We start from the raw sequence: 110,376 nt of genomic DNA on the forward strand, positions 1-110,376 counted from the left end.
CCCTCATGACTGGTTTTGTGGTCCAGGGTCACATTTAGAGGAACAAACACTGAAACAAATGACACAATTAAATTCATTATGAAAGTAGGCCTAACAGCGGTGGACTGACAAAGGTTTTTAACTTCAAATGCTGTTTCTTATTTGATATATCATATAATCCAAAATTTGTATTATATTGTAGTGAGCAAAACATGACATTAAATATATCAGTGCCTTTTTGAGAATTTTATCCTTTGAATATGAGTGAAAATGTCAGTCCTGCAAGGGATGAAAATGTCATGTTGTTGTTTAAAGTTTGCAATTCCTATCATACATACATGCATACAGTATCATTACTTCTTCAGACACATGATAGACTACTGGAAAAAAAACTAATGTACATCCTATACACATTCGACAGATGTTTGATTAAAATGCCATATTTAGAAACACACTCTTAAGAAAAATGTTTTTAAATGGTATCTTAGTGTTGTTCGGCTTGTAACTATATCAGAACTAAATAGAAGACTTTTTATAAGGTTCCATAAATAACCAGCTTTGAAAGTGCTATATAAGACCTTAATAGTGTTAGAAAGAACCTTTGGCTTAAGATTTTGTTGTTGTTTTAATTATAAGTATAAGTATACATAATAATTTCTTAATATTGTTTTTATCTGGCAGTCTGCCTGGTCTTATAATACCTTATAGCCTCTGTTAGCATTTTGCATTTTAAAAAATGGCAAGCCGTGTCAGATACTTTTACCTTTTTTTTTTTTTTTTTTTTGACATGGGAATTTGTAATAAAAAGGACAGGGATCTAACAATAACAACAACACAAGAATAATTACATGGAGAAATAAAACACAAAATAAATGCAGTGAAGTCAATGCAATCATGTTCCAGTGAACTATCTTCACAATCCTCTATGATTGATGCCCTTATGTCCATCATTATGAGTAGCAGTTTATCTTTAGTAATGAGATGGCCTTGACAGTTACAGATTTGAAAAAAAAAAGATAAACGACAGCACAAAGAACCATTTCAGCATAAGAGTTCTTCATGATGATATGGTCCTAAATAGAACGTTTACTACATGAAAAGACCCTTTAAAGAACCATCTTTTTTAGAGTACAGATTTACATGTCCACAACACACAAGAGCTTCCTGCAGTTTGTGAGAGAAAACTTGAGTGTATGTGTGTGTGTGTGTGTGTGTGCGTGTGTGTGTGTGGTTCAGGTAGCTATACCATACATTATGGGTAAAAAAAAACATAAAGATGGTCCAAAATTATCCAAAATCCATTTTTTGGTCTCTATGAGGAAAACGTCTTATAAATCATACAGAATGAAGTTTTTTGAAAATCTGAAAATGTGAGGGGTAGGTTTAGGGGGTAGGGTTAAGGGAAAGGAAAAGAATATACAGTTTGTACAGTATAAAAACCATTACGCCTATGGAATGTCCCCATAAAACATGTAAACACAATGCATGTGTGTGTGTGTGTGTGTGTTTGAGGTTACATTTGAAGATAACTCAGCAGTCAAAGTATCAAGTTTAATGAAAACAAAAATTCAGCAGTTAATATGTTTTAGGTGATATTTAACAAGAAATACTAATGCGATATTTCATGCAAATATTATAAACATCTTCAAATCTTTAGAAGATATTCCAAGTGCTCAACTGTTCTCTGTTTATTATTAGTAGTAGTCGTACAATTAGTAGTATGTTCTTATTGGTTCTCACTAATAAACCACATTTTGTCAAATTTAACATACATTCTCTACCTACTGCACATAATTTCTTCCGTTTTCTCTCACTTTTGTCTTGGTTTTTTATTTACTCATCTACAATGTCTGAAATAAACATTCATACAGAACACGTACGTTCAAAGTAAGTACAATTTTCTTTTCACAATGCATCTTCATTTTCACAATACTGGCAGATTTGTTTTTGAGGTAACTATTACTCATCGGTCAGAACAATAAAATGTATAAAAGAAGTGCAAACAACAGAAGACAATGCTGATTAAGACTGTAATGAGTGGGCAGGTTAAGACACATGACAACCAGAGTGTTTGAAACAGAAACAGAGATAAATAGTTTCAATCTCTTATCCTTGAACATGGATACACACACTTTCATTGTAACACACTATAAACTTCTATTATATTTAATTAAAGACAACTATTATTATTACAGTCTAAGCTTAAGCCAAGCCTTAATTTTATTTAAGAAAAAAACTCCTTTTAGGACACCCACAAAAATAAATGTTGTCAGTTTTTGTACTTAGGGATCGACACACAAACTATTGATGCAAATGATTTCTATGATGCTTACAGTGCTTTTGGGAAACACGGGCCAGATCAGTGTGAATTTTGAATATTTTAATAAACCATAAACAGCATTTATATGATGTGACAAAATGTTTCTTATGCATCTGATTTTTATGAAGGTATGACTGCATAAACTGTAGGAAAACTTGTTTAACATTTTATATAAATGCCTGCAGTGACTATGAATATGCCACAGTCAGAATTAAAATAACACATAAATGTGTCTGGCTCTTAATAAACAACATTTTGGTTTGTATTGGCAATCCTGGCTCAATAGTTGACTATAAATTGTATGTCAGACAGAAAGGACACAGGACTACATTTAGTCAGTTTTAATTGTTTTATGACTTTTACAAGCCTTATTTTAAATATACAGGCGATAAAAGGATGAGAAAATGTAATAGATTTCAGATTACATGTTTTGGACAGTCAGATGGAAATGACAGAGAAAATATTTTAGGTAACAGGTAAAGATGTGATCGATTAGTCTCAGTCTGCCTGTGTGAGTGTGTGTGTATGTTAAATCTGCCAAATTCCCTCCAACCTCATAAATTTGTTTGCTTCATAACAGTTTTTTGAGGGGCGTGGTATGACATAATATCAGCAAATCTCCCATAATTAAAAAAAAAATAAAAAAATTTAATTGTAAAAATTAAGGATAATAACTAAAAGCAAAAATCTTTGAAGAATCTTTAAATTGAGTTAAATAGAGTGTTTTCAGTAATCTATTTTTTCTTTGTCCTCAAGTATTTATATGCAATATTGTTAGGTGCATAAAGCTGCAGGTTTTAATGCAACTAAATTCATGAGAGGTATTGAATGTGCTTCGTCACTAATAACAACAATTAAGCAAAATAATTCAAATAAAATGACTTACGATTTCTGACCACTGATGTTAGCAGAAGATCTCACAGATCGCATAAATAATTATTTCAAACAAAGTCAGTTTTAGGATTATTTGACACATTTTAGCAGTTGCTTTAGTCTGATTCAGTTCATGTCAATAGTTTATATGAGTTTTATGTAGAAATAGCATTCACTTCAAACAATAAAGTTGAAAGGGAAGATGTTGTTTAGGTTACATATTTTCATCATTCTAGATCAAAAATCTATATAGGTAAAATGTCATTACAAAGTCTCTTTATTTTCAGATTACAGCCAATCGATGTACAGTGTTATTTGTAAATTCAGTAGCTCTGAAAATATATAATGTATAATTTCAAATTTCAAAATATAAAATCTACAAAATGGCTGTGCTGATGCAGAGCTCTCCCTCTTTGCTCTCATTTGGGATTGAAACTGCAAATGAGAAATTATTATTTGCAGTAAAGTGTAATATTCTTCTGTAATTATCATTGTCTAGTCTGTATAGGTCAGATTTAGGAGGAGTTTGAGGTTTACTGAAAGCATAATGAACGATAGGTGGGGAAGTTGTGGCCTAATGGTTAGAGAGTCGGACTCCAAAGGTTGCGGGTTCGAGTCTCGGGCCGGCAGGGATTGCAGGTGGGGGGAGTGAATGTCCAGCGCTCTCTCCACCCTCAATACCACGACTGAGGTGCCCTTGAGCAAGGCACCGAACCCCCAACTGCTCCCCGGGCGCCGCAGCATAAATGGCTGCCCACTGCTCCGGGTGTGTGTTCACGGTGTGTGTGTGTGTTCACTGCTGTGTGTGTGCACTTTGGATGGGTTAAATGCAGAATTCGAATTCCAAGAATGGGTCACCAAACTTGGCCGTATGTCACTTCACTTCACTTTCAAAGTCACCTGAAGCATGAGGTAGGGTAAAAAAAATAAAAATAAAAAATAAATAAATAAAATAAAACAATTAAAATAAAATAAAAATCTAATGTAAGATCTAAATAAACCCACATTCTAGTTCACATCTATAATATATATATATATTTAAAGAGATCTCTAAGGTCACCCATGAGAAAAATTGCAGATCGTTCTCTGCACATCTCAGCCATGAGTATTATTTTTGGCAGATGCATTCCTGACTTAGTATTCACAATTGTTTAATCCTGAAAAGTGCACAATTTAAAAATCATATGATTTTTTTTCCATATGAGTTTGCAATATTTCAAATTACCATGATGTATAATAGTGAGTCAAAAAAACAACAACTATATAAAATAAAATTTGTATCAAGCATGTCCATTAAAATGTAACAAAATATGTGCAAATATCATTTTATTTTGAGAACTTTTTAAATAAATGCAGCGTAATCTGAATGTCACTGAAGCACTTTAAGACAATACTAGAAAACTACTAGACACCAGGGACAAATCTGTTTTCTTTCTATGTTCTGGGGGAAAATTGTATCCCTTGTTTAAATAACATGGATGTTAAGAATATAAATGTTTGTTCGTTTTTGACAGATAGACTGATAACATGCTTTAGTGCACATCAGTAACGTTCACACCACAACCTGCTTTAAGTAATGAAAACGCAAATTTAAACAATGTGTTAAGTCATACAAAATATTAGTGTCTGTCTGTGTCTGTAGGAGATGAGGCTGGGTTAAATAAAGCTGAGGGATAAGCAGTTTTCCAGAGAAAGTTCTTCGTTTTGCTTCACGCACGGACTGAAATGCTTAATGCAAAGACAGCTGGAAAGAAAATTAAAAATTTAAATAAAAAAAAGAAATTAATATATGAAAATAAATTGTCAACATAGCATCTTCTATATTAGAAAATGTTCATGTTTAAAAAAATTAAAATAAAAAGTTTTAATTTAAAATATGTTGTGTTTGCGTTTCTTTAAAAAAAAAAGTATGTGGAAATAAGTCGAGCATATCATAAAGCTATTATTCACCCAGAAAGTTATTCAGTGAATTTAGATGATAATAAAATCAAATATGTTTGTAGGCTTTGGGCCTTTCTTTAATAACGTAGTGCAAAAGCCGGAGTTTATAGTGCTGTATCAAGGCATCCTATACAAGTCATATTCATTTTATATATATATTTATATTGCTTCTTAAATGATTAATAATTTACTTTTCAGATTTTAAAATTAGATTTTACAAATCTAAAAACAGAAAGGCATAGTCAATAGGCACTGATGCATAGATGACTAAAACGTATTGGAAATAATTTTACAAAATGCTCTGAAAGATTTAATCATTTGTAGTAACTGTTAGTAACTACTATCAGCTGTTAGTTGAAATGGGTTTAACAGTGCAGGATATCAAAACATGAGGATCGTCTGGGCTTTGAATGCGTAGTGTGTTTACCAAAACAAACGAATCCGTCTAGCTCGTCTAGATATTTTACCCCATTGCAAAAATGAATGAGAATGAAAACATCATTTGTCATTGTAAACATTTATTTTCTAATTAATGAGTTCATATAAAATAACACCATTGTTTGTACACATGGTTTAGAGTAGTTACGATATGAGCACATCACCTCTTAAACATAGAGTCAGGGGATGGGGGTCAGCCTCCTGTTATGTTTTAGTTTTAAAACATAAAAATGAACAATTCCCGAAGCTTACAGATCTGTAAATTAAAAAAAAAAAATACACTAAATATGCAATCTGGTTGCAAGCATCACGAAAAGAAGACAAAGAAAAGATGATCCATAAATGTTGCGTATCCAGTAGCTATAAAATCAATGACATGATAACAAACATTTGAGAAAACACACACAAAAATGCCATTATTCACATGCCTGGCATTTGTTATTTAGGCATGGGCTGTCCTGTTGACTCGGATTCCCATCCCTCCCTCTCTCTGAGTGTGTTTGTGTGTGTCTGTCTGCTTCTCTCTGTTTTAGCTCAGACCCTGGGGCTGGAATAACCTGCACACAAATTAACATGCATTGTTGTTATACATTAGTTTTATTTAAAAGTACTTACTTTACAAGACAAAGTGATTTACTTTAATGTGTTATTTCTACTTGATTAGAGAATGTGACTGGAACATGAAATGGAACAAGAACGTGGAAAAGGCCTGAACATTGATGGCACAGTTTCGTCATAAAATAGTCTGAAAATATATATGTTTGTTAGGCCATTTTTGTTGACTACACTTAGAGGACAACATTTAGAGACAAGTGGAAATTAAGGAAAGTACTGACAGCACCTACACACACACACTTATGACTCATGAATTTTATATATATCAAATAATTCTCTTTACATTTTTTGCAAACCACATAACTTTGAAATCATAGTGAATTAAACAATAACTGTAATCGTTTAGCTAAATCACAGAGTTCCAGTGTCTTTGATCCTTACTAAACGACCACCGTTTAAATGTCAGGCATGACATAGCATGTTCTGAAACAAGCACAGTCACATATTATCCACTGTTTGAAAAATGCATAATCACAGATCTCAAAGCATTATTTTAAAAACTTGCCTGAAAACGTTATGATATTACTTTCATGGTTAACTGTTGCACTGAATAATGCAGTTTCATACTTGCAGTTTTGTGTCTTTACAGTAGCACATTATATTATAGGCTGACATACTATGCCATGATGATAATAATTAAATGATTCAGTTAGGTTTTACTAAAAAGTCACAGCAGAGAGTGTGTATTCTACCTGATGAAGTGTGGATAAATCTAATGTTAGGAGGATTATGAAGACTCTCTTAGTTCACTTTATCTTATGTGCAATTAATCTGTCTACACTGACTTAAAATTTGGCCTAGAAAAAAAATTGAGTAAGAAACTGTTAGTAAATTTTCCAATTAATTACAAAGAAGCTGGAAGTAACACACTTAAGTACATTGAATTTTGCAGGTGGTGTTTTCTTATAACAATCTTTGCTTTATTTACAACTTCGAAAAATAATGTACAGTGAACGATGTGTTAAGGTAAGTGTGAACAAGCCATGAGTTATATCTGGACAACATAACTCCCTAATTTTGAGCACAGGTAAGGGGGCGTGACACTACTAGTCTATCATCGTGATATTTTGACATGTCCCTAGTGAGCAACTAACATGAGTGTTTACAATTTAATTTAACAAGGAATCAGTCAAGGATCGGTCCGTCTGTACATCGGCTGCTGTGACTATATTTCCATCTAAACACGTTGGAGTGCCACGAATCGTGTTTGGAAATTGTATGCTGTAACTCTCCAAACACAATTGATGTTCCACTAACTGTATGCAACAGCACCTGCGCGCGCGTCAGCTGCGTCTCTGCAAAACTCCAAATAAGATGTCACGATCCAGATGTAATATTCTTTTTTATTGCATGTGCGCTTTAATTCAGTTGTTTATTCACATGGTAAAACCGTTAAGCATCGCATTGTATATTTTAGTCATAGTAAGCATGCAGTCCCCAACCCTTAGTGTTAGAATTCAGAATTAAATCACATGTTATATTGATAAGCGCGGTTGGAGACACTTGATACTGAAAGGGTGTGCCAGACTCAAAAAAAAATAGTCCAGTTAAAAATATATATAATAACATAGCACTACAATAGAATTGCAACGTTTGCCATTCTGGCGATGAGTATGATGATAGTCCAAGAGGAGCAAAAGTAAGAGAGAGCTTTCTTCTATTATTCGCCGTGTGTGCCCTCCGCAAATGCTTTTTGGGGTAAGGGCTTCCCATTGATAGTTGAGAACAGCAAGCCCAGACCGCAAAAAGATTCGTGAAAGACTTTTCCATACGCTTTGAATGTGACATCTGAGTTGCAGGCTTGGTCCATAATTACTAACAGTCCATGTTGTTGTAGCCAATGGCCGGTGCGTGTGCAGTAGACTCCAGTTCTATACATTCGCGCAGAAATGCACAGAATCCGCTCTGGTGTACGACTCCCTTCCCATTCGAGCCCGCGCACCGTCATTTGATCCGTGCTCCGATGCCCTTCCTATGGCCATACTGTACATATACTCATGTTCGTGATGTGCTTAGGTAAAAAGCTGATCTACTCCTGTCAGTCGATAGATCTGTTGAAGGAGGGGAATTACTGCGCTCCAGCTCACAGTAAATAGAGAGCAGTGGAGGATTTCATTGGATCATACGAAAACTCGTCATTCGACCAATCCGTGCTCTTCTCACACAGGGACCCCCCTTTTTGAAAAAAGGAAAAATACAGAAAACTAATTCTCCACCGGTGTGCGAAATGCATTTAATAAATTTGCTTCATTGTTGCCTTTGCAAAGCGCGCTTTTCTAATCCGAATGTGCCAACCTGTCGTCGATATGAAATATCTTGGTAATAAAAGTGTTATTATACAGGTTTCGCTTGTTTACCGGGTGTTAATCTAAGAGTATCAAGCCAAAGCATCTGGAATGGTCCATTTAAATACAAATGCATCTATCATGTCCGTATCAAATAGTAAGCATCACCACCGCTGATAAATATCAAAATGATCCAGCTGGACACTTACCACAAGTTCCTCAAGATCCGTGTGTACTAGGTCTGTAGTAACCAAAGCTTCCTCCTTTCCTCGTCTCATAAAATAATGAACATCATTCTCTGAGTCTGGCTATATTTGGATACCCCACACATCTCTCGCACGCACGCACGCACAAACACACACACACACAACCATAAAATAACCTCGTCCTCACGAGCATACACGCACACATAAACTCTTTAACCAGAGAGCCCTACACTCGCTTTTCTCTGAATGTGTAGAATTGCCTCCGGATTCCAAGGTCAGGACTGAGAGTAACAGGGGAGAATAGCGAGACCCTAACATTTAAGTCTAATCTTAACAGATAGCGCTCTCGTGGTGACATGATGAGGTTGTGGTTTCGTTTGTGGAAGTCTCCAGTCAGTCACGATTCCCTCCATCTGTCTCCGGCACCCAGCGCTTTGCCCCTACTGACGCAGCCGACGCGCATTACTCACTTTAGCAGTCACGACTCGCCAATCTGTGCTGTTTCCGATGAAACCGCTCGCCAAAAACGAATTATCAGGGAGCGCCGGGCTCTTACCCACTTCATACGTTTGGCAAACGTGAAGAATTGATTGCTCTTTGAAGTGATAAACATAAACCGTATGTATGACCGAGATTTTACAGCTACGTGTTTAGTCTGGTTTTACAAAGACCACGCATTTGTGTCTATAAACAAACTGGATTGTTTACAAATCAGCGTTACTCTTTGGCTAATACACAAATCATTGAGGGGTTTTCCTTTAAAAAATAAATAAATAAATAAATAACTAAGGTGTCACCATCTACGTGATCTTGAGGTTCAGTGGTTTCTCACAGGTTCTTGTTAGAGGAATCCAAACTGGTTTGAGTTTTTCTTCAGGGTGGGAGACCATCTCAATCTGCTTGGTCAGTCTTAAGACCAGCAAATCACCTTAGGCTGGTTTAAGATTATGTTTTCAGCAGGGTTACCTGACTAACCTCATGATCGCGTGCAGAAAATGAATTATTAAACGTATGTGATATACTGAATTATTGAGGAAATGGCCAGATGCACAAAAGCAGTCGTCAGTGTGTGGAATAGGCATTAAAGACCAGAAAGCTCTGCTTAGACAACAATTTCCACATGACTAAGGACATGAAAGAACAGTTTTATTCATTGGTAAAGGTCTGGACTGGACACTATAGCTGCAACGTTGTGCGTGCGGAAGTCGACGGATTTCAGCACCACTGATGGCGGACAGCTCCTCTTCGTTATAGAGGCATCATCATGTGATTTCAGCCACGAATGATAAAAATAGTTAATTAGCAGGCAACCTTTGTTCTCGTATTTGAGAGTTTTCGTTTTTAAAGCAAGCGCCAGTATGATCCCCTTCCAGATTCATTCACTGAATGCAAACAGGGTGATTCCCTGACAGGACGCGTGCGATAACTAATCCCACGCGTGCTGAATTAAATGACCACAAAACTGTCCAGAAATACATATTTCAAGCCAGAACATACAACCGAGGTCACCAGGAGAGCGAGAGGTCTCGCCGGTGGAGGGAGCCCTCGATCAGAGAAATACATTGTGTCAGGACCGAATGAAACGTTCAATAACACAAGGAAATATCTCAAGGACACAACGAGAGCACATAACGTGCTGTCCTGGTGTGTTTTTATGCCTCAAAACGAAGTCTGCATATGAGGGTGATACCCCCCTGTCTATTTCTGGATCAAGCTGTTACTATTTTTAGAGCACTTGGAGAAAAAAGGCACTCACAAATGCTCCTCAGAGGAATTGTACGTGATCACCGTGACATGCGCGTTCACATCTGCTCTCTAACGCTCGGGTATGGAGACATGGCACCCTTTTAAAAAGACAAATCGTGATTTCTGCTTTAATTCAAATGGATGCGGATTCGTTTCTGGGTTGTTGTTGTTTTTCTGATTTGACCAAGTGTTACGCTTCAATTAATTGCATCAAAACAATACATATTACCAATAACATATACAAATATGTATATGCAATTATGTATATATTATGTAATGCATATGTATATATGGAAAATAAGTATTTTCTATTTCCTCCTTTATCCAAAGCTGCGTCAGTTGCATTGACGTCACGTTCATATTCTCCTCCTTTCGCCGGTGCTTTAATGAAAGACATTACCTCTGGATTCGTGGCTGTTTTATCGTTTAAGGCGATAGCATGAAAAATGCAAATATTATTTATACCGAGAAGAGAAACACTCAAGCTCCTCACACCAACCATATAAACACGTAAACAATGTCACTGTAAGAGCAAGAATGGACACCATGATTAAACTCTTGAAAGCAGATGGACAAAAACGACGTTTCTAATCTTAGTTTACTCAGAACCCAGACTATACTATAACACCCGACACACACAATCATAAAATAGGTGTGCCAGTGGCTGATGGTGATCAAGGATGATGCAAAGACGAGCAGACGTTGCCAGTATAATCCAGTTCTGGATCAGAGGCCTCATGCAAGACCTAGACTACGACACGACGGCGCAGCAAGATACCACGATTTGTGTTTCTATACATTCCTCAGAGAGCTTTTACAGTCATCTATCATAAAACCCACCCTGCATCCATTCAAACGCAGCAAAACAGTTACAACGTCTAAAAACGGAGACCGTCGTTTTGTAATATCAAGGAGTGAAGCCCGGCCTAGGTGCCCTACTTGCAAAATTTGAGGCCGTATAGCGCGGAGTTTACGCGGTTGTTGCAAGAACCCTGACGCAAAAAGACGGTAGATTATAGGCTTATAAAAATGCGGAGAGATTTTCAAAATGATCACCGGCGATAAAAAAAATAAATAAATACGTGCTCCATGGTGTCATTGCGTTCATGCAGCAGTAGACTTGTTGCTACATCACACTATGCTCCATATTTCAAACTGATTGTCGTGAAATGTAGTCCGACGCATGCACGCGCTCGAGCTGAGGCCTGAGGTGGTCGCTGTCCGTGGTGCTGAACCCCTCCGTCCGCTCAGGGAACGCTTTCTTACCAAAGTCCTTTATTTGTTCATACAGTACCGGTTGCAACAGGACAGAGTTGGGTTGGAGTTGGACAGTCCAGGTTGCATATTCAGTGACTTGATTTGCTACAGTTTTGACAACGGTTCGCATGTTCATCATTTGCTACTACTCAGGTTAGGAGGAATAAACATGAACACGACTGACTTCATTAAAACAAAGCTTGTTTCATTATTCCATCTGTTTGTTTGCGCTTTTTAAAACGTAGAAGCGTTGCGAAAGCTAATAGGGTACCGGAGATGTCAGTGCGATTCATAAATGTTACAACAGCGCGAATCGTGACCACTCGGCAACAACGAGAACAACAGGCTTTGAGAGCATCGCAGTTAAAGTTGTGAAAGAGCCGCATGATATCAAGGGCGAATAATCTTCTACGATCATAACACTCTGCCAAGTATCGAGATAAATAAAAATTAATTATAAAGACTCAATACAACGCACTAATAGCCTCCTGCAATCCTGCAAAACACAAAAGTAGCATCTCCCGATCTAGTTTTGATCTGGACTCTGTATAATCCAACCACAAGCAAACAAACTCTGTGCAGTTATCACTTAGTTCAACATCTGATCACTTTAAAAGCGACCCGAAGTTAAAATAAAGTTCCATATGAGTTGAGAACTGAAACAGAAAGAAATCAAATATCACTCACCGCATGTTCTCGTTCATCGAAGCGCACAGTGATGTTCACACAGTGTTCAGAGAGGAGTCTAGACAAGACGAGCGCCTGCTTTCGGACCACAGCGCTCTTTTTTGAATGAAGAGAAATACCTAGAGAAAGTATCAGCTTTCCCATGTATTTGGGGGAGGGGTTGAAATTGGTTATCGAGAAGTTAAAGGAGGTCTGGCATCCCACAAACTTGTTTTGCATAGACAGTCACGAGAACGCGACGCTGTGAAAGATGTTCACATTCACGGTAAGAATACACGTAAATTGCTGACAAAATATAATTATATTATCAGTGTTTTGCCACGAGTTTGTGTATTAAAGCATACTATTTTTAAAACGTGTTTTTCATCCGTTATATTCATTCATTCATCTTTGCATCTGTATATCTATCTATCTATCTATCTATCTATCTATCTATCTATCTATCTATCTATCTATCTATCTATCTATCTATCTATCTATCCCCGCCACCAGCCTATCACTGTGCTATTGCCCCGCATTGACGTCATTGCGTCATTAGGTTTCCCTGGGAAACGCAGAAATTCTAAAATAGTATCAAATTAATTCAGCTGACAGAGAGGGGGCGGGGCTCTGGTTAAAACGGATTTGATGGGGCTGGGTAGGTGGGGGCTCTCCTATAAGTGTGGCACTCAACTAGATTTGGTGTTACTACTGGAGTGTCAAGCAAAATCTATCGAGGTCTATTTTTATCAAGTCCATCTGCTGATGTGGTGCTGCTAGCATATTTCGTAGTAGCAAAAAAATCCAAAATATTCTGTATATGTAATCATGATTATATTTTGATCTAGTATAACACGTATTTGATTACTGAGAAGTGAGAACTTTAGAGTGTATGTTATAGGAACAATTACAACCTATAACTGTTAATTAAAAATCTATAGCCATTAACATGTATAAATATGATTTTTTTTAGTATTACATTATACAGTACATTATATCTTATAGTAGGTCTCCAAAATAACCTTTGTATGTCTGTATGTTTATCATCATGGCATGTCCTCATGTATTGAATGTCATAAGGCTTCACAGCCACCTTGTGGTCAAAAACAGGATAGCGTGAATTATAGCATACACCTCCACAGCCAATAAAAACGAACCTTTAAACATGTATTAAAAAGTCAAACATATCCATCTTGTATCCCAATAACCATTTTTCTACATTTTTTAAGAGGCTTGATTTTGTGATTTGTTTTAATGTGACCCATTCACAAGGTTGTTGAGATCCTTTAAAAGAGACACATTAGCAAAAATTATATTTTACGCTTAATAGATCTGAAATGAGATTCAAGTTTAATTTAGTAAAATCATCCGAAAACAATCATAAACCAGTTTTTAAAATTTGCATGTCCACTTTAATTTCGGAGGAACCTGTATGCTTTCATATAGACTATGGACACAGAAATGTTTATCTTGACTTTCTAAATATTAAATAGGACAGTACAGATCAGATCTTAAGAGTCAATAGCTCAGCTGTGCCATGTAAAGTGAATGGAAGTGTTTATAACTTTGAGCAAAACGATCTTAATAAAGGTCCCTTTTGAAAACTGAAAGGAAAACACACGTTAAAATCTCAAAAATACATTTTTGCTACTGATCTTTTGTTTACTTTAAATATTTGCAGTGGCTCTGTCTTCAGCCTGAACGCTAATGATTTATTCCATGTCAGCTAAATTTGAATGCAGTACAGTAAACCATCAGGGGAAATTCTCCTTTCCACATGTTTGCAGTATTGGATATTTTTAGCTAAAACAACAACAACAAAAAACCAACAGGAGGATGTACCAAATACTTCAGTCTGCTCTGATGGCAGATACAAGAAGTGCATACAACAGCCTGCAGTATTACCATTAGACATCACTAAATCTGAGAATGGTTGTGTAAAGTAAAAGACTACAGGTGTTTCTTTTAACAATTTGTATTCTGAATAACATTTTAAGACACCCTTTATACACCTAGCAGCTATTGCTTGAGAGAGGGGGACATATGAATATGGTGAGACTAAAAGATGCATTGTATTATTGGTATTAGTGTTAAAATAAAAAATAGCATTCAAATACAGTCCGACCCATTCAAACGTTGAATCTCGAGCCCAGCCAAAATATCCCTTTATAGGAATATCAAGATGTTTTCTAGAAATAAACAACCCTTAAGCCAAAAAACAACATCATGAAATTTTCGTAAAGATCAGAAAAAAAGGAAACCGTTTTCATAGCTCAACTGAACGCCAACCTTATAAACAGTAATGATATGGTCTATATTTATGAAATTAAGACAACAAATAGACAAACACCGTGTTCCTCACTGATAGCTAAGATTAAGGAGTATGTTAATGTTACGTTTGTGTATGTGTGTTTGTTGTGTCCTCAGGGAGCTCGCCGGTCCCTCTTGGAGAGGAGGTAGCACTGGATGGTGCGCAGACGATCTTTGGCTGGCCCAAATTCTGGCTGGAGTTTTAGAGTCGACTCGTACCAATGCATGGCCTTCTCAAACTCCTCCTATGAAGACATATTAAGTACATATTAAAAACAGTCATCCTTTAACATCAATAAAATTCCTCATAAGACTCTGAAAAAAATCACTTACCATAGCTATATAAACATTTGCCAGAGTAAAATGGTTAACCACAAAGTGAGGAGCAATTTCCACTGCCATGCGTGCCACAGTCAGGGCGTCCTCCCATAGCCTCGCATTTTGGAAGATGTTGGCAAGGCTGATGAGAGGCACATCCTAACACAACAGAAACAAACATTCATATTTTGCAGTAAGATTTGCTTTTGTACAGGCCAACCAACGGAGACGAAATGTAGTAGAAGAACGGGCTGAACCTTCATGTGGTGAGGAGCGTAGTTCAGAGCCTGGCGGAGGCAGTCGATGGCTCTCTTTCCCTGACCTTTCACCCTCCAGTACAATGCTGCCATGCTGGACAGAACCCAGGACGTCTGATTCTAATAGATAAACGATCACCCAGATCATGAAATGGAACAATCTATTACTCACTGACAAACTTTCCATTGAGTTGTTCTCAGCTAGAAATACAAACAGTCATAAAGTATGCTTGCATGCATCATAGAATCCTGAAAAATCTTATTTTCCACAAAAATACTAAGCAGCACAACTGTTTTTAAAATCACATAATAATCAACACTGAGCACCAAATCAGCACATTAAAAATTTAGTGACATTTTACAATATTATTGTTTCTACTATATTTATCAAATAAATGCAGCCTTGATGAACATAAGAGACTTCTTTCATAAACATTACAATATCTTACCAACCCTAAACTTTTAAAAAGTAGCACAGGTCTTTGCAAAATCCAGACTGTTACGATTTCATTTAGATTATAAAAAGACTATTTTTTAACCCAACTGAAGGCAACTTTTAAAGAGCATGTGACCACACTTGTAGTTACATTCTTAGAACAAGCACTCAGTGTAATACCTTTTCCAACACCTTTGCAATACGTGTTCCCACTTGTTCAAAAGACTGTGAGGGAAATTTATCTTTTCCCAGATTCTGCAACACCTGTGACAGAAGAATGAGGATGAGATGAGAAAAAAAACAGCCATTCACAAACGTCAGAACTTTTCAGATCAGCAGAATCAGTCACAGCTGTAAACAGAAGATTAAAACACACCTCTCTGAGTTGACTCTCTCCAGTATAGTGAATGCCTCCGCGGTTGGCCACTCCGCTCAGATGGTCCAGTGTGTGCATACTGGCAGGGAGATTGGCATTACACACCGGCTCCACTGCTGGCTCCTGAAGCGGTGTAGCAAAGTCTATATGCTCTGTGATACTGTGAGGAGTTCAGAATCATATGTTAGTGGAAAAGAGCCCACTATAAAAGTATTCCAACAGCATGACTATAAGAATGATATCCTACTCTATGTTCTTGGCAGACACAGCCAGCCAGGTACTAGCCACAGTTGCGAGGTCCACACGACGCGTGCGCTGACATTCTTCTGGACCGGGCCAACCCAGACTGCTGTAGTCCTTCCATCTCTCTAAAGACACATAAAATATTACGTCACGAAGCCTTTCGCAGCTACAGTGCTAGCAGAACCATCTCGGTGTCAGCGCTGTTATTGTTAACAAACTAGGGGTGTAACGGTACACGTATTTGCACTGAAATTTTTTGGTAAGGGTCTTTCGGCTCTTTACGCAATAAATAGTTCAATATAAATGCGCAACAACAAATAGAAATTGTATAATTTAGAAGTTAATTTAAAGACATGTATGCATACAATTTTTTTAATTTGAGTGTTAATTATTAGTTAAAATGAAATGGTACAACCCGAATTCCAGAAATGTTGGGACGTTTTTTTAAATTTGAATAAAATGAAAACAAAGACTTTCAAAACACATGAGCCAATATTTTATTCAAAATAGAACATCATAAATGTTTAAACTGAGAAAATGTACACTTATCCACTAAATGAGCTCATTTCAGATTTGATGCCTGCTACAGGTCTCAAAAAAGATGGCACGGGGGCAACAAAGGGCTGAAAAAGCAAGAAATTTTGAAAAGGTTCAGCTGGGAGAACATCTAGCAACTAATTAAGTTAACTGACATCAGGTCTGTAGCATGATTAGCTATAAAAGGGATGTCTTAGAGAGGCAGAGTCTCTCAGAAGTAAAGATGGGCAGAAGCTCTCCAATCTGTAAAAGATTGCATAAAAAGATTGTGGAATACTTTAAAAACAAAGTTCCTCGACGTCAAATTGCAAAGGCTTTGCAAATCTCATCATCTACAGTGCATAACATCACCAAAACTTTAGAGAACTGGAGAAATCTCTGTGCGTAAGGGACTTCGGGCCCTCAGACGACACTCATCGGCATGATTCTGCCATTGACATTACTAAATGGGCCCAGGAATACTTCCAGAAACCACTGTTAGTAAACACATTCCACCGTGCCATCTGCATATGCCAACTAAATCTCTATCATGCAAAAAGGAAGCCATATGTGAATATGGTCCAGAAGTGCCGTCGTGTCCTGTGGGCCAAGGCTCATTTAAAATGGACTGTAAAAAATTGGAAAATTGTTCTATGGTCAGACGAATCCAAATTTGACATTGTTGTTGGAAATCATGAACGCTGCGTCCTCCGGGCTAAAGAGGAGGGAAACCTTCCAGCGTATTATCAGCGTTCAGTTCAAAAGGCAGCATCTCTGATGGTATGGGGTGTGTAAGTGCATACGGTATGGGCAGCTTGCATGTTTTGGTAGGCACTATGAATGCTGAAAGGTATATAAAGGTTTTAGAGCAACATACGCTCCCCTCCAGACGATGTCCATTTCAGGGAAGGCCTCGTGTATTTCAGCAGGACAATGCAAAACCACATACTGCAGCTATTACACAGAGATGCAAACAGGTAAGGGGGAAAAAAGGTGAGAACCGGGGGCATGCTGGATTTTTTTTTAAAGATATTTGTTATACATGCTCATTTGTAGGTACTTTACGATATTTTTACAAATATTTTATTATCTTGTCAAAAACTGAAAATGTTCACTAAATAAATAAGAAATAACATCTTGCAACATTTTACAAAAATCAAGACTGAATATATTTGGTCAAAATCCCATGTTATAAAAGATGAAGTGCTATGCGGGCTATTTAAGACAATTGGCTAATTAGATGGCAATGCTGACCTAAAATGCAAAATGTTTGCCCTCTCTCTCTTCACTGTTCCCACATCTCAGACCTCAAATACATAAAATATTACACTTTTAGACATAGTTTAGTAAAGAAAATACTATAGAAAACTTACTAGCAGTTGCCAAGTGGCTATCAGGCTTACTTTTCCAATACAAATAAGACCATTTTTTGCGGGGAAGTCGTGGCCTAATGGTTAGAGAGTCGGACTCGTAATCGAAAGGTTGCGGGTTCGAGTCCCCGGCCGGCAGGGATTGTAGGTGGGGGGAGTGAATGTCCAGCGCTCTCTCCACCCTCAATACCACGACTGAGGTGCCCTTGAGCAAGGCACCGAACCCCCAATTGCTCCCCGGGCGCCGCAGCATGGCTGCCCACTGCTCCGGGTGTGTGTTCACGGTGTGTGTGTGTGTGTGTGTGTGTGTGCATTTGTTCACTACTCACTGCTGTGTGTGTGCACTTGGATGGGTTAAACGCAGAGCACCAATTTCGAGTATGGGTCACCATACTCGAACGTCACGACTTTCACTTTCACTTTCACCAGTCTACCTTTTCATAATTGAATATAAAAAGTTATGACCAGTCTACAACCAGCCCCAGTTCTTTATTTACCCTGTAAGACCACCCCCCGTACCACCCTCATAAAAACACTGTCTCATTGGATGAGTTTGCATCTATGATTACAACAGCATGACTTCGTAGTAGAAGAGTCTGGGTGCTGAATTGGCCTGCCTGCAGTCCAGATCTTTCACCTATAGAGAACATTTGGTGCTTCATTAAACAAAAAATATGTCAAACTCTTCAGCAGCTGGAAACCTATCAGGCAAGAATGGGACCAAATTCCAAAACTCCAGAAACTCATAACCTCGATGCCCAGACGTCTTCTAACTATTTTGAAAAGAAATGAAGATGCTACACCATGGTAAACATGCCCCCTCCCAACTATTTTGAGACCTTTAGCAGGCATCAAATTTGAAATGAGCTAATTTTGTGCATAAAATTGTAAAATTTCTCAGTTTAAACATTTGTTAAGTTCTCTATGTTCTATTGTGAATAACATATTGGCTTATGTGATTTAAAATTCTTTTAGTTTTCATTTTATTCAAATTTTAAAAAATTCCCAACATTTCCGGAATTCAGGTTGCAATTGAATTTAAGTTTGGGCTCTGCTGTTAATTGTAACCTTATAGTAATGTAAAAGGGCTCCCTAGTTTAGAGCAGAATCTGAAGTAGATTTTTATCACTAAGAACATGTTAATTATAATCAGTGGTGGAAAGAGTACTAAGAAATTGTACTCAAGTAAAAGTATTGCTACTTAAGTAATAATTTACTTGAGTACAAGTACTGAAAAATAATATGACTCAAGTAAGAGTAAAACAGTAGCTTGCTGAAAAACTACTCAAGTTACTGTGTTACAAAGTACTTTACTATTATTTTTCTATTTTTACCCAAAATGAGGGCATGTGAGCATTACGGAGAATTAAACACTCATGTACTACAATGCTTGTTTCACAAGTGAGACTCATAGAAGTATTAAACTTATATTCCAGAAAATCCCTTACATGGACAAATGCATCAGATGACAATACAGCTGAATAACATGCAGATATAGTATACCGCATACTAGTATACCATACTATCGTTTTACTTTTGGACCTTTGTTCTGAAAAAACAAATGTCATATAAAAAAAAAAAAAAAAAAAAAAAAATTGACATAATTCTATACTGTGATACAAGTTATATAATATTTTGTGTCTCACTGTGATAAGAAGCAACATAGAACCACAAAAGCTAATTGTTTCAAACATGACAGAAGTTATATAGTGATTTTGGGGCAAAACGATGTTAGTCTCATAAATTGTCATGTTTAATGCTATGCTAAGCAAACAAACTGTTTAACAACTAATTTTGAAAAGTACATTCACATATTCACGTAAGATTATGTGGTTGTTTTAAGAAGGGCAAAAGCAAAAGAAGGGTAAGTGAGGGGTTTTCAAAGAAATGAGGGTTTAAAACGGTGTGAATAGAAAGGTGTCAGTAAAAAATAATGTGGGGTATGGGTAAAGTTGGACATCGTTTTAACTTTAATGATTCTGATTCTTATTAATTAAATTTAGATTCCAATAAAGTAAATAAATAAAAAATCTTAAGATATTCACATTTATTCAAACTCTTTTTGCTAAATATTTCATTGTTAGCTGAACACTATGAATCAAAATCAACAGGCTAAAGAACACTTACACGGTGTGAGCAGCAGAGAAAACAGCACACAAGTCTTCTTGACTTGAATGATTTAAAATCACATTAAAATGTAGTTTATTATAATAGCAATAAGGTGTTATAAGGTGGACTCCAGGTACATTTTCGGTTGAACAAAAAAGCTTTTTATTTAACATGTTAACCCGTACCTAGGCATGGGAATCCAAAATCGATTTCAATTCTGGAATAGGACGCTTAAGGTCAGGAATCGTCTACTTGTTATAAAATGAAAATTTTGATTCCTCTTATCGATTCCTTTGTGCATATTTTAATAGGACTTTGAACCACTCAAGCAGAAGACGACTGTTTTCTGTACTGCACACATAGGGGCGTAGCCATCATTTCAGAAGTGAGGGGAGAGAACCCCTCCCCCCGACTTTTGCCTAATTGACAGGCTTTATTTTTTCTTATGTCTTTTAATTGGCTAAGAAATCAAATACACTGCTGGACGATAACCAATAATTTGCATTCTATAATTTTTTTCTTCTGTATTTTCCTAATAACAATTTTATGATTGGTTTATACAAACACAAGGCATAGATAAGGAATAGCTTCTATACTGTAATAAATGTTGTGTCAATTAGCAATGCATTACTCATATACTTTATTTATTTCCTGGAAATTACCTTTTCTTTTTTTGCTATAGAAATAGCGGAATGCCTTGGTCTATATTGGGACTTCCTGCACCTCACAAGTTATTACTTCTACAAGACCGTTTTGTACTTTCTGCGTGACAGCGCCCTCTGGCTTTGAGTATGAATGAAACATACACTGCATGAGAGGGTTCTGCGCTCCATAATGTTCACATGGTCTCATTTTGAATATGAATAAATCATCTGGTCATACATAGACTATCTTCCTTCTTCGCCCATGGGAACACACATCCAAAGTGTGGGTACAGAAAAATTATTTTACGCGCATCTGAGTGACAAATAAATCAACCAACACTGGTGATTGACAGTCAAAGCATAGCATGGTTTGAACACATATGTACACATGTAGCAAAGTTGAATACTTTATTTTTATTCTACTCAATTAAAAGTACCATAATTTAATTATACTCAAGAAAGTAGAATTTTTTTAAAAAATGTACTCAAGTACTGTAACGAAAATATTTGTAATTAGTTACTTTCCACCTGTGATTAGAACTGAATTTATTTAGAGCAATTCATTCAGTAAACCATTGTTTAATAAAAGAAAAAAATCAATTTATGATTAGTTTTTTCCTCCTGCTGTACCGAAACTGTACTGAACCGTGACATCAAAACTGAGGTATAACCCCTATAATATACCCCCCTATAACAAACCATAAAAATCATTTCTGTTTACTGAAATAAAGCTTAAATAAAACAAATATTAGATGAAAAACATAAAATGTTGCCTTGGCACCTAACTGAAAGTAAGTTTAAGCTGGACTAAAATGACTAAAAATAAAAACTGAAATTAAAATGAAGTTCAACAGAAATGGATTTAAAATACTAATTTTGTTAAAACTAAAAATGAAAACATAAAACTAAAAGTTAAAATATCTAAAATATTAATAAGTGTATATAAATAATACTAAATGTCATGTAGGAAGGCAGTTCATTCTCAGCACCTGAGGGTCCAGGCGAGGGGATTGTGGGTCCACTGATCTCAAGGATGGAGTTGCTTGCTGCAGGTTCACCCTGACGAACATCTCCTTCTCCCACCCAGCCCTCCGAGGTATCGGTTTTGGGCTTTTTCACACGTTTCACCTGGAATGTTATCTAAAGAAATGAAGAGAAAAGGAAACAAAAAAAAAGTTAAATTCTTCTTGATTTTGAATACAAAAAGTTCTTAAACATTCTAACAGAGAAACGTACCCATTCAGCTCCCTCATCATCCTCACAGTTGCCAAAGCAGGGTCCTCCCCCTCTCGCCCCCATGACCCTGTCATTTTTCAGCACGCGGATACCCCGTAGGTCCCCTGTCTTCCCGTTCATGTCCAGAGCCCCCTCAAATGCTCCTATCAGCTCTTCTCTCAGACGCCAGTCCTGCTCCTCTTCCTCCACCCCGTCAGTCTTCTGCTCTAGGACCCTGTCCTGCCCACTTGCCTCCCCTGAACCGTTGCTGTCCACCACAACCTCTGCAGAAGACGAGAGAGTAACAGAGAGAAAACGTAAATAGGAAAGCAGTGAGAGTGCTGCTTGTTTAGAGGCACACAGGAGTTAAGCAGAAGTCCTTGTTCAGAAGATTTAATTCATTCTTTTCTATGTGGATTGACATCCTCAATCTGACAATGACTGTTTGTAAAAAAACCTGCATGTATTCTGCCAGCTGTTGTTTAAAAATAGTAAGTGAAACAACATGAAATGAGACCGTATAAAATATGCAACCATAAATCTTTAACATTGTGCTAAGCTATATTGCTATATCACATGGCCTCACTACACTCATCACATCACAGAGCCTTTTTTCACACATTTTTAAATTAAATCTGGAGTAAAAATGTCAATTTTAACATGCAAAGGCTTACAATTAATATAGGTTTAAGTTCATAAAGCATGGGGAATGTGACTGTCACTGTATTAATAAATGGTTCACATAAAACATGAAATACAATCTGTTGGGTTTTTGTATAAAAATTGCAATTACATATTTCAATTGATAAGTAATATAGGTAAAGTTAACTTTTTAGTAGTCAGATCAAATAATCAAAAAGAGATGATCAAGAGATCAAATTCACAGATTTTGTATGCGGTCCCTAAGAAGACCCTAAATGTGTGGTCACATTTACAGCTTACTGTATTTCGAAATGGGTGAAATACAAGCATTTTTAATAGGAATCCACACAACGCGTGAATTTCACATGAGAGCAAAAGATTTCCACATGCAGATTTCACAGCAAGTTTAAGTTTGTTGTGCGATTTTACCACGTTTGCCAACAGAAAGCTACTTGGTATAAAAGTGAATTCTGTGAGAGATGTGCTTCATATATTGCCACAATATTGACCTATTTTTTGACAACTTTTTGCAGAAATTTTGCTAATGTGATCACACACTGATGAGGTCAAATTCTGTCTGACAACTGTCACAACATTTCCAATTCTCTGAGGAGACATACAAGTCTAAAAGTCTGAGACCGCAAATCTGGGATTTAAAATTTTATTTAAACCTTGAAACATAGATTTAGGATGTCAAAAAGATAATGCTATAATGTAAAAAAATAAACATACAAATAAATAAGAGATTTAAGATTTAATGCTATTTCTAAGTCACTAATGGAATTGTGAACTCACTTAAATTGTTATGCTAATAATAAATGCAAAATAGAAGTATTTTTGCTAATGGTCTCAGAATGTTGGACTGAGTCCACTGTATTGTATATAAACATCCAACACAGAGAAAGAAGCCCCCATTAGCTTCATTATTAATCTTACTCTCAAAGAGGAGAGAGTCTTCTAAAGCAGACACAGGCATGGCATCAGTGTCCCAGGCCTCCTGCCTGCTGCTGCTGCTGGCCGTGTCCCATTCCTCCAGCTCTGTGTATTCCTCTGCCTCACAGCCAGAGCCAGCTACACACACACACACACACACACACACAATTCAGCTCACATGTTGCTTAAATTAGATTTTTCAAATCAATACAACTGCATTATTTATAAGAAGGTAGAAACAGAAGCCACTTAAGACACACATTCACCATTCACATTGTTGTATAAGTGAAAAGTGTGTTAATTCAAAAGGGGTTTGCCATATTAATCCCTAAATCAATAGCTCAGAGTTCCCCCAAACGAGAAGAGGACAATGAGTTCATTTTTGTCTGCAGAGAGCAGCGGCATCTAAATAAAGCCTGTGCTATTTTCAGTGCCCTGAATTATTGAGGACACGACTTCGCTATTTCAAAGTCTCTCTCACTCAGAAGAGTGCCAGGGGAGAGAGAGCTGAGCTAAAGAAGGGGAGCAGTGCAGGATGCGGAGGAGAAGAGAAAAGGGGAGCAGAAGAGGGAATGGAGCAAACCCAGAATAGAAGATGCAACGGTAAAGAGTCTAAAATCGGCTCAAAGATTACAGTGCTTGGCTATAAAAAGAGCTCCGAGTACTCTGCCGCTGAGGCTGCCATTCCAGGGAGGAGGAAAGAGTGAGTGATGGAGGAAGGTGAAGTGGGGTAGCTGTCTGGGGGAATAACTCTCGGTTCTGTTGGAAGGGTCCTACAGGTTTACGGAGGAGGTTACTTACATGGACAGGCCTGGTGCTGGAGATTGTAAAGGAAGGGGTAAAACTGGAGACAGCGCATTAGAGGCAGGCTGGCACGACACTGGGGACAGTGAACTGTGAGAATCAGGGACCGACGAAACACGGCCAGAGCGCCAGTCAGGTTTCCCTGAGAGAGGTGAATGTTGACCAGACTTAACAGGGTGTGAGGCTGGTGTGAAAAAGAGAGAGAGAAAGATACATTTGTCACTTAATAAGCTTCTCTGTAACAGCAGAATTTAAAAAAATTTAAATCTGTAAAATTTTAATTTATGTTTTGAAGTCGTTAAAGATGCAGATACATGTAAGCTTGTACTGGAAAAGATCGTAGAAATATAGCATTACATCACTGGTACACCAATAGATCTTTTGCAAGTGAATGGGTGCCGTCAGAATGAGAGTTCAAAAAGCTGATAAAAACATCAGAAGTTATCAATACAAATCCAGTCCATCAATTAACATCTTGTAAAGTGAAAAGCTGCATTTTTGTAATAAATCATTAAGGCACTATAACTTTAAACAATCGCTTCTGACAAAAATGGAGTCTACCGAGTTCATAATCTATAATAATGCTTCACCCAGTAAAGACCTTTGGTTAGAACCAAATATTAATAGGAAGCTAAAGTTGGAAGTGACCGTCTTAATGAGGAACTTGTTTAATCACAAACATGCAGCTTTTATCTTCAAAAGACATTGATTGATGGACTGCAGTAGTGTGGATTGCTAGCATATTATTTTTTTATCATCTGTTTGGACTCTCATTCTGATGGCACCCATTCACTGCAGTGGATCCATTGGTGATCAAGTGATGTAAAGCTAAATTTATCTCCAAATCTGATCCATTGTAAAATGGAAAGAAAGAAATTTGGTCACACTTTAATTTAGTGACCAATTCTCACTATTAACTAGCTGCTTGTTAGCGCGCATATTACTAGCATATGGCTGTTTATTAGTACTTATAAAGCACATATTTATGACTTATTCAACATGGCCATATTTTAGATTTTTTTAACCCTACCCCCTCCTAAACTTAACAACTACTTTACTAACTATTATTAAGCAGCAAATTAGGAGTTTGAGGCAAAAGTGATAGTTAATAATTAGCTACTAGTGAGAACTGGTTCCCAAACTAAGGTGTGACCACAAACTTAAACTACACCTTGGATGGCCTGAGGGTGAGTCATTTTCAGAAAATTTTCATTTTTGGGTGAAATAAATGTATACTTTGGGCTGTCAATTTAACCTGTTAGTGCGATATATTCCAAAGAAAATTATTTGATCAAATGAACGCCCTCTGACCCATATATAAATGAAAAATATGAGAAATTCAAGTTTGAAGCAAGTCTGCAGTAAGCTGACAAGCAGCTCGTCACACTTACAGCAGAGCAACTAGCACAATCATCAAATGAGTAAAGCCCAAGGTATACTTCAGTTTCTATGCATACTCTAGAGTATAACGTAAATTTTATCAACAGCATATGAAAGCATACAGTCAGATTTTTCAAACCACACAAATGTATACTTTTTTTGTGCAATATTTTTGCACTGATTAGTTTGGCCACAAGGTAGCCATTGATAATACATATCAATAACCATGATATAGCCAATGATAATAAACAATATATTGACAACTACAGCCTCTTTTAAAAGCTTTCATCTGTCAAAACCATGCAATGTGTTTGGGTTGTATTTATTCCATTGCAATTCATTCAAAAGCAAATTATTTAATTAGTGTGATCAGATATTTTAACTAATTGACAGCCCTAGTTAACACCACTGTATGTCTGACATTTAAATTCATCCGTGGCATCAGAGGAATATTTCCATAGGTGTCATGTCAAAATAAGATTGTAATTAACCTCGTAATCAGCAAGCTCTCTACACTGCAACCTAGTTATGTAATCACTTACAGTGTAAACTGGGTGGTAGTAGTAATATAGTCTGCACTGAAAATGTGTGGTGTTCAACGGTCTCAGTGTCAGTGCATACCTCTGTGCAGTTGATCTGCAGGGCCTGTTGCAGCAGCTCAAGGGCCTCGTCATGCAGGCCGTAGTGCAGCAGCAGGTTAGCAGTGTTGACCAGAGGCATGTCTCTGTGCTGAGGAGGGGCAGAATGGAGCGCCTGACGCAGACACGCCAAAGCTTGTGTGCCATTTCCTTTAGCACGCCAGAAAAGACCTGCTTCATTCTGCATCATCCATCGCGGCCCACTCATCTGAGAGAAAAGGACATTCCCAAATCCTAGTTTTACATTCAAATGTTGCAAGCAGAATATCTGACAACCAATTATGAGCAGCTAACAACTTCTAAAATTAAACATCTGTCATTATTTACTCATGCTCATTAAGTTGCAATATTTTTTTCAGTGAAACATACACAAAAATAACTTTTAAAGAATCTTCACATAGAAATCATTGTCATGACCATGTGCTGTTCAGATCCTAAAAGGCCAAAGCAGTACTATAAAAGCATCATTGCACTAATCAACATTTTTTTTTCCCCAAAGAAATTTATATTTTTATTCAGCAAAGATGCATGAAACTGATCAAAGTTGACAGTAAAAACTTCAACATTGTTATAAAAGATTTCTATTTCTAATTTCTATTCATTTAAATATGCAGAAAAAAATGTTTCCACAAAACATTTAGCAACACAAATGTTTTCAAAATTTATAAAAAAAAAAAAAAAAAAAAAAGAACAACTGGAGTAATGGCTGTGATTAAAAATTAAATTTCAAAATATGTGTAGTTGTGTATGATTTCAAAGTTGCAGCCGAGATAACGATAATCAGTCAATAGTGTCTTACATTTGAGTCTAGTCCTTACACAAAACTATCATAAGGCTTCTGAACACTTCATATTATTTACACTTTAACACACAAGTCATAATGGCAAATTTTATGGAGCATTTATAATGTTTTTTTTTGTCCTTTTCTGAGTTTAATGGTCTACAGTCACTATAAATGTTGTATAGGAAAAAAATATCATACAAATGTTCATTATAAAGTTACCGATTCTTCCATTCTATCTGTACTTTACACTTACACCATACTTCCATAAGATCCACACACTCCATCCACAAAAAGCAAATAGTGCAATTGCTAATGTACTCAACATGAGCCCCATGTAACCATTATTTTTTTTACCTTGTCCAGAGCCTGAGCAATCAGCGCCCCAGTTTGTTCCAAACTCCTCCCACCACTGCGCTTCAGCAACACCTGCGTAAAACAAACACAGAATGACTCACCTGAAAAAACACAACACTCCCACACACTAAATAGCTCTACCTGCACAAACAGCCCAGGTAAGCTAAGGGTGTGGTACAGAATGACCGTTTTGAGTAAGCTTGCTCATACCTCAGCAGCATGTGGATCAGGCAGCTCCTTCTCTAAGGCCCAGGCCAGAGAGTCCAGTGGGTCTCTAGCAGTGACAAGGTTCTTAAAGCTGCAGTCCGGCATCTTTGCTGATGATGGAGGACTTTTGCTCTCCAAAAGGATGTTCAGAGCCCTGGTAACAAAGATAACAAGGTGACATGTTACATGTTGAAGGGTTGAGTGTGTGATTCTGTGACTGCATACTGTATTTAATATAAGTGTTCATGTCACAGTGCCACGTCTTACTTAAAGTTGCGGGATTCAGGTGGCAGGTAATAGGTGGGAAGTAGGTGCACAGGGGGAATTGTGGGGAATTGTTGTGCACAGTCTGACCTCCTGGGCCACAGCACCGTATGACTTCCCTGTTCACACACAACAAACAGAATGTGACTTCTACTATATAATACACAGGATAATATAGATAATACAGAAATGATCCATTTTTCTGGCAACACTAATAGTGCAAAAATCAATCTGTGTAATTTGAGTAATCACAAAACCACCATAAAACATGCCTTATTGATAAAATGTTAGGGTATTCATCACATTTAACAGGAAATTAGATAACTCCATGCTAGCTACATTAAATTGTATTCTAATCATGTCTTTCGTTTATTTTTAAGATTATACTTGAATGACTTTTATTCCAAGTTCCCATTTCATGGCTAAACCTTCCAACAGTTTGAGTATTTTCATTGCAATTGTCATATGGTAGAAGTCAGAACTCTTGTATAATTCAAAAAGTTTTATTAATGAGTTTGACTAGGAAATGGAAACATTTTTACAAGTCATAATCTCATAATTACAATAATTTGAACATGGCATGTATACACCTTTGTGCTCTAACATATAAACAACATTATATTTACAAATAAATATATGCCACACAATAAATACATGCCATAAATATGCCAATAATTAGTACAACATGGAATCTGTGTCTGGCAGGAACTTCTCAACAACTCCACATGCATTTGTGTTAATTAACATTTTAGGACAATTCCGTTGTTTTCGGTTAACAATAGGAGTGTTTACCAAAAAAAAATAAAAAATAATAATCAAAACACACTTACATCAGTGGAGGTGGTCTCCTTGTCCCAGTGGGCTGCAGGTTCCCGTCCTATAGACACAGTGTAGGACTGCTGAGGACTGTGACTCTCATTCACACTCAACTCGGACACCAGAGCAACACTGCTGGCGACTGACACTTCCTCACCAAACTACAGACACGCACACACAGAGAAAAAGAGGAGATTGACACTAAAGCAATGTAACATTAAGGACTGATGTTTTACTGAATATCAACAATATTATCACATGTAAATTATTGCTTTCATACAATCATTTTACAAACAAGTCAGTTTCAACTACTCCGTTTTCTTAATCCTGATCCGCATACAAAAATAGTTTTGCAAGCAGTCAAAGTAGGGTATAGTGGACACACAAACAAAACAATAATATGTTCCACTCTTGTTACAAGAAACACTGCTTGTCCACTGAAATTCGTGGACTGGCATTACTTATAGACCAATGCTTCTCAACCAGAGGGCCAGGGTCTACTAGGGGGCCTCCACACAATCCTAAGGAGCCCTTAAGGATTCAAGCATCCAAGAATTTAAATAAGCTACAACAACTAAAAATCAAGATATTTCTTATTTTAATTGACTAATTTTAAGTGTTTTTTTCTAGACATGCAAAAGTAAAATTTTGGAATTTCATCGGCATTTAAATAATGAATATACATTTTTCAAGTTCAGCTAAATATTTTATTGTGCAGAAATAAGAGTAAACTACTTCAATATTTATTCTAATTCTCATCACACACAAAGCAAAATAATTCAAACAGTGTGTTTTCAGTTTCACCTGAATGTAGTGGACATTTTCAAACAGTTCTCCACGGTGATAGCGTACAGGCAAGTCATATGGGCAGTGCAGGGTGAACTTCTGCTGGCCCATATGACACATTTGGTGATTTCCTGAAACAAAACATTTAAGTCTTATTATACACATTCATGCAATCAAGAGGGGAAGAGAGCAAACGTGGCGCCAACTAGATCTGGCAGGCTTGCGAAACTTGTTTATCCAGTATACTGCACAATCTTGAGTTTGTGGGTCTATGTTACAGAAACTGTATGACTGGAATTGAAAGGTAAAACATGCAGTCTAACCGAGTTGAGCTTCTTTAGCCATTTGAGTCTCGTGGATGATATTTCGCAGGATCTGCTCTTCCTGAATGAGCTTGTGCTTGTCCAGCATCTCCTGCTGCCTCAGGTAATGATCATGCTGCTTTTGGTACTCCTTCAGTTCATTCAGGGTGCGTTGTAAAGACCTGGACAAAGAGTCAGGGACAAACTCAAAGACTCATTTGTGCCCTCTTCCTTGTCAACAACAGAACAACTGCAAGATATTTATCATCACTGCCAGAAAACAAATGCTTAAGTCTGAATGTCACAATTGGAAAGCACTATCACTTTGCTTGGATTATGTTTATCTGGTGTAACTACCCAAATACGGTCAACATTTTGTGTTAGAATTTACACAATATCACAAAATATACATTTACAATGACACTTCACTTTGTGTTTAACGCATAATGTGTGGTTCTTAGTTTGTAAGTCGACTTCCACATGTAACAAATCTAACTTTTTGCTTAATCAAACCTCTAATGTGAAAACACTATCATTTATTGCCCGTTACAAATATAATTTTTTGTGGTTCTCTTTTTCGCCCCAAACATAAAATAAATCTTACCAACTTGGGACCCACTGGTGTATAAAACATAGCAAGCTGTATAAAACCAAATTTTTAGACTGGCCTTTAATAAAATCTATAAGAAGCATATTAATGTACACTACTGTTCAAATCTTTGGGGGTCGGTAAGATTTTTTAAAATGTTTTTTAAGTCTCTTACAAATCATAAAAGGCTGGATTTTATAAAATACACAATAATAAAAAAAAAAGGTGAAAAATTTATTTATGAATGAACTGAATTTTCTGCAGTCATTACTCCAGTTTTTAGTGTCACATGATTCTTCAGAAATCATTCTAATTGATTTGGTGCGCAATAAACACTTCTTATTATTATCAATGCTGAAAAAAAGCTATGCTGCTTAAAGGTGGGGTATGCATTTTTTCAAATACGCTTTAGGCTGGCCGCACACTAGAGGATTTTAAGCCCGACTGATTCGCAGCTTGTCTCAAACGATTTTTTTGTCCAAAAATCCTCTATTGTGTGGTGTCATTACGATTATTTATCTGCTCCCGATCGAGACGGAGCGTCGCCCAACTCAAATTGTAAATATCAAACAAGTCTCCATGAGATCACATGTCACTGTGAAATCGTTCCTTCAATCTTCAAGTGTGCGGTCTCGCAGTCTGCTCGAATCATCTAGTGTGCGCATTCAGAGGATTATAAGGCTAAAAATAGTTTGAACTGTCTTCATGTCTGGAAAACGTCTGCGGAACAAAAGAAGGCTTACACCATGTCTACACCGGATGCTGCGCCGCAACAGCTAAAGTCTGTCTACACTGGACGCGACCGTTGAAAATCATTTGAAATTTGCCTCAATATGTCATAAATAGAAAGCAGTTTTCTGTAGGGGATTTGTCGTGTCGCGGCACGGTATCCAGTGTAGACAGCATCAGTGATTATAATACGTTTTGCTTTGTTTCACAGAACTAATCGTTGCCGTACGTATGTGTGTGTATTTTTGCTCATTTAATGCATCCTTGCTGAATGCATTTTTCTTTTTATACGTAAAAATAGCTTGAGATCGAACTATATAATTGCTAGCCATCTTGTAGTACAACCCTGCTAAAGACCCCTGCAGTGATCCATAATGAATTCCTCTTCATAAAATGAACAGCAGAAATACGCCATCAATGAAAGAACAAGAGCCATTCAATATTAGGATAAAAGCTATTCCATACTCAGATGGTTTTCTTAATGAGACTCAGAGTAACTGCACAGAAAAAGAGAGTCAAAGTCACAGCAATCAATGAGAAAACAAATAGTCTGTCTTACCGATGTTGAGCCTCAAGCCGCTGCTCCAGCTTCTGCTGACAGAGGACGGCATGTTTCCTCCTCAGGGCCTGCTCAAAGCGCGGCTGAGCCTGCAGGGCCTGCTCATAGCACAGCACGGAGTGATTATACTCCCCCAACATCTAGCAGAGAGACAGGAGGAAGGGAGCGAGAGATGCAACAAGGAAGTGAGTGTCATTTAATATAAACAAGGAAACCAGATACTAAAGAATAACTGCCATTTCCTGTCCAGCAGAAAGTGTATGTGAACAGAGGATTATGAGGAAGTTCAAAAACATTTAAAAATTGTATTTTCAGAAACCACCCCTCTTCCTCAAAACGCTGCACTCACAGCGTAAATATTGCCCAGGGTGTAATGGCTGGTTAGGAGATCGGTGGTGAGATCCAGAGCAGCGTGGGCGAGAATGGCGGCGTCAGCTGAGAAGTGCGCTCTGTGAAGTATGTTTGCCATATTGATGAGAGAAACATCTTTGTGCTGCCTGCAAAAAGAGAGGAAGTACATGTAAATTTATGTAAAACAACTTATTGTTGTTTTACATATACAAGTCTTTGTGCAGGTGACGAAACGCTGATTTCACTGTTGATAAGCTATGCCCACTATACATCTGCCATTTGTATCCATGTGCCATTTCACTTTACCTTGGAGAAAAATGGAGGGCACGGACCACACAGTCCACAGCTCGCCTGGGTTCATTCTTTATCCGCCAGTAGAACGAGGCCAAGTTATAAAGCACCCATGAAGAGGAATTCTTAGAAAGTGAGAAAAAACAAGTCTTCATTAATCTTGAGAAATTACAATTTCAGCTGACTCCTGCTATTATCTACAAGCCTTTAAAAACTGCAACTTAGAGGAAAAACTGAACCATAAAGGAAAAAGTATGGTACTGATATATCATGCAACTTTAAAACTTCCTGACATTTACTGCGGTTAGAAGAATGACTTGGCTTTCTAAACAAAGATGCTCAAAGTAAAGCACTTTATGTGCCATAAAAATATTCATTAGCATTGATTTACAAAGATGCCTTTGTGACACAAAGCTAATAAAGTTCCTTACTGAGCATTTTAGTGCTGGGTTTCATCTTATGAAGCACAATAATCTTATATTAGGAGAACATAACTACAAAGATTTCCAGTCACTATAGAAAATACTAGACTTTTCCAGGCCTAGAAATCACAGCTGCAACATTTCAAGGTTTTCCATGACTGTGAAAACCCTGAACTTTAGAAATCAAGCAAATCAACTTACTTTTAGAAGGGCCTGGTGTATCCGATGCCCAATCTCATCCACATTCTGTCCCAGCTTAAGAGACAGGGAGGTAAAGATCGGGTCATCCTTTGAAAGCAAGGGTGATGTTAAGTTTAGCTTCTCTTGTACACCCTGAGAGAGAAAAAAAACCAAAAAAAACAATGAGCCCATGTTTGAGAGTAAAGTTGGCATGAAATTAAAAATCACTTTTATATTTTTCTAAATGCATCTTATAAATCTTAATGTGAAAAATTAATCTCTGCATGTTTCATTTGTTGGTGTCATAATGTAAAAACAAAATCACATAACTGGACCTTCTAGTGAAAACCACAGACTTCTCTCATGACGCATGCAGGGCGTCTCCAATCATTTAGTCCGTTTAAACCCTACACTGCAAGCTCACATTCATTTGCCTCCACTTTTAAAGGCAACGCCCACATCTCACAATCCAATCAACAATGCATTGAACCAAGTCCCCACTCGTACATTTTCCAGTGAAAATTTTTCTTCTTCAAATCTTTAATGTTTTTGAAAGAAGTTTGTTCATCAAAGCTGCTTTTATTTAATGATAAATGCATATAAAATCAGCATATTAGAAAGATTTCTGAAAGATTGTGACACACTGAAGACTGGAGTAATGGCTGACGAAATTTCAGCTTTACTACAAGAATAAATTAAATTTTAAAATATATTAAAATAGAAAACATATTTTAAATTGTAATAACATTTCACAATATTACTGTTTTTACTGTATTTTTAATCAAATAAATGCAGGCTTGATGAGCATAAAAAACTTAAAAACACTTAAAAATCTTTTAACCAGTAGTGCATCTATAAAGCTTAAAGCACTCAAAACACTCACCCTGAGGTGCTGAAATGCATGAATGCTGTAAGGGAGATCGAGAATTTTAGCGCAGTCAGGTTTTTCCAGGTCTGGAGGTAAAAGTGACATCTGATCCAAAAAATCCTCTGGACTAGAAAACCGCAAAAATAAAGCCATATTGACTTATTTGATAATAATAACAAATAAAATAATTAGATAAAAAGCACGAGCATTTACTTGATGTCTTTGCTCTCCAGGGATATAAAAGTGCCATCATAGAGATCCAAGTCTCCCAGAGGAACTTTAGCTGTGACACAGTCAGCATCTTCTTTATAATGTCGCTGCTCTAAACCAGTATCCCGGTCCTCGTTCTCTTCAATGTGAATCTTCTGAGCAACTAGTTGCTTCTGCAAAACATACAGTAACTCACTGTCAGACAAGTGATTAGGGAAGCAAACCTTTACTTCTAGAGCTGCCTTCTTCAAGACAAAGTACATTGTAAAAGATCATTTTAGGTTATGATGAATGTGAGGCTTAACATCACCTCTAACTTCTTGAGGTAGTTCACACGAGTCTCTTGTTGCATGAAAAGAACTAAATGGTGGGGATGTTTCAAGTTAAGAGGAGAATCCACCTGGAAACGAAAGGGAGCATGAAAAAGGCAAAGGCAAAATCAATGCGCAAACATGCTTCACTGTCGGACAGAGATTAGAAGACATCAAGAAGCTAAATCAGGCTGATGATCTGGACAGTGTTAATGAATCACTACACACTAGTGCGCTGTTATATCGAGAGATGCAGCAGACAACAGCCGTCAGCACTTGAGATCGACACACGCATCCGCCTGACAGCTGGATAAAGCAGTGTTAGAGACTAACAATCAGATTAGAAAGCTACTGTTGGGAACCGTTGATATGGTCTAGAGAGTGACTAAACAGGACACAGTCGCGTACCTGCTGTTGGATTTTGCCGTCCTCCGTCACCACCCAGTGCGTGGTGGCTCGCGCAGGCTCGGTCAACAGTATACAAACAAACACCACCGCCGCTCCGCGAACGGATGGGCTCCAGAACCGTTTATTAGTGGAATGACTGCCTATGCTATTGCTCTTGTCATCCGCCATCTTTTTACCGTCTGTCCATTCGACCCTAATGGTTCGCGTCATTCACCACTCTGCTTCCGGGTTGCAGAGTGACTCCGCCCCCGCCCGCATAAACAAACCCAAACATTCGCCACTCATTTTATTTTTCCAGTTACAAATAAATAATAATAAAAATAAAAATAACCAGTGTTATGTCATTTGCGTAAAACGCTTGTTTTAAACTACTTTTTTTTTATAGTCAAGGTCAATGCAACTAATTTATAATTTATTCCCTTAATTTTTGATACCAGATAACAATAACATTGTATAAGTATAACATAATTAAAAACTAGTGCTGTCAAACAATTAATCGCAATTAATCGCATCCAAAATAAAAGTTTTTGTTTACATAATATATGTGTGTACTGTGTATATTTATTTTGTATATATAGATACACTCCCATACTGCATTTATTTTGGAAATATTTCCATGCGTATACATTTATATTCTTGTATTTCATATTATATATATATATTTATTATATAAACATAACATATTTTTCTTAAATATATACATGCATGTATTTGTATCTATATATACATAATAAATATACAAAGCACACACACATATAATATGTAAACAAAAACTTTTATTTTGGATGCGATTAATCGTTTGACAGCACTATTAAAACCCATACTAGAAAAAAAGTCAATAAATGCCTAGTATATAATTATATGTACAACTCAATAACACACATTTTGGAGGCATTAAATACAACAATACGGGAAGTCGTGGCCTAATGGTTAGAGTCGGACTGGTAATCCAAAGGTTGCGGGTTCGAGTCTCGGGCCGACAGGGATTGTAGGTGGGGGGAGTGAATGTCCAGCGCTCTCTCCACTCTCAATACCACGACTGAGGTGCCCTTGAGCAAGGCACCGAACCCCCAACTGCTCCCCGGGCGCCGCAGCATAAATGGCTGCCCACTGCTCCGGGTGTGTGTTCACGGTGTGTGTGTGTGTTCACTGCTGTGTGTGTGTGTTCACTGCTGTGTGTGCGCACGTTGGATGGGTTAAATGCAGAGCATGAATTCCGAGTATGGGTCACCATACTTGGCCGTATGTCACGTCTTCTTCACAATGCCCACAATGTAATATAACCTACCAACTAAATTGACTTAGCAATACAAAGTTGGGGTTTATATTTGTAAATTTGCATTTATATATCCGATATTACATGAGACTGTTTATAACTGAAATATGTGAAACGAATTAATGTTTTCCAAATAATTGCAGTTTTGTAAACTTTTTTTTTTCAGGTTTTTAACAGCTTTTTTTACTTCTATAAATGCAGCCTACAAAACAACAACAAAAAACAATACAAACTGAATTTGTAATGGTTTTACTGGTTATAATGGAATTTGTATTGGTTTTAATGGAAACTGTAATGGACCCTGTGGGTTTCTACTGGTAATTGGTCGTCTTCTATTTATGGCTTGTTAAAACCACTAGATCCTAATGGAATATGTCCCCATTTTTAATGGTTTTTCTAGTTAAAAGTTGATGGTTTTTGTAATGGTATTTGCAGTGGAAACTATTAGAATTTCTGTGGGTTGCTTAATATCTAGGTGCAGTTTAAGACTTAAAATCTTATTTTTTTTATATTTTTATTAGTAACCATGATTTTTCCAACTGATCAGTTTTCTGCTCAAAAACAAAGATATGTAGAATACAGAAGTCATAGCAAGACTAAAACCTTCTATTATAGTGGCTCCATTATTATTCTCTGTTCTATAAATTAACCCGTTATTTTTATTCATTTATTTCAGTTGCTAAATAATAGCAACAGCTGGATGTGAATTTACATGCTTGAGGAATATAACTGCTTAAATCCATAAATTATACACAAACCTCTTTGGAATAAAACACAAATCATGATTCTAACATCTTAGATATTAGGAACAGTAGAAATAGTTTGACTAAAATAATGACAGGACTCACAGAATGTTCAAAAGTGAACTGTAATAAAGTGAATTGTACAATATAATAAAGAATGCAATGAAGTTTTTATTTTTACATTGTGCAAAACATTCAAAAACAACATGTGATTGACAATATAATGAGAAATAACTAAAACTAAATTTTTTAAAAAAGTCTTAATTTGTTAGGAACAGCTGAGCAGTTGTAACATTCCAATGCACATTCATTTGTTACATTACAAGTACCTATACAGTAGTGCTTGTCCTAGTGTTAAAGTGAACATACATGTAGAATCCCACAAAGAGACATTTAAATATATATTACCTTAATTTACATATAAAATGCATAGCTAAAACTATAAAGAACAAGAACCCATCAGCCATCATCTAAAGATCCCAGTCCTAATAGCACAAAGTGTTGCATGCAGTAGAGTTAAAGCTGAATGATGGTTGAGTTCAGGATTTCAGGTACGTGTTTTGATTTAGATGACTTGGAGAGGTCTCGCTGTAACAAGAAAATCACAGATTCAGAGACATTGTGACATGAAAATATGTACCTGAACACTGACATAAAATGAGGTTATTCATAATATATGCTGGATATATTTACAGCCTAAAAATAATAAAGACAGAGTGACAGATAACGGCAGTCAGGCATTAACTGAGTTGTAAATAAATAGAGATTGGGTAGAAGTGTGGATTAGGAAGAAAAACAGTCCAATTCAAAGAGAGGCCAAGAGGATGTATAAAAGCACAACTAATCAGATCTTACACATGCATCCCAAATGCCTTCAGAGGTCTATGAAAACCTTATTTGTTTGTATAAAATTATATCATATGGAACATGTCCTAGATAAAATATATTAGATATAATTTATTAAGTACAGTATTCAATTAACAATGTACAGTCATCCAAACATTACTGCAAAATAAACCCCTTTAGGGTAATACAGGACCCTGTCATTCTTGACCAACCCATAGGTGGTTATCAATAATTACCATCTGACTGCATATTGTCCCTACATACTTTATAAAAGTGTTTAGTTAAATATATAAAAGGGTTACTTTTATTATACAGTACAACATAAAACAGTGTTAGCAACAGTTTACAGTTAAATAGGCAAAATTTTGGATGTTTGGAAATAAATCTCTAACAAATCTTGATTATATGGATTCAGGCTTGACAACGTTTTTATTAGCATAACATTATGCCAGTATCATCATTTTTTTAAATAGGCATTTATATACTACATGCATTTATAGTTCACTACAAAAAATGAAACTTAGCTGAAAATTCATTCACTCCTATGCCATCCATGATGTAGATTAATTTGTTTCTTCATGGGAACAGATTTGGAGAAATTTAGTATTACATACTTGCCCAGCAATGGATCCTCTGCAGTGAATGGGTGCCATCAGAATGAGAGTCCAAACAGCTGATAATAACATCACAATAATCCACAAGGAATCCACACAAATCCAGTCCATTAATTAACATCTTGTGAAGTGAAAAGCTGCATGTTTGTAAAAAAAAAAACATTAACACAGTTTAACTTTAAACTGTCATGTCTAGCCAAAATGCAAGTCCATATTGCATAATAATGCTTCCTCAAGTCCATCCCCTGTTGTCCTCTCACATCAAAATCCACAGATACGAGACTGTTGTCTCTTGTAAAGAGTGCACATTTCTCTCCTGATTCAGACAAGATTACTTTTTAACTGGAGAAAGCAATATTATGGATAGAGGAGTTTAAAACATCTTAATGATGGATTTATCACAGTTTTTTCAAGAAATTAATTGATGGACTGTAGTCATGTGGATTACTTGTGGTTTATTGTGATGTTTTTATCAGCTGTTTGGACTCTCATTCTGGCGGCACCCATTCACTGCAGAGGATCCACTGGTGAGCAAGTGATGTAATACAATTTTTTTTCCCAAATCTGTTCTGATAAAGAAACAAAGTCATCTACATCTTGGATGGCCTGAGGGCGAGTACATTTTCAGCAAATAGTAATTTTTTGGGCTATTCCTTTAAAACACAATTCAGTTCAAGCTCTTGCTCTCTTTGACCAGACTGTGACTTACTGATGGAGAAGATGAAGACAAGTTTACCTGAAATTCTGAATAGGTGCTTGCGACAGAGTTAATGCTGAAGTTACGCTGTGGACTAGCTGGTACCTTTGTCATCCCAGCCATGCCACCCGTAAGATGACAGATATTTTCCTTATTGCGTTCTAGCAAACCTTGATGAGGAGGTTTGCCATGGCCTGGAGTCTTCACATTACCCTGCTTTGAAAAAAGACGTGTAAGGAAAGGAGTAACACATTAACTTTGTTAATCAGTAAAGAATTGGGCAAATTAGTTCATTAAAAGCTTGAGAACAATGGTGTTGTTATGGCCGTGCACTGACCTTGCTTGCTGAAATCGGAGGACGCGATATAGGAGAATGACAGACAGTACCACCAAAGACCGATCGGATAGTGCTGTTAGAAGTGCCAGTACTGGAGGTAGCGTTTAACTGAGAAAAAGCCAAAGAGTTAATACTGAAACAGCCATGCATTCATTCAAAATGTAAAAACAAATGTGTGCATTAAGGTGTGTTATGTGAATAAAACCAACATGAACCACCACTGTTCACAAGCCAATCAATTTCCAATGGATAAAAACAAGTCTCCTGCCTTGCATGTTTTATATTGCAATACTCTTTTTCACTCAGAAATATGACACATTACATGTAAAAAGGGCTGTGAACAGGGTTTCACATTGACTTTAATTCTGCTGTCTTCATCAGGAAACAAAATCCTCTTGTACTTGCCTTTCGAGCTTTACAAGGTGTTGTGCTGCCCAGAAATCTTCGTTTAGTCGGTGTCCGGATCACAGTGCCATAGACCATGTCCTCCTCTGTCTGCTTGCTCTTCTTTAGTTGCTGCACGACGGTTATTGTATTATTAAAAGGTATCAATATTAAATCTTCATGGTTTCAACTGGTAATTCTCTAGTAATGCATAATTCATAAATACAAACTACTCAGCAAATTTGGGTTAATGTATAAAATCAGAATTCTAATTCACAGCTATGGAGTACAGGTATATTCCTATGCCCATTAAAGTGAAATACATACCCGGTCCTGTTTTTCCCGCTCTTTGTCCATCCGGTACGTCTCCCATTGATCAGTAACAAACTGCATGAACTTCTGACCATTGACCTGGAATTCTCTGTTCTGTCCATGTTCCCACTGTTCAATCTCAGCCTTCAGCTTCTTCTCAAGCTAAATGAGAGAGACTCAATTACTACTGGCTAACCTTCTAACATAATATACTACTGTTCAAAAGTTAGAGGTTGGCAAAGTTTATAAAGTCACCAAGACTGCAGTAATTTGATCAAAAATACAGTCAAACAGTAATATTGTGAGATATTATATTAAATTTAAAAGTAGCTGTTTTTATTTGAATATATTTAATTCCTATTAAATGACCTATTAAATTACAGCTAAATTAAATATAAAGTTGAATTTTCAACAACAATTACTCCAGTCCTCATTGATCCTTCAGAAATCATTCTAATTTGCTGCACAAGAAACATTTCTGTTATAATCAATGTTGAAAACAGTTGTGCTGCTTAATATTTTTGTAGAAGCCATATTCATTTTTTCAGGATTCTTTGTTAAAAGTTCTAAAGAACATAATTTATTTGAATTAGAATTATTTTAAACAATGTAAGGAATCCTTGCTGAATTAACATATGAACTTATTTATTTTAAAAACATCTCACTCCCCCAAAACTTCTGTATGGTAGCGTATATATACACATGTCATTTGTCATAATTACCTTGGGGAGACCTTTGACCAGATCAGCCCGCTGTTTCTCCTCCTTTAGAAGGTTTCCCCCTCTGTTGGTGAATCTGGATGGATCTTTGGCTTTTTCCTACCACAAAACGTACAGTGTTATGTGATGCAAAAATATATGATAAATATTTTCAGTCAGTTCAACTTACTTCAAGCTCTAAGAAAAGTCTCCAGCCTTCCTCCCATTTGTGAACACCTTCAAAAAGATCTTTATGATCCTCATAATACTGTTTAAGCCGCACTATTTCTGCATCATGCAAGCTCAGGAGTTCCTCACTGAAATCATCTGAGAGAAGAAAAAACCTTTACACCTTTATTTCATTACAAGACATTCAACAGTGTAAATTCAGAAAAATGACAACTCACCATCATAATAGGGCACAAAAGCTTTCCGTTGGTCAGTGCTATAAAAGCACTTATCCCAGAAGACCGCAATCTCGTTCCGAATGGCCTCAGTAACATTCTGCATATTTTTAAGCTTCAGTTCCTCAAGACGTTTGACCTCAGCTTGTAACTGACAGCAGAGGACATAACAATTGAATCATCTGTGTTCAATACAATGATTGGACATTTGGAAGCATTAATTCATGCAACGATGTATAATTGAGGTAAGGGCAGAAAAACAGGTTTAAAATATTTTTTTCACAGAAGCAAATTGTCAAAAGGTTACTAACAGCTTCCATATTTCTTTTCTTTGACAAGGTCATGTATTCAGAAATTGCATCACGCTCTTCCTGTGGAATCTGCAACCTTTCCCATAGTTCATGGATCTTCTCCCGATAAGAGCCACAGACACGTTCATTCTCTGCCTTTCTGCTCTCCAACTGAAATGATAAATACTGTATTATACAACTACTGCTTAACAATGTTTATAGTATATCAGATTCAGCTTATGTTGTACCTGGTGAAGGAGGACCTTGAGTGAATCAATGTTTTCTGTAGACAAGCAAAAACTCTCTTCATCTTCACATACGACATCCTTTTCAAAACTAGTCTCAGGCAACTGATCCAGATCGTCCATGCAAAGTATTATTTTCTTCTTCAATGTGACAAATTCCTTATGTCTGCGTTCCTTTAAATATGTATATAAAACACTGTTTATCAAACTGAACACAATGCTTTAATAAATGACTGGAACGTTTATAAGAGTGTAGTATTTAAAACAAAGATGTATTATCATACTTTCTCAGCAGTTAGAGAGGAGATGTGTTGACGGAATTTCTCCAGCTGTTCCAGGGACGGAACAGAATCAGCAGAGATAGAAAACAGCTGGAAGCAGAGGAGGTCACAGAGATCCTGATCCTGCTCAGTTAATGCTTTGAGCACTTGCATTCTCTGATTTTTCTCCTTTAACATCACTTCAAGATGTATCCGGAGGTCTTTTTCCTGCTGTAGCATAGTGCTACTTCTGTCCTCCTAAAATGATTTTGAAACAGAACCACAAAAAATGATGTTTCTTACATTCTGGAGGGACCCCATGCAATCAAAAATGGAGTTATTTGGCTTTTAGTTTTAGCTATGAAGCCATTGTTATATTGTGAAATAATCTATCATTTAAAAGTACTTCTTTCTATTTAAATTTTGAAATGTAATTTATTCCTGTGATGACAAATCTGAATCTTCAACAACCATTACTCCAGTCTTCAGTGTCACATGATCCTTCAGAAATCATTCTTATATGTGACCCTGGACCACAAAACCAGTCTTAAGTCGCTGGGGTATATTTGTAGCAATAGCCAAAAATACATTGTATGGGTCAAAATTAAAAAAAAAAAAAAATTTAAGCCAAAAATCATTAGGATATGAAGTAAAGATCATGTTCCATGAAGATATTTGTAAATTTCTTACTGTAAATATATCAAAACTTAATTTTTGATTAGTAATATGCATTGCTAAGAACTTCATTTGGACAACTTTAAAGGCGATTTTCTCAATATTTTGATTTTTTTGCACCCTCAGATTTTAGATTTTCAAATAGTTATATCGATCTCCTAACAAACCATACATCAATGGAAAGCTTATTTATTCAGCTTTCAGGTGATCTATAAATCTCAATTTCGAAAAATTGACACTTAAGACTGGTTTTGTGGTCACATATGCTGATTTGGTGCTCAAGAAACATTTCTGTTTTTATCCATGTTGAAAAAAGTTGTGCTGCTTTAACATTTTGTGGAGTTATCTAAAGTTTGTTGCATCCAGTGTAAATACTTACCTGAAATGGGGGAAGCTGCAGTTCCAAACACAATTTACTCATCTCATTTTGACATTTCTCAATACTGGTCGTCAGACGTTTCCGCAGACTCTCTTCCTCGGCAATCATCATGTCCAGAAGACCCTAAAGTACATGTTTTGTTAGTTTATCACTGAAAACACACTTTCTTAGGATTCATCAGATGTTGCTCAAGTACACTCAACGCTCACTTTGACATGATTCTTAACCACATTTGTCCTTTCTAATCGCTGATCCTCAGGGATGCCAATTTCCTCCCAGATGTCCTTTAGATGGCAGAGAGCTTTATTCAGACATGCCACCGATTCTGCAGCAATCACCTCACTAAAATTATTGAGAGAAAGTATAGAAAACACATTGTCGATAAACATCTAACGTGATTACGTTCATTAATAACATTAACAGAAGTTACTACATTATTATCTACTGCACATTCGGGTGTTTAGAAATGCGAAGAAACGTTTTCATATATTCATTCATTGAATGCACAACTGAGCAAAGCACCGTTATATAAAATGTTTGCTATGACATTATAACTTACAACCCACTCACTCATACAAGCTGGAGTTTAATGAGCTGAAAACACTTGCTATCTGTCAATAGCAGTAAGTTAACTCAGTATCTCAGACATGTAATGATCGCAGGTGTGGATTAAAATGCAATGCTAATGTTATCAAATTCAAAACAAGCTAAGTTAACGTTACAACAATTTTGATCAAATAACACACCTGCTTAAATCTCTGTCTCCGCATTCGTGGATAAACACACCCAAAATTATGACATATCAGCAAACATACTCACCTCTTCCTCATCCTCGCCCCAAGACAAGGCTCTTCGCTGTTTATTTGTGTTTTATAAAGGAATATTTCACTGCACAGTCTTCGCACTCCGATCGTGCGCGTAACCGTTTCTGTCTGATTCAAAACATGCGTCAAAACAGCGCCGCTCCTCTGATTGGCTGGTTGAAGTTTTCCTGCGCATGCGTGGGGATGTCAAACAGACTTGACCTCAGAAACATTTTTAAACGACCACTCCTGATTTTTTTTCCAGGAGTAATATACCATGCAGTGGCGGCTGGTGAAAAATATTTTAGGTGGGGCTGTTTGTGCGGGGGGGTCTGGGGGAAAAATTTTAATTTCATAGATGTGATTTCCTGCATTCTGGTGCATTTTAGGCCACCCATGTCCCTTGCTTATACCAATAAAATAACTCAAACCAGTCAATACCAATGGTCTAAAAAGACAATATTATTTGAACTGCCATGTAGAAATCACAGTTTCACAGGTAATGATAATGATAATGAACAAGTTGCATGTTTATTATGTCCAGATAGAAAAAGTGCAAACGCATAACGATAAATTATTATAGGAAATACAACAATCTAGTTCTTTAATCAATCCCCAGCTGTAGACTACATATCTTTAAAGTTCACTGTAGACAAATTGGATAATGGATAACAGTCTGTGTTGATACTAGAGAAAGAGAGAAGGCTCTCAAAGAAAGGGTGGGACAACATTCTTGAAGAACACCAAGTATGAGAAGAAAAATTATTTTAACATTTTAGCTAGTATGAAACACAGTAATCCAGCTCAGAACTTCGAAACAAAACAAAGCAAAGCAAACATACAGTTACATTCCTATTGAGATCACTATTTTAATGGCAAATGTGTGTGAAACGTGGTGTGTGACTGTGAGTGAGAGAGAGAGACTGAGTGAGTGAGAGAATGACAGCATAAAAATGAATACGCTATATTCACTCAAAATTGTGGCAACAGATTACAAGCAATATTATTAAATACATTTAACAAATTAGAATTGAGTAATAATTAATCTAATTAATTCCTTAAAAGTTAACCATTTAAAATCAGTACAATTTACAAAAAATGTTTTTAAACAAAAATATCTGAATTAAGAATTCTTTCTTTTTTTTATTTACATTAATGCTACTCGACGTCGCCGGCGCTGCCATACTGCACTCGCACTCTGTCCCGCGCAGCAGGTGCACTGCTCTAATCTTGGTACTAGGGGCGATATTTTCAGCGCCCCCAAACCATAAAATTCGACGACGATGATTGGCAAAATATAAACTTTTTTGCATAGCAACAGGGGAACCATTGGCTTAAATTCCAGCACTGTAGGGCTGAGCGAACTGGCGCCCTTGTCTTTATTACATGCGCGAAAATAAATGATCCGAGAGAAAAAAAAAAGTTTGAGAGAAAAAGTTATCACACTGATAGCAAAAAAGCATTTCATGAGAGAAAAAAAAATATTTGAGAGAAAAAGTTTTCATACCAATAGCAAAAAATAATAATATTTGAGACTAAAAAAAGTTTTGAGAGAAAGTATTTTCTCATAGAACATAAAAAAATATACATTTGAATTTTTTTTCATTATTTCTGAGAAATAAAATCTCTCTCAAAATACTTTGAAAAAAACTCTCAAATATATATTTTTTGCTATCAGTGTGAAATCATTTTCTCTAAAAAAAAAAGTGTTTTTCTCAAAACGCTTTTCTTTGCTCTCGATGCAATTTCTTGCTCTCGTGTCAGATTTTGCTTTCACTGTGAGAATTGTGTCATGGGCGGGGCCACGTTCCTATTGGCCAGTCGGGTGAGCATCGTCTTGTCTTGGGAGTCGAACTGAATCATTACACCATTGCTCGGTTCACCTGCATGATACCGCCTCTGCCTTATGGCTAGTTTAGTGGAGCACGGACACTCCAATGTTTGAGTAAGATGATGACACACAGCTGGCTTAGCAAGTTCAGCATCACTGAAGATTAAACATTAAAAAATAGCACTCATATTCAGGAATGAATGTGTATTATATTATTTGCTTGCTAATCGCTAGTAAAGCTAACCAGCCATCATGCTAGGTAAACTTCCAAACTCACCTGGTTTATACACTATTTTTAAATCAAATGCCAAATGAATGTTTTGATTTAGATAGTTTCACTGTAAGTGAAGTTTTCACTAGCTTCGTAACGTTAGTTCACTGACAACCGGGGCACTTTCCCCTTCATTATCACAGACGTATCGCCTGCGATAATTAAGGCCAGGCGGTATCATGCAGGTGAACCGAGCAATGGTGTAATGATTCAGTTCGACTCCCAAGACAAGACGATGCTCACCCGACTGGCCAATAGGAACGTGGCCCCGCCCATGACACAATTCTCACAGTGAAAGCAAAATCTGACACGAGAGCAAGAAATTGCATCGAGAGCAAAGAAAAGCGTTTTGAGAAAAACACTTTTTTTTTAGAGAAAATGATTTCACACTGATAGCAAAAAATATATATTTGAGAGTTTTTTTCAAAGTATTTTGAGAGAGATTTTATTTCTCAGAAATAATGAAAAAAAATTCAAATGTATATTTTTTTTATTTTCTATGAGAAAATACTTTCTCTCAAAACTTTTTTTAGTCTCAAATATTATTATTTTTTGCTATTGGTATGAAAACCTTTTCTCTCAAATATTTTTTTTTCTCTCATTAAATGCTTTTTTGATATCAGTGTGATAACTTTTTCTCTCAAACTTTTTTTTTTCTCTCGGATCATTTATTTTCGCGCATGTAATAAAGACACAATTCTCTCTCCAATATATGAAGACAGCCTATTGGCTACTACTACACCAACATGAAGTGAATGCAAATATCATTCTGGAGAGTTCTAAACACATTCTAAAGTAAAACCATTAATAGCATGTCATTAACACAGATCATTTTTCAAAATGAGAGATTATTAAAAACTTCTTATTATTAAATAAAAAAATAAATAAAAATCAAAAACTGGCAGGGAGGTCGGCGCCCCAGCGCCCTCTATGGGCGAGCCGCTGCTGATACCATGCTAATGTATAGCAACAAATAAATAATTGTGCAGCAATAACAATGGTCTATTTTACCATTTATTTATTAAGAAATGTATTTTGTATCTGTTTATTGCACTATTTATGTTTAATGTCTATATTATTTTGCATATTTTTCTGTTAGCTTTTTCCATACCGACATTTGTGTTTAAAACTAGCTGCTTTTCATGCTAGGTTGAATTTATGTTAGATAATAGATAATATTAAACATATCTAATAGGTCTCATAACAAAGTGTACATGTGAGACCCTGTACCACAAAACCAGTTAGGATTTGTTAGGAGGACAAGACAATATTTGTCTGAGATACAACTATATGAAAATAATAATAAATAAAAAAAATAAATAAGAAAATTGACTTTAAAGTGGTCAAAATGAAGTTTTTAGCAATGCATGACTAATCAAAAAATAGGTTCTGATATAATTACTGTGGGAAATTTACAAAATATCTTCATGGAACATGAGCTTTACTTAATCTCTTAATAATTTTTGGTATAAAAGAAAAATCAATCATTTTTACCCATACAATGTATTGTTGGCTATTGCTACAAATATACCAGTGCGACTTAAGACTGGTTTTGAGGTACAGGGTCACATATTTGTGTGCGTATTGTATGCGGGTCATTCTTCAATTGCGGTGGCAAGTGGTGTCCCTCTCCTTTACAACAGTTGAAATAAACTTTAAATACCAATCAATTATAAAATGTTTGCATGTTTGTATTCTGTAGGGTAAACACAATTTGTGCACCATTAATAGTTACATTTTTGTTTTAAAATACATATTTGAGTCATTTGTAACAAAATATGCATGTTCCCGCCATACCTTAGAGTGGTATCATGGAATGCAATTGCAACAATATAACATTTTTAACACAAATAAAGGGTTATAATGTGAATATAGATTTTAACATGTACAATTTTATTAAGCTGTTTAAAAAAAAAATACATATTTTGTTATAAGAAAAAAGTTGTGTCCCCCAAATTTATGTCTGTGGTGTTACCACAATGGATTTTGCCCCTTTATGAAAAGGGGGAAATCTATTTGGACTACTTCCTGTGTGTAAAGGTCACTGCAGGTGCTGGTTGATCTGAGGGGTGCATCTTTCTTATAAATTTTCTTAAGTTTAGCTAAATTTCTGACAATTTCATGTGCCGCACTTTATTAGTGTCTGTGGTATTATGCTGATAATTTGCAGATTTGACATATTTTTATCAAAATTTTGATAAATACATACTTATTAATATTTCCAAAATGTCCCCTGATCTTGAAATCATCATGATGGCAGCCTCCATTTTAGAAAAGTCTGGATTTAGGCCGATTTGTCTGTGGTGTTACTGTCTTTTCTGGTAACACCACAGAGCCTATAGTAACTTGCCATATAAAGTCTGTGGTGTTAGTACTTCAAAATGACATAGACATAAGTGGCTGTGTCACCAGTGTTTGATTGAAATTATTTAAAAATCAAAATGTTCTTAAGCTTTCATTTGAATGAATATAGCATACTAAACTAATTTTAAATGCATAGCAATATAATTTTTTTAGAAAAAAACAAACAATTTTACCAATTCTGCCTCTCATTTGCCACCCCAATTGAAGAATGAACAATGCCATGCAGCATTGTTGTTCATTTAAAAAATTAACTAATTTCACTTGAACATATAAACTAGACCACTGGGCCATTTCACTGTGTTTCACTCAATTGACTGGAGCTTAAAGACAGCTGACACCACTAACTGTTTTATTGATCAGTCTTGAATCAGTTATTACATGCATGGCAAACTCAGAAGAAAGTGTATAAAACATTTTTACAAAGTGCAGTTTTGTATCCCAATTCTTCATTCATAAATTCAGATGACACCTGCGTAGACAATTAAAAAGACAGTTCACCTGAAAATTACAATCCTCTCCTAACATACTCACCCTCATGTCGTTCCTGACATGCATGACTTTCTTTCTTCTTTGAAAAATAAAATAAAATATTTTGAGAAACATTTCAGTGTTTCATCCCCCATACAATAAATGGTCAATGGTCACCTAAACTGTTGGGTTACAAACATTCTTCAAAATATCTTTTTTTAGGTTCTGCAAAAGAAAGACAGTCAAGCAGGTTTGAAACACACGAGGGTGGGTAAATGATGGTAGAATTTTCCTTTTTGGGTCAACTATCCCTTTAAGAATAATCACATCTTTTTGACATCCCCACTCACAGTACATTTGTTTTGGGATGATACAGATTTCAGGGATAATTATGGCATATTCTGTCTTTTTTCCCTCTCCTGGAATTGATCATAAAGTGTCCTCTCGTGGAATGTTCCTCAGACTCAAGCATTGTTATCCAGTAATGCTTCCAGAAGCCGTGCACTGTTTGTGATGGCTGTAGTGACCACTATGAATCTGCAACCTTTCAAATGGACAATTTTATATGAACCATATATTGCATTTGTTTTACGTAATAAGTATCAATAAAAACACAAACACATTGTAGAATATTTTACCTCTTTCCTTGCCAAGGAACCGGAGTGCAGAGATCTCAGAGTAGGTGCAGCCACCAAGAAACATCACTAGAACAATCCTTTGAGAATCAGTTTTGTTCCTGGCATCTGAACTACTACTGCCACCTGAAACAAAAACAGGACAAAAGAGGGGAAAATGTAGGCTTGACAGCAAAAAAAAAATAAAAAAAATATTATTATTAATAATAATAATGATGATAATAATTTTCTAAGCATAAGAAAACTGACAAAAATGTTTGTTACAAATTCTAAATACTTATGAATATATTCTGAAATACTACACCATCATATTATGTTACTCAGCTTACAAACAGCTTTATACAAACATATTCTTTGTTCAAACCTGTTACAGCAAATTCCTGTCCATTCAGCATGCGAGTAACCTCCTCCAGACCTGTCCAACCATCTCTCTCCAACACCTGCGGACAGCACAGGCCAGAAGCAAATCCTTTAAAATATTGTTTAGCAAGAACGAGAAAAAATAAATGCTACGTAGCCAAAGCCTTCTTTGAAAGCTAACCTGCTCGATCAGTTTGCAGCTCAGAGGAATATAAGCACCACTGAAAACATATGCCATGTCTCGCGGAACACGAAGATCATATTCCTCACCAGACTTTGGTACCTGTATGTGTAGATTAGATGATCATGAAGTAAATATCATCATTTTAAACAATATCTATTTTTTTTTTCTTTTTTTTAATATATATATGCATATATGTTAGCTAACCAGAGTTAGTCTTTTACTTAGAGCTCGAAAATTGCTCTTCTTAGCCAGTGAGGAAAAGGCATCTGTCAGCTTCCCTGAATGGAAACATAGGAAACTCCCCAGTGCATGTATATGTATATTGTATTCAATGTAATAAATATGAAAGTGTGAGAGGAAGAGAGAGAGAGAATGAGAGATTGCACTTGTCCACATTCTCACCTACAGTCTTGTCAGTGACAAGTTTGCCCACTTTACTCTCCATGGCTGTCAGTGTTTCTCCAGCTTGCTGTTCTTCCAGCAAACCAAGCTGCTTCAGGTTTGCAAACGTCAGCAGGTGCTCTATACCATAACTCTGAACAAGAGCCAACATATGGTATCACAGAGGACATAATCTCAAAAAACATTTCAGTAATTTAAGACCATCCAATTAAACACTCATTTTAAAGGCATTCTTATAAAATAAACTGGCTTAATGAAACTTAAATGAGTAGTTCATAAATGTAAACTTTCAGATCATAACATACCTGAAGGTACTGAGCTTTAAGAGATTTATAGTCTTTGGACAAAAGACCTGTGGGAGAATTAAATGCATTATTGAACAGATGTTCAGAAAATAAACATCTTAAGACATGGAATCTAGACTCACCATTTTCTGTGATGGACAACAGGCAAAGGAGTCTAAGACTGTCAATCATTGACACCTGATGGACAGAGTTTCCTTAAGCATTATAATTATCGTAGCATTATCATACCAGTGTCTTATAACAATAACAGTGTTTGTTTTTTCATACCTGTCTGTTGATATGTTCTTCAATGTTGGTGATACATTCACGGATCTCAAAGCCTTCAAGTAATGCTAATATATGTGAAAGAGGGGAGAAAATATAGAAATGGGTGAGATTACAGTGTCGAGTTGTAGAACTCATATTTCAGATTTGCACGATCTCATACTTATCAAGACATCTTACAATGTTCAGTCTTCAACAACTCCTGGAAATCTTGCTTGGTTTTCTTCTTCATCATGGATTCACTTGCACCGATATCTAGTGGAAGAACAAATCATGTTCTTTTATTTATTATTAAGAAACTGTTTTCATTATTTGAAGGATGTTTCTTACACTCACCAATTCTGTATTTATTCAAAAGTACAGTAAAAACAGTAATATTAAAAAATATTATTACTATTTAAAATAAAATTTGATAATTTTTGTCAAAGCTGAATTTTCAGCAACTAGTATTCCGGTCTTCGGTGTCACTTGATCCTTCAGAAATCAAAATATGCTCAAAAATCAATACCATGATTGTCAGGATGTTTGATAAATTGAAAATACAAAGTAACAGCATTTTTTAAAATAGAACAATGCACATGTTATTGCTGTCACTTTTGATTAATTGTCCTTGCTGACCCCAAACTTTTAAACCGTAGTGTATACACAACTTACGAAGACTGAGAAGACGATGTTCCTGTTTCAGTCCTTTCAGTTCATCTGCAACAAATGCCTTCATCTGCTGGATGTCCATCCCACGCCGTTTCTGTTACCAAATCACATACTTTTGATTGCTGTCACAGAGAATATGCTAAAATGTATCCTAACGTGCTATGAAACATGCCATCTGTAGCAAGAACTTACATCATATGCTGTTTGAAGATTTTTGGCCTTCTGACTTAAAAAGCCAAACACATTGGAGAAATGCTCGTTCCTTATTTCACTATACACCTGATGAATTAAACAAGCAGCAGGGTCATTTTTAAAATAGTAGTTACTAACCACTGTCAATGTAATAAAGTCTAAGTAACTCTTACTTTGTCTTGAGAGTTAAGCATCACTTTGATGCTCTTGTCAGAGGAAGTGACATCAGGTCCAAATTCCACACTGCCTAGAAGCAACATCAAAATGACATAAAAAGGATGAACTTGAACATTAACCCGTTCTATAGATAGACATAAACATGATTTAAAAAATGACGACACAAAGATCCTGTAATACAAAATTGCTTACCACATTTTATTCTGAAAATATCATCTACCAATCCCTCATAAACAACTTGAGAGCAGAGTGGAGTAACAAAGTCCACATCTAAAATATTAGAATACAAATTTTGCAAGCTGTTATTACAACAGAAAAAGACCGTTTTCCGAAAACTGTAAGAGTGCATCTCAATGTAAATGTATTTTCTTTTGAAATAACTGACCTCTGTCAATAAGAAATACTTTTGCAAATTCAGGTTGTCTTGTCCTCTGTTCCCCGTCCTCCATTAGCTCCCTCCAGGATTCATACACCATCTACATACACAGACAAATGACATTAAAGACTGCCTTGATTCTCACCCACCAAAATCTGTAAATCGATGATGGAAAGGTTTTTGTTACAAATCCTCACCTTGGCACATCTACCAATCCCATACACCTTTGTGAAGGAACCATAGACAGACTGTAAAAGATGTAGTGCACTTCCTGCAGTGGTCACCCAGCGCTGGTCTCCCTCCTGATGGATCATATAACATATTCTTTTCAACTTTCTATTCACACTGAAAAATAATATCATAGTTTTCAGAAAAATATTTAACATTAAAATAAGATTAAATGTTTTTCAACATCAAATTCACCATATTTTAATGCTTTCCTAAGAATCATATGACACTGAAGTGTACTTATCAATAACATTCCTTCTTGATAACAAGAATACATACTAAAAATAGCTCTCAAAATAGGTAAAAACAAAATCTCACTGAAACTAATCAAACATACCAAATTGAAAGCTTTTTTCAGCACTAAAGATCTGTAGCATCCAAATCAGCATTACCAGAAAGTTATCTCTGAAGAATTCAGGCAGCTCTAAACTGAGGATGTCGTCATCCAGAGGAAGAATGTAGAAATTCCACTCATCGGTTGTAACATCTAAGAAAAAACGTCATAGTTAATGTCTGCATTAGGAGGCGTAGGACCAAAGATTGAAACATTAACACACTTAACCTACCTCCATAGACTCCCTGCTCTTCCAAAACCGTCTCACATGCATAAAACTGTTAAGAATGCCACAACATCAAAAATCACACAACAAAATAAAAATGCTGCATATTTTAACATCATTTCCAGACCACTAGTTACCTTTTGGGGGGTAAATATGATCTTATATCTTCTGAATCTTCCAGCCACTTTGTCTGAATTAACCAAATCTGTAAACATTATTAAGACAAACTATTAAACTATACTTCCTCCTAGGTTATAAGTCACTACGTAACAGCAAACCATACCTGAAATCCATTTCACAGTTTGAATTCGAGGACGTATCAGGAAGCACAGCCTGCAAAAAGAGAGAATATGTTGCCTACATATTACAGAGGAATTACAGTTTTTTGTTTTTTATAAAAACTTACTAGTTTACTTACTGGTCTGAACTGCTGACAATTGGCTTGAGCTCAACTTTGTAAAGTTTGTCGACTTCATGTTGCTTAAGGTGAAATCAGGTGTAGAATCATTAGTGTGTGAATACATATTTGTATATTACTAATATTTCAAGAAGATCTAAAATGCTAGTCATTTAGAAAGACAGCTTGCCAATACTTTCTCCTAAAATGTATTACATGACTTCATACCTTCAGGATTGTGACATTTGCTATTCGATCAAGAGGGCTCATCAAATCTGCATCAATAAATAAATCCTTCTTCCCTGGCAACTGCAAAACATGCATGTGGACATTTACAATACAAATTCAAAATGCAAAGTCCTTTTCTGAAGAAACAGGAGAATTTAAAGAAACAGTGGGAGGTCATGTCACCTGTTCCAGCAGGAAGATGAGCTGGTCTCTGGCCAGTCTTTTGAGCAGGGAGAAATCAGGCAGCCCAGGAGCATCTCTCCTCTCTGTGTGTGCCATCTGGAGAGATCCTACCACTACCTGTAAAACATTTATCTGTAACATTACTGTTACTCAGATCTGTGGAAGCTGCATGTGCAGAATGACAAGTATCACTCGATTACTGCAGCTTCTGTCTGAATATCGCTCGTCATTGAAGCTGGTTTTCCTTCAGCAGCTCTAACTGCATTTAATTTTCACAGTTTATCAACATATCGTAACGTCCGAATCCCAAGTTAGCTACAAAAATTACATAAATGTAGTTATTGGAATTCATTTAATCAGCATGTATACAAAAAGCAGTGAATTCATATCATACCTCGTCCACCTTTTTCCGGAAGTGGTTTCGCTATGTATCTGACAGTCCGATTCGTTTCAGCAATTCGGTTCTTTTGAACAGCAAAACCAATTCAGTGATTCTTTTGCGTTTTCCGTGGTTTTTGGTGCCAATGTGGCATTAAATGTTCTCAAAACTAGGCACATACCGCTATTTACTACGTTTTTCGATTAATGCACGTGTTTATTGTAATTCAATACAATCGCTTCAGTTTGTTGCAGCCGTAATTCATCACGAAAATCAAGTCATTTGCAACAATAAACATACTAATTCCTTACTTTTTGCACGCTCTTACAGAAGTATATTTCATAGTTTCATATGTGTAACCGGTGTAGTCTGCGTTGTGTTTTTGTTGATAAAAAGGTATAATAACGTACTGTTGTGAGTGCATTTCAACCCGTGAACTGATTCATTGAAAAGATCCGACTCAAAAGAACAAGTCTTTCAGGAATCGAATATCGCTACGCTTGTTTCACCACGGACATCTTAGACTTACACACAAACAACATAGATATAATGCAACGTTGCCCTTATTTTTAATATATGATATTGACTCGCATGTTCTTGGTTATATATATGAACAAATCAGTCCGAACTATTTATAAAAGCATAATCAAACTGTAGATCATCATCTACTAAAGTAGCTATGAGCTCTTCGTCGACTGCAGTGCTGCTGGAAACAATCAACTTCGCCGCAGAGAAACATCGAAATCAGCGCCGTAAAGATCCCGGTGCCACACCATACATCAATCACCCCATAGGTACTGTACCAGAGCACTTCACTACAAACACCAGTCATATATCATCCGACAGACTCCAGAAAATGCTGCTGCTTTTCTTGTCTTTGCAGGGGTGGCAAGGATTTTAAGTCATGAGGGTGGAATCACAGATCTTGAAGTTTTACAGGTGAGTCAGAGATATCATATTAATGAAAAAATAACCAGTTTTATTTGATGAGCCGTGCACTGATTTATTACAGAGGAATTGAAGTGTATGCTCTTGTGATGCAGGCTGCATTGCTTCATGACACAGTAGAGGACACGGACACAACCATTGATGAGCTGGAGTCTATGTTTGGACCGACAGTGGCGAGAATCGTCCAGGAGGTTACAGATGACAAGTCCTTACCAAAAGAGGAGAGAAAACGGCTGCAAGTGGAGCACGCACCGCACCGCAGCCACCAGGCCAAGCTAGTGAAACTAGCTGACAAGTTGTATAATTTGCGGGACCTCAATCGTTGCACTCCCACAGGTGAGACCTTAAAACTGCTGCTCCAGAGATCAATACATGTCCAGTCTGTAATTATACTGCTTGTGTAAGACTGCTGACTTGTGTCTATGTTGACAGGTTGGACAGCAGAAAGGGTTCAAGAGTACTTTGTGTGGGCATCTCGGGTGGTAAAAGGGGTCCGTGGCACCAACGCAGCTCTCGAGGAGAAACTGCAGCAGCTTTTTTTGGAGAGAGGAGTGGCGTTATGATGGCGTCACAAGCCATGATCATCATGGGATGTTCTTTACACCAAAGGGACAGTTCAGCCCTCCCTGAAGTCGTTCCAAACCTGTTTTGACTTTCTTTCCTCTGTGGAGCACAAGAGGAAGATTTCCTTTTGTGTTGCGCTTAATAAAGTCACACAGAACAACATCAGGACGGGTGAATGATGACTGAATTAAAATTGAGTCCGCTTTAGTATAAAGATTTTTTTAATTAAATATGTTTTAATAATACGAATGTAAGTGTATAATACTTGCACAGATATGACATTAAAGTTTTGTTAAATGTGAATGTTTTTGTGTATTAATATTATTTATTATTATTAATATTAATTTACTTATTATTATTAATATAAAATGGATTAATATGAATTGTTAAATATAAAAGATAATGCTTTATTACCAAGATGTATCATGTTGTAACCATAGTTTAGTTAACAGTAAAACTGTAAGAGATTATAAGTCTTGGTACTGTAACTGTGTGAAATAAAGCACAGCTATTAAATGACAAAATAAAAGTAAAATAATGATCCTGAGAGCAAACACTGCTTGAAGGAGGATATTAATTTGAGTGAGCATGGGAACATGAAAAGGTCTATTAATTTATGATTTTAGAAAGTGTAGAAAACATGTTGTTTTCATAATAATAGTAATGATTTTAGAAATATACGGCTCTTTTACTCTGTTCTTCTGCTGACAACTTATCAAAAGGGCAGGACAGGAACTACTTAATAGGTCAGTGTTTCCGGGGACGAGTTTTCGTGAGGTTTCCTATTGGGGTACAATTTCCGGGACGTCCATGTTAGTGGATAAAGGACTGTAAACAGGATTTTCACGGAGACTTTCAGCGATTGTGTTGTTTTCTAGTGTAAAGGGACCGGCGTGAACTGTTCAAAATGTCAGGACCAAGTGCATTAAATGCCAAGCAGCCTCCGATTCAGTCGACGGCAGGAGCCGTGCCGATCCGCAATGAAAAAGGTATTTGTTTGAGAAACACTTAGTTAGCTTTAACTTTTAGCATGTATTGACATCATGATTCGTGCGAGTGTGCAATATTATGCAGTTAAAAAAAAACATGAAATTATTGGTCTTAAAACAAATCACCTGTAGTTAAACTGATACATGTAACTTACACGTGTAGTTTTCACAGTATATGTAGAAAACTGTAGAAAAATTACTATAACTTCTACATTAAAACCGTATGACTACAAGTTATATGCTATGATAACTCTGAGCTATGATAACTCAATAATAAACCACCACAGGGGTTATTAAAAGACGAAAAAAGTCAAATGACAACGTTCTGAAAGCCTCTAGCAGTGCTTGGGCAAAACCTTTATTCATTTGAGCAAGAGGAGAGCTTAATTATTCATTCATCATTATAGAAAGTGTAAAAAAAAAAAAATCTGTAAAATCTAGCAACTGCTTTCTATAATAAAACCGCTTATGACACTATCAATGTTTTGTTTTTATTTAACTTCAGGTGAAATTTCTATGGAGAAAGTGAAGGTGAAGCGATATGTGTCGGGTAAGCGTCCAGACTATGCCCCGATGGAGTCCTCCGATGAAGAGGAGGAGGATTTCCAGTTTGTTAAGAAGGGCAAAGAGGCTGAACCGGAGATGGAAATTGAAGAGGAGGAAAAATCTGATCCTCGTCTTCGACGTCTCATGAATCGTGTGACCGAAGATGCTGAAGAAAGGTAAAGCTTATCAATCTGTGCAATACAATTTTTACACGTCTATTAATTTGTTGTACAAGGGATCTGGTGGTGTTAATGTGAAATGCACTGTTGTGTCTTTCACAGGCTTGCGAGACACAGGCAGATAGCAGAGCCAGAGCTGATTGCTCAAAGCAGCGAGGACTCGGATGAAGGAACGTGGCACCCTGAGCGAGAGGAGAGCAGCGAAGATGAAGAGGAGGAGGAAGTCGATGATGAAGTGGGTCACTTGAACAAAACATTTAGGAAAAGCAAAGACTTGTATATGTATTAAACGTGTTCACAAATAAGTGGTGTTCTGTCTTCTGTATAGGAAATTGAGAGGAGGAGAGCAATGATGCGTCAGCGTGCACAAGAGAGGAAGAACGAGGAAATGGAGGTCATGGAGGTGGAGGAGGAGGGGAAGTCTGGTGCTGAATCTGAGTCCGAGTCCGAGTATGAGGAATATACAGACAGCGAGGATGAAGCTGAGCCTCGGTTAAAACCCGTGTTTATCCGCAAGTGAGTTTCTTAAACATAAATTAACCTTAAAGCGACAGTTCATCCAAAAATGGATTTTGCTAATTTGTTCCAATTCTGTATGAATTTTTTTCTTCTGCTAAACACAGAAGATGATATTTTGAAGAATGACGATGTTTGACAAAGCAGTTGCTGCTGGTAGCTACCGACTTCCATCATATATTTTTTTTCTATACTATGGAAGTCAATGGCTACCAGCAACTGAAATTTTAAAAAGAAATAATACTAAAAATATAGCTGCGAGCAGCGATGACGGGCCCAAGCCGTCAGCATACGCCACCCCGGTGGCATCGATAAAACGGTGCCCAGCGAGCACACACATTACAGTAACCCTCTGGCAGTTTGGTTTTAAGGGATACGGCAATTAAAGGGTTAATCCAAACCATCAACTCTGTGAAACACACACACACAGAACAACATATAAAACTTTAAATTCTGTGAAAATATATTTTTCATTGGTAGTTGATGTAAGTTAATGCATTTACTAATGCTAACAAATGAGAAATTATTATAGTTACCAAAGGTTTTAATGATTTATAAGCATTTTTTAATGATTTATTTTTCCATTAACTAACATGAATAATTTATTCTAACACAAATGAATAAAGTAAAACATATATTGTTAATATTTAATGTTATTTGTGAATTAACCAATGTTAAAAACAACATTATTTAACTGTTGTTAATTTACATCATTAATAAATATATACCATTTAATGTTTATCAAAATCAATTCCAAAATGTGTTAATATATTATTACATTTTAAAGTTTTATCTTTTGAACATGACTATTTTTCTAATATTAAAAATATTTTGTTCATTGTAAGTTCATACTATCAATGAAGAATTAACATGCTGTAAAAAATATATTTTTCATTGTTAGTTCATGTTAATTAATGCATTCCCTACTGTTAACAAAAGAGACTTAATTATAAAGTGTTATCAAAACCTTTAATGCTTTATAAGCATTTTTTAAGGATTTTATTGAGAAGTTTAAACAGACTCTCTCTCTCTCTCTCTCTCTCTCTCTCTCTCCCCCTCCACACTCACTGAACTCACACAGTCAGTCACCCACCCAGTCACCTACCGCACACATTAGAAGCACAGAGACAGGAGATCTCTGATAGTTTTAATTTTCTGCTCTCCATAGTGTATTGTAAATTCATGAAATTAATCACATATCTCAGACTGTCTTGTTCTGTGTATGTAATTTTTTATGAAGTGTTTGGAAGCTGCTCTTTAAAGATAAAAAAAAAGTGTTATTTTTTACTGTAACTTTAATAAATTGCCATTAAATCACCGTTCAAGATATCCTAAATCAGTCCGCAATGTAGCATCTTCAGTATCTTGGAAGCATGTGAAAAAATGTTTGGTGTGAATTTTTGGTTTCTGCTTGAAGGAGTATGAATTTGTTTACAGCCCGTTTAAAAAAAAAAAAAACACATAAAAAAAAAAAATAGCCGATTTCCTGTTGGTCGTAGCTAATGACTGTAAATTAGAAAGTTGTCCGGATTAATAAGAACAATTTATGTACCGAGTTTGGTGTCTGTAGCTATCATTATATATATATATATATATATATATATATATATATATATATATATATATATATATATATATATATATATATATATATATATATATATATATATATAATCATTAATAATTATATACCATTTAATGTTGATCAATATTAATTCCAAAATGTGTTTATATATTATTACATTTTAAAGTTTATCTTTTGAACATGACTAATTTTCTAACATTAAAAAGATTAATAAATGCTTTAAAAAAATTGTTCTTTGTTAGTTCATACTATCATGGAAGAATTAACATGCTGTAAAAAATATATTTTTCATTGTTAGTTCACGTTAATTAATGCATTTCCTAATGTTAAGAATTGAGACCTTATTATAAAGTGTTATCAAAATCTTTAATGATTTATAAGCATTTTTTAAAGATTTTAAAAAACAGACCCTCTCTCTCTCTTTCTCTCTCTCACCCACTGCCTCAATCCACACAGTCACTCACACAGTCACTCACAGCCCACCCCACCCCCACCCCTCACTCAGCTGCAGGCTGGCAGGGATCTCTCACTCAGAAGCAGTCTAAGTCTAACTCTCTGATAGTTTTCAAATTTTCTCCTCTGCATAGTGTATTGTAAATTCATGAAATTAATCACATATCCTCAGACTGTATTGTTCTGTGTATGTAATTTTTTATGAAGTGTTTGGAAGCTGCTCTTAAAAGATTAAAAAAAAAAAAAAATGATCTTTTTTACTGTAACTTTAATAAATTGCCATTAAATCATCGTTCAAGATATCCTAAATCCGTCCGCAATTTAGCATCTTCAGTATTTTGGCATCATGATAAAAAATGTTTGGTGTGATTTCCGTGTTTCTGCTTGGAGGAGTATTAATTTGTTTACAGCCCGTTTTTAAAAAAAACCCACATTAAAATAAATATAGCCGACTTCCTGTTGGTCGTAGCTAATGACTGTAAATTAGAAAGTTGTCCGGATTAATTAGAACAATTTATGTACCGAGTTTGGGGTCTGTAGCTAAAACTAACCCCCTCATTTTTGACAAAAGGTGGCGCTATAGAGTGCCTCTTCCACGCCCGTTTATGAGCTTTTTCCAGTTTCTAACTATCATTAATACTCATATGTGTGTTGAGTTTCATGACATTCTAAACATGTTATCTGCCTCAAAATCACCAGAAACGAATTTTCAACTTTGACACGTTGCCATGGCAACACAGTTTTAGATATCAATATTCCCTTCACAGTTTTACATCGGCCGTGTTTTGACATTATTCTGGTGAAGTTTGAAGCAAATCGAGTAAAAATAAGATGCTGAATTCAAATCATTTTGAAAACGACACACTTCCTGCAGCCAGTTGGTGGCGCTATAACTTTCAGTCATAATAGTCACATCTATCCGATCGGCATCATACAACGAACAAATCACTGAAGTTTGATCTACATCATACAATGTATGTTGACGTTATTAGGCATTTCCTGGGTCTCATTTTTCGCCATAAATTCATCGCCTCGCCACGGGCAAACCGTTCGACATATCAAAAATATCTTCGCAATTTAGCGTCCCCAATGTCTTGAGATCATGTTCACCGAGTTTGGTGGCAATCGTATGGAAATCCTCAGAGGAGTATATCAAATTCCAGAGCATGCGCTTTTTAAACAGCCCTGAATAGCCGACTTCCTGTTGGGCGGAGCCTAAGACATGCTGCGCGGAAGTTGTTCGGCTCAATGAGTTCTATATGTGTACCGAGTTTCATATGAATACGTGCAAGTATGTGTGAGCTATACATCAAGTTTTCTGACAATTTTCCAGGGGGCGCCGTAGAGCCCCTGTGCCACGCCCGGGTCCCAGCCTCAGCGGCGTCCTAATGGCCGCAGGTTCCAATGTGCGTGCCAATTTTCGAGAGTTTTCGGGCACGTTAAGGCCCCCAAAAGTGCCCGGATGATTGAAATAAAAAAAAAAAAATAAAAAAAATAATAATCCTTAGAAGAACAATAGGGCCCTGCGCCTTACTGGCTTGGGCCCTAATAACACTGATAAACACTGCAATTTATATAATTTCTCATCAATATGTCTTCCCAGGAAGGACAGAGTGACAGTCGCAGAACGAGAAGCAGAGGAGCAGAAACAGAAAGAGCTGGAAGTCGAGGCCAAAAAACAGGTTGAAGAGAGGCGGCGCTACACACTGAAGATCGTAGAGGAGGAGGCCAAGAAAGAGTTTGAGGAGAACAAACGTACTCTGGCTGCCCTTGATGCTCTGGACACCGATGGAGAAAATGAGGAGGAGGAGTATGAGGCCTGGAAAGTGAGGGAACTGAAGCGTATTAAGAGGGACAGAGAAGACAGAGAAGCGTGAGTGCTCATCATTTTTGCAGAAACTGTTTTGTTTCACAGTAGTAACACAAATGATAACCCCACATGGCGTTTACTTAAATTACAGAATAGAGAAAGAGAAAGCAGAAATCGAGAGGTTTCGCACTCTTACCGAGGAAGAGCGTAGAGCAGAACTGCGGACTAATGGAAAAGTCGTCACCAACAAAGCAACAAAGGGCAAATACAAGTTTCTGCAGAAGTACTATCACAGAGGAGCTTTCTTCCTGGTGAGTAATCAGCAGATCATCATTACCTGATCGCAATCTGTTCTTGATGTAAAATATAAGCTTTATCTTTTCTGCAGGACGAAGAGCAAGATGTCTTCAGGAGAGACTTCAGTGCTCCAACTCTTGAGGACCATTTCAACAAAACAATCTTACCTAAAGTCATGCAGGTCAGTGCCATCTATTTGAATTCATCGTATTGGTCTTAACATCAAAGCTGTTTTCTAGCCGAGTTGTAGGGGTGGGCAATAAGACCAAAGTCTTACGAGTCACGGTAACAATATACATCATGATGTAGTTATTTTTGCTTTTTTTATTATATTTGTTACTGTAGAAATTTCATAATTTTTGTCACCAGTGTCAATATCACAAAAAACTAATACTAGCCTAAATTTTAAGTAGAAGAAAAAAAATTCAAGCTCACTGAAAACAAACAGCCAACGATTAAAAAATAAGAAACTAATTACAAGCAAAAAAAAAATCTACAGTAGAATAAGTAAATATGAAATGTTGCACACGTTATATGAAGTAAGCAAATGTATGAAAACTGCATATTCTTCACTGTGTAAAATTTTATTTTTTATTAATGTTATAAAAAGGATTTATTCAAGAGCATTGAGATTTTTATTTTTTTTTTCCTCTCATTTGTTGTTTGATTAGCATGAATGACAGACAGAAGGAATATTAGACTGCTGTTACTTTAAGAGCTGCCTGGATCCAATACACTGTTACACTTGTAAAGATGGGTAATTTGACATACGAGTGTGCGTGTATTTAATCGTTCAAGGCCTATAAAGCAGCAAAAATATTCAATACCGTCTTCATGTGCGCCCGGCTCTAAGACAGAGCGTGCATATCGCTCCACCGGTACATTGCCCACCCCTACCGAGCTGTATGGTTTAATTCTTCAAATCAGTTGGTTTTTGGTGCTGTTTGGTTTGTTTTTCAAAGCTTACAATGTTCAACACTCAAAATCACATTTTGAGACTAAAATCAGATTTGATTGCTCAAAGTTGCAAGGAAAAAGACTTGGTCACAGATCCTTGCTTCTGTTTTATGATGTACATCTGCATGTAAGGGATTATCGAAAAATAATAATGTAGGAGGGGTGCATGGTTCAATATATTGGTTGTTGATTAAATGAAAGCAGAATTGTCATTGCTTGCTTTTCTTTTTCATGGCCATTAAATGAGAACTTGTTTTAGAAAATAATGGCTAGTTTACCCAAAAATTTTGGGTAAACTAGCATCCATGTTTAACACTAATATGACTAATTATTCAATGTGCTTTGTAGGTCAAAAACTTTGGACGTTCCGGACGTACAAAATACACACATCTGGTGGATCAGGACACCACTTCATTTGATTCTGCCTGGGCTCAGGAGAGCGCTCAGAACAGCAAGTTCTTCAAACAGAAGGCAGGGGGCGTGAGAGACGTGTTCGATCGGCCAACAGTGCACAAGAGGAAGACATAATCTTGTTTATGGTAGAAGAGCAAATTCAGCTCAAACAAGGACACTTTTAAACTTCTTCTCCCTCCATCACCTTTGTTTTACTAGTGTTAAAGAAACCTCATAAAAAAAGACTTAATCTTTATTGCATTTGAATTGTATACATCTACACAACATTTCATTGTGTGTACAGAATTTTAAGGCTAGTTCCAGTTTCTAATGGGGAAAAAAATTGACTGTTTTGTGGTAATAAATTGCTATGACACGGATTGCATTGGTTCATCTGAAATGCATTATTAAAAAGAGGGTCGGTGTTTGTAATAAATGCAAAGAGGTAAGTTGTACTGGTAAAGACTGTTTTAAAAAAGTTTTTTATTACAGAATAAGTACAGTGTGAAAAGGAAAGGGTCATCACAAGCAGGAAAAAGGCAGTCCAATGTGTCCACACATCTCAAATCCACTCAGTTGGTCAGTGCAATCAATGCCTCCACCACATTGCCCATGTGTTCTCTCAGACTGCGCTCCGCCACTGCTCGTGAAATCTCCATCTCTCCCATCTATCAGGAACACATCAGCATAATCATTGAGTTCCATGTCAAAAAATAAACATGTACGAATCTAGCATGAAAATACACTTTTGTATACTTACAATGAGCTCCACATCTTCCTTCTTTATTGTTACTTTAGCTAGTTCTTTTTCTCTGTGGAAGTGATAGAGATGAGTATTGTCCTGATGATCATTCATTAACCACAGACATATAGCTGATGATTGTAATCACACATCAACATTTCTTACCGTTCCTGTTTTGCCTTTTGTTCTCTGGATCTTCTGTCTCCAATCACGGACATGGCCTTCAAAGACGCACATCAAAAACATCAACATGAGTCATACCTTTAACTAATTGAAATAACAGCATTCATAGGTAAATGTACTCTGAAATGATAGCGTTCACTGGCAAATGTTCTCGGGCTTTAGCATCTCCTTTAAAGATTGGGTGGCGAGATAAATGAACATTGAGAGCTTAATGATCTAACGTTACTGCCGCACATGCACATGGTTATTCGGCGTTAGCCAGACTAGCTTCATTCGCTTATGATACGTATATTAACTCACCGTTTCCAAATTCGAGCTGGATATTTCTTTTTCCTCCGCATAGTCGGTAACCCTTTCCAAATCAGCAGCTCCGCTATCATGTTTTCGGGGCTTTTCTGTTGGTTTTCCCGTGCAGTTCTCCTCAGCCTCCAAGTCCAGGTCCACATCTCCCTCAGCCGCCATGTTCGCTCCTTCAAGCCGCCGGAACGCAAAACACTGATGGAAACACCCGGACTGAGATTCACGTTACGCACCATAGAGCTCACGTGTTAATATTAAAAGAGGAGTAAGATTACTTTTAAATCATTCTTATTAATATTTACATATATTTTTAAATGGCCTTAATGTAAAAATACTAAATCAACTGTTCTATTTAAATTTTTATTTTGACAATTGACCAACTGAATAACCAGTGACAGACAAAGCAGAATCCCAGTTAAAGACATTTATCTGAAAGTTAAAACTATTCTATGACTTACATGCAGGCATATGAAAGTATGTCATAATAGCAAATCAAAAATAAATAAATAAAAAAGCGCGCAAATAGATCACTATTTTCCAATATTTCCAAAATAGTTCAATTAACCTCAAAACTGTTTTTGCTTAAATCTGACAACTGTTGATATTCAGATGAAAAAAACAAAAAACTAATTTAACATAATGGCATAACAAAGGCAAATTTAAGTGGGGGAGTCATTTTGCCCCAGAGGCATGCCCCTTTTTTATTTTTGAGCCAAGTGGATTTTGAATGCAGTTTCCAGAAGACAAAAAAATAGCCGAATGATATTCTTTATATTGAATACAATCACACCGGTATGATAAAACGTTCATTGCGGCACATGTCAGCGGCTAAAGTCAGATCCGCGTTCGCTGCCAGAGACAGCGCTGCACATTATACCCAATCACACACAGTTCTGTTGAGTTTATGAATGCAATAGCCAATCAGAGCCGTTCAGATGAGTCATCGCTAAAACGCCGGTTCAGTGATTATAAAGGGAGTTTTTGAGCGTGCTTGAGCTCTGGCTAGACTACAGTCCATGACTGTTCTTTGATAAAGTAAATGTTCTGTGCTCTCTTTCTGTACAATGAAAGTGTTATAAGTAGCAACTTACAATGTTTTTTTATATATTACATTTACGTTAAATACAAAGTGAGTCGTATTTAAAATATTTTATGACATTATGACACCTAAATATGGTAGGCTTATAAGTAAAAAACAGGTTGCATGGTTAATGGCTACTTTGCCCATAGCTCGTTACAGATCAACTAACATGATCTATTACAGTTTTTTTCAGCTGCTTAAAACCTTGCCTCTTTTTTTCAAAACTTTACACACAAATGCAAAATGCCTCACATCTCTTGCAAACTGAAGCACTGCATTGAAAATATCACAAACACGTCTCAAAAAACCTTTGCCATAATATTAATTCCTGTTAAATTTTTGTGTTGTGTTTTGCCAAAAGTGTTTTATGAAATTGAAAACTAAGTCAAATGCCGAGAATTAGTGTATATGGTTGTGCAGATTTGGTGTGTGCTTGTTGTGTAAGCAGCTGAAAAAAACTGTAAGGTGCAAAATGCATTTACTTACACATATTTGAGAATCGAAACATTTAGTTAACACTTTTGGGAATATTTCGAATAAAAAGGGAAAATTTAAATAAATAGGCTAATAAGCCTACTACTTTGTGTCACATGACAAGCACGACTGGGCACCCAAACATAATAAGTGCATGACACCCTGATCTTATATATCCCAGTCATCCAGAAACTAGTATAATATAATAATATTCTGTAATACTCTCTAAAATGTAAATTTCGACATGGGTTAATAATTAATAAGGAGAAATCTTTTTAAAACACATGACATGATGGGACACCATTGGGAAAAGGGTGAGAGGGTGTTAAAAATAGTAAAGTCATTAAAACTGTCCAAGTATGCTGACATTTAGATGAAAACATTTTAAAGATCATGAGACAAATTCAGGTTTGACTGTTAGTGTGCATATACAATGTTGAGCATTTCAGAGCATTTTTGTTATCTCAGAAAAAAAGTAATGTTGAGTAAATTGTTTATTTTATTACAGTCACGAGGCTGAAGTTCTGACAATGTTTTTTTATTTAATAATAAAAAATATGCATTAATAATAATAAATAATAAAAAAAACATGCAAATTCACTTTTAGACAAACAGATGTTGTTTGTGGGTTCAGAAGGGTTCTAATCAAAAGCTTTCTCGTAACTATTTTTATCCCTTAATAGGTTTACCAATGACAAACACTACTACGCTGTTAGTCTGTTACTATGTGCCTTTCTCTTCCACGATGGGTTTTCTACCTCCTCCTCAACTCATAATCAGCTTAACAAAAAAGGAAGCCTTTTCAGAGCACACCTGAAGTACAGCACCTGCTCTTCTCACTAGAATGTTTACCATCTTTGAGGGATGTTACAAAGGGTTCATAGGAAGCCCTTCCCCATCATTACCAATCTATTTATTCTACTGTACGATTGATCTCTGACAGCCACTGGACTTGGAGATTTCCTCTGACAGCCGGATCAGTGGGAAGTGATGTGTTGTCGCTGTTGCTGGGCACAAGTAAGCTTTCCTGTATGTGATGGTAGCACTGTGTGAGTTTTAGCATTTAGAGATTGACCTAAAATGTAGCTCGATTTTTAATTTAGTAGGGCAGCACGCTTCAGTGAGAATGGGATTGAGCTGTTGCTGTTACATTAGTCAGTAGATGAAGAGGGCATGTAGAGAAAATTAAAGAGAACAAATTGTGCAAATGTAAATGTCTGAAGAGCTGACAATGAGTTCTATTAACAACACATCAAAGTTTAAAAATACAGCCTTCAACAGATCTCCATACATTTTTACTTTAAAAAAAAAATACTTTTACAGTATTTTTCAACTGCTTACACATTAAATTTTTACTTGTCACACAATTTCTGAAACCTGACACTCAAACACCAGAAGCACACACCAAATCTGCACAACCATATACACTAACCCTTTGACTCTTGCACTTTTTGCAAAACACAACACACCATTCTTTATGTAACAAAAATCTAACAGGAATTAATATTATGGCAAAAGTGTTTGCAAATGTTTGCTTTTGAGAAGTGTTTGTGATATTTTGAATGCAGTGCTTCATTTTGCAAGAAATGTGAGGCATTTTGCATTTTGTGTGCGCAATTATTGGATTTGTGTGTAAAGTTTTGAAAAAAGGAGGCAAAGTTTTGAAAATGTGTTCAAGCAATTAAAAAAAAAAACAAGTACATTCTCATCACACTGCAAAAAAGCAATGTTTTTCCTCAGTATTTCTGTCTTGTTTTCCATTGCAAATGTCTAAAGATTCTTAAATCAGATGCAACATTTTGAACTGATATGATTAAAACAAGAACAAATATCTGCCAATGGGATTAGAAAAATATGCTTAATTCAAAGGGGAAACAAGTTGTCATACCTCGTTGATATTTTTTTTTTTCTTGTTTTAAGTATAAACTCAATTTTGTTAAAGGGGTGGTTGATTGCGATTTCACTTTTTTAACGTTAGTGTGTAATGTTGCTGTTTGAGCATAAACAATATCTGCAAATTTACAACGCTGAAAGTTCAATGGAAACGGAGATATCGTCTTTTAAAATTCTGGCAGTTTAATGCCTACAAAAACGACTGGTAAGGGACTACAACGAGTTACTTCCGGGTCCGATACGTCATGGACCCAGTTAAACCCCACCCCCGGGAACATGCAACAAGGGGGAGATGGTCCTCACTGCAGAACACAAGATCCAGGGGGCGTGGTTGGATCTAGATCCAACTCCTCCCACCTTACATTTACCTAAACCTACCCATCTCCACCCCTAGATGTGGATCCAACCCCGCCCCCTGTATCTTTGTTCTGCAGTGAGGGGCTACTGACGAAGGGGGCGAGGCCACTTATTTTCACATGAGAAGCGTTATACATGTGCTGAATTAAGGCTTTAATTAGGATAAAACTGTATATTAAAAGCTAACAGAAGCAGTAGCACTTACAGCATATCTAAAAGTATGAACCAACAACAAACAAAAAAACCCATACCATTAAAAGCCGTGCTTGCACAGGATCTGCGCGATCCTTGTTGTGGAAAATCTGATTTATTGAAATTGTGAAGACTGAAAATGAAAAGACAAAGTTTGTCTTTGTCTTGCTTTTTATTTCTGCAGAAATGATCAATCTATTCACAGAGGAAAAAGAGCTCTCCCAGCACCTGTTGTTTATACCATCCAAGAAGATACATTGTTGAAAACAGATAAAACCTTAACCAATCATGTTACTCTGTGCACATCACCCCATAACATATGCACACCTCATTTACAGCACATGTACATCATAATTATATGTTTAGTTATTAGTTCATGATTAACGCATATATATTAAAAATGTTATATGAGATTAGTACAACATATGCAAGAAAGACAAAATTCCCATAAAATTCCTTTTTGATCACTTATACTAACAAAATGTAGATACGACACATTACCCTTATAGCATACATCAAGCGTGTAAATTCACTAGGATTCAAAACACACCATCACTCTCATAAGGGTGAAAAAGCATTTGCATTATTTTTGTATGGAACATTCCTTAACATATAAGCAAGCTATAAAGAAGACAATAACTCTCGTTTTGGATTATAGGTAAGGAAAACAAAAAAAATCTTTGTGATATTAAAACAGAAGAAAAACTTTCCCTCGGGTTGCATTATCTCGTAACACGGACAGTGACCTGCTTTAAACCCTCGCTTAGTCTGCAACATGTAATATTTACTCTTTTTACTCTTCTTCAATAGATCTGCTGCAGGTGTCAGATTTTAGTATCTCTTTGGCCTTATAATTTTCATCAGAAAAGCTCACATTACTCTTACTTCCGTACAGGGCGTTGTGCATTACCATTTGATGAGCTACTGAAGATTCCATGGATGAATTTACAGCTCTCCTAATTATGCTCATTACACAGGGCCACGTACACAGGAAAAACAGAACCATAGTCAGTGCTGAGATGGCAATTAACCCAATGTATTCTGCTTTTTTCCACAAACCCTCAAACCAATTCCATCCCCACACATCATCAGCATTAACTTCCCTTGCTGTCAGCCTCTTTATTGCATTAGTCATGTTTTGAATACCCACATCTATCACATGGCCATCAGCATCATTATCAGGAATGTAAGTACAACAAGCTGTTCCCACAAGTACGCAGACCCCTCCAGAAGACGCAGTGAGCTGGTCCAGGGCGAGTCGGTTTTGCAGCGCAGTCAGCCTCAGTCCTCGCAGTTCCTCCTTGATGCCCTCCATCATTACCTTAGTAGTGTTCATGAAACTTATTAGTTGGTATCTCGAGACTTCAACTTCTATCTGAAGAAGGCTTACGCCAAGTGTAGGTATTACAGAGTGGAAGAACTTCTCTGCTCCATTCCACAGCCTGTTTTCCCTCATAACATAATTATCTCTCGTTCAGGTTGACTGTTTTGCTCGATCTTTCAATGTGGTTACTTTCCCTTCAATCTCTCTCTTGGCTCTTGTTAGACGTTCTCCAGTGTTGTTGTGAAGTTGTCCAGGTACCTTGACTACTAACGCTCCTCCATACAGCTCCATCATAGCACACGTACCTGTCCAATGTCTGGGTAGTGAAGTATAGACAACATGTCCACACAGCCAATACCAGTCTTCCAGCACACTGGAATCTTCGTCATCAGGTATATGAGTTGTGTTGCATGCTTCATGGCATCTCCTTCGTTCAGCTGCTGTAGACAATGAGAGATAGTGTCTACCCACTACCGATTGTGGTAGGCCTCTGTGTGGAAAAGGAATTTTAAGCAGACAGCTCATGCACATTTTCCTGGCTGCGTCACTTGTCGAGTCGGAGCTGTAGATTTCGCTGCAATGGTCAGAGGGTATATTTCCTAACAGCTCAAATCCCTTGCTGTTCTGGTAGCATGTTAGATTTCTAGGTGTTTCTTTCACAGTTGCAACTCGTCCAGCCACTCTTGACGGTTCTGATTGTCGCCCATTCACCTTCATCCTTCCCAATCCATAAGTGGTTATCTTGAGGTATATCTGTAACTGCGACTGCAATTGTTGTCAAGTATTTCATCACTTCCTGATCTGGATCTTGATAGGGTCACCAGTCCCCTCCCATTATACTGTGTGGAAGTTGAGCACACACATAACAGTCACCCAGTCCGTTCACCCTGGCAGTGTGGTTAATCAATCTCCACCACAAATTGTTTGCATATGAATGTGCAGGGTCTGGGTGGTCCAGCCAGTGCTCATCTCCTGTCTTTACTTCTCTGACTTGTATCAGGAGGGTCTGATTGATTGAATCAATGTGCAGTTTGTTGACGATGTCACTGATATTTTTGTTGTCACTGCTGTTGGAATGGCGGTTCAAATACATTCGGATGGATAGGGCTAGGGTAACAGTGAATATTATCAGAAGGATTAGGCTTACTGTTATTGCCCACAAACTTTCGTCAGTCGTTGACCAGTCCTTTAGCCGTCTTGTCTTTCTGCTTAATTCAAAGCATACCATCTTGTCAGGTACTGCCACGTGACTCCACAAAGTTTGGTTGATGTTACGAGAATCTGTCCTGTTTCTCTGTTCACTTGTGGATGGTGAAATAGTTTGCAATATGCAAATGCAACTGTCTGTCCTTCAGGTTGTACTGCTCTCCAACTGGTGGTTGTGAATATTGCTAGCACAGCACTGTCTTCTTTTATTATTTGACTAATTTGTCTGCTCAACTCTTGTCCCACAACTCTCCTGTAGTGGCGTTCTATGATTTGAGTGAATGGATATCTGGGATTCCACCAGAATGTTCTTGATCCTAGCAATCCTTGTTCCTCTACGGTGATTTCTAAGACTCGTCTCCTTGTTGTCATCCGTTGGCCTGTACTGACCTTAGATCACTCCCACACAGTTATGTTGCTGCATGTTCAGCTCCCTTACACCACTGTATGTTTGTTCACCTCAGTCAGTCAGACGTCCCCCTTGGCACGGGGCAGCGGTCAATCATTTTACTAGTATGTAGTGCCTTCTTGTGGTGCTGGAACCTTCCTTCAGTGGCTTGCATGCACCCACGTAGCTCTCTCTGCCACCTTCACCGCAGTCTTATCAGCAGGACCTGGAACGGGCCATTCCACCTTTTAGATTTCCAATGTTTCCTCCTCATGTCCTTGGTTACCACGAAATCGCCAAGCCTGATATCATGCAAGACTCCTTCAGCTGGCTTGGGCAGAGCGTCCTTGACCTGCTGAGATATCTGAGAGTGAACAAGGGACAAATTTTGACAGTAGTTTAGCATGTCATCTTCACACAAGGCTGTAGAGGGCAGTGGTCGTGGTTCTGGTCCTACTCCAATGGAAGTTGGCCTGCCAAACAAAATTTCAAAAGGACTCAAGTTAGACTTTGTCGATACCCAAAAATTGTCCCACTTGGGTGATGGCCTTGTTTGCAAAGGGTGTGCCATTGTCACTACTAATTTTTCTTGGTATTCCGCATCGGGGAACAATTTCAGACAGAAGTGCTTTCGCAACAGCATTAGCATTCTGATTGGATGTGGGAAAAGCCTCCACTCATCAATCATATCATCAATCAAGAACATATCAATCATAACCAAGCAAAACGTTTTACCTTCACATGGTGTCTATTCAATGAAATCAAACATTATGTGATCAAAAGGCTGATTTGGAATCGGGTGTGCCACTTGAGGCATCATTTGCCCTCTGCCCACATTGTTTGTGGCACAAATCATACATGATTGGCAATATTTATCGGCAAAGGAAGTAAATCCCTTTGTGAACCAATATGGATTTAGCAAATCAAACATTCCCCCCTTACTCACATGATCGAGACCATGTACAAGTTTTGCATAATGTGGGAAAAACTGTTTTGGCAGACATGGCTTGTCTTCAGTACTTAGCCACAGGTGGTTTTTCAGTTTGCACTCGGCCTTCACCCATTGTTTCTTCTCCTCTGGTGTTGCAAAAGCTAGCATAGCTGTGAGAGAATCAGAAGGGAGTGTGAATGAGTCATTGCTATCCGTTACACATATCAAAGAAGGCTCTGTTTTCATAGCTGCGTCCTTCGCAGCTGCATCAGCTCGTTTGTTACCTAGAGACACAAAATCATCACTTTTAGAGTGTGCTACACATTTACAGATAGCGATTGACTTTGGAAGCAAGATTGCTTCTAACAATGCTGCTATTCTATCATGGTTTAGAACAGGCTTACCATCAGGCTTTAGAAATTTCCTGTGTTTCCACAAAGCCCCAAAATCATGACAAACCCCAAAAGAATAACGAGACTCTGTGTAGATGGTAACTCTTTGCCCTTCAGCAATTTTGCAAGCCTCCGTCAATGCTACTAATTCAGCCGCTTGCGCAGAGCAATGTGCGGGGATCGCTCCAGATGTTATTGTTGCATATGCAGCGGTTACAGCGTAACCTGCTCTGTTTTTGCCAGTTTTTGGGTCTCTAGATGCTGAACCATCAACAAATAGAATTAAGTCAGCTTTTTCTAAAGTGTTTTCTTTTAAATTTGGTCTTGGTGTACAGACCTGTTCCAATATGGCAACGCAATCATGTTCTTCCCCATCTTTCTCCGTGGGGAGCAGTGTAGCAGGATTTAATACTGTGCATCTTTTTATCGTGATGTTTGGCATTTCCAACAAAATTTTTCTCATCAACAGTTTGTACAAAATTTCTCTCAGGATCTGGGAGTCCCAGGGTTGGTGATGTTTGTAATAATATTTTTAAGTTCTCAAATGCTTTCTCTGCTTCTGAGGTCCATGTCAGTTTGTCATGTGGTTGCAAGCCCTTCCTGTGAGCCAAAACGCTCAGAGGTGATTACTCAGTAGCATAATTTGGAATGAACGTTCGACAATATGAACACATGCCCAAAAATGACATTAGTTGCTTTTTCGTGACAGGCTTTGGAATCTTTTAAATTGCCTCTTTCCATTTCTCAGCCAGAGATTTACCATCTTTAGTGATGACATGACCTAAAAATGTCACCACTCTTTTTACAAATTGCAGTTTTGACAAACTGGCCTTGTGTCCTTCAGCAGCTAAATCTTTTAACAGTTTCACATCATCCACGTATTGAAGGTTTCAGCTGCAATGGCTCTAAGCTCCTTCTCAGTGCTTCGTTAAATATTGTTGGCGATTCTGAATAGCCCTGGCAGAGCCTCGTGAAAGTGTAGGCCTTACCATTAAAATTAAAAGCAAACCAATATTGGCTGTCTTTGTGAACTGGCACAGAGAAGAAAGCATTAGATAAATCAATAACTGAAAACAACTCAGCATCGCTTGGCACTTGTGACAAAATTGTATATGGATTTGGAACATTTGGAGCTCGTGCTTAAACTGCTTCATTCACGGCCTGCAGATTTTCCTCTGCTGTCCCCACCCAATTCACATGAAACATACACATCTTTACAAATAAACCAATGTCTTCCCAATGGTCATTGTTCTTTTTGAACAATGAGACATGTGGAAGAGAATCAACAACACCAAAAAAACTTTGCTGTTCATTCCTCAAATCAACAGTTACAGCACATCTATTTTCTGTCCAGATTAACCATTTCAAGTCTATTGTGTCTGTACATTGAAACCATTTTTGTTCAAACATTTAATCTCTTCCAAATGATACATGTGCTGAGCAATGTAAATCAGAGAATGGCATGATTTCAGAATTAGGTGAAACTCTGTACTTTGTAGCATTGACAAGTTTTTCACATAATTCATCATCTTTCAGTTTCCACTGGTAAATATACAACTGCGATTGTTGAATTTTGGCTAAAGTGTGAATTTGGCACTGGGCCACTTGAATTCCATCTGGGCTGGCTAATAGACAAACACCCAGTTTGCACATTAAATCTCTTCCTAATAAATTTTGAGGGCAGCTTTGTGACAGAAAACAATGCTTAAAACTTGTGCCATTCTCATCCGCGCATCTCAATGGAACAGTGAAATATTCTTTCACAGTGTGGCCAGATGCAGAAGTTAACCAAACAAAATTTCAGCTTAATTTTGGAATTGGATCTATTTCATCCATTCTAATTACAGAATTACTAGCCCCGCTGTCAGCTAGGAAAGTCATTTCAATTCCTTTCACCCATAATCTGATCTGTGGCATTTGTTTATACGCTAAATCATTCAAATTACTATATGTGCCTATTTTCTTAAAAGAAGACTTGTCATTTTCTAGTCTTACAATGTGATCATGTATCAAAGCAAGCATATTTTCTTCATTCCAATTAGCATCGTTAGTAAGTGTGTGTGTTTCATTCTTATCTGTGCTGCGTGGCCTTGGTGGACTTTGCTTCTGACTCCCCCCTCCTTCTCTGGTTTCTGCTGCGAAAGTCTCTGTTGTCAGTCTGCCTTTGCCTTTGCCGGTCCAGCCACCGCTTGACCCATCAAAGCTGGGCACACAGCCATATCACCCTGCAGCCCAAGACCGGTTGCCCACTGAAGCTAAGCAGGGTTGAGCCTGGTCAGTACCTGGATGGGAGATCTCCTGGGAAAACTAGGTTGCTGTTGGAAGAGGTGTTAGTGAGGCCAGCAGGGGGTGCTCACCCTGCGGTCTGTGTGGGTCTTAACGCCCCGGTATAGTGACGGGGACACTATATTGTCAAAAAGCACCGTCTTTCGGATGAGACGTTAAACCGAGGTCCTGACTCTCTGTGGTCATTAAAAAAAATCCCAGGATGTCTTTCGAAAAGAGTAGAGGTGTGACCTCGGCATCCTGGCCAAATTTCCCCATTGGTCTCTGACCATCATGGCCTCCTAATCATCCCCTTACACTGATTGGCTTCATCACTCTGTCTCCTCTCCACCAGTAAGCTGGTGTGTGGTGGGCGTTCTGGTGCACTATGGCTGCCGTCGCATCATCCAGGTGGATGCTGCACACTGGTGGTGGACGAGGAGACACCACCCCTCACAATGTAGAGCGCTTTGAGTGCTTAGAAAAGCAGAAAAGCGCTATATAAATGTAATGAATTATTATTATTATTACTCCAACTTCCAGTGTTCCCTCTCTCCGCAGTAACAAGAAACATCTGGATCGATCTGAGACCGTCTCTGTCCTCTGCCTCTCCCGCGCCCCCGTCCTCGGCCTCTATTATTCATACCTTGTCTCGGCGGGCCTTTGTACATCGTCAGAATTGTCAGTTGAAGCTCTTTCTCCTTTTTCTTTCCCCCTCTTTCTTCCAGCAGTCTTTCAGCATGGAGGGCATGCTGCCTTATCTTTTCCAGTTTCTCGTCCTCCCATCCGATGCAAGTTTGTTTGATGATCGCAGCTATTTCAATCCACTCATGAGACTGCTTCGCAGATGAGATTCCCACATCTGTGGAACTTCTCCTCGTTCATCTGGTTCTAGCATTCCGCTGAATTTGTTAAACGATTCATACAGACACATGTAATAGTCGTCAACAGACTCACTTCTCTTTTGCGTGCAGTAGTTGATTTTGGTGGTGTTCACTCTGACTGAAAAATCAGTCTTGATCCGTTGACACAGTGTTTCCACTGCTTGACGATAGGCTTCATTGTCAGCGTGATTCCTGTCTGCATTCTTCCTTTGGCCATTGCCCGTGGGGAAATGTGGTCTTATTTTGTGTCAGTCTGTGGCCCCCAGTTTGAGCATAAGCAAACGTTTCAGTTCTTGCATGGTGGGACTAAATTCTTGACAGAATTGCTCCAAGTTGTTTGCAAACTTTTCTCCAGAGTCTTTGGGGTGAGACAGGTGTGTCATAGCCTCTTTCAAGTCTTTCTCATTCCATGGTCAGGAAACCATCACAGTTCCTTGCGGTGCAGCCACTTGAATCATGAGGAAAATTCCCATGTGCTCTCCTCTTTCCTCCAGTTCACCCTTGTTAAGGGTGTCCGGTTGCAGTGTCACTTTCTCATGAGCTTTAGATCTGGTGCTTACTCCAGTCACGGAGTATTTCATTGCTCTGATGCCGTCGCTGATAGCAGACAGTGTGGATGATGATGATGTTGTCGAAGTTGTTGCAGGGGCGGGTGTTTGCTCTCCTCTTGGCAGTTCAAAGATCTGTGCTTGTCTCTCGTCAGGCGGTGTGAGCACCGGTGCGGTTGCAGCTGCGCTGTAAGATGGAGGCAGCACTGGTTGCAGCGATGGTAGCTGTATGTGAGGCTGTTATGGCATCTGTTGATAGGGGTGAGGCCAGGAGTCCAGATCAAAGTCCACTTTGGCACACTGCAGTTCTCTAAGGGGATAAAGAGAAGAATTTTGAGCAGTATGATCTGTTCTTTTGTCAGCCCTTGCTGCAGAGTTATCAATTTTTTGTTCGTTTCCAAATGGCAGCTCCTTTGAAGCCTGTCTTTTTTCTCTGTGTTCTGCTTCTTCAACCCAGTAATCTAAATATTTCCTATGTTTCTGAAATTTGTCTTTTTGTTTGTTTTTAATTTTTTTGAAAATCTCTTGATTTGTTTTCACATATTTCCAAGCTCTCTTTTACTCTGTTCAGAGCCGTTATGCTAAACGTACCCCTTTTGGGAAAACCATGATTCTCAACCCACTCGGGTATCACTTCCATGATTCTTTTCCCATATTTCTTTTTCATTTCATTATAAATTGGACTGTCCAAATCATCTAGATCGATCTTAGACTTGACATTTCCAGACCCCATTTTTGCAATCCAAGACTTTACCTGGAATGCGTCCTCTTTCCCTCACACGTGATCATCACCACCGTGTGGCTTCGCGCTTACTCGCACAAAGTCTTGTCACCCCCTTGTCTTGCTTCCTTGCAAGACGGTCCTGCTTACTTGCAGACCTCTTTTTCACTTATCCGTGAAAAAAAACCTGTTTCATTTACTCGTGAAACCAATGGGTGGCTCGGCTTTGCATCATAAAATCTGGGAATATCAAACCTCAATTTACCAAATGAAAACCCACTCTGGATCACAAATAAATTATTTTAAGTTTCAGGACAATTGGATTTTCAAAATCTGTCTCACCGTTTGCAGCTCGCGTTTTCTGATCCATTGAGAGACCAGCAGTGAAGGTCCAGAGCCCTCAGACGTCAGTCCCCCCTTCCCTGAAGCCATTCGGGCTAATCCCTTTTTGGGTTAAGGTGATCAGCCAACTAATGTCCTCAGGTCTCAGACGATCAGGTGTGGAATCCCGTCACTTGTCGCCAAGAATTGTTGTGGAAAATCTGATTTAATGAAATTGTGAAGACTGAAAATGAAAAGACCAAACAAAGTTTGTCTTTGTCTTGCTTTTTATTTCTGCAGAAATGATCAATCTATTCACAGAGGAAAAAGAGCTGTGAGCAGAGTGATACCCCACTCTCCCAGCACCTGTTGTTTATACCATCCAAGAAGATACATTGTTGAAAACAGATAAAACCTTAGCCAATCATGCTATTCCCCGGGCGCTGCAGCATAAAATGGCTGCCCACTGCTCCGGGTGTGTGTGCACGTTGGATGGGTTAATGCAGAGCATGAATTCCGAGTATGGGTCACCATACTTGGCAGTATGTCACTTCACTTCACTCTGTGCACATCACCCCATAACATATGCACACCTCATGTACAGCACGTGTACATCATAATTAACACCTATAGTTCATGATTAACACATATATATATATATAAAATGTTATATGAGATTAGTACAACATATGCAAGAAAGACAAAATTAAAAATTTCCATAACATCCTCTTCACTAATATCCTCTGTGTCTCATTCGGGCTCAAATTGATAAGCAATATAGAGGACGCCATTGTTTACAATACAACCGGAGCACATGCCGCTGAGCTGAGGGGCGGGACGTTTAGACATGAAGTAGAGGCAGTTTAGCCAATCACAACACACTGGACCAGCTAACCAATCACGTATTTCTGAGGGAGGGGCTTCATAAAACCAGGAAATAATCGGGGCATTTATCAGAGAAGGGACAGAGAGGTGTGGAATAAAGGTAATTTATGTGAAAAATAATGATTTTTTTTTTAAAACGAAGCATGAACACATGTTTGACTGCACCCCATAAACACAATCAAGCCTAAAAAAAAAACAGTCAACCTCCCCTTTAAATGTCTCAGGAAAGAAAACTTCATATCTTCAAGTAAATGTATCTTCATATAAGAGTTATTTTTAGATATTTGTATTGGAAAACAGAAACTGAGGAAGATGTTAATTTTTGCTGTGAAAGCAACATTGAATGTTGTGACTGTGACAAAGAATTCATAACTTTCTATTCCAATTTAAGACCTTTTTAAGAACTTAATTTGTGGAAGGGTGAATTAAGACTTTTTAAGACCCATATAATCACAGAATTTGGAAGGGAATAAACAATCCATTCCTTTAAGATTATTATTATTATTACTGAACATATTTGTTCAGTACATTTAATGTGTTGTTTTTTCATTTATTATATTTTCTACAGTAATTTTTGCAAAGCATTTGTTTATTTATCTATTTAGAGTAACCTGTTTATCTCCTTATGGTTTTTTTGTCTTTTTTTCAAAACTTTACACACCCCTAATCCAACAGTTGCACACACAAAATGCAAAATGTCTCACATCTCTTGCAAAATTAAACACTGCATTCCAATATCACAAAACATTCGCAAATACCTTTGCCATAATATTAATTCCTGTTAGATTTTTGTGTGTTACATAGAGAATTGTGTGTTGTGTTTTGCAAAAAGTCAAAGGCCGATAATTAGTGCATGGTTTTGCAGATTTGGTGTGTGGTTCTGGTGTTTGAGTGTCAGTTTTCAGAAATTGTGTGACAAGTAATGTTTTTGTGTGTAAGCAGTTGAAAAAAACTGTATAAAATGCTAAAAGTTAATGCAGTGACAACATTTAACATTATATTTTGATCTAATAACACAAGCAGTACCCTATTTGTTGGACATTGCATGAATGTAAGCGTTCATTCTCTTAAAGGCCAGATTGTAGAACCGTGTGTGTGTGTGTGTGTGTGTGTTTGTGTGTGTGCATCTGTGGATGAATGTTTCCCATCACTTATTCTAAAGCCCATGAAATAACATAGATCAAATGTTTCTCATGGGCCTAGCTGAGTGATTTGCATTGTATGTTGTCAGCCGTTCTTTTGTTCGAACAAAAGACGTTCTAGTGTCCCTCTCTCACTCAAGGCCCCCAATTATTGAGTGAAAAGACCTCCAGTCATTCTGGATGTTTCACTCTGAGAGAGAGATTAGAGGTTCATTGAGTATACACGTTGTATACTTTAAAAGACTCTAATTGGTTTAGAAAAGTTCATGTCTGTGTGATTTAGCTAAACAAGGATTAAAGCTGCTAAATTAAACTCTCAGTTCCTAGTAAAACATTTTTATGCACCTATTTACAGAAGAAATAACACTGATTCATAAAGCAGAATGTTAGTTACAAAAACAGGCAAATGTATTCCTCTCTTAACCTATTTCATAGACTTTTCTTAAGAGAGAAAAATACAATGCCCGTGCTGTAATGTGCTGCCACTGTGATAGCTGCATCCCACAAACAGTGTTATGTAATGATATTGTGTCTAGCAAGGTTTTGGCCACATGACTCTGTGGAACTGTCAATACTCTGAAAAGTTCTTTCCAGACTGAAATAGTACACAGAGTCTGTACTGAGAGAAGTATTTAAACAACAATAAACTCAAACAGTCATTTGAAAAGCTTCTGTTCACATGGAGTTCTGCTTTACAATCACATCCCGCTATTCATTTCCTTGCTGGATTTTCAGGGACATAAACAAATAGGTCAAATTACTGCACTAGACCTACCGAGCATTAGTTGATTGGAGCATCTTTATACAGGTGACTGTCACACTCGGCAGTGTTGTTGTTGTTTTTTCACTACGTTGCTTTTTAGATTTTCTAGGTAAAAAAACTAGATGGACATCTTTGACAGTTGCGTTGAGCCTTGCACTTTTTTCGGTGCCTCGTGCTTGAGCACCATATGTTTGGAACTATAACATGTCAAGGATAAAACTAAAATATTCCAGGAGAAAAAACAATTCCATGAACAATGTATAAAGAACATTTTTGAGAACGCTATAAAAGACTAGAAACCTCGCCAGAAAGTTCTGAAAGCTGAAGTTCTGAGAATAGTCCCTGTTAGCTGGGTTGACACTTTTGACATTTGAAGATATATAACAAGAAAAAGTGTTTACATTAAAGAATGCTTTTCTTGTAAATGGCAGCAGAAAGGGATAGTTTAACAAAAAATATAAATTCATCATGTATGACTTTCTTTCATCTGCAGAGTGCAAAAAGAAAGGTAATAGGCCTACTTTACTTTAACATGACGTAATATTACGTTTCATATATTTACTATAATATTAAATAAATTGTGCATAATTACAAACAACTACCCCTTAACCAAGGGTTGTAAAATACTTGAGTAGTTTTACTTAATTACTGTACTTGAGTATTATTTTGGGGGATTTGTGCTTTATTCAAGTACAATTTAAACTGACTACTTGTACTTTTACCTGATTATATTTCTGAAGAAAAAACAGTACTTTTTACTCCTTACAGTTTTAGCTTAACTTGAAAAGTACTAGTTACATTTTTGCCTTTTTCATTTGATCTTTTGCACATTAAATATGGTAAACTTTGAAAATCAAACATTTTCGTGACCGCTTTATGTGAAAGCCAGTGAGGTTTGTTTTCATGCATTTCAGCTTCAGATATAACTTTTCAGTATTAAATTTTAAATTAAATGTTACAAATCTCCAAAAGTCTTTAAAATAACATTGTATGTTAAATTAATTGTAAATCATGTTTAATAATGATTTTCAATTAATTTGCCAGGGAGTGGATATATATTGAATAACAATTAGGGCTTTTTTTGTTGTCTAAATAATTACATGATTTGCTCATTAATTAATCTAATTAGTCACAAAAAATTAGATATCAATATTTGCTGAGAAAAAAAAAGTTAATTTAAGTTAGGGGCAGGTTTGGTGGTTTGGCTAGGTTTAAGGGGTGGAGGTTGGGTCAACAGCGGTCAATTAAATTAATTACAGATTTGTGTTTTCAAATAAGTTCAATGTAAAAACATGTATGTACACAATAAGTGCATTGTAATTTATAAGGACATAGTTAAGGACACTTAATATCAAGTGGGGCTGTAAATACATTTAATTAGTGTTACTCTGTACTTATTTGGGTAATTACACTGTAACGGCATCACCTTAAAAATTTAACCAGAAGACACTGTGAAAAATTAAATGAAAGTCAGTGTAGTCCAGTGTTGTTTGAACCACAACTTTCTGTAGAATATATTATTTTGGGTTCCTGAATCAACATCACAACAGTCATGTACGATGTCAAATCTGCACATGATGCTGAAGGCTAACGATTCAAGTGGGCCTGTGTTTGCCAGACCCTTGTGGTCTGGATTAGTGTGTCATTCTACCGGAGAGAGAAGGTCACCCAGGCTGAGACGAGGACTAAAAACTCCAGGATAATCCCAGTACACATCCCCACACATACACTCTGACCTAAATATAGAGCTACCGGCCGCTCTGCACGCTGACAACTCATAACACAACCCGTAACACTACAGAGACATGACACACTGTTACATATATGATGATTATCCACATATATGATTCGTATCCACTTCATTATAACGACTGAAATAATTGTGAAGATTTAGTATGTGAAGTTTGTTGAATTGTAGCCCATTTTACGTTAGGCTGTGGTCAATGTATGCAAAAAAATGCAGGAATGGACCTGTGCCACTTTTCTTGTGCATTCCTCCAAACACTCGCTTCATTCGCGTCCCTCTTTTTCTGGGTCAAAAGCATAATGACCAGAGGCCTCTTTAAAGTCAGACAAGTGAACGGTTGCTAAGGTGTCACTTAGCCAAAAGGGGGGATCCAAAGGTATGTCTACTTTGAGAGAGAATCACAAAATCGCAAGTGATTACATTATTTTGCCCTAAAGCGATTAGGACCCGGTAGCAATCTTATTGCGTGTGATGGTGCTCTGGAGCTGGTGCACTGGAGCGAGGGGGAAGGGAGGGACAGATGGGCCAACACATATAACCTGCCCCCTCCTCCCGCTGCTCTTGTTGCCTAATCTCACTGGGTGAGTACAGGCGACCGGAGGGAGGGCAACTGGGCATCCACCCTTGCTCACACACTCTCCTGGCACCATTCGATGCCACCAGGCTGCTCGTATAGGATATGCGAACATGTTCCCACGAGAGCGAAATGAGGGCATGCATTTGGAGATCCGTGGAACTACACCTGCAGGAGAAACTAGCTGAGGACTCTTTCCTGTAAAGCGGAGGAGCTCCTACAGATTATACAGTGTCCTGACCCTGGCTGGTTATAGTATATACTTTTTTTATTTTATTGTATTTTTTCTGGCGGTCTTGTTTTAATGACTAATCGCCCTTGAGAAATAAGCAGCCATGTCGACTTCTCAAGCTTTACACCACAGCGGTGTCTACAACTATTTCCTGAACATGGTGGCTTATCAGGTGAGAGAGAGAGAGAATGACATATCAGGTTTGTCAGATGATTTTATTTTTTTCAGCGATCTCTGTTCACTGAAACACAAGAAAAGTTTTATTCAAGCTTCTCTTATAAGAATCTAATCTGCCTTTGTAGAACTGAAAGAGAATTTATGATGAACGATAGACATAAGGAACCTGCCTGTTTCTAATGTCATTTATCATATAACTAGTATATTTTCAGTCACTGGATTTTCAGATGTTTTGGCTGTGGCTTTAGAAAACAGTTGGATTACTGAAAAGAAAATATTGAAAAGCTTGTGACGTGACACTGTGTGTTTACAGGCTGTCATAATGCTCTTAGTCCTTAGCTCATTTAATTTTTTTATTGTATCAGCTATTTAACCCTGCATTAGTGCATTTTCATTTGAATAACTTTTTAAGTATTATTTAAGTAAGTAGCAGTTGTGCTTAATCACCAGATTCAGAATAGAACAATCCACCTTTAAACTTTAATTCCACTACTATTTTAAATGACTAGTATTTTTATTGCACTGTTAAAGTTGTTTGGTCAGTTGTTGTTGTTCGGTATGCAAAGGTAAAACTCCTCTCTCAACAAAAATGCACAGACATCATGGAAAGTGCTATCTGTCCAATGTAATTAAGAGGATGGATGACTCATTCTATCATCATGAGCTTTAAGGGTCAGTGTGTTTTCATCCTCCTTCACTGGCTGTAGGAATATTGCCACTGATTTATTAAGAGCAGTTTGAGTTCTAGAGTAAATAGACAGCTTGTCTAAAGTGAATTTTAAGTACAATGCAGTGATGCACCATCAGTGAACTTTTAGACGTTTTTTTTTATATATAAATGAACATTTATAAAATAAATTAATGATAAAACAGGGGTAGCCCTATTTAATTTAGTTAATAAGGAAATGACTTGTAATCAAGGGTAGATGATTTATTTGTTTGTGTAATAAACACATTGTTTTGTCATTTTATTTCTTTGATATGTGAGATTCACTGATAAAACCATCAATTTCTATAAAGGACAAAATCAAATCTTCCAGCCGGTACCAATATACTGAGTCATGGTAAATTAGGCCAAAAATATTCTGCTGTCCTTCAAAACTAATTTTCTTTATTTAATAATTGCACCTGAGGGTTTTATTTCTAAACAGCTATATGTCAAATCAAATCTCCCGATCATTTACTTACTTTCATGTCATTCCAAACCTGTTTAACTCGTTTTCTTCTGTGGAACATAAAAGAAACTTTTTGTCCATACAGTGAAGTCAGTGAGGTCCAAAACAACACTGGTTCTTCATTGACATTCATTGCATGAACAGTTGAACAAATATCATTTGTGTTTCTGAGAAGAAGGAAAGCCATACGGGTTTTGAACATCATGAGGGTGAGTAATAACAGAATATACAGTTTGGGTGGATCATCCCTTGTGCTGTGTTTTAAAAAGAAAAATGCATCACCTAATTTGATGTTCCTGGTCAAAAATGTTCAGCCTTTAAAAAAATAGCTTGTAAATCTCTCACTGTGCTATATTATCACCAAATTTTATTAATCTGCACCTCAGTTTTGGAGTGAACATTGTGTACAATTTTGGCCAAGTTCACTCAAAAACTGAGGTGCGTAAGCTCAGATCATGAGGCCTACAATCAATTAGTTCCAAAGAGAAATACAAAATCTATGCTAATAGAAAAAAAAACATGTTGCCAAAAAGATTGATATATGGTAAGAATATACCATAACAAGACATTTGTAAAATACATTTTGTAGGTCGGTCATTTTTGATCGGGAACACCACAAGTGTATCAACGAGAGAAATCACAAAAAAGTACTATTAATATTATCAAAAAATGTTTGGGAAGTTGTTATATCATGTGTGAGCAAAGTCAGTAAGCTTTAGTCCAGTGTTAACTAGTATTTTTAAGAAAAAAAAAATCCTCCAGGCCAAAATGACTGGAACACAACATAAGGTCAATTGCAAATGGGTTAGAGATTTTAGGGTTCAATTGAGAATTACTATAAATTTTGAAGGATTTTCCCTGTATTTCAAAAAGTGAATGACTGCAACAGGATATTGGATTGAAGCACGGTGTTAAACATTTCGGAAAGATTTTTCACTATAACACGTGCCGTTATCATTCCAAATCCTGTATATGCTCATAAAAGATGGATTGTTAATCTGTAAAGTCAGTGGGAACCGAGTTTCAGACCAATCTATGCTTCTGGGTTTAGCTGAGGATAAAAGATGCTTGGACCTCATCCAGGCAACCAGCCCCAATCCATCAGAAAAAAATCCAGATGCTTTGAGTGAACTCGATTAATCCCAAACCCTAACCGGTCTACTTTTCTTTCCATTAGATATGCTGCTGCTGTGGCCCGGCACCATGTTCCCTGTGCTGTTCCTTCTGTCCGCCCGTCAAAACATCAACCACCACGCGGATCATGTACACGTTATTCCACATCCTGGCCTGCACTGTCTCATGCCTCATGCTGTCTAAGACCGTGTCAGAGGCAGTGAGGGAGAATGTAAGTTGTTTACAAGTTGCACAGGCTCCTGTGGTTTTAGCCTAGTTTTATGTAAACACCCCAAACTCTGCTTCGTTTGTAGTCTCATCCAATCAAATCTTGGCTGATCTGCTTGGCAGGACACACACCAGCTACACATGCCAGCAGTCTGTGCCCTACAAAAACGCTGTGTCACGCAATAACAGATGCCATTCTTCCTCAGGTGCCGTTCTTTAACGTGGTGTGTGATGAGGCTCATGGTGGAGGAGACTGTCAGATGCTGGTGGGCTACTCTGCCGTCTACAGGGTGTGTTTCGGCACAGCTTGTTTCTACTTGTTGATGGCCATCTTCCTCATTGATGTGAAGTCTAGTCAGGATTTCCGAGCCCTCATTCATAACGGGTCAGTTTTATTATTCCCTACACTCTTTAAAATAAAGGTTCTTTATTGGCATCTATGGTTCCATGTTAAAGGTTCTTATAGGAAGTTGCTGAGAAAAGTTAAGAGGAAGAACATGATATGCACAAAGGTCAACCAGATCTTTGGAGGTGCTTGTAGGACCAACCCCAACAGATTTTGGACTGTGAATATATGACATGTTGGCTCATCCATTTAACAGGTTTTTTGAGTTACTTAATATAAATAAACTAACACAACACTTATTCTCCTCATCCTCACTTAGGTTCTGGTTTCTGAAGTTTATCACCATGCTTGGAATGATTGCTGCTGCCTTCTTTATTCCCACAGAATCCTTTTTGCATGGTGAGCTGATCATCTCTGAAGGCTTACATTTCTGATCAATAATATATAGGCATGCACCGATATCAAAATTTGCGAGATCGGATTGATACCAATAAATCCAATAACAACACTATAGTTCAAAATTGTGAGGTTAGTATTTTTTAATTTTTGTTTTGGACACAAGAACACATTATTGTGGTCAAAAGTGAGCAAAAACTATTATAAAATTGCAAGATTTCCATTTCAAATAAATGCTGTTCTGTTCATCAAAGTGTCCTGAAAATAAAAATGTATCAAAGTTCTATGAAAATGTCTCTGCAATCTAGACTAAAGTCTCAAAATCGAATTATGAGATAAGCATTAAAATTTTATTTAACCATCAAATTCATGATGATTTCAATCTTACAATTTCACAGAATTGTATTTACCTTATGAAGGATGATTTTTATGTTGTTTTCACAGCCAGGGTAACAAATATTAAGTACAACTGTTTTCAACATTGATAATAATAAGAAATGTTTCTTGAATGCCATATCTGTATATTTCTGAAAGATTACGTGACACTGTAGACTGAAGTAATGACTGCTCACAATTCAGCTTTCACAAGAAAAAATGACATTTTAAAATATATAAAAATAGGAAATAGTCATTTAAATAATATTCACAATTATACTATATTTTTTAAAATAAGAGACTAATTTAAAACACATTAACAAAATTTTACTGACTCCAAACGTTTGAACGGTAGTGTGTGTTATAGCCAATTCTATAATTAAGTCATGATTAATCAGAATTCTGCTTTGTTTAAATAATAATACTAATACTACTACTACTACTACTACTACTAATAATAATAACAACGCTAAAAAACTAAAAGTGAAGTTAGACATTCACAACATTATAATGTACAAGTATGAAAAATATATATTCATTTTGAGTTGGACTAAATATTGAATTTAACTGTGTAATTAAAATAGTTTTAAACATAAATGAGTGTTATATGATGGTCTAAATGTGAAAATAAGGGAAATGAGAATGCATAATTAAATATTCAACATTGATAACCATTAATGAATCTCTAAAATTGGAAAATAACCGATACGATACCAATATATTGTGCATCCATATGATATGGGAAAGGAAGTATATCGATGAAAACATGGAGATGGTAGTGAATAGTCTGGATTTAAAGTGATTATGTGCTTAATGGGATTATAGAGGCTCATGGCTCTGGCTAGTCTGGATAATGTGAATTGCACTTTATTTAAATCCACCAGGTGACACTATAGACACACTGAACATTTTCCATTAGCGCACAAAGTGGGGATTCACTCAGTGGGCCTCATTAATGAAAGAACCTGAACACTTCTTTTAAAATTGCTTTTTCGTAATATGTTCAATTCAGTGTGAAATTTTTACAGACAAACTGTTTATGTATGGCTTTTTTTTGCTCAAGATTCAGAATTAAGCCCAGTGTCCCATGAATCTCAGTTCACTGGATTTCAATTGAAACTTTTCTCTTTTCTCCTCTCTTCATGTAGCCTGGCATTATGTTGGAGTAGTGGGAGGCTTTGCTTTTATCCTCATTCAACTCATTCTCATCACTGCTTTCGCTCATACATGGAATAAAAACTGGTGAGTGAAGAAACTAGGTTCGCACAGACAGTGTAGGTACGACCTCCTAAAACAACCCTGCAATAACCCACAACAACTAGACTACTGTAGGAAAGCACCCATTATCAGACCATCTGGTTCGTGTCTCGCTCTGGAATGATAAAATATCTCCCTCCACAGTTTTAGAGCAGTAATCTCGGTCCTTCACTCCCTTCCTTTTTCTCGCTCTGGTATCTCACTTATTCATATACTCATGCATACAAACATTCAATCTCCCCATTTTCCTTCTGATATCCAGCTTCCCCCAGATGTTTGTGGAGTATACCTCAAGCCATTTTGAGGCAGAAAGTCATCTTAACACAATGGAATTGTGAATTCTCCTTTTCGATCTAGACGTGAGACGTCACTGATTTCACCCCTTCTCTCATTTCCAGGTTAACCGGTGCAGCTGAGAATAAGAGGTGGTACGTGGCAGTCATGTGTGCTACCCTCTTTTTCTACACCATCGCTACCATGGCCTTCACTTTCATGTACAAATACTACACTCACCCAGCGGGATGCCACCTGAATAAAGCCCTGCTATGGACTAACCTGGCCCTCTGCACCATCATGTCCTTTATCGCGGTCACTCCATGTGTGCAGCAAAGTTAGTGATCTGTTTCTGTTCTCTCACCAAAACAATAGTTCAGTAGCTTATTTTAGCAGTTTTGATATAAACAAATCAAGAAAAGATAAAGGTTTTGTGGGAATGCTCTTGCAACAACTGAACCATAAATTTAACTCTCATTTAAGCTGACAATTAGTTTTGCTGTCCCCCTCAGAGCAGCCCCGCTCAGGACTCCTGCAGGCTTCCATTATTTGCTGCTATGTCATGTACCTGACCTTCTCAGCTCTATCCAGCCGTCCACCAGAGAAGGGTAAGTCGGAAAGACTGCTTGTCATACGCAAAACAGATTGAGGTCTTAAGGCAAGATACTACAGGCAAAACCATTATTTTTTTCATGCACTGGTAAATTTTTAGATTTTGGGCTATTTTGCTCTCATAACATGTCTTCTGTCAGACTAGTGTAAAGAAAACATCCAAAATAAACAACTTGCGTCAGTAGATTGCAATTATAATACGTCTTTAAAGGCCATTTTCTCAAAATGAGGCACTTCAAACGCACTTATGTCTTTTCCTGATTTATATAACATGTTTTTTCCCTAAAATAAGATGATTTGTTTTTCTGGTTGTTGAAAGTTGTCTGATTTAAGGAGTGATGAAAATAGATCCCGCTTTTAAAACTTTTGACTAATATGTCAATAAAATGTATCAACAATATTTAAATAGCCTATAACATTTTAGAATTATTGCAATACATACAATTTTCTGAATGAGCTGTGATTAATTCAAAGGAGCATGCATGGTGATATAGGTGAATGATAACTAATAAATTAAAGCATGGCATACCTTTAATTATGAAAGGATGTTTTGGGCAAGTTATTTAGGTGGTAGAAGAAACATCTATCAGGTCAGCATAAACTTTATGGAAAAAGGAACATTTTGTAAATGCTTGAATCAATAAACCTGCTGTTAAGGACAATGATAGACTGATGCGAACACCTGACCAATCACTGTACGCAGATTTACATACAACACACCTCCAGAGCTAGACTGAGATGCTTTTACCTTAATTTTTAACTAAAGAAACAACAGTCTCTCAACAAATAAATCCTGTCTTTGTAAAATAGGCTATGTATATTAATTTTTTTAATTAAATTTTTTCCGTCTCACCATAAATGCAAAGTATTTAGTCGTCATTATCTCACAGAGTGGGGAAAAGCTCACGAGCAGTGCATTCGTCACTCGACCAATCACGTCTGGAAGGTCTGAGACAAGAACCAGTCGGATATAAAGCTAAATAGAAATACAAAAGCACATAGCAAAAACACTAAAACCTGAATTAAAATGAAAAAATCAAATATGAAATATAAAAAACAATTCTTCAATTAAACAAATCACAACATTGTTGATGCGTCAAGTAACACTTTCACGAGTTCTCACTTACATATATTTAGCACAAGTTACGTAATGCGTATTTGGCGAGTATAGTAATACGTAGTTGGCGTGCTGTCCTGGGTAAGGGCTCCGAGGAGTCCGAGCTCGAGAATGGCCCGAACCTAGAGCATCCCCCATGGTGTGGTGAGAACTTAGTGATATTGGTGGAGAAGGGGTGGTGGAGGAATGCTGACAGACCGTCAAATAAGTGGAGGTATGTCAGCTGTATTTATTGACTTGATTGATTTATTGACTTGATTGCGTGCCACTTGTGTTTAATTAGGCGAAGTATCTGACGTGCTTCTCTCGAACTTTGTTAATAAAACATAATTTAATGACATTTGGATCATTAAACACTTAACACTGATAGTTCTGGAAGAAACTAATCGTGGATCCAGCATGTGTGAGCCTGTATCTAGCTGTCAACATAAAGCCAAGTAACTAACCATCCAGTCACAGTAATGATGACAGGCATTTGTAGAGTGATTGGTGACCTTTTTGAATACTTTCTGCTCTTTATGAAACACTAAAATGCTTTCTAGAGCGCAATGCAGATCACAGATTGATCTGATGTTTGAAGGTCACAGTGCAGCCTCCATGCAGTGGTGCGTGCAAACTTCGACCGGAGTAACAGAATAGATTTATCCCTCAGCAAAATTAATCAAACTGCCTGTAATCACACAGCCATTAACAAAAACTCATCAGTGGAGTCCACAAAACCCTTCCTGGTTTGTCATCCCACCCTACATCATTTCATCCATTAGGGGTGAATTTCTGAGAAAACTGTGGCACGCTGCAAAGGTGATGAATGGTGCATGCTTAACATATGACAGAGATGAATGAGATTTCCAGAAAGAAGAGCTTTGGTTTTCTATGAGCTAAGAGGTCATAGAAAAGCTCTCAAGCATGTAACACAGAAGTAGCTGAGGGTGTTTGACGTGGGTATTTGAAATACAGATGTTACACTGAAGCTCAGAGGAGAAGAATTACAGCCGTTGCTGTAAAAGGATTGCAGAATAATTCTTACATTTGGCAGGTTTGGGATTTAGTATGATTTACATAACGTCAGATGAAGAGCTTTTGGCTTGAAAAATCACATATGTGGTGAGATTAATATGGCAGTACTGTTGCTTCTGGAAACGGTGTACTGACTTCTTGCCCTTTTTTCATTTGGTGAATGACGCTGTGTGTGTATATGTGTGTTTGTTGTGTGCTGTCTTGTTCCCTAACTATCAGCGGCTCTGTAGCCTTTGTTTGCTGCATGACTTCATAAAAAGGACTGAAGTGCACCCTGAGGCATGCTGGGAGTTTAATCCCATCTCAGAGGAATTCTCCCAGACACATAACACACAGTATCCACAGACCTCTAAAGCATCTGTAAACCCAGCAACAATGGGCTCAGGAATTCTTAAAAGGAGCGTGTAAATGTGACACTAAATGTAATTAGTAATTTTCAATTAGCTGTTTTCTGAGCATTTCAGCATAAGAAAGAAAATTATACAGGTTTGGAACGACATGAGGGTGAGTAAATGATGACAAAATGTTTTTTTCAGGGTGAACTATTCCTTAGTTTAATGCAATAGGAACTTGCTGAGCATGATTCTGAAACCCTGAATCATGAGTTTGTGGAAAACAAATCCGGAAACTTGATCCATACAAGGGCAAAATAAATGCGTGATGAATAACACCAGGTTTTGTGTGTTCTTTCAGTGGAGTATCAGGGGGTCAACATGACGGTGTGCTACCCCAAAGTCAGCAGGGATGAGATTCAAAATGAAGGCAATGCAGTGGCCATTATTGGAGCTGCAATCATGTACTGCTGTGTTCTCTTTGCATGGTGAGTAAAAAAAAAGTACTGAATTATTCGTAATTGGGATATTAATAGAAAGGCTAACTGACGATTTTCTCTCTCAGCAATGAGGCTTCATACCTAGCTGAGGTCTTTGGACCTTTCTGGATGATAAAAGTTTACCGCTATGAGTTCCAGGTATGTGACTTTCTCAGATTAGTGACTTGAGTTCTTTAACTCTAGAAGGGATAGTTAACCCCCCCCCAAAAAATGAAATTCAGTCATTCCAAACATGTATGACTTTCATTTTTCTGCAGAACACTAAAGAATGCTGCTAACCAAATAGTTTCAGTTTTCCCTTTGACTTCAACTGTATTCTTTGTCCATAATGGGAGGCAATGGTAACGGAAACTGTTTGGCTACCAACATTCTTCAAAATATCTTCTTTTGTGTTAGAATTTTCGTCTTTTTTTTAAAGTAAACTATTAAAATTACAGAAATGTTGTACTTGAATATATTGTCTTTGAAATAATGTCTCTGACAGTGTCTCTTACTCTCTGTCCTGAACAGAAAGCCTCCTGTTGCTTCTGCTACCCAGAGGCTGAAGATGGTGAGAAGAATATCACAAATTCCAATATTCATAGATTTCACAAATATATGAATGTCATTAAACAAAATAGTGTATGAGACAGAATGCTGCTTCTGTCCCATCAGAGGAAGAGTTTGTCATTGACGAGAACAAAGGCTGTCAGAAAGTCATCCACAATGAGACCCAGCGCGTCGCCTACAGCTACTTTTTCTTCCATTTTGTTTTCTTTCTGGCTTCCCTCTACGTGATGATGACCCTCACTAATTGGTTCAGGTCAGTTGTTAAAGAAGTCGTCTGAGCTGTTGTGGAGATCAGAGTAGAAATATTGAGCTGAATATTTTCTCTTTTATTTTGATAACATCTCTAAAAGAAGAGACATCTCTTTTTTTCAGATTTAGCTATAATCTGGAGAATTTTTCAGCATTTTTTTTGCCAAACAAATCACAATTTGATAATACTGTTCTGTCTCCCCCAGTTATGAGACTGCTGTGCTGGAGACCACCTTCACCCATGGGAGTTACTCCACATTCTGGGTCAAGCTGTCCTCCTGCTGGGCGTGTGTGGTTCTGTATCTATGGCTTCTCCTGGGTCCCCTGTGCCACTGCCAGTCTGATCACAAACGACCTCGCCGCGCCCGCATCAAGAGACGGGCCGCCTCCCACCGCCACGTTAGCGTCAGCGTGTGAATTACAGACTGTTCAACAGCGTCAAAGACCGTGGGGATGGGTGCCGGTTACTGGGGATTTCCACCGCAAAGGAAATGGGTCACGGCAGATCTCTGAACACTGAAGAGCAGACTTCAATTAACATTGATCCTCCTGATAATCCTGTTAGGATTAAAATCACCAGCACTATGAATGCAATTCAACATGGGAACAGAAAATGTTAACCATGTTTAAGACTGTACAAGCATACCTTTAGGGGACGTGCTACAACTGCCAAAAGGAATATGACATTAACATTTTCTGGACAAGCTGGATGTCTGTATGTTTAGTGGTTTTTTTCTAAAATGCAGAATAATTTTTTTTTATTTTTTGGCTTACAGCTTAGATATATGGAAACTACCTGAAATAGGCTTTTTCCGAAATAGGTTTTAATTTAAGCTTTTGTTAAATTTATGCATATTATGTTGGATAAATTATGTGAGCAATGCTTTATTTCAGTGATCTGTGGCTTATGCATGTGTGTGTGTGTGTGTATATATATATATATATTTTTTTTCCCCTCTGAGGACTTGCCCCACCCACTCTCTAAACCAATCAAAAGGCCACAGGGAGAAAAAGCTGTTATCTAGAGTATAATGACTTTAATAGCCCAGCGACAGCCAGCATATTTAGCCCTAATTGCATGTTTATGTTAGAAAGTTTGATGTCACTGTCATAAAAGATAAGTTATTTTTGTAAATATATTTTTAACAAAACACATTCTAGAGTTTTATAAACTTATAAATTCTTATAAATACATTATATAAAAACAACATCAAAATGCACATGATAACGATATACATGCTGTCAAGTGATTTTATGCCATTAACAAACACGTGGTGCTAGAAAAGGCATCATAAATTCTGTGTACATTATTTACTTTGGTGTATAAGTTTTAAAAGGTGACTGTCCACCTAAAGTGCTTCATTTAGTGGCTCTCTTTGCTTTGGTTTGCCTCGTGCCCCCACGGACATAATTCATCCCGACAAAGTGTCCATTGTCCTTATTGAGGAATACAAAATGCTTTAGTAACATCATCATTGATTTCAATTCAGCGTCAGAGCGGGGTTTCTGTCTGCACCTTGTTTTTTGGCATAAGAGTTGAACTTCAGAATAAGTGTGCAGTGAAAGTGTGATCGTCCATGTGTTCATGAGTCCTGCTGCCTCTGTTACCGCAGAGCTCATCTAGGGGGCGCAGCAGGCTGTCCTCACGTGCTCGATAAGGCTGAGCATAGCTGTCCTCCTCCAACAGGATGCGATTGAGAGTGTGTTCATAATTAATATGCCTTCGCAGCATCAGCACGTACTGATGCCCCTCCTCCAGAAAGGGACAGTCACATTTGTTGGGCGCCCACAGGAACTCCCGGTGCTCCAGACGATAACGGTTGCGGTATGTGTGGATGATTTGGACATCATAGCGGGTCTCCTCACCATGATAGACTTTTTCCAGCACTTTTGCTCGAAATACTGTCACAGCAGACAAATGCATTGTCATCATCCAATACACTATGTATATTACACCACTTCTATTATGTTGGCGTTGAAGAGACATACTGATTGAACTCACCAAAATCTTTTTGGCAATACTGTCTCTGGCGCTCACCTTTCCCTCGAACCCGGCGACATTTCCCACAGTGGCCTACAAAAGGATGTCATGCCATTAAAAAAGCCTAGACTTTGTCATCCGTGCAAAACAACAATTAACAGCGGGAATGAACACGTTAAACGATGATTTGCAAAGAATGGAAAGTCTACACTGAAATTAAAAAAAAAATAACATTGCCATTTTTGCAGTACTGGTAGAGCCAAGTATCAGGTCTGTTTGGTACCCACTGATAGATTCCTGCTTTCAAACACTCCTGTGCAAATGGTATTTGAGTGAAAAGCTTCAGAGGTTTCTATTTGCATCGTGTCCTCTGAGAATTGTAGCCAATCAAAGTCATCTGCACATCAATGCAAATGGCCAATCAGAGGCATTCAGGATAGACAGAATCTGCAGAATACCGTTCAAAATGCTGGCATTTTGTTTAGCACAATTTGTTTTGTTCTATACGTGAATGAATCTCTTCATAAACACAATGTAAATAAGAGATTATTTGAGCAATATAAACATCTTCATTGATTATAATAGGGGTTTTCACTAGGGTGCAGAACTCTGGTATCTGAAGTGATTGACAGCTTCAGTAATGATAAAAGGAGCACTATTTTCCCGCTTTCTGTTTTCATGCTGCTAAGTACACGTTGCGAAGTTTTAGAAATAATAACTATTTAAATGCAAGATCCAGAATTGCGGTGTAATACACTAATGGCAATGATAAAATGCTGACCTCTACGATGTATTTCAGGCAGTCGGTTCCTGCGGTTTTCATCTCTTTCTAAACGTGGGACTGGCTGCTGTTGATAGGGGGGTTGAAGAGGCCAGTGAGCAGCAGGACCTGAGGGCATGACCTCGTAAATCAGTTGTATTTACAAAAGACTCCTAACATTAAGCTTTAAGCGACTGGGGCATTTCTGCCAAATATTTACCATCACACATACTTCAAACATACTAAACAGTAAATCTATACTTATCTTAATCCACAATCTTGTCATTGCACAGATAAGATACTTCTAAATCCCATATTACAACTAATGTAATTTAAACAAAAGCTTAATAGATGTTTATTCCTAAATACCAAGAATGAAAGGTTTTTACCCCAGAAATGAGGTTTTGTGTTTTGTGGCTGTGTTGTCGTAGTAGTGGTTGTGGTTGTAGTAGTGGTAGTCGTAGTGGTTGGAAGTTCAAAGGGCAAGTGGTTTGATGTTTGGTGAGGCTGCCGAAGTTGACGTCTCCCATGATACAGGGCGTAGCGGTCTGGAGGCAGCCAGTACTCATATTCAATCCCAGAGTTCTTATCAGTGGACAAGACCTACAATCAGACCAGAACAAATGAACACAGTTGTACTGGCTACTAGGGTCTAAGAATTATGTTTTTTTATTATTATTTTGTGTCAATTTAAAGCTAACCATGATGTGCAGGTCCTCCTTAGTAGGTCCTGGAACTTCAAAACTCTCCCAGGTATCAGCAGAGCGCCGGTACAGAAGTTTGGTTCCTGCCACATTGTACTCCCCTGGAACATTGATCTTCCAGTTCCCATTGATCACAAACTGAGAGCGCCCATTCTGGAGTGCTTTGAAAAAAATGTACAAGAAGTGATTTTTAATAAAAACATTACACTGCCACAACACAGCATAATTGTAATGCTCTTATACAGAAATCGGACAAACTGCATAAAGGTACAACGTTGCTGCAAGAATACAGTGAAAAACCATTCTCCAATATGTCATATTAGTGTGCTAATAAAGACAAAATAAATGCTTTTTTGTAGTCTTCTACAATTCTGTCTCACACTGTGCACCTTGCCACTTTTGCTCTGAGAACCACATGTTGGAGAGATCTCACACAAGGCTGTGCTCTAACCTAGATAGTTTCTGCTGTTATCAGTCACTCTGATGTGTGTGGCTCCGGCCGGGATCATAGTGACCTCACTGTACCCAAACAGTCCTGCAGGGAAACAGATGAGAGAGTAATGCATCTCAGCCCAATTGAAAAAAGAAAACACAGTTATTTCCAACAGGTGCATAGTCCTGCTCGGAACTGTATGTTTCCATGATGTGTCTTGCTGCAGCTGCAACATGGATTGGTCTGGCTGCAAGGCACTGAACCGCAGAATTACGACCCAGGCTGCTCTTTTCTCTTCTCCTTTGACTCTTGACCCTTTTTACAGAGCTCTGTGCTGGCAGCCTCCAATCTGTTATCCTACTCTCAGAAATCCAGATGCAAGGGAGTGGGAAACCAAGTATTTTTTTGGGTGGCAAAACAATGGCAGTATTATCGCTGTGTTTTCCCCAATGTAAATGCTCTGTGTTTTCAGTTGGCCAGCATGAAGGAAGATTTTAAAAGAGGTTCTGTTTCATGCAGAGAAGTTCAAAGCTAGAGGTGTCTGTGTTCTAAGTGCACAGATATGTGTGAGGGCGAGAGAAACCATGAGGTAAAGAAGAAAAAGAGAGAGACACAGTCACCCAGAAACCACTTACACCACAGTTTAAAAGTTAGATTTTTTTCTTTTAAAGAAAAGAATTGACCAAAAGTGACAAAGAAGACTTGCTACTTTGCTACAAAAACTTTTTTTTTTTCAAATAAATGCTGTTCTTTTGAAATTTCTATTCATTAAAGAATCCAGAAAACATGTCCACAAATTTTCACAACAATGAACATCCAGCTTTGTCATAAGAGGAATACATTACATTTGCAAATATATGTACAGTGGGGAAAAACATTATTTGATCCGCTGCTGATTTTGTACATTTGCCCACTGACAAAGAAATAATCAGTCTATATTTTTAATGGTAGGTTTATTTGAACAGCATTTAAAAAAAAAGGTATAAATTGATTTGCATTATAATGAGTCAAATAAGTATTTGATCCCCTATCAGTCAGCAAGATTTCTGGCTCCCAGGTGTCTTTTATACAGGTAAAGAGCTGAGATTAGGAGCACTCTCTTAAAGGGATTGCTCCTAATCTCAGTTTGTTACCTGTATAAAAGGCACCTGTCCACAGAAGCAATCAATCAATCAGATTCCAAACTCTCCACCATGACCAAGACCAAAGAGCTGTCCAAGGATGTCAGGGACAAGATTATAGACCTACACAAGGCTGGAATGGGCTACAAGATTGTCGCCAAGCAGCTTCATTTCTTTGTCAGAGGGCAAATGTACAAAATAAGCAGGGGATCAAATAATTTTTTTCCCCACTGTATGTATATATATGTATATTAGAAATAATATTTCAACTTCAAACTTTTGAACAGTAGTGTAGGTTAAGGATTTCATGGCTAAATGCCAAATTTTACAGTTGTGCTGCCTGAATGACAAGATTCATAGAAGGATTCATTCAAACAAGATTTATACAGTTACCATTTATTCACATTTCTTACATTACATGTAAATAAAAGTATTGATTTCAAAGTTATGTTATAGAAATCAGAACATATTTGCTTAATTCTGAGCTTATTTTTCTGTTCTGCTGTTTAAAGTCAGCGTGAGTGTAGTTAGATTCATTGCTGACCGTTGTTCTGCCCGTTGCTTTGATAAACACTTCTGTGATGAAGGCAGGTTGAGTTGTGGCCTCCACACACCATGCAGGCGTCCTCCTGCTGCTCAGATCCAAAGATCAAGTCACATCCTGGCTTCTGCACACACACACACACACACAGACACACACATACAAACCTTGTGATTAGAAGCCAAAATATCAAGCACCGTCACATTCTGTTTTAACAGTACAAGCTGATCCCGTAGCGCTCCTGATGAAAACTGGAGCAGCTTATGGCCCACAGAATCTTGGAGACCTTCCAAGAAATAAATTTAGACGCTACTAAAGAGTGAAGCATCCAAGATTAAAGACCCTCAAAATAAATGCATTATCTACTACCCTAAAAATAATTTTGTCATTGTAAGAGCAGCAACAATTAGTTTTCATCCATTCATCTCAGCATCCTATTTTCTGGCATTTGTACTGGATTTTATGAGTTTTCAGTGTTTCAGCTTCATTTCTTTAATCATATGTGTATTCAGAATGGTGTAAAGAAAATGTAACATTGTAAATTGCACCTTCTGCTTTAAGTCTACCTCAGTTCCCAGCATGCACTGAAGTATGCATAATGCAGATTTCACATGCATTTTTTGTTGTTGTTAAAGAAATGAATACTTCTATCTAGCAAGGATGCATTAAATTGATTAAAAGTGGCAGTAAAGACATTTATTATGTTACAAAACATTTCTATTTCAAATAAATGCTGTTCTTTTGTACTTTCTACTCATCAAAGAAACCTGCAAAAATGTATCATGGTTTCCACAAAAATAATAAGAAGCACGACTCTTTTTAACATTGATAATAGTAAGAAATCATATGTTTTAACGTCCACTATATAATTGTTACTCTGCACCATCCTGAAAGGTCTCTGTGTGTTTGTGTGTGCTTAGGTCCACAGGTCCAAACAGAGGCAGGTGAAAACAGACGGGCAGCAGAATGACACAGATCTCTCTCTGAGCCACCATACACAAACAAGAGTGGGATCACGAGGCCCGGGCAGGGATCAAGACCATTCAGGCAGAAGTTTGGCTTAAGCTCCAGAGTGCAGGGGAGACATCAGGGGAGGCTGCAGAGGTAGAAGGGAGGTGTGCAGGAGTGCACTGTCCTCAGCAATTTCTGCAGGATATAATTAAGCCCTTGTTTGTCTTTAGACCTCCTGTGCACTCCATTTCAAGCAGGTGCAACCCTCCTCCTAATACATGACCTCCCAGCCTTATCTCTTTCTTCGGCTTTCTTTGCCTTTCCTTTCTTAATCTCGGTAGTTTGTGAAATAATGATTCTCAATGGCACATTCCCATGGTTCGGGGGGCCTCACAGAGGGGCAACCACACACACATAAGGTGTGCTTCACACATATGGATTCAATCTGCCACATGGTGCTAATGATTGGGCCCCATTATGCATGTGCTTCTCCTTTCCAGTCCTCATGTGATAGAAACCAAATTCACACCAGCATAACTTCAGGAAGGGGCTTATGGTCCATTCAGTCATCTTTACATGCACATATATGTGTAGGTGTTTGTAATATGTACCTTGTAATACTTTCATTTGTCCTAACAAAAATACCTGTGGTGAAAATAATGGTACAGATGTATCAGATGGTAATACTATGATATACCATGGTACTGAATACCATATACATATGGTAGTGGCAAGTAACAATACATGTACAAATGACTATTATATTACCATGACACATGAAACAATATAGTAATAATACAAATATATAACATTTTGATGGCATGATAAGTTTAGACAGAATAAGAGGGTGAAATAGACAAATGTACTGAAAAAAAAGTTTCATCAGGTAACCTAAAATGTTACACAGGTTTCATCGGAATAACCCTGAATGCATTTCAAACATTTTCTATTTAGCAATTTATTTAAAACATTTATTTAAAAAAAAAATTTAATTTTCTATTTTGTTAGTCAATTTAAAAATAATGATTTATTAATAAATTTTTGTCTTTTATTTAAAACATTGGAAATATTTCTATTAATTTGTCCATTTAAAAATCGATTAAATTGTTAGTCCTAACAAAAGTCATTTTTAAGTGTCAGGTAGATATAGGTCTTTCAAATAAGTTTTTTTTTGGGACGGTGCACAGTACTTTGTGGTTGTCAGCTGTTATGAAGCCGTGTCTTAAGAACCATCTACTCACCAGACACTTTCCATTCACACAAACTGTTCCCTGATCTGATTGGCATGGTGTGCCATCAAGAACCCGCCCAAAGTTGTAGTAGAAGTTGTGTCCAATTGCCAGGCAGCTGAGCTCACATGGGTCAGATCCTGAAAGTAGTAGAAATCAGGTTTCAGTCGGTATAAGCACCTAGCAGAAGGAGAAATCCACACAGTAACACAACACATGCTTCAAAAGAGAAGACTCATGCTTCACTGACCTCCATGAAAGGTACTCCAACGGTAACTGCTGCCAGCGACCAGGGGTCTGTCATTGAAAGCTTTACACTGCAGTTCTCTGAAGTCCATTGAGTCCGCAGGACACTCCTGATGTTACAGACACAAAGCTCAGGAGAGAAAACACACATCTAGAGCTGCTAAAGTCCTGATTCATTAACACTCACTAGAACAGCCCCGGAGGACTCAGGATAAGCACAACACATATGCTGACACAATGACCTAATTTTAACATCTGTCCTGGATGATGGGTTCACAGGTGTAAGCGAGTTTCAAAACATTTCATGATCATTCAAACCATATTCAGAGTTAGTCAGAAACACACTAAAGACAACAGTGAAGGGTAGCTTACTCATCTGGTAATCATCCATGTACTAAAACAGGGGTTTTACTTGAAAAGCATTCTTTTTGATTCTGCAAAATTTGGAAAGTCCATACTTATACAAGCACAAGACTTCAGGGAATTTCTGTTTGCCTGACATGAATATACAGTGACTCAGAACATGAGAACCATGCACAAACAACGTAAAATTAATCCAGGGGTTTGACTAAAATAACTTTTTAAAATCAACAATTTATTCAAAACGCCACATTTGCAGTAGGAGTAAAATCAAATAAAAGTATATTTTAGGGATGGTCGTATGTGGTATATGGTATATACCAACACACTCATTTATTAAGTGATGTATAAAAAAGTGAAGTTATGAAATTGAGGACCAGCCATTTAAAATTTGACAAGTCTGAGGCCAGATGACCTTATGGTCAAATGTGAATGAAATTCTATGTAGACATCCTGTTCAAACTGTAAAGAATATACTACACCTTTGTGTTACAAATCTTGTATTGCCTGGTGTCTCCCGGGCACGGCCCTCCTACCAGATTTCTATAGACAGAAACAGTAATCAAGCATGATCAAGTAAAACGCCATAAGGCTGTTCACACAGGATGTGTTCTTGTATTTGTTTACGGTGAGAATAAATGTGCAAAAAAATAACCTTTATGGCTACAACAGCTTGTCACTGCACCTTATCTGCCCTTAAAGGGTGCATATAAGTACCTTTAGTAGCAATATGTAGTTTTAAGATACAACTATGAATTTTAAGCAATAAATAAGATACAAAGATTGGGGTAAGATGGCCCCCCTATACCCAGGGCAAGAATCCTCCCCTATAGGTAAATTTTTACAGAATGTGAATGAATGAATGAATGATGCATTTATATAGCGCTTTATTGTGTATTGCTGTACACCCAAAGCGCTTTTACAATCATGTGGGGGGGGGGTCTCTCCTCAACCACCACCAGTGTGCAGCATCCACTTGGATGATGCGACGGCAGCCACAGCACAACGGCGCCAGTGCGCTCACCACACACCAGCTACAGGTGGAAAGGAGAGAGAGTCATAGAGCCAATCAAGTGTATTGGGATTATTAGGAAGCCATGATAGACAAAGGCCAGTAGAGGGAATTTGGAATTTGGATTTTTTATACATTTTACAGAATGTATAAATTACTTTTGATATAATTTGATATAAATTATATTTGACATTATTATTAATATTTATCAATTTTAAAGTGTTATCACTGTCTGAAATGCACATAATAACCCACATGCACATAATGCACTCCTGAATAATAACCCTATTAATTACTAATAATTAATTTGGAGTAATTCAATTTTTTCTCTCTACAAATCTAAAAACATGTCCACAAATCAATAAACAAACGACACAAAAACTCTGATATTCAACATAAAACACAAAACACAATTTCCAGAGAAATCTGAGCTCACAAATGTTCTGACTAAATCTTACACATGTTATTATTCAGATGAAATCATCTGACAGCAGAGAAGATGGTGTTATGGGCTACACAAATGCAGTGCTTTACCTGGTGATGCAGGTGCGTGTACGGACAGAGCCCCCCCCGCCACAGGAGCGTGAACATACGGACCAACCACCCCACGAGGCCCACTCATTCATGAAATGTATTTGGCTATGCATCTGTGGTCCCTCACCTCGCAGTTCTACTCGTCTGAATGACTGCAAATGTATAAACAAAGAAGTGAATTAAAGGTTGCAGAATAACAACAATGAGAGACAGCAGAGGTGATAGAGCTGAAAAACTAAGTTGTGCTAGCTAAAATGGTTTTTGCAAGCTCAAAGAAAAACAGTATGTAAAATATATGAAGTAAAATATATTTGTACAGTAAGTCATTTGATGTATGTTAAGCACTAAACTAAAGGAATTCTGTACTTACAGTCTAAACGATTGCATACTAGTGTTCAAGACACATGATATGAGAGGCCACCAAAACATTTCCTGCTCATCGGCTATGCTAGACTGCACTTGACATTTGTGGAAGTGTTTGAGTGTTCCCCAGGTGCTCGACTGAGGACGCCACATCAGCTCTATTACACACAGCCTCCATAACACAAGCGGTATTCCTATCAGACCACCACTAATCGTCTTCAAGTATAACATTACTCTGTCATTCTTAGATCCGCTTCTGGCTTTGATCTGAGACAAACAGGCAGTAGCAGCCTGTGAAGAGTGAGGAGCTTCCATGGGTTGCCTTAGGCCTAACATCTCCTCAAGGTGTATGTATTCTTGTAAATGTAATGTAGGTGTGAAGAGTATGTTTTTCAGCTTCTATCATGTTAAACAACTTCATACAGTGCAGCTGTTTGTCTTCCTAAAATAATATTCATCCACAGTATCACGTAAATCTAATTTGAGCAACTCATAGAGTCACATGAGGCGTGTAAACACGTCGCAACAAAATTAAAAGATTTCAGCATACAAACAGAGCACTGAACTTGCATTCCAAAGTTTGACCCCTAAAGGGATGTTTTACTGGCACATATACGACTGCTTTTTGGTGTAGAGTTTTGTACCGGTTCCTAAGATTAACCCTTTCAGTGGAAATATTACAGAAAAATTAGGTCTAATAAGGTTATCATAGCAGGTAGAAATAGAATGTGTGTCAGAATCTCCTGAACTTATTCAGCCTAGAGACTTGTGGTGAATAGAGGTTTGGTAATGAGTGAGGATGTCTAGCTGTGAGGGTTAAAACAACAGATGACTGCACTCACACAGACACAATAGTGCTTTATGACCGGCGTCCATCATCTTAAATACCAGAATGACCTGGAACTGCCCTCATTACCATAGCAAAGACTCAAATTAGAGTTGATGACAGTCTGCCATGGGGCCCGTGGGCAAGGCGGATTAATGAACTCGACCTTTAACCTTTAGAACACCAGCTTCCACCCAAAGGCAAGATTTTAAAAAGGACATGTTGTTCTTGGAAAGAGTTTTTGGAAATTCATAATTCTGAAATGAACTTGTTGGCCTCCTGTCTATAGGTCTTGTTTATGTTGTTTTAAAGGAGATGTAAAAGTCATTCCAGTGGAATGAAAGTGATAATGACTGGTGGACAAGACCTAGCTTGGATCTTGGGAGGGAAAATGACTGGGTGAGGTCCAGAAGGTACCAAAGGCAGAGTAGTACATGCAAGCTTCCCCTATAGCTATCAGTGAAACTTAAAGGGATATATCACCCAAAAATGAAAATTCTGCCATCATTTACTCACCCTCAGGTTGTTCCAAACCCATAAGACTTTTGTTCATCTTCAGAAAATAAATTAAGATATTTTAATCAAAGCTGAAAGATTTCTGTCCCTCCACTGAAGAATTAATTCCACCAAAACTTTGATGCTTTGGTGGGCATTGTAGTAATCAATTATGAATCAAATAATCCAAGTCTTTTGAAGAGACACAATCACTTTATATGATCAACATATGTAATTTAGGTTTTATTCATGTTTAAATATTGATCAATACGCATACACTCTTAAAAATAAAGCATCCAGTTGGGGTTTTTCACAGCAATGCCATAGAAAAACCATGGTTCCTCAAAGATCCTTTCAGAGAACAATTCTTAAAAGAACCATTTTTTAGTGTGAAGGTCATTTAAAAAATCCAAAGAAGCTTTTTCCACACCAAAGAACCTTTGGAGTAATGGAACGGTTCCATGGATTTTGAAAGTTCTTTATTGAACCATTGATGCCAGTATACTGTAGAACCTTTATTTTTAAGAGTGTAAAACTTCATCAAAACTTTCATCAAAAACTTCTTAATTTGTGTATCAAAGTTGAACAAAAATCATAGATGTTTGGAATGAAATGAGGGTGAGTAAACAATGACAGAATTATTATTTTTTTATTTTAAGGTGAACAACCCTCTTAAAGGTTAAAGAGAGGGCATAAGCCAAATGTCATGTTCTTCTTAACTTATCACTTCTGCGTTGTGTATAAACAGCAATTCCAAAACAATACAGGGTGGGAACCCAGTCTCTGAATCCCTAGGTGATTCTGCCTGGGTTGCTCTGATTAAGCTCTGCTCTTGGCGATCAAAAGGAAAGACAACACTCTAGTTAAAGTGAGCAAAACCCTGGCAGTGTGCCTTGCCAATCTGAGCATACCCAACTGACTGTTCAAGCTTGTCCTTAAAAATTCAGTTTAACTACCTGACAGGAAGTTACTGTTGCAAACAGTCTATAAACTAAAGGATAATGGAATAGGGACCATCTTACAGGCAGAGAGCACAGGCAACCTGGAGACAACAGCAGTGTTATAAGGGTGAGGGCCTGGCACAGAGACAGCTTCCTGGAGACAGAGAAAATAAATCATGCAAGTCAATCACAAAGTCTTACAAACCACCCTATTTAACTTTAAAATGGAGCCCGGACTTCAGGGCTCATTGTATATGTGTTGTCGCTTTACATCAAAGACTCTTGATTATGTGTCCTATACATTGAGAAATCACCACCACTGAGAAAACATGTTTACATGCATTTTTAGAGTATGAGTCTGACTCCCACCAGTGAGGTCAGAATACTAAGGGACCACACAACGACTGACTCATCAAAGGAGCAGATTCTCAGAAACTCTTTACAGCCTTGCTAAAGCCCAACCATCTTCTTTTATACTGTTGCAATATCTATGAATTTGACATTTGAGAAGTTTAACGGGGAAAACTCATGTAAACACTCTACGATATTCTTTTCTCCATCATAGATTTGTATACAAACATTAATCCTCTTCCTAATCGTCTCTGGAAATGTGCTTATGGGCTAAGAGGCTTATTTTAATAGCAACCCAGAGTGGACACTGGTCAGTTACAAACAATACACTCCCATGAACTGATTCAGAAGAGTAATATGATGAAATACATCTTCTTTTGATTACACGTGTATCTCTAATCATTGTCAATAAACAGGATCAAAAGAGATACAGACAGTAAGTAATGCATAATAATTACAGCACAACTTGCACTCAGCAGTTTAGCATAATAAAGCTTAGTTTGTCAAGGTCAAGGTCAAGAGGTTTACAGTTAAAAGGCAATAATGATGTTCATTTTGATGCTTTTGACTGCTATAGCCTTCAGGTAAGAACATAAACTTGTGCCTCTCATGACAATGTGATAAAAAACAAAAAAAAAAACAATATGACTTTAACATTAATAATGGTTTAAATTCTAAATATATATGTTTTTACAGTTAAAGCTACATGAAATAAACCTTAAATGGGTCTGCAACCATTAGGTTTCTGGCAGACGAACCACAAAGTGCTAAATCTGAACTTAACTGGAGTCTTACATTTGTTTATGGGTCATGCTGAAGCTCCTCAAGTTTATGTGAACAGTAAACTGTTCTCCACTTAAAGATTAGATTAAACAGCTGTTTCCTGGATGTGGGACCAGTTTAAGAAAAATGTTCACTCATAGCCAAGAATTCTAGTAACACTACCACAACAATAATAATAATAATAATACATCAAGCCACCGACCATACAGAAACTCACATATTATCAACATTTTGATTGAAGATGTTGCAGATATACAATCACCAGTAGTACTGAAAAGCTATGATAATAGAAAATATTGAAAAGTTCAAAAGCAATCAATATAGTGAGTTTCCAGAGAAGCTGATAATAAAAATTTGGAACAAATAATAAAAATGGCAAAGTATTCGTGACTGAAATGAAATTTGGCTTTGTATCATTCAACTGCAGCAAATAAAGCATATGGCTCAATAACAAATAAGGATGTCTGAGTTGCTAAAATAAAAAAATACAAATATTTGATATATATAGTTCATGTTTTCCTGTCACATGACAAAAAATGGCTTCCGGTGTTTTGGTGCTTTTTAACTGAATTTAAAAGATATGCATCAAATAATAATAGCCTAATCATTTTAATTTAGAGATGAAAACATGTTAGTCATAGAAGAGGTGAATTTTTACTGTATTTTTTAATCATTACATCATAGCCTTAACTAAAGAGAGAACTTGAGTCTAGGTTGTTTTCTTTGTCATCTTCCCTTCAGCAATTCAATAAAATCATCAACGTGTTTCCACACACAGAAGAGGAAATGCATGAACACATACCTGTTGTTTGACTTCTGCATTTTAAGTCTTCGTCAGGTGTCACAAAATAACTTCTTGAGATCTGAAACTGGACTCATCTGATAAAGTAAAGACCACGAGATGTGTGATCCCAATGGTTTTTATCCTCCAAAAAGTCGGGAAACCTAATTGCATCCATGTTTCACAAGTGTTTCCTCTGCTGAAGTTTTCTCGCACGCAGAGCCCAAAGTGGATAACCTGAATGAGTCCTGCATAATCCTGAATAAAAATTAATCACTGAAAATAAATATAGGCTACTTCACATCCTCTCCGCTTATCTGCATTATTTAAAGTCCTCCTCACTTTTTCAAGGTGCTGTTTCTTAGGGCAAACGGAATCACTTTCAGTGTCATATCAGTGTCCAGCGTCCGATCTCACAAGGAGAAGCCCTCAGATCTTCTGTCTTACCTGAGCCTCTCAGTCTCAAACAACATCCGTTTTCCTTGAGAGAAAATAACTGTTCTTTGGTCAGGACACTTGGTCCTCCTGTAGATTTCACATTCAGTTTCAGATTCGCATCATCTGAGAAGAAATATAATATTGCGTTTGTCCTAATTGTATCGTTATGCGTCATTGCATTCAAAAACTCAACAGCATCCATTTTTTATATTAATAATAAAAACATTTCTATATATTAGCATAATATATTATCGTTAAGTTAAATCACGTTTAATTGCTGTCTTTTGTTCAGTCAAATCAAAGTGACAGCGCAGTGACAAATTATTGGATATTTCTAAACACTTTGAGTTTAATTACTGCTAAATAAAATCAAGTTGAAACTCTGATGAGAAATTACAGAAATGATTGTGGCAAGTTAAAAAGATTTTTAAAAAAAAGAATAAGAAAAATGGAAAACATCGTAATTAAATATTTTTACAGTAACCTACACATTTCGTTATAAGCTATTGAGCATCCTCTGTGAGAGTAAAAGTCATTTCCGATGACCAACAAAATAAATAAACGCAGCACGCATATTAAAGTAGCAGTGAGTTACCTGTCAAAAGCAGCGTCTGTGTGCAAATAAACTAAGCCTGAGTTTGTACTGATGTGAATGAGAGCCGCAGCATTGCGTGCCGCCGCGTTCACCTGAAGCTCAGCCCAGTGTGTGTGCCTACATTCCGATGAAAAACTAGTAAACACGCCCCTAAACAGAGTAGCTGTAGTTCGTGCATGTACTAAATTGTCCATGTATTGTGAGCCTTAAGTCACAGAAAGTTGAAAAAAGTTGAAAGATGTGCATGCCATCAGAGCATGAATTAGAAAACCACTTCCAGAGGGATGAACTTTTTAAATGGATTTTCTATAGGTAGCCTAATTTTCAAGGCTCAATCTGTTGAGGCTCGTCTTGTGGAAGTCAGACTGTCTTTTTGGCACTGCTGGCAGAGTTAGGCTTTTACAACAGAATATGTTTAGGTGTTATTGTTATGATATGTAACTCTATAAGTGAAACAACAGGATATTTTATCAATATACTGTCCGTTAATAATGGAAGGAAAGTGCTCTGTTGCTTCTGTTTGTCAAGGTTTGTTTCTCTATTACGTCAAAACTAATTGTAAGATAAACTGAGTAGTTACACACATTTAGTTTGAACTGTTGTTTGAAACATTCCTCATGTAGTGGATGACAAAAGGCAGATATGATACAAATTATCGGAAAATACTGAAATGTGACTAAAATTAAAAATTCAGTCCTTGGATGGGATTCTGTTATTAGGAGGCTTAATGGTTCCAGTCATCAGATCATTCTTGTGAAATATCAGTTAATTCGTCACTGTTTTCTAGTCAATGAAGATGTTTAGAAATATCACAACAATGACAGGCCACAGCTCAACTAGTGGCTGCAGTTATATTGAGCTCTCCTGCAGACCCCAACCTTGATCATGGAAACAATCCCTAAAATAACTGCTATCAGCTGCAATGGATCATCACATACAAACCACAGACCCAGGCATTGTTATGTCTCTTGTCTCCGGGTCCTTTGATTAAAAAAAAGCAATGCAAACTCTAAGCACTTTACCAGAGCATGATGATTGTTTAAGTGCCCCAGAGCCTCAAATGGCAAGTTTCAGCTTGCAGAGAAATGTCTTTAGCAAGTGTACCACATCTTTATGCTCCTCAATGAACATAGTCAACCTCTGATTCATAACCATTTAAAGGGATAGTCTACCCAAAAATTACATTTTTGTCATCCTTTCCTCATCCTGAAGTTGTTGCAATCCTGTAAGAATTTCTGTTGAATGCAAAAGAAGATATTTTCAAGAACACTGGCAACCAGCAACTGTTTGGTTTCCGGCATTCTTCAAAATGCCGTCTTTTGGAACAACTTCAGGGTGAGGAAATGATGATTAATTATTGGGTCAACTATCCCTCTAATCTCTAGGTACAAAGATCCCAGTCAGCATTTTTAAATAGATAACTATTAATTGCATTCAAGCATAAAGATGTGAATAGTCAAATATAGTCTTTCATTGATAAGATGTAAATTTGTGTGGTTGCTTAACATGTTTCTTGAAAACTGGATGCGTAGCAATTTTGACAAGCAGTCCCAGTGGTGTCTTTAATGATAGCAGATGTTGCAAAACATCTTCTGGTTTGTTGGCCTTCACTTGTGTATATATTTTCATATATTTTTTTATTTCATTCATTTAATTTCTCCAGGTTATATAACTCCAACAACCAGCTGATTGGTCAGTCAGACAGAATAAAATAATCTTTAGTAATCATAATACAAGGGAATAAAAAAATCTGGGAATGACAATGTTCCGGAGTTCCATGCCTGTGTGACTAACAGGCAGAGAATCGACATGTCTATGACTGTAATCCCTGTAAACCTGACACTGACAGCTGTACTCAACCTGTGATTTTGCCAACACAATCCTCCATACACTGCACCAACATATCTTTCTCACGTTTTGAAGCAAATAAAAGTATATGAGTGTGGTCATAATAGTCTTTCTGCATGTTAAGACATTTCATCAGTAGTTGGCAAAAGTGAGTCATTGAATAATTTATTCAACCAATTAGTTTAAAATTAGTTTAACCAATTAGTTTTGTGCCGGGAA

The 110,376-nt window shown here is 37.2% G+C and overlaps 8 protein-coding genes across 13 annotated transcripts; 3 read left to right on the top strand and 5 right to left on the bottom strand.

Moving 5' to 3' along the window:
• Nucleotides 1–13,552: 13,552 nt before the first annotated feature.
• ttc17 (tetratricopeptide repeat domain 17) lies at nucleotides 13,553–35,158 on the bottom strand (the record flags this gene model as incomplete). Its single annotated transcript, XM_079433054.1, has 25 exons — nucleotides 13,553–14,881; nucleotides 14,970–15,113; nucleotides 15,212–15,331; nucleotides 15,828–15,911; nucleotides 16,024–16,183; nucleotides 16,271–16,391; nucleotides 21,895–22,045; nucleotides 22,142–22,404; nucleotides 23,699–23,833; nucleotides 24,497–24,683; nucleotides 26,501–26,725; nucleotides 27,656–27,727; nucleotides 27,866–28,016; nucleotides 28,130–28,245; nucleotides 28,957–29,103; nucleotides 29,747–29,859; nucleotides 30,052–30,212; nucleotides 31,908–32,047; nucleotides 32,257–32,404; nucleotides 32,565–32,674; nucleotides 33,173–33,304; nucleotides 34,035–34,146; nucleotides 34,233–34,402; nucleotides 34,540–34,629; nucleotides 34,949–35,158. 25 exons carry the CDS (start codon nucleotides 35,156–35,158, stop codon nucleotides 14,750–14,752), a joined length of 3,594 nt encoding a protein of 1,197 aa, XP_079289180.1. The 3' UTR covers nucleotides 13,553–14,749.
• A 1,915-nt stretch (nucleotides 35,159–37,073) lies between these two features.
• On the bottom strand, nucleotides 37,074–44,048 carry prc1b (protein regulator of cytokinesis 1b). Of its 4 annotated transcripts, XR_013785270.1 has the most exons (16): nucleotides 43,928–44,048; nucleotides 43,318–43,450; nucleotides 43,109–43,231; nucleotides 42,079–42,312; nucleotides 41,798–41,968; nucleotides 41,571–41,720; nucleotides 41,263–41,410; nucleotides 41,046–41,182; nucleotides 40,880–40,975; nucleotides 40,173–40,319; nucleotides 39,867–39,977; nucleotides 39,462–39,569; nucleotides 39,164–39,337; nucleotides 38,876–38,991; nucleotides 38,428–38,564; nucleotides 37,081–37,555 (listed from the first exon to the last, which is right to left on the bottom strand). XR_013785270.1 is itself a non-coding variant. In XM_079437362.1 (15 exons), exons 1-15 carry the CDS (start codon nucleotides 43,936–43,938, stop codon nucleotides 37,507–37,509), a joined length of 1,848 nt encoding a protein of 615 aa, XP_079293488.1. In that variant the 5' UTR covers nucleotides 43,939–44,036; the 3' UTR covers nucleotides 37,076–37,506. The 4 variants fall into 4 exon arrangements, 2 of the variants coding, with proteins under 2 accessions (XP_079293489.1, XP_079293488.1); XM_079437362.1 differs by lacking the exon at nucleotides 38,428–38,564 and having other exon boundaries at nucleotides 37,076–37,555; nucleotides 38,939–38,991; nucleotides 39,164–39,340; nucleotides 43,928–44,036; XR_013785271.1 differs by having other exon boundaries at nucleotides 38,428–38,991; nucleotides 39,164–39,340; nucleotides 43,928–44,036.
• A 4,655-nt stretch (nucleotides 44,049–48,703) lies between these two features.
• On the bottom strand, nucleotides 48,704–54,805 carry vps33b (VPS33B late endosome and lysosome associated). Its single transcript, XM_079432571.1, has 24 exons — nucleotides 54,382–54,805; nucleotides 53,988–54,104; nucleotides 53,805–53,885; nucleotides 53,598–53,659; nucleotides 53,463–53,512; nucleotides 53,317–53,384; nucleotides 53,186–53,231; nucleotides 53,012–53,106; nucleotides 52,589–52,693; nucleotides 52,401–52,491; nucleotides 52,208–52,285; nucleotides 52,012–52,085; nucleotides 51,839–51,925; nucleotides 51,650–51,740; nucleotides 51,176–51,250; nucleotides 50,999–51,063; nucleotides 50,854–50,908; nucleotides 50,732–50,778; nucleotides 50,427–50,559; nucleotides 50,229–50,302; nucleotides 50,022–50,123; nucleotides 49,845–49,920; nucleotides 49,484–49,606; nucleotides 48,704–49,389 (listed from the first exon to the last, which is right to left on the bottom strand). Exons 2-24 carry the CDS (start codon nucleotides 54,081–54,083, stop codon nucleotides 49,310–49,312), a joined length of 1,854 nt encoding a protein of 617 aa, XP_079288697.1. The 5' UTR covers nucleotides 54,084–54,104; nucleotides 54,382–54,805; the 3' UTR covers nucleotides 48,704–49,309.
• Nucleotides 54,806–54,873: 68 nt separating this feature from the next.
• On the top strand, nucleotides 54,874–56,179 carry hddc3 (HD domain containing 3). Its single transcript, XM_079430765.1, has 4 exons — nucleotides 54,874–55,160; nucleotides 55,250–55,305; nucleotides 55,410–55,650; nucleotides 55,747–56,179. Exons 1-4 carry the CDS (start codon nucleotides 55,046–55,048, stop codon nucleotides 55,875–55,877), a joined length of 543 nt encoding a protein of 180 aa, XP_079286891.1. The 5' UTR covers nucleotides 54,874–55,045; the 3' UTR covers nucleotides 55,878–56,179.
• A 457-nt stretch (nucleotides 56,180–56,636) lies between these two features.
• Nucleotides 56,637–64,063, top strand: mfap1 (microfibril associated protein 1). The gene is made up of 8 exons (XM_079446327.1): nucleotides 56,637–56,867; nucleotides 57,373–57,589; nucleotides 57,695–57,827; nucleotides 57,921–58,108; nucleotides 61,750–62,019; nucleotides 62,108–62,267; nucleotides 62,345–62,434; nucleotides 63,559–64,063. Exons 1-8 carry the CDS (start codon nucleotides 56,786–56,788, stop codon nucleotides 63,736–63,738), a joined length of 1,320 nt encoding a protein of 439 aa, XP_079302453.1. The 5' UTR covers nucleotides 56,637–56,785; the 3' UTR covers nucleotides 63,739–64,063.
• Nucleotides 64,064–64,131: 68 nt separating this feature from the next.
• hypk (huntingtin interacting protein K) lies at nucleotides 64,132–65,011 on the bottom strand. Its single transcript, XM_079446345.1, has 4 exons — nucleotides 64,829–65,011; nucleotides 64,511–64,566; nucleotides 64,364–64,415; nucleotides 64,132–64,271 (listed from the first exon to the last, which is right to left on the bottom strand). Exons 1-4 carry the CDS (start codon nucleotides 64,988–64,990, stop codon nucleotides 64,176–64,178), a joined length of 366 nt encoding a protein of 121 aa, XP_079302471.1. The 5' UTR covers nucleotides 64,991–65,011; the 3' UTR covers nucleotides 64,132–64,175.
• A 2,153-nt stretch (nucleotides 65,012–67,164) lies between these two features.
• serinc4 (serine incorporator 4) lies at nucleotides 67,165–94,328 on the top strand. 2 transcript variants are annotated; one of them, XM_079374725.1, is made up of 12 exons: nucleotides 67,165–67,400; nucleotides 85,678–85,845; nucleotides 86,048–86,226; nucleotides 86,507–86,586; nucleotides 88,107–88,200; nucleotides 88,614–88,825; nucleotides 89,001–89,096; nucleotides 91,928–92,054; nucleotides 92,132–92,204; nucleotides 92,577–92,616; nucleotides 92,721–92,868; nucleotides 93,071–94,283. In XM_079374725.1, exons 1-12 carry the CDS (start codon nucleotides 67,374–67,376, stop codon nucleotides 93,279–93,281), a joined length of 1,455 nt encoding a protein of 484 aa, XP_079230851.1. In that variant the 5' UTR covers nucleotides 67,165–67,373; the 3' UTR covers nucleotides 93,282–94,283. The 2 variants fall into 2 exon arrangements, with proteins under 2 accessions (XP_079230851.1, XP_079230850.1); XM_079374724.1 differs by lacking the exon at nucleotides 67,165–67,400 and adding an exon at nucleotides 82,906–83,320 and having other exon boundaries at nucleotides 93,071–94,328.
• Nucleotides 93,632–108,424, bottom strand: adamtsl5 (ADAMTS like 5). 2 transcript variants are annotated; one of them, XM_079374704.1, is made up of 15 exons: nucleotides 108,310–108,411; nucleotides 107,619–107,837; nucleotides 107,298–107,534; nucleotides 105,443–105,515; nucleotides 102,737–102,888; nucleotides 101,673–101,733; nucleotides 100,835–100,940; nucleotides 100,597–100,724; nucleotides 98,408–98,531; nucleotides 96,761–96,844; nucleotides 96,307–96,470; nucleotides 95,995–96,208; nucleotides 95,627–95,734; nucleotides 94,867–94,938; nucleotides 93,638–94,766 (listed from the first exon to the last, which is right to left on the bottom strand). In XM_079374704.1, the coding sequence occupies exons 3-15, from the start codon at nucleotides 107,315–107,317 to the stop codon at nucleotides 94,408–94,410; spliced, it is 1,665 nt and encodes a 554-aa protein (XP_079230830.1). In that variant the 5' UTR covers nucleotides 107,318–107,534; nucleotides 107,619–107,837; nucleotides 108,310–108,411; the 3' UTR covers nucleotides 93,638–94,407. The 2 variants fall into 2 exon arrangements, with proteins under 2 accessions (XP_079230829.1, XP_079230830.1); XM_079374703.1 differs by having other exon boundaries at nucleotides 93,632–94,766; nucleotides 107,298–107,837; nucleotides 108,310–108,424.
• Between the last annotated feature and the right edge of the window lie 1,952 nt (nucleotides 108,425–110,376).

This window comes from Barbus barbus (genome assembly GCF_936440315.1).
Source record: "Barbus barbus genome assembly, chromosome: 2".
In the NCBI taxonomy this organism is placed as follows: Eukaryota; Metazoa; Chordata; class Actinopteri; order Cypriniformes; family Cyprinidae; genus Barbus; species Barbus barbus.

Bases quoted from the DNA above. Each gene is read 5' to 3' on its own strand.
- mfap1 (XM_079446327.1), top strand. From the start codon at position 56,786: ATGTCAGGACCAAGTGCATTAAATGCCAAGCAGCCTCCGATTCAGTCG. The intron at 58,109-61,749 runs GTGAGTTTCTTA...ATGTCTTCCCAG, and splicing joins AAACCCGTGTTTATCCGCAA to GAAGGACAGAGTGACAGTCG. The intron at 62,020-62,107 runs GTGAGTGCTCAT...CTTAAATTACAG, and splicing joins GACAGAGAAGACAGAGAAGC to AATAGAGAAAGAGAAAGCAG.
- serinc4 (XM_079374724.1), top strand. From the start codon at position 83,252: ATGTCGACTTCTCAAGCTTTACACCACAGCGGTGTCTACAACTATTTC. The intron at 83,321-85,677 runs GTGAGAGAGAGA...TCTTTCCATTAG, and splicing joins TGAACATGGTGGCTTATCAG to ATATGCTGCTGCTGTGGCCC. The intron at 88,201-88,613 runs GTGAGTGAAGAA...TCTCATTTCCAG, and splicing joins CATACATGGAATAAAAACTG to GTTAACCGGTGCAGCTGAGA.
- prc1b (XM_079437362.1), bottom strand. The intron at 42,313-43,108 runs GTAAGTATTTAC...AAATCATTTTAG, and splicing joins TGCAGCTTCCCCCATTTCAG to GAGGACAGAAGTAGCACTAT. The intron at 39,570-39,866 runs GCAAGTACAAGA...GCTTTTTCTCAG, and splicing joins CACCTTGTAAAGCTCGAAAG to TTAAACGCTACCTCCAGTAC.
- adamtsl5 (XM_079374703.1), bottom strand. From the start codon at position 107,317: ATGCAGAAGTCAAACAACAG. The intron at 102,889-105,442 runs GTAAGATGGTCC...ATACATTTGCAG, and splicing joins GTTGCCTGTGCTCTCTGCCT to TCATTCAGACGAGTAGAACT. The intron at 94,767-94,866 runs GTGAGTTCAATC...CTGCTGTGACAG, and splicing joins GTATTGCCAAAAAGATTTTG to TATTTCGAGCAAAAGTGCTG.
- hddc3 (XM_079430765.1), top strand. From the start codon at position 55,046: ATGAGCTCTTCGTCGACTGCAGTGCTGCTGGAAACAATCAACTTCGCC. The intron at 55,306-55,409 runs GTGAGTCAGAGA...CTTGTGATGCAG, and splicing joins CAGATCTTGAAGTTTTACAG to GCTGCATTGCTTCATGACAC. The intron at 55,651-55,746 runs GTGAGACCTTAA...CTATGTTGACAG, and splicing joins CAATCGTTGCACTCCCACAG to GTTGGACAGCAGAAAGGGTT.
- hypk (XM_079446345.1), bottom strand. From the start codon at position 64,990: ATGGCGGCTGAGGGAGATGTGGACCTGGACTTGGAGGCTGAGGAGAAC. The intron at 64,567-64,828 runs GTGAGTTAATAT...GCGTCTTTGAAG, and splicing joins CCAGCTCGAATTTGGAAACG to GCCATGTCCGTGATTGGAGA. The intron at 64,272-64,363 runs GTAAGTATACAA...TGTTCCTGATAG, and splicing joins AGGAAGATGTGGAGCTCATT to ATGGGAGAGATGGAGATTTC.
- vps33b (XM_079432571.1), bottom strand. From the start codon at position 54,083: ATGGCACACACAGAGAGGAGAGATGCTCCTGGGCTGCCTGATTTCTCC. The intron at 51,251-51,649 runs GTAAGTTGTGTA...TTCTTCCACTAG, and splicing joins ACATCGTCTTCTCAGTCTTC to ATATCGGTGCAAGTGAATCC. The intron at 49,607-49,844 runs GTTTGAACAAAG...TTTTTGTTTCAG, and splicing joins ACAGGAATTTGCTGTAACAG to GTGGCAGTAGTAGTTCAGAT.